Raw genomic sequence first — 144,179 nt, 5'->3', positions numbered from 1 at the left:
CCGTGGCCATAAAGGTTTGTTCAGCTCAGCCAGTCTGACCAATCGGCTTCATCAGACCAATCAGCAACCAGTGGGATCGACTAAATGCAATGAAGTTGAAGTAGTTCCAACAATGTCGGGAGTGGTAGAGTTTTGGCGCACAACTTTGGTTGGCCAGTTGATTAAAGGCTGCTCCAATAATTTCACAAATTGACCCAAGGGCTACGACATTTTGGTTGCAACGACTGGAAACAATCTCAAATAGAGTGTGGCTAGAACTTATATACCCACACAGTGAATTTAGGTCTGGTAATACCAAGCTGTAACACACCACAATCTCTGAACAACAGTAAGTTTTTAAGTAGCATTTTGCTAATGTAGTTGGCAGGGTTTTACATGGAGAAGGTGTTGAATAAAAGTAGACAATATCTCAGCTGGCTGAGGCTGCAGGCTCTGCTGCAATGAATTTCATTGCGAGTCCCACAGTGTTATAGGAGTGCAATGATAAATCAGCGTTGTATCTTTTTTAAGATAGTCAACATAAATAAAGAATGTATATGCTAATTGTGTCAATGGATAATGAAAGATCAGCAATAAACATGTTTCCCACAGGACAAATTCTATTTTGTGTTCCTGTGTTTTCCCTAAAACTACTTTTTTCCATCTTTTCTATACTGTCTCACCAGATTTCCTTGTTCAGCCTCCCTCCGCTGGATGTGGTGCTCAGTGTTGGACTTCAGTGATGGGGGAACCTTTGCTGCCGGACGCTGAAGCTGCATATATAATTACATAGGCAGAGTCATTACCAAACACCACCCAATGTTCAGAGCCAAGAATAGACCAAAGGTAATTGCGTCACCTTGCCAACCAAGCTGTTTATGTGTGAGTGTGTGTTTAAGTGTGTGTCCTCACCTTGAGTTTCAGTGCATTGAAGGTTGTTTTGGAGGAGCAACTGAGCAGGCCCTCAGTGGCCACCTCCACAGGGTAAAGAAGCTCTTGGCCGTGTGCTTTCAGAGGACATTTTACCTGTAATGTGGACTGGCTCACCACACTGGGACCATTATTCACCAACTGAGAGAGAGACATAGTTTGAACTTGTTGAGGCAAACACCTGCTTAAGTAACAAATGGCAATTTGGAGGGAAATACATTTTCATGAAGGACAGTCGTGCTGAGCGTGCAATGCAAGTTACATGAAGGGGGAATATATTTTTCTCCAAATAGAACGGATTTGTGTTTGCTAAAGGGACTGTATGAAAGTCAGTGAAATGGAGAGAGAGGATGACTCTCCTATTTGATTGTATAAAAAAAAATACCTTCTTAGTTGATATTTTTTTTCACTCCTCCCCCTTGATTTACAAGTAGAGTAAACAAACCAACTGTATAGTCACCCACTGATGTTATGGAGTCTCGAGTTTTGGCATTTCAGACATCACTATTTTGCTATTTTGAAGCCAGAGCTGAACTTATTTGGATCAGCTGGGGATGAGCGAACAGTAACTCTGACTGGATCTGACTGGGAAGCCGAGGACACTATGCCTGCCCACCAATAGAGAAAACCTTACTGCAAAACAGGCCTCTCAATCAAACAGATCCCTCCTACTTGTCAGACCCGGAGCTACATCCATTTTTATATAGAGTATATGCTTAGAACAGGGATTCCCAAGCTGTGGTACATGAACCTCTGGTAGTAGGTACACAAGGTTCCCCCCCAATTGTACACAAGAGCCTTTCTGAAATGCCAAACAAATGCACTGGAGCTGGTCATTTAACTATTTTAGATATAAAATTTGCCTGTGCCTCGTCCGAGTGAGTTTAGAAATTGCTACAAAATAAACAGTTGAAAGGAAAGTGTCACTTCTGGTGAACCTTTCAGAGCTGAAGATAGAAACGGTAGTCTTAAGCCCTTGTCATTTAGCTTTTCTTAAACTATTGCATGATAATTGTTGTATAGGGCTTCTTTGCATATAATAAATTCTTTAACAAGGTGGCACATTCTACCACCTTAGCGGCCTTACTAGCTGTAAAGGAGATGTGAGGTTTTTTTTCATACTCAGCTTTAAAATAAACAGACTGTTAACAGCAGTGTTAGCTGTTTCATTCAGAGTTACCTCAGCAATGTTTGGATCCTAAAGGTGTTTTTTATGGTTGCTAAAGTCAATAGGCGCCAGCAAAGACTGCTAACTGGCTCTTTTTTTTTCTACTGATGCCAAGTAATAAATTACACTCACAAGGAAATTAAATTTATCATATTGCAAGGTTATATACGTCCTGCTTTGTGTTTAGAGAGAGTGAGTACAAGGCTAGTGGAAAATATGTCGTGCTGTTTGCTAACAGTAAGGTTCAATCACTAATAAGCTCCACATGTATTGACTTTCTCAAAACAGACCAAAACAGACCAAACTACCCTCTCTTTAGCAAAACTAAAAATGACACCACCTTTGCTTGTTTGTGACTCTTACCCTCCATCCTTGGTCACTTCCATACAGTCCCTTCATAATCAGTAAATACCAACTTTAGTCTAACCATGTTTCCTTTTAAAACACCACAAACAGATACAGGAGAGCCATAATAAGGAATCACAGGATACCTCATAGACTTGCTGAAGCTCAGGGCCGATGTCCTGCTCCTCTGCCAGACTCTGACGAACAGTCCAGTTGGGAGGAGGAAAGATGACTTTGTCTGGTCGAGAAACACTGCAAGAGGCAAAATCACAAACGTCTCGGCAGAAATCGCAACAAGAAATATTAAATAGTGGTAATGTGATGTTGTTTGTGGTGGAGTTGACAATGATGCCTCACCCCTGCAGAATGACATCAGCCATGGCAGCTACTTCCAGCTCATATAGCTCCACCTCACTCTCAGAGTTGTTTGCATTTTTACTACAACAGAGAGACCAAAAAGTTGATGTTTCTGAAACAACATACATTTATCACAGGATAAAATAACGTAAAATAACTTTCCAAAATTGAATGATTGAATTGAGTAATTCTCAAACTTTTGAACAGAAAATGATTGCTACTAATATCTACAAATATGCAAATGTGAATCTACTACTTTTTAACCGTCCCATCTCCAAATGGATTTAAAGACAATTCTAACCAAAATGAACAAGTTAACAAGGTAAAGCATTTTGAATTCCCTCCCATTTCAATTCACAGCTCTTGCTTTCCACTTCTCCATAATAAGAGTACCTGAGGGTCATGGGTATTGCAGTTTTTAGATTAGTCCGCAATGCCAGAATGACAAAGAAAACATCATTTGGCTAAAACATTAACCAATAGAGTTGCTACGTTATCCAGGAAAGTCTCTGTGTTCAGTGACACTGAAGATAGATAAAACTGAAATGGGAAAGCCTTTTCGAAAAAGCGACCTACCTTCGTATTTGGAGCTTAAACTGGACAGTATTGTGAGTATCCTTCAGTCTGGGCACAGTGAATCGAAGGCCAGCCAATAACTAGGATATGACCCACAGAAAATGCACATAATTATTCCAGTGAACATGAAAAATGAATAAGATGTCTCACATTTAATTTTGTCCTGTAGCTAAGAAAGAAACGTGTTTTTTTTCACTCCTTTCTTGTAAATAGTTATAAACAGATCCTAGGCTGTTTTTCTGTCTTCAAATAAGGGATATTTTCTCTATAAAAGTTTGATTTATAGTTTTCATGTTTTAACAGGTTCATTTAAAAACATGTAAAGTTTGCTTGTGTATGAATTAGAAAATTTGACTTGAATTAATTGTGCTGTGATGCAAAAAGTGAAAGAAAGGCCAAAAACAACATGTGGGTTTTGCTGGCTCTTACACCGGCACCAGACTTCATTGGGTTTCCCAGATCACACACAAGATAGCGGGTTTGGTTTTCTGCCTCGTAGCTGCACGTCAGCTGGCTCAGGCTCTGGAGAAGACACGAACACATAGAATTCAGACCTTTAAGACTGTGTGGTCTGCCACTAGATGGTCCTTGTTTTGTTTGTTGTTGTTTTAGTAGCCCGCCCATCCATCCATCGTGTATTTTTGCTCTCCTCTGCTCAGATGCTGGTGGGCATTTAAACTAAATCAACAGAAGACGCATTTGAAAAGCCCTGGCTAAAATTGTAGTTACAGGGACCTCACCACATTGTTGCGTGCTATCCCGCTATAGTCGGCCTCTGATGGAAGCGCCACATAGAGCTGAGCCTCGTACGCCCCTCCCTCTCCCTCGTTCCTGGCATTGAAGATCAGGCTCAAGGAGTTTTCATCGCCCAGGTAAACCTCCATTTTGTCACTGGGCAAAGACAACCACAACATCCAAGAATAAAATAGAAATCTTCGCAATATTTTTAATTCAATTATCAATGTATTTTCTAGACTAACAAACTTAATCTGAGGATAGAATGTGTTATTTGCAAAACTTAAGGTAGCTACTAGAACTAAGGGTAGAACAGAAATATCAAATAAAGAGAAAGTATTCTTACTATTCATGACTAATATTACTACATGTCATCACATGTAGTACCATAGAACACTGGGGGTTGTTGCGGATGTGTTAGCAAACAGTTCCCTATTTACACATCCAGCAGACATTAATTTTGACCCTATTTTATGCCCTCCTAAATCTCAGACCAGTAATCACTCTCTTGTAGCTGTATTTTGTTCTTCAGCAACTCCTGAGGAAAATATGCAGCTCTTACATTACTGAACACAAAAAGTACACCAGCAGGTCATTTTTGATACACAGCAGTTCGATTTTTAGAGGTTTTGTTATGCTGATTAGAGCTGTGAGATTAAACCACAACACTAAAATTGCAGGGCTTAAAACCAAAACAATGAGCTAAAGGATGCAAAAAAAATGTATAAAGCTGACGAAATATGCAATGATAGATCACTATGGGTTCATCACTATAGGATGTTGAACTTGAACAGAGATATAGTCAAAGGAATACAAAATCTATTTGTTGTACCTATTCCTGTACTGCAACAAACATGAGCCGTTTTCGGGCCAAAAAGTTCTTGGGACGTGTGTGAGAGGAACTACCCCCCGGAGAGTTCCCCCCAGAACTAAATAGCTTCTGGGGCCTTTTTCTTAGTTTGCATACGCAACGCCAACTGTAAAAATAATGCTGAAGGTGACATAAACCGATCGACTTTTGGTACAGGAACATCACTTCTGCGTGACACACCACATGAACAAAACTCCTGCCAAAATCGTCAGTACTTTATATCATCAAGGCCAATGGATAACAACGGGCAGCTTCTACGGTTTATAGGTAGGCTGATATGCATTGGAAAGGCCATCCTCCGGATGACACAATATCGTTGGTAAATACTGCGTTTAAAAATTATCTTTATTTGAGTGACTGGCAGAAAATGTATCTGAAGACATAAGATTAGATTCCATACTATGTGACTTCACCTGCTGACTGTCAACAACAATGGAACCAGACTTGAACAGACTCTGTCCAATCAGGTTTCACATCTAGTCATAGTCAGCTCAATTAAGGTAAAAATACCTGCTAAATACTGTTTGTTAGCTCAAACTAACAGGCCTTAGTACAGCCAATAGCATGGCTGTACACCCTCAAGGTTTTTACACAGCGGGGGGCATTTTTTCCAATTCATTTACACGTCAAAATATTTTTCAAACTGTTGTTTTTGTCATGATTTTTTTTTTCTAGCACACTGCAAATATTACACAGCAAAAAAAGCAACTTTGTTTATTTTGTGATAGGAGGTTGAGTTTATGAAGCATTTACACCGTGAATAAAGGCATTAACCAATCATGTGTGGAAACATGATGGCTTTAAGGATTAAGGGGAAAATCTGCACGGCAGAGCAGCACTTAAGGGAGACCACATGGCCAGATTGCCATGGGACTAGTGAGGTAAAATACTGGCACAGCGTACCACACACTGTCAGTGTCTCAGATGATGCTCTGAACTCTCCTTCTCTTTCTTAACCCTCGTACAATGGGATGCACCCAAAATCTCCCCTCCTTTCAGTGATGAAGAACAGGCCAAGCTCTTCATCACTGGATGATGTTGAATCCATCATTTTTGTGAAGAATCAACAAACACAAATATATTCAAATATTTTTTTGCTGCAATGAATCGTTCTGATGCAAAAATATTCACAGGCAAGTATTTTGCATCTTTGTGTAATTTATTCATCATGCCCTTGGCGTTTCTAAACCTTGTACGTCTCGGTTTTTTTTAAAGTTGTATTTCCAAAGACAACTACAGCCATTGATTTTTCAGTCTTAAAGAGTCCATTTATCTACTGCAGTCAAAATGACTGAAAACAGCAGCTTCCATTTACAGACTCTACATGCTGGCACAGTTCAGTTTACCTCTGTTGCCACATCTATTTGAAGTCACTTGGCGCAGGGCATTACCAAAATGCCCAAAAGAACGTGAAGTTTAATGAGAAGCAGGGATTCAGATTTTTTTTTCCCCAGACAATGCATCTCTGTTTTAGACAATCCCCAAAGGCAATTTGTTTCCTGCATATCTGTCCGTGACTGACCTGGGAAACGACCTAAATCTGATCACTGTGATTTGTCTCAGGAAACCAACCCCCACCTTATTCTACATGTTCGCAAGGACGTCCCAGTATGCCAACACATTTTCAGTGTAGTGATAAATCCTCTCGACACCCTCTGACTCCGACCCTCCCCCAGTCAGTTACACTCTGTGGTAGTAAATTCATGTTTCTATTAAGCAGAAGGCGGAGAAAGAAGTCTGGTTGAGGGGCGAAATGGGGGTTCTTCTTTCACTCCGTTTCCTCCCGTCTTCAGAGGGTCTGGACGCAATGACCCCTCGCTAGGTAAGACAGATGATTTTAATTAGGCCCGGGTAAGTTTAACAAATGCAGAGGAAGCAATGCTGAAACAATAACACCAGTCCTCCACAGATGCTGAGAATGGACAGAAATCTGCAGCGTTCAGCTGACATATTAAACTACACTGAATTTCATGTGTTGGTAAAATACAAAAGCGGCTCATGAAGCTTATAAAAGCATAATTGAAGCCAGAGCATACAACTAAAACACCAGTGACGGTGAATATTAAAACTCCCACTGTTTGCAAATTCTGGGCGTGCAAAAGAAAAATGCTGTTTCTTACATCGTGTCAATGAAGGGAAACTCTGTTGAGTGAATGTGCTGAATCATTCGCATTTGGTCCCGTGGTAACTACAAATGCAGATCTTTGAGTTTTCATGGGAAAGTTTTAGCAGTGATTGTATGTCTGCAGCTAAGAGAAATCACATGGCCATGTAATGCAAAACACTTCTCATAAGAGAGCTGGCTGGCTGGGAAGAGAAAGTCTGAGGGTGTGTGTTCGCTTTGTGAATGGACTGAGACATTGACAAATATCTGTCTGATGTTTATTCACAAAGATAGATGATTAATCGACAATAATATTTGCGTGTGCCAGGAACTAAATCATTTCATTTGGTCTGTATCCTGCAGGCCTGTTATGAGCTGTAAACACCGTCCTTTTATTGTGTCACAGATTCATATGTAATCCTTTCTATATAATGTATAGGTTTCTTCACTTCTCTTTTAATTTCACCAAATTTACTGTCTGCCATGATAAACTATCTATAATTTATATAGGTTTTATTTTTGACTTTATTACAAAAATCTGAAACTTGTGTTTTAGATTAAAGGCAGATTACACCATGTCATTTCTGATTGGCAACTGTCCTTTAAAATCTGATACTGGCACTCGGTGCGTGAGGTAACCATAGCAACAATATCTGCTTTTCCTTCTTCTGACTGACCCTTCTACTCACGAGAAAAACTAACCCCTCAGTTTAAAGGTAGCATGTAAAGAAAGTTTCAATTTTTCTCACCAAAATGCATTGATTAGTGGAATAACATGGAAGCATCCAATGAAAATTGTCACCCACTTGCAGTTACATCCTCGTGCAAATAAAAGCATTGGTTTATAGCACTAGTAGGAACTCCACGGGGTACATATTACTAACAGCAAATAATTTTCCAATCGTACAAATTGTGGTCTCTGAGGGGGAAGCATGACAACAAGAAACAGAATTATGTTTTTGTTATTGTTGTTTTGGGCACACTTCGCAGTACTTACTTTAAATCTTTAAAAAAAAAAGAAAAGAGTGGGAAACTGTATTAACCTGGTAGCTTAATGGTTAAGACACATGTTAGAAGACCCAAAGTTTTTGATTCATGTCAAAGTACATTTGTTGCATGACTTACGCCTCTCTCTCCCCACGTTTCCTGTCTGAAAACACTACGACTGTCAAGACAATACAAAACAATACTGGATTTACAGTTGCACATTTCTTGACCAACCAGACACATGCGTTTCAATGAATGCTAATGTTAAAACTGTAGGCAACTGTTTGCTGACCTACTAGCGATATAAACATTATAAGATCATAACCTGTTAGCTTGTAGTTAACAGCAGCTTTACCTGATGTCTTCAAGAGGCCAATAATAACAATAAAAGCATCAATGCTTCTTTAAACAATGAATCCTGTGCTTTGGAGAGTGCTGTTTACTTTGTTCAGTCACAAATTGCAACTGCTTCTCTTGCCATGTTCCCTCTGTACAAACCAGAAACATACTGTGCACCTCTTTTAGTGCAGCGGAGGAAAGACCCACCACACCAGACACAATGTGTATTTCACTTTAAAGAGTTTCCTTGGTAGAGGCTCAGTTTTTGTTGTTATATCACTCGCTGAGGGAGAAAACTGTGGCAGATAAGCATTGCATGGCTGGAGAGTTCGAGTTGTGTTTGTTGAATGCAGTAATGTGACAGAAAGGTGATTTCCTCTCACCCATAAACAGACAGCTTGAGGTCAGGGACGCAGATGTTGTCCTCTCCGCAATCGAGCTGAATCTGGGCCTGAAAAAGAAAAAAAGAGCAGAGATGAGTGGAGGAAGAAGGAGGCGTGAGAGATGGATATGGTGGGTGAAAGTCCAAAGGTATGGGGGAGGGGGAGGGGGCTTAAAATCTTTAGAGGAAAGGGATGTTTACAGAAGTCAGAGCACTAGATTCATGACTTACTGAAAGGATACGAGAGTATATAGATTGTACATATTCTCCATATATGCACAAAAACTGTAACAATATTTGCAAAAACCAGATGCCAAGAAGTTGTGAGAAAGCAGTATCCTTTCATGTTTGCAGGATAAAAGTAATATGTGCCTTCCATGTGGGAAATAAAAGAAGAACAGACAAAACATGGAGAAAATTTAGGCGATTGAAAGGATGACAAATTCCATTTAGCAAGTATTACATTTTTGTGGAAAAGCTTCCATCAAAAAGAGTGAAAACCTCACGATTAAAAGAGAAACAGGATTAATCTGCTCTTTTGTGTTACAGATGACTTGTTAAAAACCACAGTAAAAGATACATGTGACTGGATTTGGTGGTATTGTCTTTTCTAGTGTGCCCCTTGAGCTTTTTGCTTTATTCTCTCTTTTCTCCTCTTTCTGCTCTCCACCAAACTGTCATTGTTGCCATGGCCTCATCTTTTCAACATATGGGAAACATTATACTCCAAAAGAATGCTACAGAGAGCAAAGAATCAGCCTGGCAATGGTTAACAGTGTGTCTCAGTGGAGATTCCTCGCTGGTCGCTGGTTTTACATTTATTCAAGACTCAGGAGGTCATTTAACACCAAACAAACAGAAGCATATGCGCTCTGTAATAGACTTACGAAGATCAAGTGATGAGTCCAGACTTATCTTCTCTTCCTTCAAATCACTTTTCATCTCTTTTTCACTTGCATCTCTTTGTCTTCCCATATGTTTGATCCATGTGACCCCTCCATCTCTTAAAGGAACAGAAGCACTCTAGTGGCCAACTTTGATATGAAAACTCAAACATCCAAATGAGGCCCTATCAGTTATAGTTATAGTAATGTGAGGGACTAGAAAATACAACATATTATAGTAATTGTTTCAAAAATGTATCATTAATAAAAATGTACTGTTGCCATAATCACCTAACCAGCAAAATGAAATAAAAGGTTTAAAGTTCTCTCTAAGAACTTCATTGTAGAAAAATGGGAAAAGATCTTAAAGATTATGGAAATTATGCATCTCCTAAATGTCTAAGAAAGAATAAACATGATACCGTTTTGGAACTCCAAGAGGTTGAATAGCTGTAGGCTAGCCACACGTCAATAGTTCACTAATGGATTTTAAATAGACATTAAACTGGCCCCAAGTGTGGTTCCTCTGGAGGATTGTGATAAACTATCTCATTGATTTAGATCGCTCTCAATGGAAAACTGTCTTGCTTGCTATGACAGCCGCTAATTATTCTACAATGGAAGTCAAATTTTCCCACCAACACAACATCAACGATAGTTGAATAAGCTCTTATCATACTGAACCTCCGTGCAAATAATGTACAGTTTAAAAGTGGAACCATTATTGCATTTGATGCAAGTAGTGAAAGTGAAGGCAAGAGAGATAAATAGGTTGGGAGACAAAGAAAAGCCATATACAGTAAATGAGAGTTGAGTTTATAGTTGGTATATTGAAATTTGGATTAGATTACTACATTTTCATCATTGTATTACTTGTTAAACTGAAGAGAATAATAAGGAAAAAAGACATTATTATCATACTGATATGAATCTCTGTGACAGGACAGCTGCAAACCTTATATATATATATATATATATATATACTGTATATATATATATACTGTATATATATATATATATATGTGTGTGTGTGTGTGTGTGCATGCGTGCGTGCGTGTGTATAACAAGCATACCAAGCTGCTGTATGGAGCCAAAGAAAGCCCAAAAGCCAAAAGATAGATTACATGACCAGGTATTCTGCTAATTGGCAGCAGAATTATTGGTGCCAGTTGGCATCCACATGGACCCTGAGGTCAGGTAACCTGAGGGCCCTAACAATTTCCATGAACAACTTGCTAGATATTTTACAGTACAAAGTAAAGTTCCAAATTAAAGCAGAACAACACAGCAAGGGTCAACTGACTCAATATCTGCCAAACATCTCCACTAACTAACACTATCCTCATACCACTTAGATAACAAAGTAGAAACCACCTATAACAAAGCCTAGGCAACGCAGTGAGAGTGTGCAATATCTCACTGGGGTTATCAAATGGGCACCTCCCTTCACCGGTGTTTTGTGAAATTAGGCCCACGACACCTCGGGAAGGCTCAACAGCAGTCCTGGCGTCCCAGAACTACTCCCTTCAATATTCAATACTGACTTGTGCCTACATACTTTGGCAACGTTATCTTTGCTCAAGGCCACAAATGCTATACACGACCACCTCAACCCGTCTTCCTCCACTAAATCCAGAGACAACCCTGCTATTTGGTGCAACAAAAAGCCACGACTCTGCATAATTATGAGTTATGCTATGCAATATCTTTCATCTACTGAGCAGTGATGACTAACTTCACTTCTGTGATAACAATTCATTCCTGTTTGGCACTAATAAATATTCATAAGTCCAGTCCAGTGATACAAGTCAGGGCCAAATACACTCTTTTTTTCCTGAAATGACTGAATGATTCCTCATCATGATGGCTCTCCAATTTGTGATTTGCATAGAAATGCGCCTTGTATTAATTTCAGTAGCTGTTACATAATAATCCTTCTGACACAACTGCCACAGGTTGTATCTCATACTACTCATGGACAAATCTGTGCAGCTAGGCAGACTGCTCCAGTCACACAATTACCATATGGAGAGGCAATTATAGAACATAAATACATTAAATGGTGATGAATGAAAATTAAATCATAATATGAAAATTGGGTGTTGGCATAATAAAACATTTTCATTGTGAAGATTTCATTCAGTTGCTGATGTGGTCAGATTTGTGGCGTGTTGCACTGTGACCACACCCAGCAATGATATAACATGGCATGCATTTCTTCATCATTGCCACATTAAGTTAAACAGCTTTTCAGATGTTACTAATTTCCTTCAATCCTTTAATTTACTGAATTGTAAGTAACTCTTGCTGAACACACAATTTTAGCCTTTTTATAGTATAGAAACCCTGTTTGCATTAAGTGTAATGCTCATTTACCAACATGGCGATGCACTCTGCTCACAACATTTAGTATCAATCCCATCAGCTCCCTCTTCACTGAGTCAAATATGACGACAGATGTAATATATATATTTATAAGATTCAGTTTGATTGACATGTCAGAGGCGATAATCATCTCTGATGTACATTGCACACAAATAAATCCACAAATCTGCTTAGAAATCAGAGAGAAGAGACACTTCTTATTCCAGAAGCAGGCTGACAATCAACGTGTTATGTTTTCTTCAGTATCAAATTAATCCAGTGATTGTTGTCTACTGTGTTCCCTGTGTTTATTTGGCCTTCAAGTAGTTCTTCAAAGTTTTGAGTTGTGTTTGGGCTCACTGTCCATTATCCTAAACATAGTGAAAATCCAAAATATTGCTGCTTCAATTTGCATGCCATAACTTCTGCTTTTAAATCTTTCTATGTCTTGATTTTTTTTTTAAATTTTAAGGTTTACATGAAAATATTACAGACATTATGTTGGGTTTCAGACCACATCAAACCGTGTTGCGTGAGGAGGTTATCAACGGATGAAAAGCCTGTTGATTCAACAACAACAGTTGAAATTTGCACTGTTGCATTTGAAGATTCTGGGCTAAAAAATTTGGTGCAATCTGTTAAAAAAAAAAAAAAAAAAGGCCAATTACAAGCACATGATATACACGCTCACACACCCACATCACACACACTCACTTCACCTTATATCATTCATATAAACATGTGCATGTTCTCAGACTCTGGCTCTTGCCTGGTGGAGGAGACCACTGGCAACATACATAAACAAATCACAACCAGATGTCCGAGAGCCAAGCACCACTCCACCCAAATGAAGCTGTCAGTCCTTCCTCTGTGTTTTTGCAGAGCCATGACTTGCCAGTTCTCCATAAACCTTTCAGAGTCTTTGTATATGAAACACACACACACACACACACACAAAATACTAAAAGAGACCAGAGTGCAAAAAGCAGCTCTATCAGGGCCGACCGTTAGCCTTTAACAGTCTGGGGTTTAGGACTGTAGAAGGGCCTTACACTTGATGCGTTTCTAAATTGTGACCCCTGTCTTTGCCATACGAATAGATTTATTGTATGAAAAGTAACAGAGGGAGAGGTGCTATGGTATGGACAGTGAATTACTGTGTATGTAAAAGGCATTTCTACATGATTTTAGGTCGTTCAGTGAAATATTCTGAATCCATCTGCTTTGTTCTCATCTCATCTGGTAAGTGTTGTGGTAACCATCTGTTTGGTTTCTTAGATGCAAGGCATGTGGCCATAGAAGTGGTGTGGTCTGGATGCTTAGTGTGGTAATGTAATATAAAATATATACTTTACAACTCTACACAGAGATACACTTCATATTCTCAAAGATTTCAACTTTCATAGAGAACAAAAACAAAGCAGAGCTAAAATTAGGTACAATTTCTTGAAACACTGAAACTTCCTAAAAACGAGAAAATATTGCAAAAAGGTTTTATGATTGCCTTGGCTGGAAACAAATGGTACAAGCAAACTTCAAAGGAAACAGACGTAATGAATAAATTATGACATACATGAAGCATATGAGGTAAAGCTTCTACTGGAGAGATGAAAACTTGCAGGAGATGAAAGGATTTGTGCAGAGCAACGAGAAAACATTCTTCAAAATAATACACTAAACAAACAGTTTGGTCGTCTTCTGTATTGGTATAGTGGGCCCTGACTAAAGAATTAGCACCACCACCTGTTTACCTCAGCGACCAACTTTAATATTCACATAACAATATAGCAAATAAAAAACAACTTAAACCAGCATCTTTTTTTTGCATATTTTCTCAAAACTAATTTAAATTTACATTAGATTAAATGGAAAACCCATGAAGTAAGCAAAACGAAAGGTTTTGTGACAAACTGGAATATTATCAAACTCACTGTGCTAAAGACCTTGTTAACAAATCAGTTTTACCAGGTATGATTAAGGACATAATATTACAGACTAGCTGGTTGTCATGGGAACACAACAAGCTGTGTGGCTTGCAAATGTTTGAGGTATACAAAAGTTAAATATAGAACTTGTTAGAGAGAATAATGACAGTCTTTGTCACAGAGAGATAGGAGTACCACAATTTATCATACTGTGTATTATTGCAGTGTGTATCACCAATATTAAAAGCGGAATACACTTAATATGTAAAGAATTAAATGACAGGATACTTCTGACAGTTACACTACAGGCTGAGCTCTTCATGTAAATTAAATATAAAAATAATGAAAATACTGAAACTGTAAATAACCATCTTTGTGAGTAACTTCCAGTGGGAGGGGGTTTCCACAAAACATATTCTTAAAAAAAAAAAAAGGCAACCCTGGTTTAAAAAGGTGAAAGAACAACTCATCTATGCTATACGGTTTTATTTATGGTGATCTCCTATCATTAGGTATGTACATACCTTCTGCTCTATCAGCTGTTGTGTCTGATAATTCAGGATTGGACTGAGGCCATGTTGGTCCAGCGGGGCCTGAGGATCCAGACTGAAGTTAAGGCTGATGTAAATGGGAGAGAGTTTATCCCGGAACTCTTCCTCAGGCTGCAACAAAGGAAGAAGCAACTGCATGAGCAAGTTACTCACTGAAGAAACTGAAACCCAGTACCAAGAAAACAAATTTATGAAATCAATTGCAGATGTAAAAGCAACAATACAAGTACTACAAGTAGTGCATTTTAGGTTCCTCTCTGATGTCACATGCATTCTACTTGAGCAATGTTGTGGACCCATTAAAGAAAGAGGACAAGAAAGGAACAGTACAGACTAAAGTGCTGACTGACACAGGAGTTTCTGCTCTACCCTCTTATCCTGTCAAAGACCAAAGTGCTCTGATCATTATACCTTACAGGGAACACCTACACATGACATAAGTGCCGTTGTCAGGGATAATCTTTGATCAGGTCACCACCAAGGAATGAGAAGATTTGTACTGGAATAGTTTTACCTCAAATAGCACTTCAAACAGCAACTTCAAAACCTGTCTGTTAGGAAATGACATTAACCTTTGTCCTACCAATGAGTTAACTGCATTCACCTGGTACTGCAGGTGCAAATCAGCTTCTGATTGGATGGAAACAATAAAAAACAGCAGGGCTTTGGTTCCACAGCGCCGGGATTAAGAACCGGAAATATTGTTAACGATATGAAAGGAATCGTTTTGAGATGATTGGCCTGAAGAACAGTTTATGCACAGTACTCTAATGTTTGTGAATGATGTGTCTTTGTTTTCATCTTCAGATGACAGCATAAAGTACGAGTATCGTGCTTGTTTCTTCGTCGGTAGAAATATGCCTTAAAAGCATTTTGTTATTCATAACAGTTTGTGTTTTTTGATGCGCAAATACAGCCAGTGTAACTGACCCGAAGGTAGATCTTGCTGTCGTGGCACAAGCGTTCTCCGTTAGCGAGGTTAAAGGTCTTCACCAGGTTGGACTGCTGGCTTTCCAGGAACAGAGTCCTCCTGATCGACTCCTTCTGGTTTAGTTTCACACTGTCCAACTGCACCTCCACCACGAAGCCTTGGAAACACACACGTATAAAGAAACACGCACACACGCGCGCACACACAAACACAAAGCAGTAAAAAAAAAAAAAAAAGTGAATATGCACATCATCTGTATATCTGTATTTCTGTATTACACACAAAAATGTTTGTAAGTGCATGCATTGCCACATGAACGCATATTTGCAAAAACATATGATATGCTTGTCTCACCACATGCAAATACACACGTATACAGTGGTACATTGTATTATGGTAAATAGCCTTTATGTGCTATTTTGCTTTCTGTACAGACACATAAGTGGGCATTGCTGCGGGCCGCTTGACAACAACTATGCAGAGAGCACAGACAATACACATTCACTGACTTAAAATAAACATACACACACTTTTCCAAACTGCCGAACCCACCAAGTTACCCTGTATTTACACGAGTGTTCTTTTATCTTGATCTTAACTGCCAAATTGACCACGGTGAGGTCCAACATATTTGTGGCTCCACAAAGAAAGCAAGGTAATGGGGACCATCTGTGTGTGTGTGTCTGTGTGTGACTCACCTAGATGAGAGGGGAGGTGCTTCCCATTAGCCAGCAGGCAGAAACTGATGCTGACACTGGAGGTTTAACACAGAAACAAAAAAATATTTAAAAAAAACTTGACATACATTCATTCTGAGCTGACAGAGGTGTGTTTACACTGATTTGAGGCCCTTCTGTGTCTCCTTTTGTACATGTAATAATAATCCTTAATATTTTTTAACATATCCAACCCTATTTTTAGTACTATTTATTGTTATTGTTAGTGTCAGAGCACTGCCAGTCCTGCATTGCATCCAGATAAAGATCAGCTAGAGAAGACAAAGGTCTCTTTTGTTTGTTCAATCAAGTGTTTATGATGGGGTCAGCAAATCAAATGTATGCATTTTAAAGACACTTTTAGGACCACATTTTTCAAGATCACACTGAACAATGTAGAGAGTGCGATGAAAAACCAGCTGGCATGATATTAACTAGAATTATTATCATCTCACTTTTCTTCAGTACTTCTGAGCAGGATATAACAGTAATTATTAGTGGTAGGCTACATCTAATTAACACTACCTGAACTCACATAAGCAGCAGAAAAGGGAAGGTTTTATCAACTTGAGTGACCCTGGCGACCACAGGGATCCAGCAATAATTTATTTCCACTGTGTCAGTAACTGGTAATGCAATCAGAACATTCTAATGCCACCGTTAGCATTGTTGCCTCCCAGAAAGAAGGTTCTGGGTTCAAACCTCAGTGTGGAGTTTGCGTGCTCTGCCTGTGTGGGTCTCTCTGGGTACTCTGGCTTCCTCCCACCATCCAAAGACATGTCAGGTTAATTGGGGATGCTACAAATTGCCCTTAGGTGTGAATGCGTGTGTGAACAGTCTTTGTTTCTATCTGTCTATAAGTGTTGGTCCTGTGATAGACTGGCGACCTGTCCAGGGTGTACCCTGCCTTTGCCCCAAAGTGAGCTGTGATAGGCTCCAGCTCCCCCATGAGCCTGTTCAGGATACAGCAGGTATAGATGATGGATTGTGGGCCCTATTTTCATCCAGGTAATTTATTTGGTATTTTGGTGAACACAAATGCAGATAAAACGTTGGTGCAGTGTGGCCAAGTGTTGAAGTAGGATAAATAAATAACTAGAAGGTGTATCACAGCCAAGTTCAATAATGGCCAATCAAATCAGCTTCTCTTATTGCCATTAAACCGCTGTGGGCCACTGTATTGTTAGTTTTTAATGGCTGAAGAAGCGGCTGCTGGGTTCACCTTGATCCATGAAAATTGCAAGTTGGTGCAGGCATGGAAAAAAAGCTCCTTGCGGTGCACGAAAATGCCAATGCGCCTGGATCTGCTCTGAGCCAGCACTGCGCTGAGTACGAAAATAGAGCCCGATGAGTGTGTTCGGCTGCACTGTAAAAAGATATCCGCTGCACAATAAATGTTGACTATAGTATTAAACCATATATGCTGTCACCACAGTAACCATAGGCATCACCACATCGACTGGGGCTGAAAGCTTCAGGATTACAGAGCTTCAGTAAACGCACACGTTTAAGTTTTCCTGAAATCTTATTAATTTCAAGAAAGTTACAACCCTTTTCCAACCTTTTCATCCTTCCATGTAGCAGCTCCACCTTTCTCACCCCTCCTCTTCTTCTGCTCCCTCCCTCTGTTTCCTTTTTGTCTCCAAGGCAGCAAAAACACCAATAAGCACGAAAACAAGACTTACTTATGTCAGCCTACCAGGCAGACACTAAGACACCACCCAGTTTACCAAATACCTCACAGAAGTCTAAAAATGTTCCACATTTAATGTGAATGTTAAACTGAACTTGTGGAAAAAGCTTCATTGAGATTTGAAACTGGGCAAATTTTCCTTTTTTTCCACTGGATCTAAGAATATCGCGTTCGGAACAGCTCAGACAGGAAACTGGCAAACATGAAGTCTTTTGACATTTTCATAAGGTAAAGTACTAAGATCTGTTACATAACATGCGCAAGACTTTCCATGTTCTGTTATTGTCTGAGCGCTCTACTCTTAGATTCTTTTCCTTCAATTACGAAAGTAATTTTCTCTACAGTGGCCACTGCTGCACTTTGGATTAAACAGTGTCTAAGATTCCTGTTAATACACATGTGGAGCTGAACTTTTTAAAGGAAAATAGTTTGAGTCCATACCAAGACACAGAAATGGTTTCATTCCCTGTGATCAGCAAACAAGTCTTCTCTTCCTGGTTGAACATGGTCGGCTGCACTGTGAGAGATGCGCTGACACTCACTATTGGTCGAGCTCTAATTGAAGACACAGAAAATGAATAAGAAGAATGGTCTATACTGTATGTTTGCCATTAAGCTGCTATATGTTTGAACATACCTGTATAGCACAGCTTTATCTACACCAAAAGCACCAACAATCAGATCTGCAAGAATGGAAAGTGAGTTAAAAGAAGATATCAAAGTGGAAGCTAAAGTGTTAGCAGACTCCTGGTGGTGGGCTATTTTCTGCCATACCTGGATATCCGTTTTGATCGAGATCTCGGCCGCCTCGCACAGCAAAGCCAAAACTGGCTGGGAAAAAACTGGAAGCCCATTGGCCAGACAGAGCCTGAGAGGGTGTGTCCTTCAGTCCTCCAACATGACCATTATAGATGAAAACCAAACCCTGCTGGTCGTCTCCTCCGTAAGGGCAGCCGATAGCCATGTCTGATTGTAAACAGCAACAATTTACTACATGAAAAATCTCCCATGTATGTATACAATAATGTCTGTAGAGCAGCTTACAGTGGGTGTAACACGATATGGTTAAATACCTTGATCAGCAAAATTACAAACAATAATTGTGATGGACTAGGGTAGGACTCTGGTTTGTCGTGAGCCAGAAGGTACTGATTTGTTAGATTTACTGTGTTTTATGGTGATTTACTCCGTTAGCCTTTGGCTGAATCATGATTGAATGTAATTCAGACCCTGGCAGTTGGTCAGCTGACAGTGCCGAGTTATCTTTCCCATTTGGAATAGCAACAGAGGTAGTTTGACTGTGATTTGTGTTTCCCTGCATATATAATTAGCCATGTTTTACCCTTTTCCTTTTTATAGTATAAAAAAAACTCATTAAAAACCATATATGGGAAACATTTATTTGAGGTGTACTCAAATATGAAGTGATAATAAAGTTCCAAGACTTCCTGTTGCGCGCTAAGGAGCACAGCACAGTAATGACATTTTGCTCTTCTACCATAGCCAACACAATTGCCATCGCACCATAGTTCAGGTTTGCACCAAATGTTTTCCCTCAGATACCTCAGAACATCACAGTGGACCATGGTGTTGTAGTCTGACCCTGGGGTACAAACTCACCTTTCCCAACCCCGCAAACGTAAAAAACAAAACAAAAACAAACAAAAAACTGTTTTTGCTCCTGAACCAACATTCTGCGGGCTCATTGCTTCATTGCCGTAGGCTTTCTGAAGCATTTCAAGCCAATTTGTTTAGTTTGGCACAAAGGTTTGATCTGCACTCTCTGCTGAAATGTCAAGTCCATGGTGAAATCGCAAACGTGCACATACAAGTGGTCACAAAAAAACAGAGCCCGATGTTAACTAAGCAACATAACTTGGAATGCTTAGTCACAAAAGGTATGCCTTCTCCTCCTCCATGCACATTACGATGCTGTGTTCCATTAATGTGCAACAGGCTGGAAAATTTTCGGTTGTGCCTGGCACACCTGACGGTGGGGTTTGTGACATATACTGCAACTAGCCACCAAGGGCAATCAAAATATGTTGTCTTCACTTTGCGTCTCGTCATCCATCTTTATATCTGGTTTGTATTCAACACACACTGAACAGAGCACCATTTACCATTGAATCCGTCCTGGTTGAGATCACCCAACGGAGCCAGAGAGGTGCCAAACCGGCTGAAGGCCTTTGGACCGAGTAGGTTCGATTGGCTTGGTTCCAGCAGCAGAGGGCCCCTTTGTAGGTACACATAGACCTTACCCAGCTCCTCCAGACGCCCGTTAGATCCTCGACGCATGAACATTGGCGCTCCCACCACCAGGTCATCCAGGCTGTGGACAGCAGGAAAAGCAGAGGACAAACAAACAAGGAGAGAGAAGACAAGGTGTGAAGAGGAATGACAGGGATAGCAACACAGATAATAAGGACAAAAGAGTCCTATTTAGCATTTGTTCGAAATTAAAACACCTTAACATTTGGTTTTTAGCATTTCCCTTTGAAAACACAGTGAAACAAAAACTACATTTTGCAAATTATATTCTGTTGTCCTGAAAGTAAGCAAATCAATCTTTTATTTTATTCTTTGTAAAAAAAAAAAGAAATATATATATATATATATATATATATATATATATATATATATATATATATATATATACACTTTTAATGACTCAAGTTCAACTTAACAGTTACATAAACTCATCCAGTAAAATAGGATTTGGACTACAGTGAACATCACATAAAAGGACACTTCAATATTAGTGTGTATAATTAGCAGGGGTGTGTTTGGATTTCAACAAACCAAAACCATAAGATTTAAAAAGAAAACTGAGGCTTAATTTATTAATTTGGCATTTGATCGCTCCATATCACGATGTTGCACTTTGCTGGTTAAGTCACAGCTACTTTTTTCACAATCCCATCAAATCTCAAGGGTTTGATTTAAATCACTAACAAGTGTATTCTCACTAACAAGTGTATTCTGTTTCATTGTTGCACGTGATTTCATCACATTACTAAGATTAAGACTAAAGACGCTCTAACTGCTGTTTCACTATGACGTTAAGCAGCATTCAGTTTGGATAAATCCCCTTATTACACATTGCATCTACGTATGTTATCTCATCAACTTTTACCCAGATGACACTGAATCTCACACAGTGACATTTTAAAAGCAAAAAGCTGCAGGTTGTGACTGCCAGGGTTGAGGAAGTGAAAATGTCCAAAAGAGAATTATAAACAGGAAGGAGCTACACACAGAATAAGAGTGCAGAAGGAGGGAAATTTTCATGACGCATGGGATATGAGGGTGACTGAACTATAACAGTTAAACTATTAACCTTTGTTTCAATGAACACTTTTAGTTTCTTGTTTTGGCTTGCATTTTTCTCCTTCTGCTCTCATTTCACCCATTTCTGTCTTCACTTACCCGTCGTTGTTGATGTCGGTGGCTGCCACAGTGTAGCCAAAGTAGGACCCCATCTGGAACACATTACAAACAAGACCCAGTTAGCCTGTAATCACACCACGGTGCCTAGATCCCTTCCTTTTCTTTAATTTTCATCCTCTATGTTCTTTTTATCTTTTGTCCCCTCAACCACCACCCCCACGAGCTTTCCTCTTCAATCTCTCAATCCCACAATCCCCTGGGGTCTCCCTCTTCTCCCTTTTCATGGAGCTCGGTGCAAGAGCTTCTGTAAACTCGAGGTAAGGTAGGCAGTCTGGGGATCGGAGGACTCAAACTCTTTAAAAACTCATTCCAATAATTGCTCATGGGACTTGAGTTTTTCAGGTTTGAATTCATACCACATATGATAAATTAGGGTCACGTTAAATCATTGGGTCTTTCTCATTTCCAAATGATTTGTAGTGTAGCTATACAAAAATGTCTGAAGACCTTTGCAAAAAACAAGACTGAGTATTGCGATTGACTTCTGGTATCGGACATGCAAAAAAGCTCATATCAATTAAACTGAAGCTCAGAACAGAGGTCAAATCTAACATAACACCCTGGCAGCATGATCACAATCTCTTGCAGAGCTGAACTACCAAGAATGTCCATTTGAGGTGACGTGAGATTAGCAACTCTAGGAAAGATTATCCGTTGATGAATTTTCACAGTCATCATCCACCACTAATCGATACCTTTGATTCTTGTATATTGGATGTGATTTTCTAGTAGCAGCTAATGTTGCTTTCAAATGGAGCTGGTGAGCTCATGGTTACAACATGGAAAGTCTTGTGCACGGTATGGCTGGTTCAAGTGGATAAGTCGTGGGAACACTGCAGCTAGGCATGGCAACATGAACACCAAAAGACTCCTTGTTGCAATTGAACCCAAATGTCACCCGTTGGTTTGTGAACTGCTGTTCTGAAGCCTCAAGTTGGGTATTTTGGCCATTGCTAAAATAGGACACGACGCCCAGCTACCTACAACAGAAACCTGACTGCACTGCAGGCCTGTCAATCAAACAGACACACCCCCAAACTGGCCAATACTGATGGAATCCTTTTATACTACCTGCCCAGAACCAAACAGCAGACAGACAAAGCAACTCAGGCTGATGAACTTAGTGCAACATCTAAATCACTCAACGTTAATGACTAAAAGCTAGCAGGTAAAGTAAATCAAACTGCTAATGTTTATATTGGCAGCTAAATATATTTACATATGTTGGTGGACACCAAAAGTAAATTAAAATATGGTTAATATTTTATCTTAATTCATCAATATGGTCGACTAGAAGCACAACTTCAAATAATGTTGCGTCTGCTGAATGTAGAACTAAGTAATTGTGTGCTAACATGTTTTTTTGCAAATCCTCTTAAAAAAGTGAAATTATGACAGTGTTGGGAAAAGAAACAATTAATGTATCTTAACATTTACCTAATTACACTCTAACTAAGCCAACAGAAATCTTTGTAACATTATGAAAGGAAGCTGTAAAGCAGTCAAATAGTTAAACTTGTAAACCCTATACTCGAATAAAACACTATTAGGAAAAAATATTTGCGTAATCGTTTATAATACAAGAAGAACCAGTGTCCAACAATATTTACATACAAAAAAAATCTCAAATCTCCTAGAACAGCAGCAGTCCAGCTCATTAATGCGCTACTTTGCCCACGAATGTCTGAAACAGAAACAGTAATGGAGAGGGAATATTATGTATGTCACCAAACACCAGAATTAAGTATGGACACTATATGCGTTGTTAATGTACTGAAACATGGTCGCACAGAGCAAATATTGTGGGTATCAGTGCCTTGATCTTTCCAAGACTACACTTTTTAAAATGGCATAACAAATGACAAACTTTGCAGTTTCAGTCACCAAACCAACGGGGCCTCTCGCAAGAAGGCCCTTGTGTATTTTTGCAGCTGACTTTGACAGCACAAGTCCAAGCACCCACCGAGAGACCAGCATTCAGCCACATAGAGCAGAGTGCCAGTTGGTCAGGAGTTTACCTCACATCACTCTCACTATAACTCCACAGTTTACTCAGCACCCTCCACCCTGACTCTGAGACTTCTGAACAGTTCCTGATGACCTCCCACGCTGAAAACACACACACACTTACATGCACACATAACCACACACACACACACAACCACACACACTCAGATGGATGCTTTCCAATTTGTGAATGGTCACATGTAAAGTAAGGATGATGTAGCTGGTATTACAAACAAAAATATACTTTTTAAATAAACATCACTCAGGTTTGTCTCAAAACTGAGAGTTTTTTTGGCCTTAGTAGTTTTTCTCTTTCTCTGTATTGGCTGTGTTATCCCTTCCTAACATGGCATCAGTGTAAGTGACGGAGGAAAAAATCCACAGCCCTCATGTTGTGTAAAGATATATTTCAAAGTTCAATGTGGAGTTTCAGTCTGAATGTTTTTCCATCCATCTCTTTTTATGAATATTTTTTATAAAAGCTAAAGTTAAGTTGAAAAAAAATTTGAACATCACAAGACAGATTATATGCTTGGCTGAGCTGGAGAAGTTGATGTTGTAATCACAACAAAATGCGACAAAGTGCAGAAGTTAATCAATCATCAGAAATTTGTTTCATCTAAATAGATAGATCAGTGTGGACCAGTGAGGATGCTGTAACCCTCTTCAAAAATTATTCAAACAAGAGCAGGGTTTTGAAACCTCAAGTTCAATAAAGAAGATCTGTTCCCTCACGTTCAATCTTTATTTCTCCATGGGTGAATTTGTGCTATTCCTTCTGCTCTATTTTCTTCCACTTTCATACACTGCCAAAATCCATCTTAGTTTAGTTATCAATATTTTGTCCAATGATCTTTCTGTTTCCATTTTTGAGCTGACAAAACGAGATGGTCAGATCTTTACCATCTTCATTCAGTATAATCACCCAACTGAATTACTCAAACTGCCATTACTTCAGTAAATAGTGTTATTTACTTCCAAATGATCTCACCTTATGGGATTTGTTTTAGCATATCTTTAGAATACATTTTCGCACAAAAGGAGAGCTGTGGTTTACTTATATGAAATCCCTTTAGAGAGAGATCACTTTGTGGCCAACATGAACAGGAGAAACAAGTACAGCCTGTCGATGTGCAATGCAAACATTGGTGCTACTGCTGCCTTTAAATGGAACTTATGAGCTCGTGGTTACAACATGGGGAGTCGTGTGCAGGGTATGCTTGGCATTCATGTTCAACTCGTGAGAACACTGCTGCTAAACAACGGCGATATGGACACCAAAAGACTCCTTGTGGTTGAACTCTAGAGGCAACAGAGGTTAAAAAAATATAGCAAGCTAACAAGCAGGTAATGTAATCCAGGAAACGGAAAGGCACAATGACAAAATAAAAAGATGGGGCTGTAGGGAACATCATCGTTTTCCTCATATGTATTATTAAATTCCGAAGAAAACTTAAAACCACTGAAATTACAATATTATCATATTATCATCCAACGAAAAATGAACTTTCATGACCTCTGCCATTTCTTAAAACATCAGCAAACGTGTCACAACTCGTGACCTCGGAGCTTTCAAAACAATTCTCATGAATCATGAATACCACAAGAGGGGGGAGTTCTTAATGGACTCCTTTTTATGTCCGTGAACCAGTTAAACACAACCATATTAAAGGCAGCAACTAATATCCTTTAATAACTGCTATAGCAAGTAGTTAATCTGTTGTTCAGTGCTTTATTTATAATTTATCAGTAGGAGACATTTCACACCTTAAAGTGCACACTAGTGATCAGATATTGTATTTGTTCATGAGACAATTTCCAATGAAAAAGGCAGGCTGCTAAACTGAGTTAGTGACTTTTAGGTTGAAAAAAATGTGAATTTGTAGGTTATTTTTTAAGAAACATGACTAAAAACCAAAATGGTGTCTGACTGAAAACGCCTCTCTTTAGTATTTCCCATTTCTCAAAAAACACATGCTGAATCAATACAGTGATAACGTCTTGGTATCTGCTGGTTCTGGGGTTGATTTACAGCTCTTACAAACCATGAGCTGTACGTACGGTAAGCTGGACCTCTGACCCTCCTATAGGCCTCTTCTCCACAGGGCAAATTCCTTCATCTTCAACCCTCTTTTGCACATGCCACTTTAAATGTGTACCCACATATGAAAATAGGGACCAGGCAGAAAATCTCCAGCCACATATGTGCACATACCTGCTCCCCTGTCAAGTTCAGCAAAGACTTCAGATCCCTTCCATTTAATATGGACACCTACATTGAAACAGACAAAAAAAATTATCCCAAAATGCATCATGATATTGGATTATTCAACTAAAGTTTATTAATTAACATTGCTGGTCTGACTACTGTGTTTACAGAAATATTTGTATTTTATTTGTATGCTTTGTGGACTTTTTGCACCGTAAAAATAAAAATAAATGTGGAAACTCCTTACTAAACCATACAGCATGATGCCTTTTGGAACTCCTGTGATGAAATCTGTAAAAAGAAAAGCAGGAGGCATAAACATAATTGTCAGATTTTCTTTGGGTTTCTATATGGTCTGGCTTCCTGAAAGACTTAATAATCTCTTTCCGCTACAACATAAACATGAATGTCGAGACTAAGCAGCAAACCCTGTACTCAGCCATGCATTCTGGCTCCCTGTACTGTAAATATGACCCTCACCTTCCTCATCATCCCCACTGAACTCGCCACCAGCCACAGAGTAACCTGCAGGAGAGATGGAAGGTAAAGACAAGTTATCTGAATCTGTTTGAGCTTGGGTTGTGTTATGACAATGATTAAAAGTAATAACATGTAGCACTAGGATATTTTTGTTGTTGTGTAGGTGCTTAATAGTAAAAACAAAAAAAGCTTACAAGCCTTAAAAGAGTACTGCACCTATGTGCACTTGTGTCTTATCAGTGAAATTACAAAAATTATAAAATATAATAAAATATAAAAAATAATTTTAATTTTAATAAAATATAAAAAGATCAAAATAAATTGTATGGCATGCGTTCTTATTCATTGTCAAAATCTATTGCCTACAGTACCCACAATTCAACTTGCGTGCTCACAGTTTGATCGAAAATGTTGGTGTGTTACGCTGAAAGTAGCCAATGTTGGCTCAAGTCTCAGCCTCACAAAGAGATGAGGAGCGGCAGAAATCTGGTTAACGCTTCTTTTTTACTCCTCACTCACATATACTCAGCACATTTAAACAGACTTTGACAAGTAGGATGAAAGGATTTCCTCTTTAAGACACCTTGGATGCACCTTTTAGACAAATATAGTAGACAGGGCACTGTGGCTGGATGTGTCAATATGGGGAGAGAATATGAAAGTACGATATCGGGACAGGTGACATGTCCAAACACCGGAAAGTTGGACAGTAACAATACTCAGTAATAATACCACATTTTGTTGGTGCAGCTGTTGGCTGTAAACTGCATTTGAAGTTTAGGTTTTTGTTAATGGTGGAGAGATTGTCAGAATCAAGTCCAAACTCTCCACAACACGCCAATACATACAAAAAAGCAAAAGGCTAAAAAGTTGATCAGTTTCTACAATATGAAAGATTGTTTTGTAACTTAAAATAGGGCTACGAATGTCAAAAAGTTTGGGTAACACAAAAAGAAAGGAACATAGAAACATAGAAACAATGGGCCTCATTCATTAATATGTGCGTTCAAATATTTAATTTTGCACAACGTGAATGCGCACGAATCAGAATCATTCTAATCTGCATGAGTTTGCAGACTAAGAACAAATTTAGGAAAGAAAATATTGATGAATCCCAGATTTCTGCATCAAATTTTTATACGTACAGTTTGAGCATAGATTTATGTGTGACTGATTTGTTAGTGAATGAGGCCCAATAATCTTAAATATTTCTCTTTGGGAGCATAATTGTGCTCCATATATTCAGTGGCAATCTTCCCATTAGATAATGACATGTTGAGTCATGTCATGAGTCATGTGCATGCTGATATTTTGGCCTGATAATAGAACCAGAGGAAAGGTTCAGAGACTAAATATAAACATCATATTTACTGCAATGATATTTTTTTAGTTTTGTGTACAAAGTTGACAATTGTATAGAGCTACTCAGACCTGAAATAGAGCTAGTTATCCAATATCGACATGAGCTTAGAGAACTGAAGATAAATCTGTAGGTTGGATTTTGATTAAAAAAAAAAAAAAAAATTCAGATGGTGCCCCTTAAAGGTATTTAGTCCTTGGAAAACTCCCCAGTATTAGTACCAGTGTTAGAGTTAGTAGCAGTGTATTTCCATAATAATAATATTAATAATGCATCTAATTTTTGGACTCAAATAAATATCCTCACCCAGGTAACTGTCATCATAGCTCCCCTGCACCTGTCGGGTCTGAATCTGCTTGGCGACTGACAGCAGAAAGTAGGAAGGATAGTAGGCCTTGACAATCTCATCTGTAGTGGCTGAGAACAGCTGACCTACAGGATGGATGGGTAACAAAAGGTTAAAATACATGTGACTTGAAAACTCTGGCTCCTAATGATGGATTTTTTTTTTTAGTCTGTCGAAGAAAATACACTGGAAGGTATCACCCAAAAATCCATGATGCTTCACATTCCTGTGAGCTCACCTTGCCAGTAAAAGCTGCCTGGTCCTCCAAGCACAACCCTTCCATCCTGTAACACACACACACACACACACACAACAGTAGCCAGAGCTGAGGAATCTGTGTGTCACCATTTTCATCATGAGTTTCAAACAAACTCTGCAAGTCTGATGTACACAGTGTAATCTCCACTGCTAACATCAGTTAAAACAGAGAAATGGTGATTATTTGATTATGTTAAAACCAACAAATATTTCTCTTACCTTGGTGAAGTCAGCACTAAATCCTCCCTGACAATAGCCCTGTCCAGCAGGTCCATGTCTTTCTGTCGTGAGCAGCACCAAAACATAGGAAACACCAATAAATATTTTGCTTCATAAAAAAACAACGACATGTTAGCCATACTAACTATGTGGTGGCTGTGTTTTGTACAGTCAATCCCCCGGTAGTTGGCTCACCTGTTCGGCATGGGGCGTATTCCACAAACGTTTTGAGGCTGTCTACAGAGAGGTAGCAGGTTCCTGTAACATCGGCAAAGGGTGTGTCGTGTTCAGTCCTCCAGTAATACCTAGGAGCGCAAGCCTGAAAGTAAAGAAAGAAGGCTTGGTGACAAAAATAAACGGATGTGTTCTGAGTGAGAAGCGTTTAATTGACCCTAAACTCCTTCCTTGAACATTATTGTGACTAGAAGAAACTCTGTCAAGGTTTCCAAATCTTCCCAACAAGTCATTTTTGGCCAAAACCCAAAATACAAGTAAGCAGCTAACACTGGCATGCCTGGACTTATTATAGTAGAAGTAATAGTATTATGTACTTCCATGGTAAAGTTGTAGCATAACATTAGCCAAGAACTGGGAGCCTGACTAACTATACCTAATACACATTAAAACTGTGTTGGTACCACCAACACGTTATACCCTAGTCTGGTATTACCAGACCAAAATTCACTTTATGAATTAATAGGGTGGCCCATTAAGGATTGTTTCCAGTTGTTGTATCTAATGGGCGTAGACTTCAGGTTAATTTTGAAATTATTGGAACAGCCTTCAATCAATCAGCATTGTCCATGTCAATAAATAGTTGTTCCAAACTTTGAAGTGTCAAGCTTTAATTTTTTTTGACATTTGCTCATGTTACCACTGATGTTTGTGCCCCTTCATCCAGTTCTACCACAACCGCAATTATTGGAACTACATTTCAAAACAAACGCCTGTTTCCAATATCATCGCACTTACCCACCCTCACTGGTTGCTGATTGGTCTACCCTTCAGAGGGGCTGAGTAAGCCTTAATGCAAGGGGGGTTTCCAAATTATAATCACAGTGTAGACTGAAGCTGTGAGCAAAAAGGTGGGCCGAGTCAGGCTAGTCTTACCCGACAATACAAAAACACCATTTCCGTGGAACACTTGAAATGTTCTTCTTTGTTTCCTTTTGGCCTTTTTCCAACATGTTTCAATAAACTGAGAGTTGAGAATACTGTCGTGTTGACTAGCTTTCATACTTCGCTCGCTGCCAATGATGCCTGACTAAAAGTTATATACAAATAAACAAACACTACATCGTCATCCACACTGCAGATATTCCTGTAGTAACAAGGCCAACAATACTAGCATGGAATACTACATGACTTACAAACCGGAGAACACTGTTTATCGACTGTACCATTTCATTTTTTTGCATCCAAGTGATGAAAATGATCCCATGGATGTAGCTATTGTGTTGAAAAGGGAAGATCTTGTTGCAAGGTACTTGTTAGCATTCAGCGCGAGACAAAATGCTAAAGAAACACAGTTTAACACAAACTTCAACCTTTCCTGCACAGTCACATTTATATCACATGGCATTTACAGCAGAGGAGGGAGAGAGCGAGTATTAGAAATGTAGGGGACATGGGTTAACTAACATTTGAGTTCCCCATACTGAATAAATCCTAAAAAGTGGGATATGTTGTTTGATTCTGTATAACATGCACGAAACATATTTGCTAAGAGCAGTTGCATTAAACAAATAGCTGTCATGGTATGTAGTCAAATGACCCAAACTGGCCGACCATCATAACCATTCTTACCAGAATGCTGTTACCATGGGAACGCACAATAGCTCCAAACCACTGATGGGACTTGAACTCAACCTGAGTGTTCACTTCATTAATATAAAAATAGCGGTCACCTGCAAAAACAGAGAAGAGATAAATATATTTTTTTTAAAAAGCATATTTATTGTTACCACACATTTTAGTTCTCAGAAACGTGGAACTTGGAAGAAACGTCAGTGATGTCAGGAGTTTCTATTTTAACTCTGATCCCGATGTCATCAGTGTGTGATTTTTGTGTTGTCAGGGCTTCGTTTGAGAGTTCCCCGCATGTACTTGGCTTTTTACATGGATATTTTATGGCCTTGTTCCTGGGGTCTGCAGTCTTAATTCATCCTCCCAACTCTTGAGCCAGGTAAAGCCAGGGTGCCTTTATACCTTGAGGAACACTGTGGAAACAGGTTTCTGACTTGGAAAACCTCTTTCCATCCAAGTACTGAAGACAATTTTGTGATGCTGAGATTTGCTGTCTGAACCCAATTTCTCCGACATGCATGTTTGATTGTCACAAAAAAAATATTCATCAGCATCTTTGTAAAGTCATTTAAAAAAAACCTTTGTCTGCAGTCACAGAGAATTAAAAATCCTACTTAAAACGTGGCTGTAACTCTAAGCTGCACCATGGTATATTTATTGATATATGTGCCTGCTGGCTGTAGCAGAGTGGTGACATTAAACGCTCCTGGCCGCAGCTCAGTGTGCTTGTTTGGTTAATGGAGTCTGGCCTGTGTCCTCAAACACATCATGAATCCTGAGGCATGCAGTGGGAACAATAAGACAACTGAATGTAAATGTATGAGCCTGTGTGTAGATGTATTTCTGTGGGTGCAAATGTAACTGTGGTTTTATATGCTTTTTCTTGCAATGTATCCCATTTCAGAGACAGTTTGTGTTTGTAAACATTTGTAGTTATGTATTTATGTGCGCAGAGTTTGCACAGTTGCAACTCTCAGTTTGCGTAAAACGCAATTTGATATTGAGCATTTGCGATAAGTTACACCGTCTGATCCTCAAACGGTGGTCCTTATCACTTCCTGCATTTCTGATGGAGGTGATTATTTTCCTGGCAGGGCCAGGGGCAACCCGGATCCTCTGGGGTCCTTGTTCCTGTAATGACTCTGCTCTAATTAAAGAGCGCTCACAACACTGGGCCAGAGTCCAGCAGAAAATCAAAGCTCTGTGAAAACACTGCAAACACAGTCCATGCCCCAAAATGGAGACCTTAGTGAGGGGTGGGGTAGAGGAAAGTCTGTTAAAACTCAAGAGAGACATCAAAGGCTGGTTTCAATCAAAACAGAGGACCCCTGAATTAGGAGAGGTAAGATGGCTGGGAGCCACACTTCTGACCTCAGGGTCAAGCATAGTGGTGCTTAACTCGGGATGCTACCTTTAGCTTCTCTCGCCACTTGTATGGCTGGTTAGAGACAGCTAAGAGTTAACTACATAGCCCTGTCTCGACTGTTTAACAGTACCATTTGGGAAAGTGACATTTTTATATCCAGAAACAATGTGACTTACCAACTACTGTTATAATTATGATGTAGGGAAAATGGTGTCCCTTGGATTGGATTAAGCTCAATTTTTTTTTCAGATCAGATTTTATATTTGTGTGGGTACAAAGAAGCCAACCGTCAAATTTAAGCTTAACAAGAAACCCTACCTTGCTTGTCAAAGTTGATAATGCTGCAGTTAGTTTGGCTCCAGGGGCACAAGTACACAGCTCCTCCTTCAGTGATGTCAGGCTGGCTGGTGTTGGCTTTCGGAGCACCGATCAAAATACTGATGCTAGACAGCAGAAAAGAAAACAAGATTGTAAAGCACTGGGGTCAGCAAAAGTCCAAAATTACACCAAGACCTATTTGTTTTGACCTGTAGTCATATGCATTTATACTATTTTCAAAAGAGTTTTGACAAAGGGTAGGAATGTTAAATTGGGGAGGAGAGGTAAATGGGAACCAGTAATTGGTTTGATTCTTGATCCCTATAAGTTTTTTCCATGCCTCGCATTTGTCAAAATAAACACAAAAAACATTATGGTCACAGACTCCTTTCGGAGAATCAAAAACACTGCGGTTTCTACAGGTCAATATTAATGCTGTTATGGCTCCTAAGAATGGCAGGTGTTGCCATTTGGCACAACGAGCAGCCTGTGCTGTGCCATCTTCGCTTTGCAACAACAAGCTCGTTGTCACCAACATAGCTATCCTGATGCTCTGCAATCAGTGCAGCAGTGTTTTTACGTGGACAACTGCCTTGAGAGCTTCCCCAACATAGCTGCAGCCACGCACAGAGTTAATCAATTGCGTACCTTACCAGCAGAAGGCGGGTTCGACCTCAGGCAGTGGGCCAGTAATCAACCTACTGTGGTAGCTCACCTCCCCACTGATGCTAGGTCCTCTCCTACGGAGCAATGGTTGAGCCAGAACCGGACCGATCTGCTAGAGCCGGCCTTGGGTCTTAAGTGGAACTGTGCTGCTGACACTCTTGGCTATCAGTACCGTCTCATTGAGCATGCAGCGCTGACCATAAGGACAGCATACCAGGTACTGGCTAGCCAATATGACCCTTTTGGGTTCATCGTGCCTTTCAACCACACGTGCCAAAGTACTCATCCGGCATCTCTGGTCCAAACAGAGAGGCTGGGACGATCCTGACCTCCCTACAGCCATCAGACAGGTCTGGGAAACATGGGAGAATGAGCTGCAACACCTCAGCCAAGTATCCATTCCCCGCTGTTACTCACCAGTCTCCGTGGAAGATGCAGACCCAGAGTATAAACTCCACGTCTTCTGCGATGCGTCCAAGTGAGCATATGGGGCAGTGGTCTACCTCATAGTACATGTAGCAGGCAACATTCACACTTCCTTTGTGCCCCCGAGATGCCACAGACTGTGCCCCGTTTGGAGCTCTGCGCTGCATTAGCTGGAGCTCAACTGGCCAAGCTCATAGAGACTGAGATGATGGTCACTATCCAACAGACAATCCTTTGGTCTGACTCCACCACAGTACTAGAGTGGCTACAATCGGACTCCTGTAGATATAAGGTGTTCATCGCAACCCGTGTATCTGAGATACAGGAGCTCACTGATTGACAGGCCTGGAGGTATGTGGACACCTAGAGCAACCCAGCCGACGACATAAGAGCACTGGCGAAGGAAGCCTGAGCATGCTACAGCAGTGGGCTCAGCTGAACTAAAGGGTATCACATTTTGCTGCCTCACAACAGTGGAATCTAAGGACAATCTCCCTGATGCTTCTCAGTTCAGCATATGGAAAGAGTTGGTAGAGGCCACTCATCAAGCAAGCCAGTGTGCTCAAAGGGTGGCAGATGGCCCACCGCCAATCCATTAGCCCCCAGGATGCGGAGATCCTTCTCTGGAGGAAGTGTCAAGCCCATAGCTTCCCACAGGAGGTCACTGCTCTCAAAGTCAAGAAACCTGTCCCAAACCACAGCTGCTTGGTCAGCCCCGCCCCAGAATGGGACTCCTCAACCCGCTTAGTCTGAGTAGGAGGGAGGCTGCGAAGGCTGCAGAACACAAGCCTAGGAGAGATCCATCCGATTATGCTCGATCCAAAACACCCAGCAACAAAGCTCCTCATCAAAGATGGATGACCCAGGTAGGGAGCAAGTGTATGCAGAACTGTGAAGGCAGTATTGGATCTTGCGAGGACAACAAGCTGTCAGACACCACCAACTCAAGTGCCCATCCTGCCAACGCTGGAGAGCTCAGCCCAAGGTCCTGCAGATGGCAGACTTGCCACCACAGCGCCTCCGGCTTCTCTGTCCACCTTTCTATTCAACAGGTGTCGACTGTTTTGGCCCTTACCTGGTCAAGATGGGCAGGAGGACGGAAAAGCGCTGGGGTGCCACTTTAAGTGTATCACGACCCGCGCCATTCACATTGAACTCCTCAACTCTCTGGACGTAGACGCCTTCCTCCTTGCTCTTCGTTGGTTCATCCCAAGTCGGGGCAGACCGAAGGAGATACTATCAGACTGCGGTACCAACTTCTGTGGCGCTGAGCGGGAATTCCGTGAGACTTTCACAACCATGGAACCACATTTGAAGGAACAGCTGATGGAATACCAGATCAACTTTAAGTTCAACCCACCGAGCGCTCCTCACTTTGGCAGAGTATGGGAGAGAGAGGTTCGTTCCATAAAGGCCGGCCTTCAAGTTGTAGTTGGGAGCCAGTCTGTCTCTGAAGACGTCCTCTACACAACCTTAGTGGAGGTCGAGGGGATCCTAAACACGAAACCACGAGGGTATATGTCAGCTGATGTCGCTGACCCTAACCCCATCACTCATAACATCCTCCTCACCGGGCAGCGGGATGCATCGCTGCCTCAAGTGGCCTATGCCCCAGTTTTGGATTCAGTTCACACGAAACTATCTGCCCACTCTTCAGACACGGCAGAAGTGGCAGAAGACCACTGATAACATTGCTGTGGACTCAGTCGTTCTGATCGTCGACCAATCACTTCCCAGGGCTCAGTGGCCCATTGGGAAAGTTTGTAAGACAGTCCCTAGTCAGGACGGATGTATCAGGACCGCAGAGGTCCTTGTGAGCGGTAAGGTCTAAACAAGACCAATTGCTCGTCAGGTCCGGCTCCCTGAGCTCAAGGATAATGCTAATGATGCATGTAGATGTTATTGTTATTACACATTTGCTGCTCAAATGTGGGGGCGGCTGTTGTGAATTCTTCACGGACAGAGACAATAAGGTTAAGACGCTTTTATTTTGAAACGTTATTTTGACGTCACAGACTGTTTCCGTTTCTGGTTTTACCGATCGTATCTGCTATGCAGCTCCACCGGTATGGTCAGATCGAGTCACTGATGATGTAAGTCATAGAACTGTTACTTTGGATTTATGTGGCGAAATTGTTCAGTTCTGCAGCTGTACTTTTGATCTTGAGTGCATTTATTGTCAGTAAGTGTTTGTTAAGTAATTAGGTGACCAAATAATAGCCCAACTGAGCTAAGTGGCTAACCTGGCTAGCGAGCCTGTATTACTGTGAATTTATGTTTATTAATGCTTTAGTTAAGGTTTACTATTGCTAATACTTCGCTTCTGTAATTCGTTTTCTGTATCTATTTGAGAAACTCTTCCACTAAGTTACGATTCTGTACTGCCAGACTTCATACAGTAAAGTGTGGATCAAACAGACATCTGCGTGTTCTCTGACCGGGACCCTGTAGTGGTCAATTTCACTTTACACCAGTCTTTCAGGTGTCGAATGCTCAATATTAACATTTTATTGTCTCGTCTTGTGTGATGAGTCAATCAGATGCAAGATAATAGGTGTCCAAATTTTGCTGCCACATAGTTTCCATTGCTATTTCTACCACCTGAATAATAATTTTAGCAGCTAAAATAGTCACATTAGGCGATTAGAAAGTCATAAATTCTTCCTGTGACTTGGCCAAGCTACATGACACACTAGACACTGGTCCCCAACCAACCATATATTGCTGACCTGCATGAAGTCATTGGGAAGGAGGTGGTAGGGACCAACTGCCAGAAATATTTATGGAAACAAAACACATTTTTGTGTCTATTATATATATTTCACTTTGCCATGTTGGGTGTGAAAGAGTACTTCATGCCCGTACTGCTTTCTTGCTTCTAGCCATACTAGTCTTTTTGTTGGGACCTTGTGAGGAGTCAGAATGCCAGATGTGGCATCAGTTGTTGTCGACTATGATACACTATAATTCAAGTAAAATTTTGTTTCAGTTATATAGCGTCAAATCGCTCAGCAAGTCATCTCAGGGCACGAAACAGTGTAAGATCCTTGCGACAGAACTTTACAACATTATACAGAAGAACTCAACAATTCACACGGGAAACAGTTGGAAGGAAAAACTCTCTTTTATCAGGAGGAAACCTCCAACAGAACCTGACACATATGTGGCTGGCCATATGCTACAACCGGTTGGGGTCGGGGGGGGGGGGGGGAGCAGAGTGAGAAAAGAACGGCAGAAAGAGACAACAAATAATAACACTGGGCGGGTTTGTGGGGCCAGTAACTGCAGATCAGAAACATGCAGCTCCAGTGTCGGAGACTCTGCATCAAAAAACACAAAACTACAGTAAAGCTAATGGCATAAATTTAATGAGGCATGATGGTGGCATATAAATGCATTGGAAGTGAACGAGAGGACAAGTGCTCAGTGCATCATGGGATGTCCCCCAGAAGCCTTGACCTATGTCAGCATAACTAAGGGATGGCTGAAGAATACACTAGATACAAAAGTCATTAAATGTCCCAGATGCTCATTTTTGGTCCTGACCCCCATCATCTTTCAGGTCAGCCTATTTTTCTAGCAAAATGTTGTAGTCTGAGTAAAGTATTGTATTTTTCAACATACAGAACATACATTCATTGGGTTGTCTCCACAAATGCTGTGCTTTTAAACCTGTATTTATTGATGGTTTGGCAGTGCAACAAGAGATAAAATCAAAACTGACATATTATCACCTTATAAAGCTGATATCGAATTTGTTAGCACACAGCAGCCTATCCACACAACAAAATGACGCGGAACAACATCAGGATTCACAAAATGAATGTAATTCCAATGTCACTATAGCTCTTTCTTTGGTCCCTTGGACAAATTCCTTCAGCTAAGAAGTTGGTCCACTGTGTTCACCACCTAGTTGCTAATTTAGATGACGTTGTCTTGGCCTCCAGCACCACTGTTAGGAACCTTAGAGTCATCTTTGATGAGGATTTGTCCTTTAGCCACCAGATAAAGCAAGTCTCCAGAACTGCCTTCTTTCATCTATGTAATATTAATGAAATCAGAAAAATCCTTCCTCAGTGTGATGCAGAAAAACTAATTCATGCATTTGTTACTTCTAGGCTAGATTATTGTAATTCCTTGTTGTTAGGATGTCCAAATTACTCATTAAAAACCCTGCAGCTGATCCAAAATGCTGCAGCACTGACAAGTACTGACAGGATTTAGCAAGAGAGATCATATTTCTCCTGTTTTAGCTTCTCTTCATTGGCTTCCTGTTAAATCAAGAATAGAATTTAAAATTATCCTGCTGACTTACAAAGCTCTTCATGACCAGGTTCCATCTCATCTCATAGATCTTATAGAACCATATCATTCTGACAGAGCACTTAGTTCTCAGTACGCTGGTCTACTTGTGGTTCCCAGAGTTTCCAAAAGTAGAATGGGAGGGAGAGCCTTCAGTTTTCAGGCTCCTCTCCTGTGGAACCAGCTCCCAGTTTGTGTTCGAGGGGCAGAAACCCTCTCTAGCTTTAAGATTAGACTCAAAACGTTCCTTTTTGATAAAGCCTATAGTTAGGGCTGGCTCAGGTGGTCCTGAACCAACCCTTAGTTATGCTGTTATAGGCCAAAGCTGCTGGGGGACCTAAAGAGGAGTTTTTCCCTCCTAGCTTACGTGGGAATTGTTGAATTGTTGGGTTTCTCTGTATAATATTGTAAAGTTCTGCTGTAAGGACTTTAATGTGTTAACTGCCATGAAATAACCTGTGTTGTGATTTGGCGCTACATAAATAAAATTGAATTAATTTGTCTGCCAGCTGTTTGGTGCTGAGTAGGCAACATATAGTGGGTTTGTCAGAGTTGGTTTGGTAATAACAGCATCCCACTGCTGCGGGAAGCAATACTGAGAGGAGGGGTAAAGGTCAGCCAAAACAATACAGCTGCGTACCACAAAAGCAAAACAAGCTTAAAGATGCCAAAACCCTTAGTAGGGCTGAGAGGAACTGAGGGGAACTCTGAAGAAGGGTAATAATTCCCTGTAAAATTAGTCACTTTCAACCCTTTTTACATTATACATAAATGTCTCATGTTTTCTTAAGGCAAAAATATTTACTCTGCAGGTTTAAAGTGAGCTGGCTGGAAAGTTATTGAAACTGCTAAAACACTTAGCTGAATTATTACATGTCACACTGGGCCGCTCTAAAACCTAAGTGGTAGTGACTTGATCTTGCCAAAGTACAATTATTGTAGCTCTTTTTAGCTTCATGAATAGCAATCATCTTCCTGAAATTCTTGTTTGGTCATGGTTTTAGTCTTTGTTTAGTTTACAAAGACAAAGATGTGATCATTTGAGTGTTTTTCTTACCATGAAGAGAGGATATTTAATGGTAAATATAACTGCAGCTTCTATAAGTACATAATCCTGTGTCAAATCCTTTACTTAATTTTTTTTTTTTAAAGTAAATGTAACTGCTCAACAAAGTTTTAAAAGATTGTAAAGACATAGAGACTGTGCGACAAAGCAACAAGTATCTTGAGATGTTTCTGCATATTCTTACTAGATGACAGTCTGGAAAAAAATGAAGGGCAAGAACATATGAGAGGGATTTAAAGGAAAACACATGCTGCAGCTAAACATTAGTCCTGTTTGATAAATATCATGTAAATATATATATATATATATATGTATATATATATATATATATATATGTATATATATATGTATGTATGTGCGTGAGCATGGATTACAAACCAGTTCAAGTTAACCAGAAAGCCATTTTAAAAAAGCTGGGCCCAGAGAAACTGCCACAACTTAAGGCACTGGTGACTGATGACATTAGCAGAGATCAGACAGACTCTGTGTTCCCTCCATCCCCCAAAATGTCTGGAGAGAGGAATATGTACATGGCTGGATAAGCTTTCCTTATAAACCACTCACTCCACAGCCACTAAGACAACCAGGGTGCAGGCTTTCAGTGGCCCTCTGTTTTAAATAGGTACATGACTTTTAACCGCCCACCACGCCCTGTGATCTCTGCATGCATGGAATATACCTCCTAGTCAATTAAAAGCACAAGTAATGAAAACTTAACAGCCAACAATAGCTTCTTTAAGATGATGTGTACGAGTGGGATGATGGATGTGACTGTTGAGACCTGAAATAAGGATTCCTTTCCTTTAACTAATGTTAGACTGGAACATCTGCAAACAGGGAAGTAGCTCAGAGGCATGGTGAGGTCAAAGATAAAACATGTCATTTTGGTGAAAAGATTTACAAGCTCCACTGAATGCATTTACATGGCCACATTGTTGTGAAACAATTCATATCCTAAAGGTGGCTCTGGAACTCAGTTTAACTGTTTGTCTGCATCACCTAATCAACACGTCATCTATACGAAAATGTTTGTCTGTCCTCATTTTCTCTAAAATACTGAGTAGTTTTACCACATCAGGCCTCTTAAAGTATTCAGATAGAATCCTTTATGAGAGGACAATGAACTGCTAATGACGTAGTCATGTTTTCATAAGATCTTATCTGGGTTGTTATAATAAACAGGAAGTTGTGCTTATATAAACCAGACCCCCAACCCGAATATCTGTTTTATTTGGTTGACATGTAAATATACGCATTACACTCATACATACAGTATGTGGGTGGCCAAGAATTATCTGACATAATATAAAATGTCTTTCTTTACTTTCTTGCATCTCAACTATGAGACCATGAGAGTAACTGGCTGGAATAACATTAAAGCTGAGAAAAATGCTGTCGCTCTACATTCAATTTGTGCTAAAATACAGATTGCAGTAGAAAAGAGTGTCCCAGCCCTGCTGTTCTGTCCATTTGCTCTATACTGATATCAGCAATGAACATCAGTCTGCACACAGATTAGGACAGCATGAAAGCTGACTGTGCTGTTAAGTTGTGCCTTTAGTGTCCTTTAATGGAGAGCTGACAGAGAGGTTGGTAAACATAGGAAGATCACCGACATCAGGTCACGGGGTTTGAATAGCTAATAACCATTTCCACACTACCTGCTAATTCTAAGCAGATTATGGACATGGAGAGTGCTTAGAATGGGATAACGGCAAAATCAGATGGACCCAAAAAGACGAGTCGCTATTACATGCTTCAGACTGATGCATACACAGCTAAGGCTTGAGATCTACTTGCTTTTATTTACACGTTCACATATGCACGATGCCTGCCTCATGTATGCTGTGTCGGTTTAGTGCGTGGGTTGTGAACGCCATCAGAAATAAACGCGATACGCCCGCAAGATGCAAAACACATATTAGCAGCGAAAACAATGGCGGAAAGTTTGGGAGGCAAGTTAACAGACCAAGTCGACAATTGCATCCATTCATACAATATAGCATTGCCGCTGCACAGTGACAATTATGCTTGTCAGAATAGCGGGTCCGGGATCACTAGAGTTTTAAAAGCCGATGTGGAAGCCTGCAAAAATAAATGGAAAGAAGTCTGAGTCACGTCTGTGCTCGGTGCAAAATCTTGGAAAACCATAGTGGAGATGGTGCTGATGGCAGTCATCAGACACCAGAGCTGGCGAAGTAATTCTATCAATCATTGGTCCATGGCATGTGTGGACGCATCACAGAGAGACACTTCACGTCTGTGTTCTATGTCCAGTGTTGATACTGGAAAAAAAAAAAGGCTTTTTTTTTTTTTTTTTTTGTACCTCCCAGCTACCATAGCAGTTCATCTTCCACTCTTCTCTTTCTTCGTTCTTTCTCACCTCTTTTTATTGCAAAATCACAGTGAATGGGAGGAAATTACTTATCGTGGTTGAGAAATATCCCAGGCTGTACAAACTCATTACTGTTTGGATTATCTCACAATTTTTCAATTTAAATAAACTGAATGAGTTATGGGAAAAACTCATCAGCATACAGATTTTTGCAGTCCAGCCTCAAGTCTGTCATCCCAAAATGTTTCTCATTAGCAGCAGAATACTTGCACTGTACCAACATGAAAAATAAATAGATTATTCACCAGAGCACCTGATATGAGGAGACCCCAGTTCTAACACACTTTGATGCTTGGCTCTTAAACCTACAGACTTTGTGAGCCGCAGGATCTTTACATGGCTCCCAACAGGCCAGCAGTCCAGTAATTGTCAGAATGCATGACAACTAGCAAAAACAAAATTCTGCAAAGCATCTCGTGTCTGCTGCGCAGTTTACCCACCAAGAGCCACTATAGTCACACAAAGATGGTCAGCAGCAATTGTGAGTTGTCATTCCACGTGAATTTGGTCAAGGACAAAGTCCGGTATTGTTCAATGTACGCAAAACTGTTGCAAGCAAAACGGAGCTTAGTCTGTAGAGATGGGAGTAAATCAACATCTCAGTAATTGCTTCACAACATGACCTCCAACCAGCAGAAGCTTAGCTAAGAAAACTCAGACAAACTTAACCAATTTCCTCGCAGGAAAATATCTATATTCATTAAACCAACATCACTTTTAGTCTGTGAACCCCACAAGATGTCGGTGTGGGGAAACTGAGGGAGTTGATAAGGTGTATGTGCAGGATTTACATACATTGATCAGAGCAGTTTACTTCCAAATGTTGCCTGCAACAAGCTGCCCTCCAGCAGGTTATCATGAGGCAGATAAAACAACAGAGCAGCTGATATGCACTTACATTCCTGTCATCTCTAAAGAGCTTTCAGGTGATGTAATACATCCTCTGGGGCTCCTCAGCAGCTGTTAACAGCTGGCTGACAGGGTGTTTTTGCTGGACAAGCCAAAATGTATTTTTATTAGAAATAAATACCCGGAAAGTGATCAATCAGATTCTTTCTGTCAACGTGTCAGCCAGTTAGCTGACTGTGATATCTGATCAGCCAGCTTTGAAGTGGTAAGAAAAATAAAGACTGTTCAAGACTATTACGATTATATTACTGTATACTGATGGCTAGTTTTGGCTGCAACATTGCATCACGTGCTTTTTTTTTTTTTTTTAATATAAATAAATGGAATTATAAACATGTTTAACATTTTGGATGAAAAATCAGATTTATAAGCCAAAGAAAAAAATTTCAAAATACAATTTAAAGTTCAAGTGAAACAATTCTATATCACAGCATTTTATGTGTCTACATCTGATTTAACACTCTGCTAACAGATGTCTGGGGTTGGAGGTAGCTTTAACGCTGCTTTGCTACATAATACATTATTTACTGTAACGTTAGAAGCAGCATAGTAACAGCCACTCTGGCAACAGGTGACAATTATGGGATGGTGGTAACTAGTAAAACATAGTTTAACAACAATATAAGTAGAGAATAGTCATAATCTGTTACTTCCCAATTAGCCACCCTAAAACTAAGTAAGACTGTGGCAGTAAAACCGAGCTTGAATTAAGCGAGGGGGAAATGTATTGCTTATGATTAAAATGTTTAATCTGTTTTTTTAACAATCTTCATGTTAAATTATTAGTCTCAATTTCAAAGTAAGATATTTAGGTTACAACATTAACAAATGAACTACAACTATCAACAGAATGTGAAGAAACAGTGTTGCCGTTCTGTCAGAGACCTATTTTGAAGATCGCATGCTTGCCAGCTAGCCCTGACCCATCATGTCTCGTAACACCACTTTGTACCACAAGACAGGATAGTGATTCACTGTATCATCCAGTCTGTTTCCGATCCAACACGAGAGGAAGAAGAAGCGTTTTCTGACCTCTTAATATGATGAATGGAACAGTAATCTCAACAATTGCAACAAACTTTTGGCAAAACATGAGCAGAACAAGAGTAAGCATTGTTTTTTTGTTTTTTTTCTTCCTGTCACTGGAGATAGCTCCTGGCGAGTAAAGGAATAAAGTTTGATTCTCAACTCACAATGTTTCTTGCAGACTGGTATGTATACAGCTGTTAACGCTAACAGTGGCTGTGTCGTGATTGCTTTTAGATACATATTATAACATAGGGATGTACCATCTGACATACCTCATCAGTGGGTGCAGACAGCCAGAACATCTACAAAGTTTTCCCTGATGCTGTCTGTCTCTTTACCTCGGTCCTCTCTATTTCCCTGTCATTAAGAATGCTCATGAGAGCAAGTTGCGGACTGTCTGGTCCCAGCTGATAACTCTAGCGCTAAATTTCTTTACACAGCACACTGTATATACAATTTGTATGACAATATAAAATTCTAGAATGTAACATCCACATATAAAACTAGTTAGGTCTACATTTTGTTCCGGTTTACATTGTCATTTAAAGCTACTGTCTTTATTTGGATTAGGAAGTTCTAGGAACAAGGAAAATCTTTTTTTTTTATATTTCTGGCAACAGACTGAATATTTACCTTCAGGTGTTTTGACATATCTTAAAATACCTTAAAGGACCTTCTCAGTTTTCAAAGACCCATTCTTATTCTTCATCAAATCTGGTACATAGCTCTGTGATTCCAATGTAATTACCCAAACTAGGGCTTTTCTGAATGTATCTAATTGTACCATCATGCCATCAGCCTTTGTAGATGCGTTTCACACCTCATTCTTAGCCAAGATTTGGATTCTGACTGTGTGTGTTCCACACTATGGTGCCCAGAAGAGAGCCAAAACAGCTGCTGGAAGAAGAACATGTTTGATCTTTGACTTTATCTCACTCAGCAGGTCCTCATCTGTCAATAAAAAAAAACCTACAGAAAACCCCAGCTGTCCCTGTAGACTATACTCAGAATGAGATTAGCATTTTCTTCCTTTGCTGTATGTTAAAACCCACTCCTATTTCCATCACACACATACAGAGGCCTATGTCTGCTTCTAATCATGCTTGGGCTGGAATCCAGTGTGTGTGTGTGTGTGTGTGTGTGTGTGTGTGTGTGTGTGTGTGTGTGTGTGTGTGTGTGTGTGTGTGTGTGTGTGTGTGTGTGTGTGTGTGTGTGTGTGTGTGTGTGAATGATGTGAGCATTATTTGAAACAGTTGCATCACTATGAAATAGGCTATATTAAAAAGATTCCAGCTAAACCTTTAAATGTTGTATAAAATGCTTTCATTACTTTAGAACCACAGTCTAACAATTAATAAAGGTAAAAACGTAAACATTTATGTTTCTTGCTAAAAATTCAGCAAATGTAAACATTTCTTGATGTTTTGTGGGCTACACGTTTATGTTACGAAATATTACCCACACTTAATATACAAATATGTTACATCAGGAGGAGTGACTCTTTAGAAGTGAGTATCAGTGTATGTTGTGATATATATATATATAAGCTTTTTTATAAGGATGCCAACAGAAAAAAAAAATACAGGTCACTGTGTGAGGTAGGAATAAAGGACAAGATTTTAACCACCCATGAGTGCAGTCAAAATCCTGTAGTAATTTAAAAATGTTATTGATTTTGAACCGTAAAGTATGCCGAAAACTCCCCCCATTGACATGGAAAGACGCAGTCAAGCCTCAATGATGATGCTTGCAGACTTTACCTGGATGCGTTACTGAAGAATTCCACTGAATAGCCGAAATAACTCCCGCGCGGTCCTGTAAAAACGACGCGTTTCTCTGTGTCCAAGTTAAAAGCGGCGCAAAGTTGAATCAAAACCACAACTACACGTACAACCAACACGGTGCATTGACAACATTTTCCCCATAACCGGGTAGGTGAAAGTCCACGAACGGTGCCCATCTCTTCTGTTGCGCGTCTCTTCTGTCATTGAATAGCTGCAGCTCAAAACGCATCATCCGTGCTGTTCCTGAAGCGGGTAACTTTGGAGTCGTAATCATAAACTGGTGTCCTGAACAGTCCCCTTCAGCTCCAACAGGTCCAGCGGTGTAATGTTCCAGAGTGAACGGTGGAGTAAAGGAGAGAGGGAGGGGTGAGGGAGGGAGGGAGAGATTGCAACCTCATTTAGGGTGGAGCTTAAATATTACCAGACCGTCCAGTCCCTAAAGACAAAAACAAATATTCAATATAACACTACAAGGCGCAGAATCTTAAATATCACAGCAGCAGAATTTCAAGTCTGGGCCGAAAATGTTTTCTGTCAAGGAATACAGAGCTGTGGTCAATACCAACCCATCACAAACTGTCAATTACCACATTATACTAAGATGTACTGTGATCACCTATGCTTCTTGTGATTTTATTATTTACACCCTAATAAAAGAGCAGCGATAATAATGTTAAACCACAACCTTTATAGGGTTTCCCATGTAGTAGAAAACAATCATAGGTGTAATTACCATCATGGCTGTGTCCATTTAGCTTAGCCAGTTATTATGTTCTGGTAGCCTATTGTGCACGATGGCTTCTGGGAAGGCTGACCAGAACTGAGTAATCAATCATTTACTACTTTTTGACCAGATTACATCAAACATGCAGTATTATCATCTTTTAAAGTCCACCACTCCAAACAGAGTTTGACAAGTGTGTAAGTGATGTGTACCTGCAAGCAGGATTTGTGACATCACAACTACAGTTAGTTTCAGTAGCTAGTTGACCAATCCTGGTCTGTTAGAAACTGTTGGACCATTTACACCAACATAGTGCCGGTTCTGCCCTGGTTCTTTGAAAGTTTGAACCGTTCCAGGGGGTTTCCACCACAACAAAAAAAAAAAGGTTCAGAATGTCTCTTTGTGAACTTGAAAATAGCAAATGTCAATTAATGTCAATTAATTTGTATTCATATAGCACATTTAAATACAACAGAGGTTGCACAAACTGCAGCACAACATCACAGAGCCTTGAACCAGGACCAGAAGTCAGAACCATTACATCATCAGCAGTGGGTGTATCTTTTTAAAAAGGAAAAACAACTGAAAAGGTCTGTGAAAGCACCTAGGCTCCCCTGCTTCTCATTTTTCAGAAGAGAACCAGTTTAAAAATAAAACTATTCCGGTAGAAAAGCAGTAAGAGTGCAAACTCGAAGCTTACATTACACAAACACTTTTTTCAATGAGGCAGAAGTCATTTTGAGAATTTCTAATCAGATGATTAAACTTTTTTATCAAAAAATCAAATCCACAATTTTTTTTATTGAAAGCAGAGGATTTTTATATGTCCTCAAACATGCCTGCAGGGGATCTTTGACTCATTTAAAGGAATAGTTTGCTCGTGTAAAGATGGTATTTGTACAAAATCTGAGTGTCTGTGCACTTGATAGGTGCAAACATTTTTTAAATTGGTGCTACATGACCAGAGAAAACGGAGAAAATAGGCTTCAGTGTTCATTTTCGCTCAAAATGCGAAAGTCCACAATGCACTGCGCTCGTTGCATTCTCGCTGCTTGAACGGAGGTCCCGGTTACCTGCATCTTGGCCGGGGCAAGTGAGCAGCCGCCCGTTTGTTTACAAAACTTTTTTGTCGCAACGGTTTCGACTTCCATTGTTCCCGAGTCCCGAGCGCTGTAAACAAATACAAATGACCTCGCATGCGGAGAGAACACCGCAGTTGAAAGTATTACTTAGCTAACGTACACTATACTAACTGATAAACCCCGGCTCCTTACTGTAAATTACACTAACTGCTTGCAGCTGAAACTGCTGCAGTTACATGGTCAGACTCTGCACAGCATCTTCCTCATTATCTTACTGTTTCAATACTGTATCAGGGAGACAGGACACGGAGAACATGTCATACTGTTACACTGCATGTCAGTACAATATTATTTATTAGGTCAACAAGTTGGAATATTTCTTTTGACAATTCATTTGGTCAAATACAAAAATCTTTATTGTGAATGATATGATACAGCACACTCCTGTCGTAATGGTGAAAATGTTTCTCATTTGAGACTTTGATTTTTGATTTTATTTGATTTTGATTTTATACACTTTATTAATCCCCAAATGTGAGTCTTTTGAAGTATTCCCTAATTTTTATTGTTACTGATTTTTATTTTTACCCTTTTTTTCTTACCAGGTCTGCTGGAAGCTTTTCTCGGTGTCCTCCTCTAAACGGCAGACTTTCTCCTGCATTGGAATGAGGAATGAGTCTATTTTGCCATCCTAAGCAGGCCACACCCAAGATAGGTGTGTGTGAAATCTCAGCAAAAGTTAAAATTACATTTTTCCAGGCTGAATCACTTCAGTTCTGTGCATTGATGTATGTAATTCAAAGTTTGTTGGCTCTTGGTTCCTTCTTTTTTTGTATAAATATAATTTACCATTATTATAATGTAGCCCAAAATTATGAACATTTCATAAATGCTTATACAGATTTTAACATTCTTACTCAGAATTTTTTTTTCCCTTCCTCTTGCAGGAGAACAACGTTTGACACGAGTTTATCGTGATTTTCAATCTGCACACTACAGAGTTCATCTGAAGCATCGAGAGGCGACCGAACCCAAACGTTCCCTACAAGACACAAATGTCATCACCTGCCTGCCTCAGCCTGCGCTACGAGCTAACTGAAGTACCATCGGGATGATAACTCCTGGAAACAACTGCAACTATAACTTTTATAAAGAACTATATTGTAGAACCACATAGGCTATTGTAACAGATTATGTTAAAGTAGTCATGTAGGTGCACAATGAATCAAAGGCAGAAATATCTGTCTGCAAAAACAATCTATTTTAAGAGGGTCAAACCCAATATTATTTGCTGCTTCCAGTAGCATGTCCTGAATAATGAGTGGGGGAAAACTAAAACCAGCAAATTCAAAGCTTTTTTGAAAAAATTTCTGAAAAGATATTTCAGAGTAAGCTTCTATTTCACATTTAAATGATTGTGTGAGATGAATAGTATGATCTCTCACCTTGTGAAAATCGAAACAATGTCTAAGAATACTTTAAAGTTATCGTTCATCTAGTGCATCTGCTGTCCCTGGTGCTGTCCGTCCGTGATGGAAACTTCTCTCTGATGGTCTGCGCTACCCCGGCTGGCAAAACAAGACGATCATCCTTCCCCAGTCTCTCCCTAAAGAAATCCAAGAAACAGCAATAGGCTGTCAGGCGATATTGTCTGCAAAAAAAGACACTTAGTGAGTCAAGCTTATTTACAGCTCACAGAAAACGTGATAAAAAAAAGTACTTCAGAGAGTACATTATGTAAAGAACAAACATTTTATGATTACAGGGTATCAAGCAGCGATATCAAAGCCTGTCTGTTTGAATAGACATGCAATCAGAGGAGACTGTCAACAATCCCTGCTAAACTATAAAAAATTATAGTGAATATCATGCCACATTTTGTAGGCCATAATATCACTATCTTTCGCTATGAATTGAAATGATTTATAAGAGAAATGCACTTCTAAAGATTGCACAACGCTGCAGAAAACCAGGAAGTAAACAGTCCAACTCCAAACGTCCCCCAAGTCGAGCTGCACATTCATTTGTTCTTCTGTGTAGTTTAATCACAAAGAGCTTTCATTTTTGTTGCTGGTTACCAAAGTTGTGCCGCAGGGATCCCTTTTATAGAACTGTGCAGTTCACTGTCTACGTACATGAGATTCTGTCCTCTTTTTCAAATCGTAAGATTCATTTTTATGCAGACGATACTGTTTTATACTTTGCTGCTGATCGTGTTGAATCTGCCATCGTGAAATTATTGTTTTCCGGTAATGCACTAGAAAATACACTTGCAAATCAAACAAATATCAAACAAAAGTCATTCTTTTTCACACTACTATAATAACTAAATAATGAGCTTCAAACTCAGTATAAAACTATCCAGCTTAGGGGAGCTGCAAATTGAGTTGATAATTCTCTGTTGGTTACATTGTTTTGTCATTTACTACATTGTTTGTCAAAAAATACTAAATCTTTAAGCAGACACAGAGATAGCCATCTCCCTATGGAAAGATTACAAAAAGGAATGTGTTCTTTCATCTTTGTTGTTGCTGCCGCTCAACCAATATTGTAACAGAAGTTCACTGAACTGTGGGTAAACTTCCTGGATCCAAATTAGGTTGAAGCTTGTATATTCAACAGGTCAAACCTACAGTCAGAAAGTCTTGGTTTTCTTCTAGCATTGTCTACATGTCAAGACAATTCAGGAAAGCCCAGAGACATCCATCTGCAGCTGTCTCTCATCACTCTGTTGGAACCGAACTAAACATGCTATCATGACTGACAGGCAGGCGAGCATACAGTATGTGCTTATTTGTAGGTCGCCACATGGTTATGTGTGTGTGTGTGTGTGTGTGTGTGTGTGTGTGTGTGTGTGTGTGTGTGTGTGTGTGTGTGTGTGTGTGTGTGTGTGTGTGTGTGTGTGTGTGTGTGTGTGTGTGTGTGTGTGTGTGTGTGTGTAGTCTATAGGAAAAGAGGGCCCCAGATTTGAATAACAGTGAGTCACAATGTTTTACCTGCCAAAGGCAACAAGACTTGGACAAAGAAAGTTTTCACTCCGTAAAAACACATTTGCACATGGCACAGAGGCAGTAAATGGTGCGTTTAGCGATTGATGGTTGTTAGTTTTCCTCATAAATTAATAATGCCAGCTGAGGTCGTAATGTGCTTTGTGCTAGATGTTACTTTGTCCAGTAGTCTATGAATCAAAACCTACTTTTTATCCATGCATAGAGTGTGTAGATGGTTAGAATAAAATACCGGTCATGGTTGTGAGAAGACCAAGCTCATTTCAGGGAAATGAGTTACCATATGTAGAATAAATGACCGGCACTCTTATTCTGGTTAAAAGGTGCTCAATCAATGTGACCTTTATTGACCTCTATTGGTATGAAGTATGAACTGCAAAATGATGCAAACTTGCCATTGTGTACAAATTTGCACATGCGTGTTTATTTTTTTTTAAGAAGGATGTTTCTGAGCTGCATCACTCACACAAACAGTAAGGTCACATTTTTATAATATACAGCTGTAAGCCAGCTCAGGAGGGAAAACACAAACATACATAATATAAAAACACACATGGTATAATGGTAAACAGTACTACACAAATATTGCTTTTTCTGTGCTAAGGGACAGTAAGCAAGCTCCCTAAAAAAAGTGAGAGGTTAAAAAGTGAAAATCACATTGTGATACTGCAAACATTAATTGACTCATGAAGGTGTTTTTAGTTTTCTGCAGGATGCTGTATTTTGTACATGCAAGGCTGCTCCAGAGGTATAAAAACACGCTGATGTTTTTTTTTGTTGTCATATTTGTGTAATTTGGTGCATGGTAAAACATGAAATGAGCCCTGTCTAATTCATATTTTGTGTCAGTGCATTACATGGCTTCAGGGAAACTCATTTGTTACTTGGTTCCTGAATGGAACTTACTTTTGACCAAACAGTATAAACACGTTTCATGAAAGAAAACAAAAACTGTCAAAAACGTTGTTTATCTTGATACAATATGGAAAACGTGTTGTTAAATGTAATAAATTTAAATCTGCACTAATAAAAAAAAAAATGCATTACCAGCAGTTTGCAGTTTAAACCAGGTAGTGTGATGTCATGCATTATTACCAGACCCACAAGGATGTATTACCAAAATCTGTCGCTCCCCTTTGCTCTAACACTACGGGTTTGGTGTTTTTGTTTTTTTTCTGGCAAAAATATTCAGTGTTGTGGTTTAATCTCACTGCTCTCATTAGCCTTGTTTCCAGAAGCAGACAGCTGTTCAGAGACAAGTCCTATACCTAGCGGGCCAGAATTAAACAACAGACAGACAGTTAGCAACTACCTACTTTATGGGGCATTCAGCAGGTAAATACCTCCAATATCCGTGGAACTGGTGGAGACCAAAACAGAGCTTAAAAAAAGAGTGAATATCAGACCCAGGACACATTGTTGTTTCAAAATTGGGGTTTCAAAATGACTTATCAGACACAAATACAATCTCTGTTCCAAATCAAACCTCTTTTTTGTGTTATTTATTTAGCTTGTTGGTAGGTGTTTGAAATTGGAAATGGAGCCTCATCTCAGAGGAAGCTTTAGCTTTTACCTTGTATGAGTGAAGCAGTGAAGCTATATGTAAGAATGTCTGTCGTGTTGGCTTTCCAAATTTATTTCACAGTGAACATTGGCCCACAAACCAAAGGTCACATCAAAGAAAGAACCATTAGAGTTACAAAATTTGGAGACAGGAAGTGATATTATCCTCTGGTGCATTCACTCTGTACTGCGGTATGGACTGTAGTAATACAAAAAGGGAGCAATTGGAACATGGTGATATTTACTGATTTGGCTCAAGACTGTGGAAAAAAAGAGTTTGTTCTGAGCTACAAGGAGCACGGTGAAACTGTAAAATCTCAAAGACCTGCTGTGCTAGTTGTATCCACAAGCTAATTGGAAAGGCCTGAGAATAGAAGCACACTGGAATACCTTTATCAGCATTTCTGCAATTATCTTGCTATGTGGGTACTTGTAAAGTTTAAAGGGTTTCATTTTCCACTGGTCAACTTGCCAGCCATGTGGGGGATATTATTTATGTCTTTTCACAGCCCAAATTACCAGCACCCCTTCAGTGTCTGTCCCCCCCCTCCCACACACATACACACACACACACACACACACACACACACACACACACACACACACACACACACACACACACACACACACACACACACACACACACACACACACACACACACACACACACACACACACAGGACTGTCTGCATTGTGTCAGAGTAAAGGTGATAAGAGACATAACACAGTGTCTGCATGTTGTCTTGAGACCACTCTTACCTCTACAAACACATATATGCACCACCTACACATAGTAAACCACAGAAATACCACCATTAAAACAACAACATGGCTGCTAATGTGGGAGTTTTTTGTGTGTTTTTTTTTTTGGCTGAGTACTTGCTAGAGTCACCATTTAGGTATTTTACAAAGTCTGACATTACTTGGCTCAAGAGGACCAGATTTCAAAAAGACTTGATGCAACTCTGTTTCTTTTGCAATAGTCAAGACTGAATGTGTTAGTATCCTTTGAGGGATGAGGCCAAAGTACTGTTTCTGCAGATATATTTTGGAAATTAATCATCAGAAAAAAAGAAAAATGGAGATAGTGGTTTTAATATGTTCGAATTTCAGGCAACTCTCTCTTTCTGTTATATGAGCCAACGGCATCTCAAATTTATTTAAAATATGATTTAACATGTTTTCATAGGTCTACACTGAACTGTGCTCCGTGGGTAGCTTCTGTTAAGTTTGTGTTTCCAGTTTGTAGGTAGGTAGGAGTTTGCATTAGCAGTGACAGTAACATGGATGAACAAGACTTTAAAGCTCCAATAACTAATATGAGTGTATTGACAGTAGATCAAATTATTATACGGCATGTAAAGTGAAAGTAGTCACTTGTATTGAAAAGTTATCACCTGACTTTGCAGTTTCTGTCAGTCTGTAGCACCCAATGGCGGACATACAGATTTAGCAGGTAGCTGATGAACATTCTTAGCTAATGTGGCAGATTTTTCTTTTAAAATCATTTGTCAAAAGTCGCCATGTTATATCTCACACCCCATAAGAAAATAAAAACAATATTTGGGGTGAATTTTGCACCCACTGTCTTAAATTATCATGGTGCATGATTTTGCTGGCAAGTAAAATAACAGTCTATAATAATAGTGCATAAAGTTTCTGTTTTTAATGTGAAATTAGCCCAGATTAAAATGCATACAGTAAACACCAACAACAGGAGTAAATAAAAGCCTACCAATGCTGTTTCTAAGAGTACAATCACCTGTTTGTACATAGAAAGCCATCTGTATGAGTGAGCAGGAGTCACTTTCTATTATTTACACTTTTATTTAGCTCTTAATATCCTTCTTGTATGTACAATGCATAAGTGAATAGATACATTTAAATCTCCTCCTCACTGTGTGTGCAGAATTGCCTGGTCTCTGCCTGATATCGTAACAGACTTATGTCTAAACATAGTGTAAACAATAGCGCTGTTTGCGCGATTGTGTGTTAGAGATGGAATCGAAATTTAATGAAATCAATGAAAATAAAATGATGGCTTGATTTAGAATGAGGATACTTGCCTAAGTTTGTAAATACAATATTTTTTTCACATACTTATTAGTAACCGTAACAACCCATTTAATATGCTCAAGTGATTGGTTGATTCTTCAGGAACCTCGAGCCATGACTAAGCTCGGAAAGACTGCTTCAGCTGTTCGTGCATCAATCTCACTGAATGCCTTGTAACGTCACCTAAAAATGTAAACGCTTGTACCCATGTGTAATTCTAAGCACATTTGAAACAATCAGTGCTGGTAAGTACTTTCAGTGAGCTTGTACATTAAATACTGTTTGTCAGTTTTTTGTCTTAACTGTTAACTATAACATGGGGGCAACACTGACTGGACCCAAATGCATGACTTAGGACAAAAAAGAAAAATCAGGCAAAAGCACAGAACACTGCTGGACAAGACAGTTAGAGTCGAAAACACAGATCAGGATCAGAAACCGGGAAAACTCGCAGACTATAAAAGAGGGCAGGAATTTGACACCTGAAATGAGAAAGTAGTGTATACCAAAATAAACAGGAAATAAAGTAGAAAATTTGACCTGGAGTCGGTTGCAGGTTGTGACATTAACGTGGCGTTGCTGTAAAAGAGCACACTGCACCAATGAATCCAACTAATCTTTTTATGATTAAGATTAAATAGAATAAATCAAACATTTTCACAATGTCATTTGAGGCCTTATTATTGTAAAATTGTAGTTATGCACAGCGGATAGAAAGCTGGCGTTATAGTTTGGTGGACTGTTCTTCAGTTAAAGCACGTCCTTTATCGGCCTATTCACTCTGCATCATGGAAGAGCAAACTCAATAACAACTTCCAAGGATGTTTTTTTTTTTTTTACTCGGCTGAGGCTGACCTCTGACCTTTCCTTGAACTCTAATCTTCCTGAGTAGGGGATAGAGGAAAACGAATACTCCTACAGGAAGAAATCCAGATTAAAGATTTCCTTACTTCATCTCCACAGAGTGGTCTGTTACATGAATGGTTCATACTAGTATCTCTGCAGTCTGATTGCTGTCTGTGTGTCAGTGTACAATCGATGTAGAATGTCAAAATTGTGTTCTTCTTCCATTTTGTTTAGAGTATTTTTAACAGTACATTATGGATGAACTATCTGATGGCAGAAGAAAAACCAGCCCTAAACTTCCAATAATTTTGAATGATATTCAAAGGTGCTGGTTCTCAGCATCATCTTGTATCTCATTTCCATTATTCTAATCCAAAATGAATTGAAGGAAGAGGAATGTGACCAAGCAGTGGTTGAAACTTCAGAGGTCTCCGGGGAGTATTATCCAAGTTTATCTGTCATCAGCCCTGTCAACACAACACCAGCTCTTAATGGACCCGAGCTAATGCAGCAGTTACCGCCGTGTAACCTACACGCCTATTCCCGAAAGGAGCCACAAGGCAAACTCACACCGCAAACAAGCAGAACAGCACGAGGTCAGAAGAGAAGAAACGGGCCCCAGAAATATTCTCACCCAGATGAAGGTCCCTCATTGAGAAAACGACAAGTAACAATGCATTATATTCATATTGGAGCAAAGCCTGGAGTCTTCCACTGTGACTATCATCTTTCAACATTAACCTCTCAGTAATGGAGCAGCTCTATTAATAACAGAATCTCAGTTACTGTTGGATTTCTATCTAAGAGGGAGGGTTTGGAGCGTGGTTGCTCGTGTCCTCATCTGTCAGTGTGTATTCGCACAGGTTACTTTGAAAATATTCCAATCTATAGTAACCCACAGTGATGTCAGGTTTCTCTTTTCTTGTCAGTCTTTCAATCACTGGCGAAGTTTTACAGCAACAGAATGAAAGGAAGAAGCTAAGAGTTGAATGGTTTTTAAAGGAAACCCGAGGAGGGAGTATGCTTAGAAAGGAAATACAACATAATGCTTAATTATTCTGTGTTTGATATGAAGTACTAAGGAAATAAAAGCCTGTTCGAAAACTGTGTCCACACCCACCTGCTTCTAGCTGAGAGAGTTATTGGTTGTGGTAAATATCTCAGTTGCGGGTTCAGCAATATATTTCAGAAAAGCACAACGTTTTCTCAGTTTCCTAGACAGTAACAACAGCTGTAAATCAGACACTGTATGTTGTCGACCCCTTAATATCCAGATGTTATTTTATAAGACAATCATATTAAAAAATGATAACTCTACTAGTTAAATTGAACTCATCTTCTTTGAGGAATCAGGGGACAAAACTTGGACAAATCCAAGTCAGGCCAGTGTATGATTGTGGTGACTTCATTTCACAGGTATGGTGTCGAATGAGGTTTGCTACAACAATGGAGATTTTCGCACAGCCATGCGGCAGTATATTCTCATCTGGAACACAAAAGACCTGTGTTCGAATATTTATTCCTACTTTCAAGCCTACTAATTACCTCGAAAATCATATTATACGGTCTTTATCAACAGGTGGAGTTCACCAGTCTTCATAGAACTGTAATTGTTTTAGATGAACTTTGATGCTCATCATGGGTGAGAATTGGAACATGTGTAGTTGCATGATAAAATGATTGTTTATCACCAAACACCTAAATGGTTTTCATCGCATTTACTGCAGCACCCACAGGCATCGAGAACTCCTAGTCACACACACAATGCGAACAGCTCCTCCCAGTGTACAAATATAATCCCAGTGACAGATTTTTACGTGAGCCAGATGTCATTCAGTCTATCAACTACTTTGGCCTAGACTGAAATATGTAGATACTCGTGGTGCCCAGAGGATTAACCTTAAGGGTTTTAGTGATCCCCTGGCTTTTGCTGTATTGCCACCATGAGGTTTTTGTTTGTGATTTTGAGTGACACGTCTCAGCTATTGGATACACACATGAATGTGTGTAACAAAATTCATGGCAGTCGATAATGGGATGAACTGTAATCTCTTGGTTTGTCCCTTCGTCGTGTGCCATCATCATAGAAAAACTTAAATTTAAACAATACTTTGGGTACATTGAGTATGTGAGCGCTAATTAGTAAACGCTGGCATGCTAAAATAGCACAGTATTTGGTGTAGATGCAAAGGTATGTCAGCATAACATTAGCACACATGTTAGCATTTCCATAGCGTTTGAAATCATTCCCTCATTCACTCACTGCTCCCATCAACAGACATAATCAAAATCATGATTCAGTGTGCATGTCAATGTTTGCATTTAAAAGTGAGGCACGTTGCATCATGTACAGCAGGTTGTGTTTGTGTAGCTTCTTGTTTCGATGCTTTGTGGAATTTTTGCAAGTGCTCGTGGATACATTCTTCCAGAATTCAAATCATGAAATAAAACGGCTAAGGATAAAGACTGTGTATTATAATAAATGCTGAGTGATTTTATACACAGACAATATGAGCCTTCTAACATTATCCTATTAACACAAAACACTGCTATATCACAATAAACGCAGGCTCACAGAGCTGTTAGTATGATTTATATACTATTAGATAAGGTACAAGCGTAGCAATAACCAACAAATTTGAGTTTGGCCGAATTACAAACACCTTTACTCAAAAACACAGTGCCATGATTTGCAAATCATGTAAACCCATATTTAACTACAAATAGACCAAAGACAATATATGTAAATAAATGTTGAAACTGAGACATCCTGTTGTTTTATGAAAAATATAAACTTATTTTGAGCATGTTGGGGCATGTTTACCACTGTTTTTCATCACTTTTTTTTTACTAAATGTTTGGGAACTGAGGAGACCACTTGCTAGACTTTAGGAATCGAAAAGTTGCCCTATTATTGACCAAGATATCATTTTAGCTGCTCAACAGTTTGGGGTCTCACTTGTCATATTTTTCATTTAAATAATGCCCCAATTTTATGTTATTGGAGACAGGTCTGGACTGCAGGCAGGCCAATTTAGCAGCTGGATTCTTCTACTACAGAGCCATGCATTTGTAATATGCGCAGCATGCAGTTTGGCATTGTTTTGCTGAAATAAAAAAAGGCCTTCCCTGAAAGAGACGTTGTCTGGATGGCAGCATCTGCTGCTCCAAAACCTGCGTATATTGTGAAGCATTCATGGATCCTTCCCAGACGTGCAAGCTATCCATGCCATGTTCACCGACGCATCCTTATACTGTCACAGACGCTGGCTTTATAACTGAGCGCTGATAACAAGCTGGATGGTCCCTCTTCTCTTTAACCTGGAGGATGCAGCATCCATGACTTCCGAAAAGCAATCTCAAATTTTGATTTGTCAGACCAGAGGACAGTTTTCCACTTTGCCTCAGTCCATCTTAAATGAGCTAGGGCCCAGAGAAAGGAGCAGCGCTTCGGGATCATGATTATATATAGTTTCTTCTTTGCATAGTAGAGTTTTAACCAGCATTTGTGGATGCAGTGATGAGCTGTGTTCACAGACAATGGTTTGTAGAAGTGTTTCTTAGCTCAGACAATAATTTCTATCGCAGATTTGTGTCTGTTTTTATTGCAGTGTTGCCTGAAGGCAAGAAGACATGGGCCATCAAATAGTGATTTTCAGCCTTGTCACTTGCAGAGATTTCTCCAGATTCTTCGAACTTTTTTATATTATGTACCGCAGATGATGAATTCCCCATATTCTTTGCAGTTTTACATTGAAGAACATTATTCTTCAAGTTTTGCACTATTTTCCCATGCAGTCTTTCACTGTGATGAACCTCTCACCAGCTTCACTGCTGAGAGATTCTGCCTCTCTGAAATGCTCTTTTTATACCCAATAATGTTGCTGATCTGTTGCAAATTAACCTAATTAGTTGTGAGATGTTCAACCATGTGGTTTTTTTTTTGTTTTTTTTTCTCTTTACCCAACTTTTCCAGTCTTTTGTTGACCCTGTCACAACTTTTTTGAGACATGTTGCTGGCATCAAATTCCAAAAGAGCACATATTTTCCATAAAACAATAGAATTTCTCCATTTCAACATTTGATATGTTGTCTTTGGTCTATTTGCAATTTAATATCGGTTTATGTGATTTGCAAACCATTGCATTCTGTTTTTATTTACATTTTACACAGCGTACCAACTTTTTCGGAAACAAGTTTTAGCATAATTAGCAATATCTAGGAACTGAAGCCGGACAAAAAGAACAAGAACAATGCCTAAAATTAAGAAAAAAATACCGATTGGTTAAATGCTGCTCCCAGAATTTCTAAATTAACACGGTTTATGGACAGACAATAATTCTCAATGAAGCATGGCCTGACCCAGATATTCACACAGTGGATTTGGGTCTCAATAAATCAGAAGCCCAGTGGCGTAAAGAACCAAAGGAACTCTGTAATCTATTTTTAGTCCTGTTTTTCAGAATAAATGTGTGATACTCCCTCAGGTTAGTCTTTTAGGGAAACGTGAAATTACAACAACACATTTTTGCTGGGCCAGGGCACATTGACAACAGCAGCTAATTATAGTACCATTTCATTTTTTTAAGTGTATTGTTTAGATAATAACAACTGTGTTACAGAGCTGCCTTGTAGCTGCAGTTATTGCCTGTCCTTTACTTAATTACCCAACTGGCGATGTCTGAAAAGTCTGGTGATGCCCAGAAAGTCACTTTGTTTCTAATTTCCACACGGTTTTGAAGCTAAACTAGGGGAGGTTAGCACCAGCTTTGTAGGTTTTTATACAGGATAGATCCCTCTTCCATTAATTTCTCACAGTCGATCGGTCATGTGTCTTAGCTTCCAGGTCTGGACAAAATTTCCACATTCCTTTCGAGTAAATCATTGTTGCTCTTTCTCAGGTTCAGACTATTTATCTGTGGGCTTGCAGAAACTAATTCCTTTATTTGCAAAATGCTCATCGAAAAATTAAAATTAAAATAAAAGGCCATGACACTGAACCTTTCAAAATTAAAAGTTTGCACCAGAACAACTTCTTCTCATTTACTTAGAACTTTATTAAGAAATTTTACACAAGATCAAAACATCAGCTTAATTTTTTTTTGTTTCACAGTGTGTTAAAGAAAGGCCAAAAAAAAAAAAAAAAAAAAAAAAAAAAAGAGCAAAATACTGTAACATTTCCAAACATGTCTTAAAAAAATGTCTGCAGTTTAGTTGCTTTTGTTCCACAAACTGCAACATCATTGCATGTGGGAAATCATACGGGACTTGTCCTCATCTGTTTGTACAACCTCTGCTCCAAAAACATACGGGTTCACTCCCTCTGTGTGTGGGTGTACGTGTGTGTATGTGTGTACGTGTACGCGTACGCGTGCGTGTGTGTGTGTGTGTGTGTGTGTGTGCGTGTGCGTGTCACCCTAACTACTCGATGGAAGAAGAAATGGATTACAGACTGAGAAGTGACTATTGCATCACTCTGGCTGAATGGGCTGGATGAGTTTTTCCGAGAAGATCCCAGAGTGATTTCCTAAATCCCGGTGCTGGTTCCAGCTCTCCTCCCTGATCCCCCTCAACAGACCTTCCTGAAAAGACACACAAACAGTAAACACGTCAGATCTTGAGAAAAATAAATCCACCCTGTGATTACATACTTCTGATTAGAATGCATTACTTTTGATATGATTCCCTGATCTTATGGGGACTGACCGGGAAAAATCTAGGTCCATATTCACAAAGTGTCCTGTCTTTGGTAATCCTGGGTACTAATTTGTTCCGTCCTCTGCATGACTTAACACCCCCCGGGAAACATTTTGGAAGCGAAGCATTTTGTCCGCCTGGTTTTGTTGACTTCCGGATTTGGTCATTTTTCCTAGATTTTTGTGCTTTTTAGCGAGTAAACGTTGTTGGATGGATTCTTCTTTTTTTGTGTGTCTGTGTCGTGTTGATTATTAGTATTTCCTACTTTGTGCTGCAGCCAAAAATTCTCCTCATCATTTTGTGACAATTTCAACTAAAGCGCCTGTTTGCAGGAGGAGCACACGTTTCTTGTCTTACTTGAAAGACCAGCGGATGGACGTTAATGTGGTGATTTGATATACGAACAGCAATCTGCAAAAGCACGCTTGGCGAAATCACAAGCACTTTCTGGAGCGGCAGCAATCAGCTCCGGTGGCTGTTTCGCAGCCAAAACGCAACACAATGGGTTCCAGTGAAATCCAGCCTTTAGGAATCCTCCAAAATGGCACCTAAAGTTCCTCACAAAGAATCTGATTCTTCTGAGAGCAACTTTTACAGATAACAGGATAACTCCTAAACTAAGACAAAGAACTGAGTTGACCCTGTTGCTATTTATGGCATATTTCTGATTTCAAAGGAACCAGATTAGACGAGACAAAAAGTTGCAAATCTTCATTAAAATCGAAAATGTAAATCCTATTGATTCCTTGGAAACCATTAATTTAACCCCAGGTGTCGTACGCTGTATATAAGCATGAGTTAATTCAGGGTATTCTGAAGGACAGATGTGCTTGTCCAACATATAGGGAATAAAACACATTTTAGCGTAGTAGGCCATTTCTCAGCTGCCCATCAGGGTGTTTGAGGTGCACTATCAATAGTAAATGTAGCAGTGTTGTTTATATGATCTGGGGTTTCATTTACAGCATATTACCAGTCAAAACACATGGGCTGTGGTGCACTTGGCTTGTGATAAAAATCCATCCATTACCTATATCTGCCACCCAGAAGAGGTCACCAGCTACTCACAAGGGCTGACGCATGAGCAAAAATCCATTCACACTCACTCACATTCACACCTATGGGCAATGAGTCAGCAGTGGAACAAACCTGCCTGTCTTTTGACTGTGGGGAGTCTATAAATTACATTTATGGATCGATGGATATCATTTAAAATAAGGTGACAGTTTATTAGGCAGACCAAGCTCTGATTGGTGTTTCTATTATCTTGTTCATCCCATTTATGTCAGTGAGGGTATGCGAAACATCAGTCGCACCATTCTGTATTAATATATGCAGTTCATCGGCCCCACAAACTGCATCCTCCGAAATGATCTTGAATTTAAATCAGACGGTCAGAACAAAAGCTGAACATTAGAACCTTCGTGAAGGGAGGATTGGCTGTAGGAATTTTGCATTAGACTGTATTGATTTTGACAAGATAGACCAAAAAAAACAAAACACAAACTGAGTGTACATATGTTGGGGTCTAAGGAGTGCATTTTGGTTAAATAATTCCGACAGCAGCTGAGATATTCCAAGTTCCCCAGTGCTGCAGACTGATTGCAGCAGTGCAGCGCTTTGCAAACGATTATGTCCAGTGTTAGAGGATTAGTTTGACTTGTTGGTAAGCTGACTGAATCTTTTCTTTATAAATCTGCTAACATTCAAATATATTGCCTTTAAAAGTAAATTATTGTATTGTATTATTTGCATGGAAAGGTACGTTAGATGCAGGACCGGACTTGAGCAGGTTTTAGAGACTCGGTGGTTCTCTTGAACACCTCTAACTTCTCTGATTTGGGAACTACTTTGAAATCTAAAATACTTTGTGGATTACTCTCCGACCAAAAACATAGAAGTACGAGTCCGTCTCCAACCCTTAATTTTTAGGTGTTTCTTCTGATTTAGTCAGGAAGGAGCTACTTTTAGCCTTAGGATGTTAAGTGAATCTGGCTTCCGGGGCCATATTAACAAACATTGTGAGAATCCTCTCAGAGACCTCCTAACTTATTTCTAGCTAGGGGTCTGATCTTAGGAGTGATTTAGGAAAGATGATCAGGAAAGGGACAAAAACTGTTATCTTTGTGACAAGGTGTGGTTGACCCTGTTACTAGGTATGATGCTTCTTTTCAAAAGGCGCCATTGTTTTTTGTTTTGTTTTGTTTTATTAAATGCACGTTTTATGATATTGGACACAGAATGGACAGTGACATCTAGTGGAAAGGAAATAAACTGCCTCCCAATAAGAGACCTTGAAAACGCTGTTTTGTTTCTGTGCTTACTACTCATGGAAGGTTGCAACTGACCCGAATCATCACTGCTGCACTGACATGTTTTTTTTTACAGTTGCCAAATATCTTGGTGCTGTGATAACTTTCATTCATCAGACGTGATGAAAAGTACATCAACGGCAGGCTGCACATAAAGGACAGACGCATAAACAATGAATACCCACAGTGCGTTTGCCTAAACGACATATCCAGGTCCAAAGCATAAAGGAAGTGTGTCATCTCCGGAGTGAAATATGCTTCACAGGAACACACCCACCCACCCACCCACCCACCCACGCACACACACACACACACACACACACACACACACACACACACACACACACACACACACACACACACACACACACACACACACGCACACACACACGCACGTACCTCTGGAGTGTCAGCAATCACCAGAATGATGTCTCCCTCTTCAAACTCAAGCAGGCCTTCTTCAGACGCTGCATTGCTCTCCAGTGCCGCCCCCTAGTGTATACAACCGGAAATGTTAATACCGGCTTTACACTAAGCATCTGAGTAGTCAGAGATGTCTGTTAACCTTAAAGGGACAGTTCACCCAAACTATTTAACCATTTTCTCAGTTGTGAAAATTCTTCCAATGCAGTACAACAGAAGTAAATGTGTTTTCTTTGTGGTGCTCATAGATTTGAAAACTGACATTTAAACAATTCAACATCAATTGTTTTGAACAAATAGTACCTCTGATAAGCAGGATATGCTGCACTTATTTTTGAACTTCTGACAGTTTAGCCGTTTGTCTCTGCTTCCAAACTTTCAGCTAAACTTTGTTATTCAGACTCATTTTATACCATTATTAATCCTAATATTCCCCCCTCCCATGATTTTTTTTTTTTTTTAGTAAAAAGAAAGCAGTGAACACAACACTGACTTTTCACTTTTGACATGGCACACTTGCTATGTATACATGGAGCAACTTGGTCTCATGTATATAGGTCTCATTAACTTCTTTTAGGTCAGTTCTTTTTTTTCTTTTTTTTTTTTTTTATCTCTACCAGCTCCCACAGGCAATATCTGCAGCTGTTTAGCTACTCAAAACACCACTCTGTTTAGTATATGGCCTCCGTGTCTGTATAGTGCTGAGCAGCTAGTGTACAGTGGGTTTTTAAGAGGGGTTTTTTTTGCTGAAAGCAGCTGCCTGTTGCAGAACAGAACGGTAAGAGCAGTAACAAAGTTGGAGCCAGCGGACCGAACATTGATCCAATGCTTTCAATAAAATGTCATAAAGCTGAAGAGGTTCAGCGAATAATTCTCTTCAGGTTCATCACTATGAGTAGTTCGCTTTATACTCTGAATACTATTTACTATTACTGTCATTTTATGCACTGTTATTGTAGAAATATCAACTGAAGCAACTATTGTGTACCTTGTATAGAAAGCCCGGTGGATTTTGGGAACTGGAGTCATCTCCTGACTCCGCTGTCTGCTGGTTGACTGATGCTTCCTCCGTGTCCTGTCGTTCCTCAGCAGGTAAGAACGGGGGTCTATCTGTGGAGCAGAAGGAGAGGCGAGGGGCTGGAACCGGCGCAGGGTTGGTTCCGGCCTCCTCTGATGGCGGATTGCTCGGAGTGTCCTGATCGGGACTCTGTTGGGTATCGCTATCTGCAGAATCAGAGGGATGGCTCACGTCCTGACTTGCAGCCTCTGACTTTGGTACTTCCAGCCCCGAGTCATCTGACTGGTTTGTGGCAAGCTCGGCTTCTGCCTCCGCCTCCTCTGCACTCGGAATTTCTGAGCTCCCGTCACTGTTCTCGTTGTCGCACACGGACTCCCTTTTGGGTGTGTTGGTGCCGCTGGAGCTAAGATTGGAGTCTGATGAGCTGACATCTTTGCATGGGATACTGCTCTCCTCTGGTGGGCTGGTTCTTTCAGAGGTGCTTTGAGTCTGTTGGACTGGGGAAGAGGGCACAGCGTCTTTGTCGTTTTGGGTGGTGGAATGGATGGAGATGTGGTCAGCTGGGAAAGCTGTATTGCAGGGGATGGGATTGGAGATAACCACGGACTTTCTATTCTTTGACTTGCTTGACGTGCTATTTGAAGAGGAAAAGTATATTATTTTTTTAAAATCAACACTGGATATGGGATAGAAGTTGCAGCATTAGGCGCAGAACATTTTTTTTCTATGAAATAAGTAACAAAAGTAATGCATCCACCATTCTCTATTCCATATTTAATAGACAAACATGTCCCTTTTGTTTTTTGATGTAACATGTCTTTAATAACCAAATGAAAACCACGTGAACAAAAGTAAAGGGACCCTCAATTGTTTTTGCAGCACACCCTTTGAGGAAATCACTGCAATCAAGCATCAATTTGCAGCTCTTAATTAAACGTCTACACCTCTGAGCTGGTAGTTTGAGTCCTCTTAAGTCTTCTTGCTCCACATTCATGGGTGCCTCCTCCCATTTGTTACTTTCAACTCTTTAAATAGAGGTTTAGTTAGCTCAGAACAGTTCAATGTTTTCTTTTCATCCATTCTTGGTGCTTTTAAAATGTATGTTTTGGGTCATATATCGATATCAGAATTATTTTCTTTCTTTTGGTATTGGCCCAAAACAATCCGGTTTTAGTCATGCTCTCCGACTCTGGACTTGGGGTTTTAAATATTTATTTTTTTAAAGGGGGTCTTCCATGAAGCCCCATTTTGTTCGAAAAGCTACAGATGGTGTGAACAGACAATGCTCGATGTTTTTTTTGTTTTTTTAAAGTTTAACACCATTCAAACTACCCTTCTGTTCAATCAGTGGCGAGTTGTACCCATGTCTAAAGAGGTTGGCTACAGTTGCATGGACCTGATACTTCCTAATGACATGAATGGCTGTGGTCACAGGAACATCAGACTGCTTGGAAATGGTCTTCCAGTCTTTAACTTGACCATGTTTAACAATCCTTGACACTCTTCTTTTTTTTCTTATATCCATGTTCAATGGACTAACAATGCTACCAAACAGCACAGTAAGTACTGCTCTCCATTTCAACAGGAAAGTGAAAGGAGTGAATAATATGGAAAACACCCGAGATACCTGAACTGTGATAACTGAAGACAACTGTCTGCTGGAAATACCACTACAATTCAGTTATTTATGACCTTACTAAGGTGTGTCAAATATTTCCCCCAGACCATTTCAGGACAGCTTTGTGGAATAAGCAAAAATTCAGCTCTTTGCAAAAGCTTCTTGGTTTTCTTGCAGAGGAAACCAAAGTTTGCAACACAAAAGAGCTTTTCATTTTTACACTATTCAGGAAGAATGGAGCATTGTTTGACTGGTGTAAGAGCATCAACAGTTTTGGCCTCATTTGTATGTGTGAAATTTCTTCCAAGACAAAACATGTCTTGTTGGGAAATGCTGCAACTACAAACGCCTTACCTGTTCAGACCCTTGATGATGAAAGCTTTGCCCGAGTGCTGAGTCTCTACTTTTTTCATCACATTATACAGTTCATGATTCAGCTGCAATAAAAAAAAAAAAGAAGTGCAACACAACCACACATACTAACTTTAAAAGTGATATTTCTTACAGAATTGAATAGATGACGTTACCAGTATGAGAGTGAGGAAATAAAAGAGTCTGTGTTGCATCTTACCACGCTCATTTCTTTATAGAAGACATCTCTCAGGTTTGATATGTTTTGGAAGACCGTCACATAGCAACCTATCCGACTGCAGAGACAGAGAAAGTGATTTTTAAATTTCAGCTCATCCACATGATTATCCTTAATTGAGGTTAAAAAAAAAAAGCCAATTGACTCATGTTGTCCAATGCACTTTTAACTTCTTAGTCAGAAGATTTCCTGTTGTCTCCTCACTATCTAATACAGGCATTGAAAGCCCCAAAAATAATACAAGTAAAAGGACAAGTGCTGTAAAAACTGACTTTACTTCATAAAATTAAATCTCAAAGATAATAGCAAATAATTTGAAATGTCAGATTAAGTCTTTTTTTTTTGTCTGAATGAGAAATTAAGGTAATTTCAACGCAATTTCTTAACATTTCATACACTTAACAATTATGTATTAGTTGCAGGCTTACACATTTTCACATATTGCAAGATCCAAACCAGTGGTTCTCAACTGGTCGATCCTCATTTTGCCTTGGTCATTATACAGTGACTCAAATGTTCAAAATTTTTGAGTCTCTCAAATTTATTTCAAAAAAATCCTGCAGAAACACACGACTTCACACATGGATTAAATAAACAACAACAAAAAAGCTACAACAAAAGTGCAACAAGGGCTAGAAACCCAAAGAAATAAAAAGGCAGATCAATTTTGAATTACAGGCTTTTCAAGAAATTTGAACTGTTGATGCTCATCAAATTCCTCGAATATAAATTGAACTGTACGAAATATAAAATAAAATGGCTGATTTATCGAACCCTAACATTGTTAACAAATGCTCAGATTAGAGTTATCAACTGATGTGACAATGTTGGTTTTGGACGTTACTGTCATGACAATGGTGTTAGTAAACCCTTACTGCACACACGCTGCGTCATGGGAAACAAATGTCCTTCAAAATAAAAGCGCAGCATTATAAATTCTGTAGACTTGAAAATAAAAGTTTCACCTTTTACACTCCATTTTTTTTAAATTGATTTCTATGCACACATTCGCTACCTGCTCATAATGACACCATTACCCATTTTTGGGTCGCAACACACCAGTCTAAGTTCATCTTAAAGTCAGATAGTCTGCCTTTACTTATCTTTTCATGAACTAAAATTCCTCGGGGATTCTGCTAATCTATGTCTGTGTTCATGTGCTGCTGTTGGACTGTCAACCATACCTCTGATAGAGAACAGGCAGCTCCTCCCGCAGCTCGTTATTTATCTCCTCAAAGACATTCTGGGCTTTGTTGAACTCCTCATCTGCCTGTTAAAGAGGATTGGAAATAACTTTTTTTTTGTAATTTACAGTTGAAACCACATTTATCAGCCATCGCTCAGCAGTTCTGCGTTATGTGTACTTTAATGGTGACGCTACCTTTGTTATTTTGCCTTCATCTTTTTTCTTGGCACTCTGTAGCGCCTCCAGATGATGACGTGCTGAATCATAGTCCACCAGTTTGCGACCGCGCTTCCCAACTCGTTCCTGTAAAAAGGTTTTTCAAATAAATATGTTGCCCACCGGGAAGAGGGTGGAAAATAATCTTAAAATAATAAGACTGATCTCCTCTGAGAGACCGAAACAGCCATTCTAGCATCTGTGCGCAGTTTTTCAGGAACCGATTTGGGTTAAGAAGTGTCAGGTTACCTTGACTTCAGGGAACTGGCTTGTGTAGTTCTCCATGGTGCGAACAATTTGGTCACTGAGTTTCTCTTCATAGTCGTTCCACAGTAAGTCTTCACTCTAAGAGACGGAGTTGGTTTCACAGTAAGACTTTTTCAACTTGCACTAATAACTCTTAGACAATGTTAACCAGTTCACAGACATCATTTTAGCGGGGGACTGTTCCACAAGGACCTGTAGGAATTCTGTTGCGCAATAAGGTTCACTTTCTCCTGACTCACTTAACCAATATACAAAAACTAGCCGGCAAATGATATGACTTGTGATCCTCCCTTAAAAGTCAACTTAATTCAATATCTTGACCACTACATGTAGTGTACGTTTAGGTGCAGACATAAATATTTCATGAAAGCTAATCATATTGTACACGTCTAATATATTTAAGACATATTTCTTGCTGCTTGTTTTTCCATTGCTGTTTGCTGGGCTGTGCAACAACATCACCTCAGCAGGCTGTTTCCATCTTGTTGTCATTTTAAATACAGAAATAAAGTACAATTTGTGCAATTTTTCCCAAAAGAGCAACATAAAAAAAACAACAACTGAGTATTGCATCTTTAATCTCAGAACTATATGTATTCAGTGTGCCTGTGGGGAACTGTGGGGGGAAATGGGGACGAGTTAAAGTTAATGTTTCTTCTTGTTCATTGAGATTGTAGTCTGCAAGTGTACTGTATGATTTTATGTTAACTTAAGATTTACCTTCCTTAAACATGCACAGTAGAACCGAATTTCCTGAAAAGAAGCCCGACCAGCTAAAATCAACCTGGTTTTATCAAAAATATGTGGCTCTGATCAACACTGAAGCACATCATAACCCTACTTCTGTAATGACTGCAAGGTCCTCCGCTCCGTTCCAGTCTGCCTCATAGATGTCTCGCAGCGTCTGGGAAAGCCGCTTGGACGTCTCATGCACGGCTGTGGAAAGGAAGAGGAAATTGGAGGAGGACAAAAAGAAAATCTTAAAATGAAATCATGACTCCATGAAGATCATTATCTTCTGGCTTCAGCAGCGCACAGAGCACTGGGTGGTATTGTTTTTTGGGGTTTGTGGCTATGCTGCTACACCCACACCGAAAAGGCCAGAACAACACTGGCTTCCTGACTGAAGCTCACAATTGCAGGAGCAACGGCTGACAATACCAGAAAAACAGCGCTTTCTCGTGCACGAATCACATAAGCAATGCTGCGTCTGCTGTTTTCCACTGCAGGATTATATTTATTCTTGTAAAACATGGCAACGCAGACAGAATTGCAAAAGTCGACAAAGGATCCAAGAATAGAAGAAATTCACTTCCCTAATTTTCACCAGCCTTCCTGAGCAAAGAGTGCCGTTGTGTTAACACTGTGCTTTGCGCCCGGATGTGCTGTATAACTAAGCTATCAGAGCCTTACCTTTCACTGCTGCATAGTAGGCCTTGACATCTTTAGACAACCTGTTTCCGTCGATCTGTGTGCAGGAGCAGAACAGAAGAGACAAACAAGTTACATTCAGTGATACTTAGGAACAGTATCTTTATGGACGATCTGAGCCGCTTGTACTTCATCATTTCCTTAACAACCAACAGTGATAAAAAAAATCTGTGTCCTTCTGTCGGACTGCAGGCTGCTTTTGTTTGCAGTGTAACTTTGTTGGCATCAATCTGCCGATGGACACAACACTTGACTATCTGACCACACATTGAGTTTGAATTTTAAAACCCAACATTTGATGTGGTCGTATCTTCAATACTTCATGAAAGCAGCAACTCTTGGCAGCGTGTAGAATTCCTTCCTGTTGTTTGGCGGTTTCCCTCAAATATGTATTGTACTTGCTGCGTTAGGCACCTAGTGAGTTTTGAGCAGCTTAAAAGTGAATTTACAATGTTTGTAGCAAATTAAGCAGTTGTGATAACAACTGACAGTTAGGAGGGGGGGGGGTGATGATGAATGGAAAAAAAATTGTATAAGTAGAAAAGAGCCATAAAGTCAGTTCCTATTATGCTACAATGTCTATCTAAAGTGTCTAAAGAGTCTGCCTTTAAATCCTTTGGGAGACCAAAACTGTGTCCGGTTATGAGTTTATAAGCGTGCGAAAACACCTTCAAGCGAATCATTTCTTCAATATGAGCACGCCCCGTCTCGCTTCTCTTCCAATCTATGGTAATGTTGTTGGAGATGATTCAACCCTTTCTCATTCTCTAATATATTCTCCATAAATACTTCTTGTTATGTCTCCCCTAGAGATCTTATTTCAAGTATTTCCTGTTGTCAAGGCCAAGCTGATTATCTGATCTTGTGGGTTGGCACTATAGTGCAACAGAAACAAAACATTGTGGGATTTTAAGACTTACAGTGCTCCGATTAGGTGGGGATTTATAGTAGAGTGGGAAATAAATGATTTGCTTAACTATAAAAGGGAAATGCAGTAAAGTCTTAAATTGACCTTCTCATGTTAAAATGGTTATGTGTACCATTACCTGTTGTTTGTTGAGGTTCTGGAAGCAGGCCTCAAACTGTTCATCCTTGGTCTCCATGGTTTTGCCCAGTTTCTGAAGGACCTGTGAGGGAATAATACAGTCAGATTATTTCATATCTGCCCATAATCAGATGATACATTTTCAAACTCACTCTCCACTCAAATGTGTTTTTCTTCTTTTAAGAAAAACTCCCAAATCGGTCCAGCCGTAATGATTATGGCCAGAATGTTCCTGCCCTTTATATTGCATGTAAATATTGGAAACTTTAAAGAATCTGTATCTGTTGATAAAAGCGATGGTAATAATGATAAAAAAAAATTTGACAAAACAAAATCTTTGATGAAGAGTTTGTTTTTCAATGGTTTGTCACTGCGTACTGATCAGCACAATTTACAGCTGAAAAATAAACCTGTCAGCACTCTTTATCTCTAAGGCAACATGGCAACTTAGTAGTCAACATAGGATATGCCAATACAGATCTATGTGCAATAGGGTAATGCAGGGATATATTGGCCCAGCTTATTTATCAGTACATACTCCTGTGTCTCACCTAAACTGCACATTACTGGCTAACAGTGCGACAGCCTGAATGGCCTTTAACTTGGAATCAACAAGCAGAAGCTCTAATGATCACATCTATACTTTAATTTTCCACAACTGATACAAAATTAATAATAATACCTCAATCCCCCTAAATAGCCCTTTTGGTCAGAAGTAAATGATATTTTGAGGTGGAATAGTGCAAGTCAACCACAGAGTGAGTGAGAAAGGCTCAGCAAGAGAGGAAGTGCAACAGTCAGGAAGTGGCAGCTTTCGTGTGTCTGTACACAACTAAACCGCTCTGAGCAACACTTTGCAAAGCTGCTACTTTATTAATGCAATCACAATAACAGCCAAAAAAAAAGAGCCACTCATTCAAATGTAAAGAAGTTCAAACTCTGCCATGGCTTTTTTTTTTTTGTACCAATGTACAGGAGTGTGCAGGGAGAGAGAGAGAGTGTGTGTGTGTGTGTGTGTGTGTGTGTGTGTGTGTGTGTGTGTGTGTGTGTGTGTGTGTGTGTGTGTGTGTGTGTGCGCGCGCTTATGTTCAATATTACAGTTCCTTTAAGTTTACTCCAAGGTCCTGTTAGTTCGTATGGTTTCATGCCGTAACATGCGGACCAAGAAAACAATCGGCTGCAGCACATGCTGTGAAGGCAGCAGTGGCAATGAATGACGTGATTCATAAAAAAATAAAAAAATAAATAAAAAAAACAGACATCCTCACATATTCTGTTATTTACAAAAAGTAACATTAAAAGTAATTATCTTGAACCCCCACGTGATTGAAAGCCACAAGCTGCCCCCTCTTCAGATTCATCATACTGTGTTTCCAAATAATGTATTCTAAGTATAAAAAAAATTTAAAAAAACGGGACTCCTAATGACTTTAAACCCCCCCCCTCCCCCCACACACACACACACACACACACACACAAGATAAGCTGCTTGACAAAACGAGCTCAACTAAATGTGTCTCACGGCTTTACCAAACTCATGACAACCACTGTAGCGCGCAGTCAAGAAGTTAAATAAACTCGGTTGGAACTTAAAAAAAAAAAAAAAAAAAAAAGAAGAAGAAGAAGTTGACACCAGCCGTCTCACCTTCTCCTGAGCTCGATTCAAAGACTTCTGGACCCGTTTCGCGAGGAATCCGGCTCCAGCCTGGAGGTTCGGGCCCATCTTATTCTCTGCCATGGTTGAACAGCTGTCTCTGTGCCTCTCCTCGCCGAGTTCAGTCTGCTTCCTCCGCGCGGCTCCGCCGCGATTTCAATTCGAGGCGGCGGAGGTGGAGCAACGACGCAAAATACCAAGGAGCAGGATGAACCCCCCGCACGAGAACAGCCCGTCACGGCCCCGTCATCTTCCGCCCGCAGCGAGGGGAGTCTGCTCCGCCTTGTTCAGACTTGTTTAAGGAATTATTTGCAACATTGCCTGTGTGTCCTCGTCTGCCGAGTAAACGTTGTTGAGTAACTTTATTCCGCTCGATCTGCCGCGTTCGGACACCGCTCACCTGAAAAGTATGCGCGTAAATTACGTTGGTTTTTTTTTTTCTGATGATGCGGATCTGATTCAGCAACGTGACGTAAGCAAGGGGAAGCAAACGTTGGCGGTAGTCGATGATGCTTTCAAATGTGCCCCCAAAAAACTTTTTTTGTTGTTTTTGTTTGTTTTTAAGTGCATAAGCCAGGAATAAATAATTACCATATGTTATCAACTCTTGTCAGTTTATTGTAAAACATCTACCTTACATGATTAAATGATGTACGCTTCACGCTGCCTCGGTAGCCTGTTTCTTTGTTTCTGATTATTCTGTTTAGTAACTGATATCAAATTGCCTAATCGGTGTGCTGCCGCATTGGTGACACATCTGCTTCTGTGTTATACTATGACTAACATGTCTCACCTCAGTGTGACCAGCTACTTCCCGTTATAGGCCAAAGAGGTTACATAATTTGATTGTTAATTTGAGTAACGTGCTGTAGAAATAGCAGCCATACTGGCTGAACCTGTTTCCTTAACCCATACCCATTATTCCCTGAAGCTTCTCTGAGGGTTACAGTGTTTGCATCCATTAGAGAACCTTCAGCTAATGTTTCCTGAGGGTCATTTTGTGAAACCTTTAGAGGACCTCTAGAGAACCTCCTGGGAACATTCCCTAACCCAACCCAACATCCTGATATAATCAGTTTAATATAATTAGCCTACTTTAAATGCACGTGAATATAAATTTAAAAGCCACTGCTATAATGCAAATATGTAAACTACTGCATTATATCAGGAGGAGGAGGAGGGCTGCAGTTCATTGAAAAAAAAGAATACAGCATTTGAGCCTGTAGGCTTGTCTCTGCTACTGTCAGTGGCCATATCTGTCATCATATCCTCTGTATTGTTCATGGGAATATGGAGATTTTTAATAACTGAGAGGGAGATAACATTTTTGCAAAGGCTGATTTTTTTTTTCAGTATGTTCTCTTTTTATGCACACAAAAAAAGGAAATAAAAAGGAATTAGTACTTTTCTGAAACAACATTTTGAGCTGCTGGTAGGGAGACTTTGACAGAAAATACAACTGAACAGATATGAGATGAACTAATATTATTCATTGTAAGAACCTATTTGCAACATGTTCACCATGTCTACAAAAGTGTTGAAATGTCAGTGTTGTATTAGCAACTTGTTTCCTGTTCATGCAAGCAACCAGAAAACACAAAGTTTGTGTTGGTTTTGAATGTTAAAAAAAAAATTATTGATAATATTTCAAAATGTTTTCAGGAGGGTGTGGTGGTACTGGGGATAATGTGAAGTCATTATACCTCCGTCTGGCTACAGCCTGGCATTAACCACAAATCAGTGCAACAACTTGCAAGTATGTTGTTTATAATGGCCTTTAAAATGATGAAACCACGAGTGTGTGTGGTATATGTTTTACTTTTTTCATGTGGACGCATTTTTCTTCAAAACCATCATAGCGAGGGCATTTCTGCTGGCTGGTCCTCACGACTTCAAACACCTGTCTGAGGGTTAAGACTTCAAAAAGGTTAAACCACACCCATGTTTGTGTTTCATTGCATAAATGTTCATTAATTAAAGAAGAAATAAGAGGAAAATATTAGTTCATATGTCATTGAGATTATTATATTCTTTTTTATTATTATTATTATTCTAAAGGGGCACGACAGGGCCAAATTTACACGTTAAAATCCCTTTACCTGTTCTGTGAAAAGTAGGCCCTGGTTGCAGCTTATACTATCTTGTGTGGTTTTGAAGGCAGCTATAGTTTTTATTTTTTTGAATATTATTTACTTAGATTACGTTATTTGGGTTATCTGAGTTTGGGTATGAGACTCCAGATTGTTAAATGAAAGCCTGTGTTGCAGACCGGGCATGTGGAGTTTGACAGCAGTAAGCATTTAAAAGGGGTAGTCTAATGTGATGCTGATTGACTTGGGACTAAAAGTCAGGATATATTGGCCTCTGGTTCTGCTCTTAGGTGGAGTCGCCATATTTTAAGTTCCATTATTAACAGTGAACTAAAATATAACATTACTGCAGGAAAAACTGAGAACATTATTTGCACAGTCTCTTGGCTGAGTCCGCAAATTTGGTTTATGTTTCAAAATAATTCTAACATTTTTTTTAAATATTGTCTATAAAACAGAATATTTTGTTGGGGAGAGGAAGAGCGCTTGAGAAGCAGTTCAAAGTTGGTTGGACATACAAGCGCACCTGTTACTTGTCATAGATTCTTTCCACCGGCAGATGGCGGTAGACATCAAACTACTGTATAAATGTGTCCCCCTTTCGAGGATCAACACTCAGACACATTGAAATGTTATTTTAATACCAAAGCTGAAGTACTCAGAGTAAACAGATGATTAGTTATTGACTTGACATTCAGTTGCTAACAATAATTAAAAAAAAACCAGTGCACTCGCACTCAGATCCTCATCGTTTCACTTATGCCTTAAATTAGGATTAGCTGTCTTTCAGAGGCGCCTGTAGGCCCCCTATCTCCTCTCATCGTAGCCCCAACAAGCAGAGGCCTTTATTTATTTATTTATTTATTTATTTATTTATTTATGTAAACGCTCGTTTAGTTCTAAATATTTTTGATGTTCCAGAGAATATTCCGGGACAATATTAGTTGTTGTTTTTTTTTTGTTGGTGCATTTACGGTATGTAAATAGCCGAGTTCGTGACGTATTCGCGTGTGCGCGCGTTTCGCTGAGCGAAGTTGGCTGTGCGGGCGGAGTTTCTGCCTGTTCACGATGACGAGCAATAAAATGTCGGGCGGACACGGTGACTCAGATCGAGCGTACCCCAAAAAAGTGAGCGCGACAAGAAGAGGTGAAAAGACGTTTGGCGCGGTTGACAGACGAGCTGCAGACGGCAGGAGGGAGACGAGGAGACGAGGTCACAGCCGCGGTCCGGGTGTTTACTCTCATTTCCTCAAGGAGAAAGAACCGAGAGACGTACCGACATTTGCGCGTTTATTTAGAAAGAAAAAGAGAGAGAGAGAGGGTGCGGCTCGATTTGGTTGTTGTTGGTTTTTTTTTTTTTTTACCCGTATCTCCACAGCCTTTCTGCCGACAGACAAGACGCTCGCCCCGCGCAGGCGGACGGAAACACCTCGGCGATGCCTCCCATGGAAAATGACACCGGGAAGAATGAACTCAAATCTCGGATACAGAAGCTTATTGACTGCAATCAAGTGATTGTTTTCAGTAAAAGCTACTGTCCGTATTGTGTTAAGGTAAGGGATTTGTTTTTGTGGAAATGGGGTGACCTTGCTTTTTTTTTTACTATTATTATTTTTATATATATATATATATGCGGTCGGAAACTTCCATCTTATCCCGCGAAGTGGACGGGCTGTGTCTAATTGCTGGCTTGGCCTTCGCTGCCTCAACGCAAGCCAGCACATCCGGGTTGTAGGATGCTGCATGTAAACTTTATTTCTATTTAGTGCTAGTTTTTTTAATTTTTTTTTTTAGTTTTTTTTTTACTAGTTTTAAAGGACGAACGGCAAAACAGTACTTCCGTCATTGTGAAGTGTGCCGCAGAAATATACCCAAGTGTTGTCAAGCTGAGTCCGACCGCGGCTCGTCTTCATGTGACAACTCTTTAAAGTTAGATTGCGTAACATTTGACTCCGAGCTAACTAAACACGTATTTATCAAGACCTCCGTCAAACCGGCATACGTCCTGTAAATAAATAAAGCACTCGGTTAATTTGTCGTTCTCACTTTATTATCATCATTATTATTATTTTAAATGCTGTCCTCTGCCAACTTCAAAACACAAGACATGCACCTAACCGGCTCACACAGATCGAATTAGACCACAACAATTTTCGATTGTTATTATAAATGATGAATGGAGAGTGTTTTCATTTTGAATGCGTATTATCTAATATAAAATGGTCACGTTGGGGGGGGGGGGGGGGGGGGGTCTTGTGTATTTTGAGAAATGCTTCCTGTGACTCGGGAAACTGACACATATGTTTCACACAATTGTATCTCTGCAGGTGAAAGACTTGTTCAAAGAGCTCAAAGTCGACTGCAGTGTGGTGGAGTTGGATCTCCTGGGTAAGATTGAGATGTTTTGGTCAGGTTGTGGTTGAGAGAAAATTCTGTTTGTTATGTCCCACCCGATTTGTTGCAATGTTTTGAGAGCGGTACGGTGATAGTGTCCTCCCCTCCCTCCGAGGCAGGCTTAGATTTGCACAAAATGATCATCGAAGTTAACATTCAGTCCAGCGTTTTATGTTTCATCAGAGCTGAATGTGGTAATTGCTGGTGTTGAGTCCATGCAGGAACATGTTGTAAGAAAAAAAAATTGCCCTTGTTTGTTTGTGAGGCTCAAACCAGCAACATCTTCAGATCTAGACTGTTTGTACGCACACACAAAAAAAAACCCAACTAGTGACAGTTTGGAAATTACATCAATAACACCCAACCTCCATGTAACGTTTTTAAGCGGTGTACGTCCACGTAAACAATGTATAAAATGTGGTGCTTGTAATTTCTAAATGAAAATGAGGAGTGCATCTGACTGGTGAATCGGGTGAAGCGTGCCACCGCGTTCTGTAGCTGCAATGCTCTCCGTCTGAACAAATTTATGTTACACTTGTTGCCGCAAAGGGGTTAGAAAAACAAGCTCATTAAACACAGAAATCAGATACCGGATAATAAATCGGATTTTTTTTTTTTGCTTCTTTCTGGTTTCATAATTATGTCAACATTTAGTGTGTGTGTGTGTGTGGGGCTTATATTGATCCAGTGTTGATAGTAATGGATAATCAATCACCATCAATGTTATTTAACATAGTTTTCTGGTAAAACTTCTTTTTTTTTTTTTTAAAGTTGCCGTTCACGATATAGTAGTACGGTATGCTGTGTTTGGCCAGACTGTGACTGTGGTCTTCCTTTGCAGCAGCACAAAATGTGCTGAGTCACTCACCGAAGATGGCCTTGTGCCATATCTCTTTAATCTCTAACCTCTCTGCTTTGTCTTGTTGAGTTATTTCCCTCACAGTCCCAGATGTAATGTAGAAGGGAACTTGTAGGGAAATAGAAGATAGGTCACTTACAGACTGGCAGACTCATCAAGTATCAAGTTTATGATTGTTCATAGTACACAGTATGAAACCAGGACATTGGTTTTAGAGTAATCTGTAGCACTACTAACGTCAGCCGGATTGATAGGACTTTTGGGGAAAACTTTTGGAAAAGTTTACCTGCCAAATGAAACTTGAGTTTATTAAGGTCTTGTAAGGTGACTGTAAGACATCTTGCTGCGAAGCAGAAAAGTGTTTATATAGTGTGCAATTCAAGTGCTGCTATGTGTTCTGTTACTAGTAAACAGTCACTGGTGAAAGAGACTAAACAGCAGGTTTGACCTGGAATACCACTTCCTAAACCAGTCGTTCTATTCAATATGTATTCTGTATAATCCATTTTAACACAAAATAATTTGCATCACGTTATGGTGCATTTATTTAGTTTCCATGCAGCTAAGAGGGGGTAAGATACACCCCAGGTTGTTTTTCCGTAGCTACAATTTACAAATCAAGTGCCAAAACACCTCACATTCTGTTTGTGTTTCATTAGTCAAAACCAACGCAATATGCAGAGGTGGGTGAAGCATTGCCGCGTGAAGAGTAGACGCAGTGGAGGGATGGTTCAAACTGATAGTACGCCATGTAGTGTCGCAATATTGTATTGAACTTGCACAACGTCAACCTATCTTTCCAGAGGATGGAACAAACTACCAGGAGATGCTGCTGGAGATGACGGGGCAAAAGACGGTTCCCAATGTCTTCATCAACAAGACGCACATTGGCGGCTGCGACAAAACGATGCAGGTAAGCGACTAAAGTCCTCGGTCCGTGTGCTATCTCTGTGGATCTACTTGACGGTCGCGTACTTTGGCGCTCCCGATTCTTGCACCATATATGATGCATATCTTCTCGGTACCGGATAAGCTCCGAAACCACTCGGTTGTTTGAAGTATGACTCATAAGTGCGTAGTGTCTTCTTGCCTTCTAATCTTAAAGCAAGAGAATATTCAATAGATCTTTGTGACGGCAGGAAAGGAAAAAGGTGTTCTAAAAAAAACATGCAGGTGTGCCAGGAGACCGTGCCAGTGAGCCGCGGGTGATCTCTGATCAAATATTTGCAATGAGATGATGACTAAGAGTGATTGTTCCCTCAGAGGCGCATGGAAATAGTGGGCTTGGTGTCAGGAACTCCCTTTTTTTTTTTTTTTTTTGTAAGCACAGCTGCCCTTAATTTACGTGTGCCCCTTGGTACATATTGACATTAAATCATCAGCTGATAATCAAACATCAACGGGCAGTGTGGACGTTGCGGTGAACTGTAATCTCTCTGCATTTGCATGTGTATAATGTTTGGATACTATTAATAGATCATTATTGGCTTGTACGCAACATGAAGCGGTTGAGTCGACCCTGAGTTTGGCATTAGTGGCATGTGCCTTCCCCCCTCCCCCCCGAAATGTGCTATTTTTGTGTGTCCAACTGAAACGTAGTGGGAAAAGTACCGCCTGATTGATGTATCTGCAGATATCTTTTGTGTATGCAGTATATATAGACACATTTTTTTTTGTAATGAGTCCTCAAGTGTGGTTATGAGACACTTTTGTGTCAAAGATATGTACTAAATGCAGGATATTTTAGTTTTATTGTCCACACTTACGTCAAACATCGGTGTTACAAAATGTTAAACTTCACTGGGAATTTAATATTTGTAAATAACCATATAAAAAATACAAATACAACAATTTACCCAAAGCATATTTTTCTGCATTATATTGCGTAATAAAAAGTCAGATCTGCCAACACATACATGGATACCAATATATCTGTGATCGACTGATATCGGTTGACAAAATCGGTCGGACCATGTGCTTGGTGGGGCCGCGACTATCATTATCACTTAGTACCGAGAGTCAGAAGCCCAAAGCCAATCAAATGACAGCAGAGCGAAGAAAAGCAGCAAATTGTCACATTTGAAAAGTTATTTTTGCAGAATGACTGAAACTAATCTGTTATGGAGTAGTTATCATAGTAGAATCAGACCAGACTACATTCTTGCTGTTAACTGGCTCGCAGAGGCTTTGTGTTGACTGTGTGTCTCTAAATCACTTGGTCGATATAAATATCAGATAACAGTGAAACATTTCCCCAAAGGGATATGCTCAGATGTTTTCTGTGGACAAGTCCATGTATTATTGAAAATATGAGTTTAAACATTCCGGGAAGCTGGAAGTGTTTTCTTTAAAACCCACCGAGAACGAGGCATTTATTATCAAAGTAGTCGCCAGTTCATTCGGACTAAGTGCTGCAGCTATTGCTGACTAGATGTGATGCCACAGTGACTGTATGCGTCAGGCGGTAGTGACTAGTGGACTATATGAAAGCCTGCATTGGCAGAACTGGCCAATAAGTAACTATATCAGCGTGGATATTTGGGACGTCTGACAGCTGGTTGGAGAGAGTTTCAGTGCAAGATTTCATTGTTTTTCTTTGGAACTATATTTGAAATGGCTGGTGCAGATTATTGCCACGTGATCGCCATACTGAGTATTTTAATGTTTGTTGCAGGCCCATAAAGACGGCAGCCTGAAGCAGCTCCTGAGCGGAGACAATGAAGCCTATGACTACGACCTGATCGTTATTGGAGGAGGCTCTGGAGGCCTGGCCTGCTCTAAGGTGACGAGATGAACTGCAACTCTTTCATGTCATCCGTGTAGTGGTGGTGGCGATGGTGGCGGTATCTCTGTTGTGCAATTTGTCACGGAAGCAGTGCGAAACTAAGGCGGATGTTGTAATTCTGCAATAAGTAACTCTACTTCTGTTTAAGCCACAAAGTCTTTTCTCCTTGCATACAGACTGCGATTATACAAGGCGAAAAAGTCCCAGGTCATTTAAACTATCGTACGAGTTGATCTATTCTAACAAGCCTCTGCTCTGTTGACAACAGGAAGCTTCTCTATTAGGGAAGAAGGTCATGGTCCTGGACTACGTTGTTCCCACACCGAAAGGAACCACATGGGGTGAGATATTTCCCTTGATGAAACCTACTAAACGCACGTTGTTGCATTGTTTGGCTGCGCTAACCGACCGCGTCGGTGTGCTCCGCTGCGGCGATCAGGTCTCGGTGGAACCTGCGTCAACGTGGGCTGCATTCCCAAGAAGCTGATGCACCAGACGGCCATGCTGGGCACCGCCATGCGGGACGCGCGCAAGTTCGGCTGGGAGTTTGAAGAGACAGGTGAGAGGTCAGAGCAGCGACCCCGGAGGTCACGGAGGGGCGACGTCTCACCGGCGTGGCGTGGTAAATCAGAGACGAGCCCGTTCAGGAGTCCCCCGTTGTCTATTTCCACCGATTCCACTGACGAGCGTCTCGTCTCCCCTCAGTGAAACACAACTGGGAAACCATGAAGACGGCAGTGAACAACCACATCGGCTCACTGAACTGGGGCTACAGGGTAGCACTGAAAGACAAGAATGTCAACTACGTCAACGCCTACGCAGAATTCATTGAACCACACAAAATCAAGGTAAATGGCTCATTTAAAGGAAGCATCCGACATTTCACTGTTGATTGCTGGTTTTGTACCAGTTTTTAGAAGGTTTACCAGGCAATATTTCCCATAACTATAATATGCAACTTTTTAGTCGTAACAGAACAAAGTCTTCCTTCTGCACTTTCTGCCTATGTCTATACTGTTGTAGTAATCAGTGTTTTGTTTTGTTTGTCTTGAACCTTTGGCTGCCTACATATAATCACATCTGCACAGTAAGAAAATAGTAGCTATTTAAAAAAAAAAAAAGTTCTGCATATCAAGAAGCTTGATCACTTAATGAGGCAAAAAGAGGTGCACATTGTAACATTGTGTTTCTGGTACGGTTTGCCTCAACAACATCTCGGCTCCTGTTCGCGTTCACTTACAGGCGACAAACAAACGAGGGAAGGAGACATTTTACACAGCGGCCAAGTTCATCTTGGCTACAGGCGAGAGGCCACGCTACCTGGGCATCCCTGGAGACAAGGAGTACTGCATCACCAGGTGAGCGCACAATGCCGAGTACCCAGCCCTATGGAGTAAAAATGCTGTGTTACCGGAAGCCCCATCCAGAGCTCATTTTTAGACCAGTGGGCGGCTTCAGAATATGTCTAATAAAGTGTGTGTGTGTGTGTGTGTGTGTGTCGTAGATTTCTTTTTGTTTCTAATATCGTTTACAAAATAGCCTCTTCTGGGTTTGTAGCAACCAAAACAAAGACGAGCAGAAACTGCATGTTACACAGCTTTTTCTTCTTTTTTTTTTCTCAACGGACAGCAGAGAACAAAATACAAATCTGACATGTGAAGGACCTGAATTCTGAAGGTGGAGCAGAGATTTTCTTTCCTGGCATATTCGGTTTACCCTCTTAATCCTAGAGTGACGCAGATGTTACTGATTGGTCAACACACACAGAGCTAACTGAGTGTTTGTAAAGAAATTGCTGAATATCAGTTGCAAGTAAAACACTTATTTTCTGAGCTGTTGGTCTGTACCAGGAAGATCAGATCACTACCTGCAACACCTCAGGCCTTTAAGAATCTGCAGGTCCAGATAATCTCCATTCTGCACAATGGGATTATATGCACAATTTGTATCAGACTATAAGTAATATGCTGAATTTCATGCATATCAGACCAAGTATTGATTACATGAACTTCACTGTTTTCTTCAACATGTGTTTGGCCGAGTGAAAGCAAACGCGCTTTAATCACTGAGCAGATGGCCTTTCCTCGGGGCATCAATTTCCACATAAACTAGGAGGGAAAAACTCTGCTTTAATTGAAAAAGAAAAAAAAAACCTCCAACAGAGGGAAGGAAAAACTGCCTTTTAACAGGAAGAAACCTCCAACAGAACCAGTCTCAGAGGTGGGCGGCCATCTGCCTCGACCGGTCGGGGTGAGAGGAGAGCAGAGAGAGAAAAGGACAGCATGGAGGTAGAAGAGAAGAACTGTTGGTGGAGACGACAAGCGCAGGGCAGAGACATGCAGCTCCATGACGGGACATCTGCAAAAGAAAGAACAGAAACTACGCGAGCGAGGGAACTGAATGGAGAGACAACAGACGATAAGACAAAAACATGGGAGAGAAAAGGCATGAAGTTAATGAGATGTAATGGTGAGATATGAGTTATAGAGAAGTGACGGAGTGAGAGGAAAGAAGCTCACATGAGGTCCCCCAGCAGCCTGGGCCCAAAATAGCATAACTAAGGGTTGGTTCAGGGCCACCTCAGCCAGCCCTAACTATAGGCTTTATCAAAAAGGAAAGTTTTGAGTCTAATCTTAAAGCTAGAGAGGGTTTCTGCCTCTCGAACACAAACTGGGAGCTGGTTGGTTCCACAGGAGAGGAGCCTGAAAACTGAAGGCTCTCCCTCCCATTCTACTTCTGTAAACTCTGGGAACCACAAGCAGACCAGCGTACTGAGAACTAAGTGCTCTGTCGGGATGATATGGTTCTATAAGACCTATGAGACGAGATGGAACCTGGTCATGAAGAGCTTTGTAAGTCAGCAGATGAATTTTAAATTATATACTTGATTTAAGAGGAAGCCAGTGAAGAGAAGCTAAAACGGGAGAAATATCATCTCTCTCGCTAAATCCCGTCAGTACTCTTGCTGCAGCATTTTGGATCAACTGCAAGGTTTTTAATGAGTAATTTAGACATCCTAACAACAAGGAATTACAATAATCTAGCCTAGAAGTAGCAAATGCTTGAATGAGCTTTTCTGTGTCACGCTGAGGAAGGATTTTTTTTTTTTTTTTTTTTTTTTAATTGAGAAGCAGGAAATTGTTGGTCATCCAGTCCTTTGCAGGTCAAGAAGGTCTTACTCCCAAAAATGGGCTGCAGAGGAGTTTTTGGAGTTGTTAACTACAACTCAAGGATTCAGTGTTGAGCCTTCACCCGCTAGACAAGAAACCAGGAAAACTTTTTTTTCTTAGTCATAGCTACTAAATTACTTAACAGTAATTATTCTAGTTGAATTATTTTTCACAACCTATTCCACCAACATGAAAATGGGAAGATAAGCAGAAATATGAAATACTGTTTACCGATTGGTATTGATTGCGCGTCGCACTGACATTAGTCGGAACATGCTGACTTTTCCGTTTGAAGTTTTCCCACATTACGAGAATCCAGTTATTTTGCCAACTGGCGACTGGGTCCAAAATATAACCACCTGGACACTTATTACTTACAGTATTATCAGCGTCTGATATTCGCCCTCTCACGTTTTGCCCTGCTCTGTACAACCGACCCTTCCTCTGTGTTTGTCCACCAGCGACGACCTCTTCTCGTTGCCTTACTGCCCGGGAAAGACCCTGGTGATCGGGGCGTCCTACGTGGCCCTGGAGTGCGGCGGCTTCCTGGCCGGCCTGGGGCTCGATGTCACCGTCATGGTGCGGTCCATCCTGCTGAGGGGCTTTGACCAGGACATGGCCAACCGTGCTGGAGAACACATGGAAAGCCACGGTGTCAAGTTCCTCCGCAAACATGTCCCTGTAAAGGTGAGTGTTAAAAGAGAACGGTTTTGTGTGCAGGTGACTAATCGGTTCAAATTTTGGGTTAGATGCTCTGGAAACGAAGCGTCAGAATGCTGGCATATGTCTCGAGTCATTTTTTTTTTTTTTTTTCATTTGACAGTTTTTGGGCACGCTTTACACTTCAAAACAATTTTTTTTTTTTTTTTAAATCTTAATTAAAGGGAGTCCCCAAATGGTTGCAAAGTCAATAGGGGGTTTGGTAGACTTTGGACTGTGTGTAATTTGCACTTGATTTATTGTTGTGCCATCTGGCATCATATGTTGTTGTTGTTGTTGTTGTTTTTTTGTCCCACTTATTTTACCCTCTTATACGTGTCAGGTAGAGGAGCTGGAATCTGGAACTCCTGGCAGGCTGAAGGTGACGTCCAAGTCGACGGAAACCGACGAGGTCATCGAGGGGGAGTACAACACCGTACGTGGTCATTTTATCAGTTCATCCGCACCTTCTCTCTCGTATCCGTGACAGCTGTTACTGTCGTAGAATGCTGTATGAAGTTATTCCTGGTGTTCTTTTTCCCCATTTGTATGGAAACCTAAAAGTGTGCCAGTTATTGAAGAAATAAAATACACTTTGAAAAAAGCAATCGTGTAAAAAAAAAAAAAAAGTTTAAAATATGGTTTATTTATAGTGTAAATAATAAGCAAATTTTTGATGTTGAGATGGTTTGATTTTTTTTTTTTTCTTCCCACATATTATTTAAAGTAAAACCCAAAGGTGGCCACCAATTTTTGGTGTCGGTCACAAAAAAAGGGAAGAAATCTTCCATGTTTTAAATAATGTTCAGAAGTCAAACTGGTTTCATGTTGAACTGTGTAGAAGGATTGAAGATCAAGGAAATAATTACTTTCAGCCAAGTAGGAGATAAGGATAATGCAATAACATTTTCTTTTCACAGTTTTTACGTCGAGCCGTTGTTGTGCAAATAAAGCTCTCGCAACGTTCGGAGCTTCCTTAAAACCGAACAGGTCGTTTGTTTGTTCTTCAGGTGTTGATAGCAGTGGGTCGGGACGCATGCACGGACAAAATAGGCCTGGACAAGACAGGGGTCAAAGTCAACCCCAAGTAAGTTTATTATCCCGTTTCATGTTTTTTTTTATTATTTTTTTTTTTACACCATGTACATTCATCCCATTATGTGCGGTGAGCTGTGCCTTTAAGACTCCGTGTATAGTCATGGTGATTCAGCAGTTCTTGCTGTCCCATGGTTCTCTGCCGGAGGGGGGGGGGGGGGGGGGTTCGTGTGAGTGTGCTGGGGGATTTGGTAGAGAGAGAGAAGGAGTGACTTGTTGGTAAGATGAGAAAGCTGCTTATCAGGTATCAGCAGGCATAGAATGGATACACGTACAATTAAGGGCTTTTTGCTCCAGTGCCATTACGTTGCATTCATTTGCTTAGACTCTTGGTAATGTAATGACTTCGGTCGTTTCCTGTTGTTTCTCTTTTCTGTCCGTTTATAATGGCAGAGGCCGAGTTAGAAAATCGTATTCCGCGTTAAAGGGCTCTTGCCGAGTTGGCCACCTTGCAATTATTCTTCGTTTTAGCGCAGAAAATGCCGCCTTTTTTTTTTGTTGTTGTTTGTTGTTGGAGGATTTCATCTCGTCAGTGTTTTGTGAATGACTAAACGGTTCAGCCTGAGGCCAGTAGGGATTAAGACAGCGTGAGTGCAGCTTAAAAGAACGCTCCGAGTCATATGCCCCAGTCTCATGACCATAGTAATATTCAGATGAAGCCAACACGGAGCCAGAGGGCCACTGAGTTCAGGGGCCATCGGCCAGTTTCTGGATCAGCGCAGAATATTAAGGTTGGCTTATATAAATGCTATTATAGCTCTGTTTCTCCAGTCTCCTCAGCAGGACCTTAGTCCCACTTTATTTTATTTCTGCTTTGTGATGGGAGTATAGAAATGTTCTGTTTCCTATTTAAATAAGTTACAATTTTGCACCTTTTTTTTTTCTTCTTCTTTTTCTTCTTACCCACAATCAGCAGCAGAGACGATAAGGCGAGAAATTGTAAATAAAAAGACAAATCTGGCAATTATTCAGATACCCCAAGTTGGAAACAATACAGCACAATAATGCAGAATAAACACTTCTACAGTCATGTCATTTTTCCTTCTTACAGTACAAATCCTGTTTGACAAGAGTAAAACGGGACAGGGAACTTTTTGCTTGATGTTTGCTTTTAATGTCAATGTGGCTTTATGATAAATGATTTGCATATTTCTTCAGTGAAGTATGAAAGTTGCATTTCATTCGATTCTTACGTATTTCCCCACACCACCACACACTAAGTCGGGGCTATAAGGAAACAGTTTAGGATACCGTGTACAATAAAGGCACTTTTTTTTTTTTTTTTTTTTTTAGTTTTAGTTTTGTTTTTAGGTTGGCCTGTAATTGATTATCTATTATCACACCCAGAAATGAATTTCAATAAATGTCATTTACAGCTTCAAATGAGGCAAAATTGAAAATAAATGTGATATTCTTTTTCTTTTCTTTTTAAATTTATTTAATTGTTTTTAAAATGTCCTTTTCTTATGCCTGATGCTTTTAATGGTTTTACGTGAAGCACTTCAAATTGCCGTGTTGTTGAAATATACAAATCAACTGGTCCTCGCCCGCGTTTCCTCACTGACCCTCTCGCCACCGCCCTCCAGGAATGGAAAGATTCCAGTGAACGATGAGGAGCAGACCAACGTGCCCCACATCTACGCCATCGGAGACATTCTGGAGGGCAAGTGGGAGCTGACGCCCGTAGCCATCCAGGCTGGCAAGTTGCTGGCCCGACGCCTCTACGGGGGCGCAACGCTCAAGGTTGGTCGGCACCTCCAGATTGGTATAATTGATATAATTGATTATATATTTATTATTATATATTTTTTTTTTCTTCTTCTTCTTCTTCTTCTTACCGCAAACAGTGCGGACATTCAAGTTCTGTTGCATCGAGATTCTTTCGGTCGTTGCGTCGTTGCTCCGTTTGGTTTGTCCACAGTAGCAGCGCGTAGCGTCCACAATCTGATTAATCCAACGTGACAAAACGAGGAGGGTGAATACTGCCACCGTGAGCTGCGTGTGGTCGCGCACATCATCACGAGTATCGTCGCGAACGCGAAGTATTTGAATATTTACTCGCTTCGCCGTGCAGCGTTTTGATGTCGGGTACTGCAGCGTGACTCCCGAAACTCATACCCGCCTTAACTAATGTGACGTCTGTCCCCCGTCCACCGTCACTGGGATAACCGACGAACGACCGCCAGCCAACATGAGGATTTTTTTGTTTGTTTGTTTGTTTGTTTTTTTCACCCGGCAAACATTACACACACAAAAAACCCAAATTGTCTTGTGTTTGTACAGTGTGACTACATCAACGTCCCCACCACCGTTTTCACCCCGCTGGAGTACGGCTCCTGCGGCCTGTCGGAGGATCGAGCCACCGAGCTGTACGGGCAGGACAACATCGAGGTAACGCCTGAATAATTTCAAAGGTATCCGCGTCGCCTGTCCCGTCTGCGGTTTTTCCCTTCAAGGCGCCGTCGTGGGATTTCGGCGGCGTGCCAGCGAGGAAAAGACACGGTGTTGCATTGCACCGTTTTACAGCAACCCGAGCTGTGCGGGTGTACTTTTAGCGATGAAACTCTGCTTTCTGTTCAAGCGTTTCGGACAGTCATCGCTCTCGTGTTGTGCGTCTGCTTTGCTGTCACTGACCGTCCCGCCGTGTCTGGATTCTATTCAGGTGTTCCACAGTCTCTTCTGGCCTCTGGAGTTCACCTTGCCCGGCAGGGACAACAACAAATGCTACGGCAAACTCATCTGCAATAAACTGGACAACGTAAGACCGTCTTTTTTTTTTCTTTCTTTCTTTTTTTCCACACGTCGTACGAATTCGGACCGACTCGAGCTCCTCGTTGTGTTTCTTCGATTTCAATTCAATTTGATTTCCGCGGCGACAAATCGCAACGCGGCTTATTTCATGGCACTCACGTTAACAAGTCCTTACAGCGTTGTACAGAGAAACCCAACAATTCAACAATTTCCCACATAATACGTGCGGCCATGTCTAACGTAAGCGTGTCCCGCTGCAGAATCGAGTCATAGGCTTCCACTACCTGGGCCCGAATGCAGGAGAGGTAACCCAGGGCTTCGGCGTAGCCATGAAATGTGGTGCCACCAAGGATCAGCTGGACAGCACCATCGGCATCCACCCGACCTGTGCAGAGGTAAGGAGACAACTGTCCTTTTATATGGCCGTCTTTCATCTTTTACTTTTCTTTTTTTTTTTTATACATTTCATCCTCTTCGGTTCGAGCTGCGCGGGTATGGCCGAAAGGACAATCGCGCTCATCAGTACGGAGATTAGTAATCAATATTGACGGTTGATTAGAGGGACAAAATAATTGAATTATACTTTGTCTCGAGGAAACCGTCAAACTGCTCGGCTCCGTCCCGCGGGTTTACCCGCAGGAAGAATTCCAACGGTAACATTTCACTGTGAAAATTCAGCCAATGTTTTAAGAACGGGGGTGGGAGGGGAGGGGGGGGGGAACAGCCAGGAACTTTTCATCAGACTGATCAGTAACAAAACTGTTTTATCCAGTCGGATCGGTAAATGACAGAATGCTGCATAACCAAAGACGAAGTGCACAACAAGCATGCTGCAATCAAACGGATGTCAGATGTGTTCATGCAGGACATAAGCCGGCGGAAGCGAACGGTCCAAGTCACCCCACCACCTCATTAGCTTTGCTAATGTCATGAGCCACCGCGCTTCCTGTTTTTCAGCCAGATTCTGGGATCGATTTCGCTGTGCCAACATGAGCATGTCTGAATTTCCTTCATCACCTTGCGGATGAGGATTTCACAAGCTGTTTAAATGTCTAACCTTTCTTTCTTTTTTTTTTTTTTTTCAGTAGCTGCTGATACACGCTTTGTGTTAATCAGCTTTGTCAGAGCGTTGCGTTACTCATCTACGATCTTAATGTGTTACGCCGCTAATTGCCCATTTTCGCTCCTGCCGCGGTCTTTCCTCACCGTTAAGTTCATTCCCCCCACTCCCCCCACCACCAGCAGTTTCTGCATTTCTATTGCGACAGCACAATCACGGCGACGGCTGGGGGAGAACTCCAAAATGTTTCACGTGCATTATGAAGGATGTGCACCGCATGACTTCTTCTGCGTGTCCCCCTCTCCCTTCCAGATCTTCACCACTCTGGATGTGAGCAAGAGCTCCGGCGGAGACATCGCCCAGGCCGGCTGCTGAGGTTAAACCCTGCTCGTTTAGCGGGCTGCTCTCGCGTAACACTCCCGCACCCGACCGCGGTCTCGCCTTAGTTCCGCTTCCGGCCTCCAGCTCGGCGTCACCTGCGGCCACCCGGTTTGCGGCGGTGTTGCTGTCGCCCGGGACAAACCTGCCGCGGTGGCCAGCGTCTGAGCCGGACGAGAGCTTTCGTTTCGACTCTCTTGAGGAGCTGAGAGGTGACTGAAAGAGGGCCGAGGAGGCTCCGACTCGGGGCGGAGTTCTACACGAGGGCGGCCTGCTGAGCGGCGGGGTTACTCTGCTGATATTTCCACCGGGCTCCGCCGGCGTGTCCTTTTGTCAGAGGAGCACCAAGCACGCGCCGCTTCTTTAGTAGGTGCACGTGTGTGTGTTTGGGCTGTTTGTGACGTCCTGGCCCGTAACCTAAAACACTTAGGTGGGCGAGGATCGATGTCCCTCTGCAGAAGCACCTGACGGGCGCCCGAACCCTTCGTCCAACACCCCTTCCCACCCCCAACCCCTGCCCAACCCCTACCCCCTACCCCCACTTCAATTGCTTGTCATTCAGCCAGTATAACAGAGGGTGTAAACTCTGAAATGGACTGATTTTTTTTTAAATTGGCACACGACCAGGGTTTGAATGGATGCATGGCTCTAGTGCGTGCCGGTGATCGCCACGCCTTCATCATTCCACACGGTCTTCTTCCAAGGGGGGGGGGGGGGGTTATAAGAGGAATTTGAGACGTATACATGTTGTCAATACTTCACTTTGCCACGTGGAGACACACAAGAGTTTTTCTCCCTCGAAGACGACTCGTTCTCTTCCGAGGTGCCGAGAGCCCGCAAACCTCCCCACCTTTCAAATCCTTCGAAGTGCTGCGTCACAACACCGAATGGAAAATTCGACCCGAATTGTACTGACCGTTGTGTTTCTTCTCAATTAATTTAATGCCTGTTGTGTTGCCTCTTGCTGTTTGCTGCTGCGTTACGTGTTTGTAAAAGAGATATTCAATCTTCTAGAGGACAGCCCTCCAACTGCTGTCAGTGGATGACCCTGTCATCATTCCGTATACACGACTTGTTCGTTGGTGTCCAACCGCTGTAGACTACTCCTCTCAACATTTAATAAAAGGATGGATTCACCTTCAATTGTTGTCCGACTTTCACTTGTTCAGAGTAGTTTTAGGTTGACCTGAAGCCATAAATGCAGCAGACTTGGCTTTCAAAATACATAAAATGAGATTGGTTTTTTTTTTTGTTTTGTTTGTTTTTTATGCCATATCAGGTTTCTGCAGAGTAATCACTTTCCTGAGTAAAAATGACTGATTATCTTACAAATATTTTTATTGTTGGTTTGGTGTCGTATGCAGGACGGTTCCCAAATGAAGCAGTACATCAGGACAATCCTCTTAGTTTGGAACTAACTGTAAATGGCACGTTATAATTTAGTCTTACTCATGCATATTCAACTTAATCACGGTGTTTAACTCATCTAATAAAACCCCAATTGTTTAGTTGGAATTATTGTACTTAACTGCATGGATGCAACTTTTTAGGATCTCCAACGACTAATAAAGACTCCCAACAACAGCTGCTGCCCAAAACCTAATACCCGTGTGTGATAGTGTTGTGAGTTTTGATTATTTATAAGCATCAAAGTGAAGGAGAGCCGTTCTCAACGTCAGTTGCAGTGTGTTCTTTCTGTGTTAATACGACCCAGCACATCAGATTTCTGCACAAGTCCTTAAAGCAGATAAAAGAGAATTCAACTAAAAAGATTAAAGCATGTGAACCTTAGCCTTTAGTATCCGGTGTGGCCCTCTTGTGCGGCAATAACTGCGGCTACACTTTTCCAGTAACTGTTTATCAGTCCTCGGCTTGGAGGAATTCCAGCTGTAAAGAACAGCGTCTGCTCTGGGAGGGCAGTATGTTTCCTCACATGAACTGCTCGCTTCAGACCCGTCCACAACGTTCTCGTCGGACCGAAGTCACGGCTTTGACTTAGCCATTCCAAAACATCAACTTTATTCTTTGGTCGAACGATTTGTATGCTTCGTATTGCTGCGTGACCAACATTTTCTCTTGAGATTACTTTTGATGGACGGATGTGCTGACGTCATCCTGTAGAATTTGCTTGTGTAGTTCAGGTTTCATTGGTCCAGCAACGAGGGCAAGCTGTCCTGGTCCAGATGCTGCGAATCAGGCCCGAACCATGATACTACCACTACCGTGTTTCACAGACGGGATAAGGTTCTTCTGCTCTCCTATAAGATATACTTTTACAAATTTGTTATGAAGACGTAGAATTTGATACATGCCTCTTCTAAAAAAAAAATTAAAAAAAAAAATTGTAAAAAAAAAAGGTGCTCACTCACATCTGATTATCAAATCATTGACCGAAAACAATTAAATTAATCCTGGAGGTTCACATACGAAACATTCACATGCGTAATATAGGACCAATTATTTTTTTAACTCTACTTTTTGGACTTTTAAGTGATATGAATGATATTAGATGATTTCAAGAAATGGTCACGGTATAAAAAAATAAAACGTAATTATTTTACAATTTATTCATTAAATAACTGACATGAACAATTTTGTAATACCATTATTATTTTTTTTTTTTTTTCCATTTTGCACACTTTGGGGCTTCATAGCTCCAGTGGCCTTCATGCCACGTGTGTCACACTGCAGCAGCAGTTTAAATGACGAAGTGGGCAGGATATTTTGAGGGCCGCACAGACACGGGTACAGACCGGTGGATCAAAGTAATGCCATTGAAGTGGGCAGGCTGTTCTCGTCAGCTGCATCAGAGAGCCGTGGGGAAATAATAGCATCATTTCCTCTGTGTGTCTGTGAGACTATTCAGCCTCCACAAGTGGCGGTCCTGATCAATAGCATCGAGGCTGGTGTGAAGCCTTTGTTTGGGTTCACGGGCTCACATCTAGAAACGCTGTCACCTGCATGGGCTGCCATGACAACTGGGGCTTTGATGAGTATTATTGGGTTAAAACCCGTTTCATTGAGGACAATCTATCAGCGATACGAGCTAATTGATTCACTGGTGTTTGTTATGCTGGTAGCACACAAAACAGAGGCCCGTTGAAGTGGTTTTTGAAGCTGTCCTGAAGGGCTCCGAGCTGAAGGACGCTGTACACGAGCTCCTGCTGCCTGTGTGAAGCTTGAAAAGCCTGTTTTATGAAGTTCATTTACATCCCCAAGGAATGAAGGACTAACAGTATCACTGTATCAGCTAAACAAAAAAAAAACCTTCCTTAAGAAATTGATTGAACACTGAATCAAGTTTTAATTCTCCAAAACCTCTCAATTAAATGACTACTTGCGACTTAAATTTTTAGGCCAAACATGCAGTTGGTTCCTTTTAATAAAAGAAACGCAGAGAAATTATTTTTGTAAAACAAAATAAAAAAATAACAGGTACCTGACCTCACTGTTCCTTGGTGGCCTCATTGGTGCATCAGACCATTTTCCGACCTCAACAATGAGCACACCACTGGAATGAAAATCTTAAAATGAAAACGGTTTCTTTTGTGTGTTCATTCCAAGGTGATTAGAGCGTAGTCAAAGTAGTTGTTTATTGGTCACTGTGTTTCTTTGTAGTCATTGTGTGCCTCTCTGCGGTTATGTTTTGCCTCTTTATTTGTCTTTCCCTTAAAAGCCATTAAGCAACCGTCTTTGCTGTCATTTAATGTCCTGTTGGGGTTGTTTTCATTGAGTTTGCTTTGCATCGCTCTGTGATAATATTTTATGTTTTGATTCAATTCAATTCAATTCAATTGTACAAAGAAACCCAACAATTCAACAATTCCCACCAGTAAGCTCTTAATGTGTCTTGTTGTCATTTAACATTATTAAACAACCCTCTTTGTCATTGTTTTGCCTCTCTTTATGCTTGTTTTGTGTTTCTTTGACGTTTTATATTTATTTAGCTTGTCCGCGGTTGTTGTTTTGAGGATACTGAATGGTGGTTCTGCGTTTGATTAGAGAATACATCAAAAATAGTTGATCAAAATGAATCTAAGATCAGATTCTTACATTTCCCAGTATCTCTGCCTCGTGACCCAGATCAGTAACTTTTATTTCCTGCCTAAAATTCTTCTGCGAAGACTGATTGTTGCCAGGCTGTCTTCAAACTGCTGCAACAACCGCCTTTCGATAAGAAAGTCAAATTTAAAAAAGCTAATCACAGCAGGCAAAAAAAAAAAAAAAAAAAAAAATCACAGTGGAGCTAAATTAAATTTCGCAATTAAATATCTTCTTAAAATGACATCAGTGAAAGCAGACCAAGAGTTTGCTTTGTTTCCTGCTGCAGACAGAAGCTTTGCAGGTGATGTCAGAAAGTGTGCTGGAAGTTGAAAGAAGGTGGAATGTGATCCCAGACAAAGTCGAAAATCACTCCGGTCTCAGTATGACTTGCTGATTTCAACACTCTCCCTATCAGCGGCCAAGATGAGCTACGGGTGAAACGTGTGCTTACGTAATCAAATCCCACATATGTTGCAGCTGTCACACAATGACTGGAAAATCCCTTTGTACTGGGCTTTCTGCAAATTATTAACCTGAATGACATAATGAGTTCAAGCCAGAGTGTGGATTTCGAATATATGACTGTAGGCTGTTTAACATGGTTATTGATTAATTTGATTGTACATGCATTTACTTGAAATGGGCCGGGTGTGGCTTTCAAAGGAAATATTTCTCTCACTTCCAGAAAGTTCCGATGAAGCTGCGTATTTTTTTTTATTGCAGGACAAGACAATAACAAGAATAAAGAATTCCACTCAACTATACACTATTGATAAATAAATAATAATACATAATTTAAATATACTAAAATAGGTTTTCATATGAGCTAGTTAGATCTATAATCTTTTTTTTAAATATATATATAATTATTTCTTAAAACTCGTGTTTTTGTATCAAACATACACAGCAGAGTACCTCCAGCCACTCAGACACACGTACTTTGTTCTGGCCCTCAAGTATTTGTACAGCTTGCTGCTGATGACTGTCTTCGGCCTTTAGAGGGCAGCCCAGTCCCACGAGTGTCTGCATCTTGATCTGGCCTCAAAGGATCGAGAAGACATTTCCTATTTGCAGCATGCAGTGGTTGAATGTAACTGCGTGCATTTACTCAACTTTACTGAAGTACAAATTTGAGGAATTTGTACTCAACTTGAGTATTTCCATGTTGTGCAACTTTATACTTTCTGTCTGTCCAGCAAAACCATTTATGTCTGAATTTGGTGATTTTGTATTGGAATTTTTCCCCCACTATTTTTAAACCCTATTTGGATTTGTTGTAAAATGCATTGTTGTCAAAGCAGAAACTATACAAACGTGATCATTTTATGAAATATTATGCATTACTGTAGATTGGATTAAACCATCAGTACATAAAGTAGTTTTAAAAAGCACCACTTTGAATAACTATAGCAATAAAATGCACAAACACCATAAGCAAAACACAGCCAGGAGCATTTACTGCACAGTGGGTAGCCTACTTACTTTTCATACGTTAAGTACAATTTTCTGATAATACTCACATCCATCCATTTATCTATACCCGCTTTATCCTGAACAGGGTCACGGGGCGGGGCGGGGGGGGCTATCCCAGCTCACTTTGGGCAAAGGCAGGGCACACCCTGGACAGGTCGCCAGTCCATCACAGGGCCAACGCTTATAGACAGACGGAAACAAAAACCATTCACGCTCTCATTCACACCTAAGGGTAGTTTGTAGAACCACCAATTAACCTGAGGTGCATGTTTTTGGAGGGTGGGAGGAAGCCGGAGCACCCGTTGAGAACCCACGCAGGCACAGGGAGGACATTCAAACTCCGCACAGAAAGGCCCAGGCTTTTCACTGTGAGGCGACATTGCTAACCACTGCACCACCGTGCCGTCATAATAGTGCATTGTTAGTATATTTTATTTAAGTAAGGGACCTGCATACTTCTTCCACCGCTGACAGAATGATACATTTTCCACCATAATTTGGGCAAATTACATCCTCAGAAGTCAGGATCATCTTGTGTGACACACACACACATTGTGTTGCATCAAAAATGATTCAAGTACACTTTATTCATTTACTCAAAGTACATGCCAACAAAGCACCACAATGTATTTTTGCATCTCTCTTTCCTTTACATTGACAAACATTGCTGCATTCTTTTTTTGGGGGCGCTTTCTCCTCCTACTCTTCTCCTGCAGAAAATGTGTTTGTAATGAATCTCAGGGCAGGTTTTCAAGTGTGGAAAATAGGAGCGCAGTGTATCGAGTGTCTCTGCAGCTGAGAGTTGACCGTTGGAATTGACAAAAGAAATGGAATACACCTCCTCTCTATCTGCATTATGTCACAATTTCCTCATTTAACATCCAGGGGCACCAAAACTGCTGGAAAAAGGAGACGCAGACCAACAGAGGTTTGAGAAACTGTTCCAGTGTTCATCAGTGTTGTCCTTTTTTTATATACTTTTTACTCTTATCACTATATCTATTCATGATGAACTACACATAACAAGAAGACGCCACAGATTTAAAACTTTAACCAGTTTCGATGAACTTCTGCTTGAAGTTATATAAATTGCCTGTGATGTCACTTAAGACGGCGTCTGTTGGATCTGAAGAAAATTAAAAAGTCTGTGGTCTGTGGAGTTAAAAAAGTGAGCTTCTCAGACCTCCAGGATGTGCTGGAAATTGACTGAGCACATTTACTCAAGTACTTTACTAAAATATAATTATAAGGTACTTGTACTTTGCCAGAGTATTTCCATTTGATGCTACTGTATACTTCAACACCACTACAGAAGGAAATGTTGTATTTTTTACTAAAATTTTTAGATGAAGATTTGAGATAATGAAATGTAGAACAAGCCTTTAAAACACATTGTTAAAGATTAAACCAGTTTGTAAAGGTTCCCAGCTTTTCAGGTCCTGGTCAGTCTGATCAGTTCTGAAGAATTGAAGAAGCTTTTTGGATAAGAGGTGAAAGAAACCTCTTTAAGAAATTCCAGTAAGTCCAGCTGCCTTTAGAAAACATGGTAGTTTCTGATCCGTTTGTCTTCTGACATCTTACAAAAAACAATGTTAACAACTCCACCAAATAGGGATTCCCCCCCCCCCTCTAAACTTCTCACATGTTTTCATTTTGATACATTTTTCAAAAGATTGGCGAAAAAGTCCAAAAATGTAAAGCAGGTTTGTGTCAGAACTTTGTTTTTTTTCTTTTTTCCTCTCACAGTAATCATCTGACCTCCCCTCAGATGTATCTACTATTCCTTTACATAAAACTGGATGAAGTAATTTTACTTTTCTGTATTGGGACTTTTACATAAGTAAAAGAGCTGACTACTTCCTCCACCTCTGCTTCCAGGCTATATATATATATATCTTTCGGAGGTTGAATTGCGTTGTGGGTAATGTCAAGTGGCAGGTTTTGACAAGATTGCATGTTTTGCATTTTTTTTTGCATTCTGTTGCAATTCTGACTGTTTTACAGAAGTGCAATCACTGATGTGCTCTGTTGAGATAAACACTCCAAGATATAGTGATATTAAAGCAAGCAAAACAATATCAGGACATGAATATACCGAAATAGACATGTGCAAGCACATATGGTAACACAGATATGATGTAGCATTAAATACATACAATATAACTTTAAAAAAGAAAAAAGGAAACTCCATTACAGCAGTACGGGCATATGCTTCACACATTCATACAGAGTCAGAAAACAAGACAAAGATTCTAAACTTGTGCTGGGGGTTCTTGAAGGCTTGTTGCTCTGTGGTTCTCTTTGTGGTCATTTAACTTTTTTTTTTTTTGTGATTGTTTAGTGGCTGCTCTGTGCGGTTTTGTAATTGTTTTATCTCTTTGTGGCCATTTTTGGTTTCTTTGTGATCATTTTGTGTACACTAGTTGTCTTGCATCTCCTTCGTCTCTGTCTCAGCGACATTTCGTTTGTGAAGCCCAGGGGTCGTGCGCCTCGGCCTGTGGCCGTGACGGCTTGTTCAGTAATCCATCCGTGTTTATCACTCCCCCCCCCTCCTCACGGACCAGATTCCAACTGACAGCTTTCCGTGCCAAGCCTGCTACTGTAACCTTTGACCATGTGTTGAGTCTGCTTGACACCTTCTGTCTGATTGGTCAGTCACTGGGGGAATGTGCCCCGACTCCTGGCCAGCACTGACCCTCCGACCGTTAGCCATCATTCCATTCTCAGACAGTAAACACTGACAGGCTTCACACCATCTTGTTATCAGGACTGTGGTTTGATCAGGCGCGTGTCTCCTAACCCATCCTGACTTCTCCCAGTGATCTGACCCATGATGCCTGGGACCGTGGACATGAGGAATGTGGGGAGAGGTCAAAGGTCAAAAGCACCTCTACGGGAAGTCCTCCCCATTATAATTAGCTAAACCTGGGTTCCTGTTCTGGGAGGGATAGAGACCCAAGCTCCGGGCCTGAAGGTTCAGAAAGGGAGCAGAAATATCACACGTCATCACATCACAGTCCGCTGCAGTCATGTGTTCTCTCCTGTGGATGTTAACTCCCCCACTACACTTTAATGACTTGGGATATATAGTATCCCACCTGCATTTCTACACTTTATAAGTACAAAATATGTTTTTTAAAATCATGGAGTCATATATATGTATATATATATATATATATATATATTGATGCAAATTGCACAAGAGACAAAGTTCCTAAACAGATTGAAATTTGTTCCATGAGGTTCCCTTGAGGTGATTGCTTTCCTTTCAGGGGCAAGACTAAAAGACTGTAGTTTACGTATGTCTGCCAGTGCCAGTTAAAACAGTGTCATGCAGATAACTGCATACAAAGCCCTTGAAAATCAGGCTCCATTTTAAGGATGCCAACAGAACACTACGCTCCCAGAGTGCAGGCTTGCTTGCGGTTTCCAGTTTCCATACCGGGAGGCAGAGCTTTTTGTTTTCAGGCTCCTTGTCTGTGGAACCATTTCCAAATTTAGGTTTGGGAGGCAGACGAGATCTCTACTTTCAAGACTAAGCTTAAGGCTGTACTTTTTTTTGATAAAACTTACAATCTAGTCAGTTTGCTGACACTACAAAGTCACGATCACTTTATCAAGATACCCCAAATAATGTCTTGCACAATACTTTTGTCGCTGCAGCTGATGTCTCACTTGCTCTGTACTGAATTTTTCTGTGTTTCATGTGGGATTTAACGAACACTTAGCTATTTTATTAATTCTATTGTATTTCTGTCAGGGTGCAGCTCTGTTATGGCGCTAAATTAAGTGTTAAAAGTGACCACGACGTTTGTATGAAGCCCCGGAGTGGCCTTAGAGAGAAAAATGTAATTAAAACGTGCGCACAAATTACTAAATGGATGTCACAAGATACTAAATCATGGCCACGAGATAGCATTTTGTGAACACGAGATAAGCGCTTCCTGCTCACGTTTTAATTAATTTGTGCGCAAGAGGTACGTTTATATAGAGAGACAGCACAGCACAACAGGCCGTCTCCTCTCAGCATGAAGTGCACTTGCACCTGCTTCAAGTGTCAGTTGACCAACGATACAATCCACAAACTTTCAATATCATCGTTATTAATTAATGAAGGGATTATTTTCAGATTGACGGCCAGAACACTAATCTGGAAGAGTGAATTTAGCGAATGACATACAGAAAAACGTCTGGATACATTTTATTGACTGAGCATTTTATGAGCCGGGGGCTTTTTGGAGCTAACCTCTAGCGGTATCCGGTGGTATTACAGTTTAAGGCATTTCTGCATCGGCCTCATTTTTTTTGGAGCTGGAAGCTCCGTCCACTTTTATATAGTCTATGGTGAGTATACTAAAAGAAAAAAGAAAAAAGTTGGCTATATGATGGAAAAATCGATAGTTAACATGTTGTTGCATGGCATAAAATCTTTATTTACCATACTTAAATATTATCCCCCCAAGTCAAGTCAAATCAAATCAACTTTATTTGTATAGCACCCAGCCCTGGCAAACCAATCCATCAATCTCTAACAATTTGGACTGACACGTGTGGATGTTTGCAGCACTAAAGCCGTGTAAAGAATGAAATAGAATGAAGGCGGATATGTATTCATTTTAACTTCAAAATAAAAGCTTCAAATTACGTATATTATTGCTAATACGTGATTATGCGCCACTTTTTTTGTTGTTTGTATATTAGTCCAAATTTATCCCTATTTCTTTGCTCCTGAACTCTTCTCTTACTATTAAATCACACAGTTCATTTGAAACTTTTAAAGTTCCTCTCAAAACCCACCTAATTTCCCCAGCTTTTAAAACTTCTGTTTCTATGTAGATTTTGCATGATTAATTTCTTTTTTGTTGTTGTTGTTGTTGTTGTTGTTGCATGCTTGATGTTTTTAGTGTTTGGAACGTGATTACTTACATTTGGACTAAATTTATCCATTCCGTATTGACCATTTATTTGCACTAAATGATTGATTATAGCCTAGATTTGTCAAAAGACGATGCCAGTTATTTTTGTGCGTCAGTCAACCTATTATTTCAGCTCAATTTATTTGCATTGTTGGGTAGTTTAATCAGTAATATAAGCATATTTAAAACCTTGTGCAAAAACGTAAATTTGTAAAACAACTAAAGATATAAGCATTTGAAAAGGGCAATAATTGCCTCGGAAAGGTTAGGAAGCTCAAGAAGAATGTGACCTGAAAAGAGATCACTAGGTGCAAAGTAACTCAAATTACTAAAGTAAATGTACAGAGTTTCATTACGCCACACGTTCGTGTTTATCTGGGAGGTTTCTGTCACATGAAGCCAACCTCGTGTGGGACTTTTTTTTTTTTTTTTTTTTTTTACTCTGAAAAGGTCTAGCCGGAAGTCTCTTCTGTAATGCCCTCTTCGCTTCAGCTTGACCACCTTTCGTTAAACGTCTGCAAACCCTGCGCGCTTTGGGGAGAAAGGGGTTAACAAAACCATCTGGAAAGACGCCGTGGGGACATATAAATCGTCCCCTTACGCAAACAGAGCGGCGGCCTGCGCTCGGACGACACCGGCAGTAATGCAGCCTGCTCAGCTCGGGCCACAGCAGCACGCACGGACCGAACGATAACCGACAGACACGGCAGGGCAGCGCAGTCTGCAGCCCCGGGGCTCGGTTTGTTTCTGCCCCTTCTTCTTCTTCTTCTTCTTCTTCTTCCCGTCCGCCGCGGTGTCCTTCACACTGGACATGCGAGGATGTACAGGAAGATAAGGAGCAGCAAAGGTCAGCGAGCCGGATCGATGCTCCTATCGGTGATAAAGTAGATACACACAAAAAGAAAACAGGTTTTTTTTTTTTTTCTTTTTCTTTTTCTTTTTTTTGTATGAACCCTGGCAGGATTCGGTTCGGCTTCTCGGTCCTTTCCAGAGCCTCAGGATGAGGAAACCCAAAGTGATCCGGATGATTTTTGCCTTGTGTCTAGGCTGTTTCATTATGGTCATCTTCTACTTTAACAGCAGCCTGAAGCCAGGTGAGCAGAAATTATTTCTCGGTTACAGAACGCAATCCACGTTTTCTGATCCGTTAAACCTGCTAACACGTCCTCTCCTCCGAGCACAAATGTCTTTTTAATCTGCTATTTGTTGCTTTTAAAAAAAAAAAAAAAACCTCGTTGCCTCTCTGTACTCGAAGCAAAAAAAAAAAAAAAAAAAAGCTAACAAATTAGATATCAGATGCCTCGTTAATAGTGAATTGAAAAGAGGAAGTCTCCAACCTTAATCCATTTAAGGATGGTAATTATTTCACCTAATTCCATCACCTGGCTGTCAGTCATTTTAAAGTATTTAATTATAAGGTAACTGTTATTTTTTTTTGTTAATGAATAAAACACATCTCGGTGGGATAAATTGTGAAGCAAGGCCTGCTGGTCTCATTCTTTTCAGATATGATTGACTGGTAATAAAACCCACCCCTATCTTGCATTGTTAAATAGTATGTGGCACGCTGATCATGCACATCATGATCATGCTGATCATACATCAGTAAGTGCAAGAGGTGGCAATTGAGACATTTTTTTTTTTCTTAAACCCAATTCAAGGATTTCTCTGTTTATGTGCGTTATTAATTCTTGTCATTCTGACACTACAGTATGCCCCCCCACCCCCCCCACTCCCAACCATCATGTGTCCATCCTTTTACACTTCCTCCTCATGTCTTCATTTCCACACGAACCGCAGATTTGGATGGAGGAAGTTTCATTTGCCGAACTGATTTGTTTGAGTGTTTCCTCTGCTGCGTGGAGGAAGGCTTGGGGAGCAGTTGCAGCTGGCCGGTTGTGGTGTTGGCCCTCCCTGAAATCTGCTTCCACCTCTTCCAGGTCCCTCTCTCTTGCCACATACAATGGTCTCATTCAGATAGCCTTGACTGTATCAGGGGCCTAAAAGCATATATAGCCCATACTGAGAGGAGGTTTTTTTGTTTTGTTTTGTTTTGTTTTTTTCTTTTAAAGCGAGAGCTCGGTTGGTTCTGTGTGCCTCGTGTGCAGACCAAAGGGACTCCATATTGTCAATGTGCGGTTACACAGCTGAAGCACAATTTTGGGGCTTTTTCAGGCGTTCCAGGTTAAAGAAAACACCTTAAATCCACACGATGGGCATCCACGCGTCATCAGTCTATCGGGTTCAATGCATTCCAGGAGTTTTTTTTTTTTTTTTTTTTTTTTACTCCCAAGCTTTTAAATAGTCCTTTTAATGTGTCGCTTTGATTTTGATGGAGTAACTCCAAAAGTCAGGACACTGAACAGACTTTTACTGCTGATGTTCTTGACCACAATTTAATGTTCTCATGTTAAACTGTCTGTATTAGAAATACAGCCATTGGGCCATTTATAGCTAAAAGGCCAACATTTAGACTTGTCCAAGCAGGAGACGCGCAGGCGTGTTTCCTGACTTTAACGATTAGGATTAATGGGACACTTCAACAGGACACTTTTTTAAGTGTCATTTGTCACACCTGGGCTTCTCCTTCAGGGACACGTCAAAGTGGTTGTTTTTGGAAAACGTCTGTGAAAGTGGCACGACAAAATTTATTCGCGTGTCCTCGAGAAATGCGCAGTTTTGAAATCATCGTAAGTCACTACTTTGGTTGTGGCTTACAAACTAGTACCAGCTCCAAGGTAGCAAGCCCTATCAGTTACCGCACCCGAAATCGACTTCATTCAGCGGATATAACCGAACACATGACTTGGAACTAGGTATTTTGTTCTCAAATTTTCGGTATGGATACGTTGACATAAACACCAGTTCCAGAACAATACTTTTGCTGATACCAATTCTATAAAATCCTTTTTAAGGAAATTAATTTACATCGCACATTGTGGTACAAATCTTTAGTTTTCATGCACGCAGTTTAGAGGGGGGAAAACGTCCTCTAAAACGCCTCGCGTGCGCGTTATCGGCAGACACCGCGATATACAGATGTTCCCCAAACGCCTCGCACTTTGAAAAGAGCTGCTGCTGTAAGATTCAACTAAATTGTAAGACAGGGATTTTCTGTAACGTGTAGTCTGCATTCAAATTGAAGCGCGTTAGTGTAGGCGTAGACAAGATATCGAAACTTGGTACCTCATGTTCAGGCGTTTTTTTTTTTATACCAGATCGTACCAAAACATTTAGTTGCCTTAAAAGTATCAAAGTTCGGTAACCGCCCGTAGACATGACTAGATTTAGGAAAAAGAGTTTATCACGCACTGTGATGAAGAGTAACTTTTGTCATTTTTCAGCCCATTGTTTTGTTGCTCCCGACTTTACTCTTTTGGTTCATTCTCACCGCTCTCATAATTTCTTGCTGGTAAACATCGTGGAGTATGTTAGCAGCTGGAAACACAAATACTCCCTCGTTAGGTTGGTGGAGACCAAACATGGAGCCAAAAAGAGAGGGAATAGTAGAGAAATCGAACACGTCTCGGAATTAATGCTAAATATTGTAGCCACACCCGCTGCGTGTATAAATAAACATGATAATAAGGTTGGCATATCACCTTTATTCAACGGCCAACACTGATGATGAAAAGGACGATTTGCAGTTATTTAGATGAACTTGTGAATTTATACTTGAAGTAAAGGAATTGAGCATTAAGTTGTATATGCTGTGGAGTTTGGGCTTCAATCAAGACGGTGATTGTTTTCTTATTTCTTTATTTTTTTCTACCAAGGCATATATGGAGTATATCAATGTGTGTTAATTTCTCTTTCAAACTCTGAGATGCTTTTTAGTTGAGCCTTTGGCTCCCTGTTCTCCACATCCTGATATACTGTCTCTCTGCTGTTCTTGTGATTCATGGTTCACGGTCAACTTTTTAGGATGTGCGCAACCAATACTCCAAAGAGGCACAATAGATGTAAGGTATACTTTCTGGGCACACTAATACGCGGAGGTTGCCTCTGGTATTACAGTTTCATGTAGCTTGAACGTACCTGGAGTGCAACTCGTGTTTCAGGCATTAAACCTGCATGTCAGCTTTAAAAGGATCTGAATCGCTTTCAGATATACAGCCGGTCAGTCTTTTTTTTTTTTTTTTTTTTTTTTTTTTTGCATTTCGATCTCCTTCCCCACCATCTGGGGTAAAGGTCATAGTGTTTGTTCAAAGACTATATAAAGCAGCAAGAGAGCAGCAACATAACAAAGGAATGCACTGCCAAGTCGGGGTTAAACGGTATCAAATTACTGTATTTTTGGATTGTATGCTTTTGCGCACAAGATTCACAGTGCTATTCTAAATTTAGGATAATTACATAGATGGAGGGTGGCTTTGCTGTACATGTCCTTTATGGAAATAGTAATTTTTTTCAGAGCATAAGATGATCACTGACCATTTTTAATCGGTCATGACATCTGTTAGGGTCTTTTTTTTTTTTTTTTTTTTTTTAACCCTCCTTGTTGTTCTCAATACAGCTCAATCTATCTCATACTGTACAATGCAATGACTCAAGATAAGATAAACTGGCTTTTAGACAGTCTGCAGTCTGAGTTTTTTTTTTTTTTTGGAAACCTTTTTGCAAATTAGAGTATTTTTCTTTGACTCTGTTCTCGAAGAAATGACTTGGTAAGTTTGGCATTTGTTGCAGTGCGCTGTCTTTACTACAAGGGCACTGGGGGTTTCTCCATAAACCGACACAAGTCCTGAAGAGGAATCACCCACACAGATGAAGACGAGGAAAGCTGTGAGGTGAAGCATGATCTGGAATGTGGCGTTGTATTTTATGGCCATGTCAGGATCTTCTCCCCACCCTATCTATTCTCCCTTGGGTAAAAACCCAAGAACACTGATTTATGTCACCAGTAACACTGCAGATACAGATTTGAGTTGACGGCTATCATGTAACGAGTTGTACATATTTAATTCCAAGCAGAACCCGAGACTGTTGTTTGGGCCTTCGGGCAGCTGTTCATTATCCCTGTAGTGTAGAGGAGTACACCCCACCTCATACTTTCCTTGTCAAGGATTGACTTAAGGCCATGAAAGTCCTCACAATTGGCTTTTCATCACGCCAGCTTCGTTGAAACACTTGCAGTGCACTAAACAAATTTGTTCCAGTACTCCTCAGAACAATCTTCAGAGTTGCGGACGTGAAACTACGCAATCAAAACCAGAACAAAACCTCCACAAAGGAACAATGTGTGACTTGATCTTCAAATAATATTCTGCACAGTTGCCAGTTTGAATCAGTTCTGCCTCCTAGCTGCTGCCAGATCCTGGACCATCTAGGGTTATCTGATGACAGCTCAGGGTGGACCCGCTGTTCCAGCCTGTTCTCCTCCAGCCAGATGCATATTCATGACTCAGCGTTATGGGAGCTGATTATACAGCAAGTATTCTGAGTGAGTTTTTCGAAATTTCATTAAGACCATATGCTTTCAGAGCTGATATGCTCAAGTAATTGGATATTGCAGGTTTGTCCTTGCACTACTGAACTTGCTCAGTAACTCTTTTGCTCTACAAAACCCTATTTTATCAGTAAAATCAATAAGGCTCTGTCGTGGCAAAATATTTCACTCTTCTCAACTTTTGTTCAAACTGAAATATCGTTTTGCAAATGATGGATGGATTTCCATAAAATTTTGCACAAAGCTAAATGGTCCGCAAAGGGTTAATTCTAATGACTTTAATTATCCCGTCAATATTGAGCATCTACTCACAGAGCTGGCCGTAAGCAATCTGGGGGCCCGTTTCAAGAGCTAATATTGGGGCCCTGGCCCCCATAAAAACATCAAAGATTTAAGTTTGTTGGCATCAATAATGGTATAATTTCGAACTTTTACATAAATGCATTATGTTCACTTTCAACATCATGGAAAGCCCAACAGAATAATCCAAACGATTCCCTCAATTAAAAACTGAAACTATTCCATTTTTGCTTTGGAATAAGGGTGAAGCCTCACCTCTGTTAGCTACAATTATTCTAGCAATTATTCAATAAATAGCACTCCGTGTTATGTATTAGCTGACACTTTAAACAATTTTCTCAAAAATAAATCAACATCAAACAATGACATACACTGACACAAACAGTTTGGCATTATGGATTTTCTTTTACTATACATTCTTGAAAATCAAATTGCGATAACAGCAGATCCTGTCCCTTTTTTTTGGCTGCATATATATATATATGTATATAATATAATCAGAGTTTTTTTATTTGCTACTTTGGAAACTTTTGTGCAAAACAACATGAATCAGTTTGTCTTGCTTTCTCACATCTTGCTTAGTGGACAAATCTGCTGCAGAATAACATAACTGTGATTGGCCCCGTGCTTATATATTTTTTCTTGGGCTCCTCTCTTCCCATTTCCCAGCATGCTCCCATCCTTTGTAACTTTTAAAAAACAAAACAACCAAGTGAAAGAGATGTTGGTGATTGGTAGAAATTATATTTATTTTTGATAAAACCTGCAGTTTGGGAATATTTTAATGAAAGACATTCAAATAACCTACATATAATTGGCCGAGTATAAGGTGCGGCTGTGAAATATATAGTCCTACCTGTCCCTTTGATTAACAGCAGTTATTCTAAACGTAAAAAATAATAAGGTGACCTGAGTTTTAATCTGCACATGTCCATGCTGTAAGTACTTGGGAGAAGATAAGCTGTGATCGCCGGCAGACCTTCTACAGCTGGACCAATGAATAGGGGTCCGTTTTGGGACACTAATTGGACGATTTGTTGTGTTACCTGGTATTTTAGGTTATTCAGCTCCACTAGGAAAGGTGCGTTTGATTTTCCTCGCCCTCTGGTGGTTGCAGCGGTGTAGAGTGTGATATATTTGAATAAAGTATGCACCGCAGCTCACGGTCCAAAGTGGGTGGAATTTTCACTTCTTGCAGTCAGTCGGAGGCGCGGGGCCTGTTTCATTTGAAACGGGTGAAACACATTTAAGCCCGCCCATGTCTACTCGTACAATTTCGGGTCGACGTCCATGGTTGCCAGACAGTGCGCCCTAAAGAGTTTGGTGACGGTGACTATGTCGCCGAGCTTTGTTTATGTTGGATTCACGAGCTTTCGGCAGGGCGGGAAGGACAGGTAAACGGTAGGAATGGGTCATGATTTTAACATTTTAAAATAGTCATTAAAAAGTAAAAGGTCAAGTAGGTTATCTGATCATCATCTCATCATATTCCACTTGTTTTTAAGGGTGCCTGATAGGAATGTGTCACTACCACCAGAAGCTGGTGGTAATGCACCTAAAAGCTGTTTATTGACCACCATTAAATTACCGAATGAGGAGGAGGAGGAGAACACGTTGCCATCAGGCTCCCGCGCTTTTGTCAGGGATAATCTGCATGGCTCTGTAAAAATCAGGTGCCAAGGCGCAAACAGCAGAAACAAGCAAAAACTGCCATAACTGTTAAAAAAGGTCTGCGTAGAACTGCTTGAACAACTAAACAAATATGAGGTGCAGTGCAAACTGTTTCAGGTAATGCTAGCATGTAAACCTACCGAGACTATACACAGCGATTTTTAGAGCAAAGCACCAAGCAGATGGTCCAACCACAGATCAACGGTCAACAGCAAGCTTTGTCACCAGATGCATGTTTTGATGATAGACATGCAGAAGCTAAATACATGCTTCTCATCAAGTCTTTGAATAATAGTTTAATTGTTTTCAGTGAGTATCGAGTGTTTTTTTCTGTATTTAGATACAGAGTTCAAAGTCACAACAACTATCAAATGACATTCATTATCCTCACAGGATGAACTGTTTGAATAGCTTTGGTGATCTTTAAAACAGTCCTCCTAGCACCAATATCAGGTCAGTATTTCATTTGGTGACCTGTTAATGATAACCTAAATTTGCTGCTCACACATTTTGAAGCCCATGCAGCAGAGAGAACATTTAAACATTGGAGTGGATCCAAAAGAGCAGACGAGACCTCTTGGGATATCTGTTTATCCAACAGCAGCATAGTGTTTGTCAGTGCCTAACATTTGATTTTACTTCTGCTATTTTGTCTTAATCATCACTCGGTTAGTTTGCGGAGCGATATCTGCGCCTTCAGCCGTCCAAATGCACGCGTGTTGGAAACATGCAACTCTCCAATTAACTTTTCTTTCGGCCAGTAAATGCAAATCGGTATCTCGCGGCCTAAACGGGATCCGAAAAATGTTCACATCTGCATACATTCTTCTAAGGCTCAATAAACAGAAACTACGCCACCCACATGCTGCTGCCTTTGCACTAACACCCTTTGCTCACACATTAGTGGCCTAAAAGGATCAGGCTTCGCCTTGTACAGTGTGTCTCTCAGTAAAGCCACTCTTTGGCAGGAGAGGTCGAGGAGGAGGGGGCCCCGGTTTCCCCAGTGGGACCTAAACACAGACCTCCGTTTATGGCCTGGACAGCAGGAACACACATCAGCCCTTCTACATTTTGCATTTCCTAAGCTCTCGGTTTTGTGTGTACCTTGAGGAATGCAGCGGGGTTTTGGGTCTAGACAGGGTTAAACCAACAGGACTACTCCTTCCTTTGAATAGTCTGTAGGTGGGGTCGGTGAATCTAATAACTCTTATATTAATGGGGAACTTGAAGACAGCTGATGCACTGTGTTTGGTCAGAATTGGTTTTGAAGATCTAGATGTCTTTGTAGCATTTATTTATTTTTTTATTTTTTTCTGCCAGCTTTTCTGCTTCCATTCTTCTGTTCAGATTTAATAATTTATTTAGTCTGCTCTCTGATATTTTCATCTGGCTTTCTTTCAATTACCTCGTGACAAGTTGTAAATTTCCTCGCGTGCTGACTGATGCCTCATTTAGAAGGGGAGTGATGGTGCACAATGGACTCTTTCAGTGTGCCATCTCAGCTTGTTGCTGAAACATTCTTAGTCTGGCAGGTATTTGTCAGTTCCTAAATTATTTCAGACGTTGCCTCTGTTGACTGGTGTTTCATTTAGAGAGGGTAAAAAAAAAAAAAATTGCTTTGGGAGTGGTCGTGCTGGAAATGTTCCTGAGTCACTGGTAGTTTCCATAAGGAAGTGGAAATGTGTTTAGAAAACGGGTCAGATAACTCGGCGTACCGGAGCTAAATGGCTCCCCTTTGGGGGTTGTTCAAGGCAGAGGACAAAACCTCTCTTTGGCATGATCATCTCTAACTCCCCTCATTTCAGTAATAGGGCATCATTTGGCATTTTGACAGAGGTGATTGCACTAATCGAGAGGACTACTTGTGTTCCCCAAGAATCGGCTCTAATCACTGTGAAATTGTCTCCTTGTGCATACAGCAACTTGGCCATTGCAATAATAAATATGACATTGATCTCTCTGCCAGGTAGGTAATGGATTTTGTTGATTCATTGTAATTTAAAATCCACCCCGCCGATAAAAACCCTCTAGTGGGCAGTGATTTCATGTGGACAATGTCTGCAAGGTGTGTTTAAAAAAAGGAAGCTAAATCCAGTGAGTAGGGGCAGTGGGGAGCGATAGTTGTGTTTTTGCCAGTGAGAAACTTGCACGTTTTCAACAAGCTGTGAGCAGGTGTGTTGTCATGTTAGACAAGCCAGCTGCCGGTTTCTTTGTCAGTCGCAATAGAACTGTGTGACTGTCAAAGAAACTCCACCCGGTTGCGCTTTTGACCTGACAGGCCTTCTTGGCTTTTGGACAGTGACTGTCTTCCCCCCTTATGAAATATGAAAGCCACTCAAAACACCCGGCCCATATCATTACTGTAGCCTTTCTGGGGCGTCGCATGACTCTCCATTGCCAATTTCTTTGAGTATGACACAAAATGTGCACATATAGGTGGCCACGAAAACGCACGTAACACAGATACTTGTGTTTATCAAGTGACAAAAAAAAAAAAAAAATGCTTCCGCCTGCACCGTATGCAGCCTCATTTGAAGGGGCCATCATAGAGCAGACAGAGATGCAATATTGTTAAAAAAAAAAAAAAAAAATAAGGATAACGCAGCACATTTTTAGATCATCTGTCCAAGGAGACGTGTATAGCATTGCACCTGGATGTAAGCATAACAATTGCCACAAATAGATGAGTAAGGACAGCTCGAGTGCTATCCAGCGGCTGACGTGCAGTTTGTACCATAAATTCCGCTTAATACTCCCTACAGCCTTCACCTGAAGGTCCCGTAATAGATCTTGAGATCAACTGAGGCGCCAAGACTGAAAAACAGACAAAAAAAAAATACTGCAGCAAAATCCAGCCATTTCAGTGGAACTACAAAATCCAAACGGAAACATGAGACATGATTTTGCTCCGTTGAACAATAGTAAGCTGCCTTGACGGTGCTGACTTTTGGGGGGAGTGCCAGAGAGTCCAAAATTATTTATGATCATATATTCAATTATACAGTTATAGCTTTTTAGGTGGGCTGCCCTCATTTTTATTCAATCTTATCAATTGGTCTAAAAATAAATAAATATGCACCACAAAATTAGAGTAGTTTGCAGACGGTTACACTACAAGACAGAAGACAGTACGCGTATGTCTTTTAACGTTGGGGAATATATTATACCTTAACAACTGGCTTGTATGCTAGCGCTTAGCTTACCAGCTTTGGTATCACACACGAGCATTTTGTTATATGATCACTTTGTCACGAAACTTCTAGAGTCAAATTATTTTTGCAAAAAATGTGGTTATTACCATATTTATTTCTCTGTACCACTTTCTGGTGGGACCAGGCTTTGTAACGCGAATGTCTTGCTTCTGAGACGTGTCAGTGTTTGGTACACTGTGACTCTATTTACGCTTCTGATCTGTGAGGCTCAGTGATCAGTGGGAGTAAGAGCCCACAGATGATAAAAAAGTATATTGCTCGGAAGTATTTAAAAGGTGCACATCATTTGAAATGAATTGTAAATGCTTATGAAACCTGTGCGAGATAACTTTCACAGATGGTGGTTCAGCACTTTAACGCATTCAAAGTTTTACTAAAAAAAAATAATAATAATAATAATTTATAAAATCCAGTGGTTTATCCATCATCTACTCGTTTATTCCTAAAAGTTTGGTCACCGCTGTTGTGCTGTGTACGTGTGCCATTGGCTGGCTCCAGTCAGCGTGTCGGTGGGTTTGCAGCTTTATAAGCGGCCCGCCAGCCACGGCTGGCCTGATAACGCCCCGCTGAGGAGACGGGTGCAAAGCACAGAGATGTAGGTTTGCTAACTCGCGCTCTTTTTGTGTGACACACCTTTGTATCTCCGTCTCATACTCTCACGCCGCCCCCCCCCCCCCCCCAAAAAAAAAAAAAAATCTTCCAAGTCTTGAAGCCCTTCCATTATAAATAAGCATTTGTATGTTAGTGTAAACATCGGGCTTTTTCATATTTTACACGCTGCTACAATTTCACATCTATTGCAAACCTTTCTCTGAGTTTATTAAATACCTGCAGCATCAAAAAGCTGCAGTTGCACACACACACACGCACGCCCGCACACACACACACACACACACACACACACACACACACACACGTGGCAGCCGTAACTTCATTAATTACTTTTAATTGTAGATTATCCTCGACGTGGAGACAGATACTGTCTAGTGAGCTGCACTGCAATTATTTGTTACATGAGGTCCGTCCTCAGATTGGAGCTCAGTTACAGCTGTTGAGATTCTACTGTTATTAAAAGTCTTTTTTTTTTTTTTAAAGTCTACTAAAGTGCATATAGATGCATTCCCATAAAATCATTCTAATCGTTAAAGTGACTACCAGAATATGGCAATAAGTCGCCTTGTAAAAATGAAGACATGTATAATTGTACCATAAGTGGCTGTAGTTAAAAAAAAAAAAAAAAGAAGTTATTATTACATATGCAAAGATTCTTCAATGTTTTTTGTCATCAGCCCACTCAGCAGATTCAGTCTGAATATTATTAGTTATTTAGTTGGGATATTGTCTTATAGGACTTTATGGGTGACCTTTTTTTCCACTCACCAGCAACAGCATCTTTTCTCCTGGAATATCGAAAGAGTTAGTCAACCAAATTATAGTTAAATAAATTATTTGTAAAAATGTAAATGAGTATTAATAACCTTTGTACTCTATTAATAGTGAGCCCCCAGGCACTTCCCTTGAGTCTCACTGCAACAGGTAGCGAAAAGGTGGCAACCCTGACAAATGTGACAACTCGTGTTTGTCACTCGTCAAAGATATCGATTTACTTAACAAGGCTTCGTCACATACTGAAGTAAATGATACTTCAACGATGACACAGCACAAGCCAGCATAGAGCAAGATTGTGGGTTCATGATTTGCAGCTGTTTGCAGGTTATTACTCCAGTTCTCTGTGGGGAAACAGGTGTTATGTCATTGTTTCTGCACTGGTAACCATGTCTCACACAGGGACATCAACTTCCTATGAACGTGGCCTGGAGCTGATGACTTTGAAACGGGACCAAATACTGAAGTGGATATTGTGCCTAACAGTTCTAATCTTTGAACCCAGCTAAAGAGTGTCGCAAGATCATGTGAAGTGGGATTGGCTTGGGTTGCACTTTTCCTAAGACTCAAATCTGAGCTGTCCCTGTTCTGTTCTGAGTTAAACTTAATTTAAACAACAAAGTTGGGCAATTTCCTGAATCAGTGTCTTGTTTTCACTGGGCTATTGCTTATAACTTTATCAGTGGAAAAGTAAAGATTTGATGACGTAAACAGCCAAATGAACCTCCCGATGGACCCTGGGGCAAAATATTTTTGGATGTGCCCCTGTTGCATTGCCAGTTTAATCATTTTCTATTAACGTAAACGATTAGAATATGTCAGAATGTTGTTTTTATGTTTCTTCTCATTTTTGGGGGCATTTTATACAGATAATGAAAATAATTGTTACTGTTCTACTATAATGGAGTTAAACAAACTTTTCTCAAGTTTTTGGTTTGTTTATTACCTGACACAGTAAAAATAGCAGTAATTTAATAAAACACAACTCATTTATTGTACAGTTGTTGTAGAAAACCCTATAAGAATAATGACAGCATTACCTCCAAGCTAACGCTACACCAGAAAAATGTATCTATAATTTTTTTTAAATCTTTTTTTTTTTTTTTAAATCACCATGTGACAAAACAAGGTCACCTAAAGTCTACTCATCTCAGAAAAAAAAGAAAGAAAAACATACATAGAATTTAACAGTGAAGCAAATAGACAACACAAGGATAGACACGTTACATTGGTTAAACAGTGATGTCCTGTAAGGACAGGGGTTTGATCTACATTTTAAAAACCTGCCATTTCAAATGTAGCCATTTTAAAATCATGCGGCTGAGTCAAATGGACGCTTGTCTCCGAGTAACACAGCTCTCCGTGTGTTGGTTTGACATCTTACAGCTGCGGGTGGCAAAGTCAGATGAGTCAAAGGACGAGGAATCGTTCCAAAAATCAAACAAACTTAACCTCCTGTCGAGTTGCTCACAGGATCTTGGACATTTTTTTTTTCAAAGACTGCTGTTGTTCCTAATTGATTTGATTTGATGGTGAGTTGTGACCATACAGCAGTCTGGTAATGTGCTCATCCCTGGTTAGACTGACAGCTATGTGGCTATTGTAGTATGTGAGTGGGTGAATTAGTTTCATTCAGTGCCTCGCGAGTGTTCGGGAACCTTATTAAGCCGACCTGTGAATGAAAATAAAATACATAAATAAACGGGACACGTTCAGGACGACAGCACACCTGACGAAATTTTTGTTTGAATTGCTGGTATTATGTGGCTCCTCCTTGTTGTTGGCTGTCAGTCATCATTCAGTTCATCCAATAACTCCGAAATGTCATCGCTGGAAAGACGAGTCGTCTGAATATTCTTCTTCCGACCACAACAAGAGCAGCCGTCTCTCCGCATTTGCGCACCCGATTAGTGACGTGCCTTTCAGTCGTACTAAAACACACATCTCCTGTAATTACTTGCAGGTTTAGTAAATACCGTTGCGGGTGCCTTATTTAGCTATTTGTATTTCCCCTCCCAGTATTTTGCACATTTAAAGTTGAAACTCCCAGTATTGCGTACGCTTTCAGGCAAACGCGCAAAAATGGACGGCGTGTGTTAAATTGCACATTTGAAACGTCGTTAGAAGATCAGCTTGGACATTTTTTATTTTTTTTATTTTTTTGCGGGTGATGTGAAGTTTGCAGGTGATTTTACACACGCAAACCTTCAGTGAATCAGGCCCTTAGTCTGTAAATTTGCAATTAAGTCACAGAAGACAATGTGTCAGGTGGAGGTTGGTGGATTTTTGTCATTGCTCCAAGCTCGTTTCCCCGCTTTCTACTTTTTTTTAATCCCAAACAACCGTCTGCAGGCTGAAGCTTCACAGTATTAATGGACATTTATATAAGTGGTATCAATCTTCTTTTTTTTTTAAATCTAACTCTTGGTAAGAAAGCCAGTGTATTTGCCAATATGTAAATTCCTTTATTGTAGAATACCATAAGAAACTCATTTCTTTTCTGTTTTATTGTGTGAATACCAGGCAGACATTTGACCAGTAATAAATGTTCTCCAGTCAGTTACGAACCTGCATTCAAATTCTTCAGACTGGTGATTGTCGTACTTTGTCTCAAACTGCATTTACGCTCAATCCCAAAAAAAATTTTAGGTTTAAATTGGAGTGAAGTTGCTACAGCCTTTTCCTGCAGAGCGACAGTGTTACATCCACTCTCAGAGGCCACAGATTCACTATGTTTGCTCAAAATGAAATTCGAGGTTCAGGTTGTGAAACTGTGTACCCGACTGATGCCTGTGAAGCTGTGTAATCTGATGCTGCGCTGAAAGCTCATATGTGCAAACAATAGCTCGAGGATATTATCTACTGTAGGTTCTTTCATGTTTTTTTTTTTTTTTTTTTCTGCTTCCTTTCAGCCCACAGAGTCTAACAAAAGCTACTTTTTTAAACAAAAATGATATGTTCTTCACTGCCAAAACCTTTTTATATCTACCATTACAAAGGCACTGGAGCTGATAAAACTATAGCAGTAACAATAAAGTTCACTTTATTGTTCTTGCGCAACATTTATTTATTCTGAGTTTGCTTTACTGTTTTACATTACATGTACTCTTTTCTAGTGTATCTAACAGTGCACCCTCCAGTTGGTATCTTTGACGCATTTAGACGTGGTCGGTGGTTGGCGGTCGGTCAGATTTCCGCCATGACTCTGAAAGAAAAATCATCATAAAAAAAAAAGAATAAAAGAAAATCAAACAAAGAAATGAAGTGGGAAAAACAATACAGTATTTGATTTATTTTAATCTATACATTTAATATGCCATAATTGAATGAGAAATATTTGTTCATGTTGTTGCGATTTTAGTTTATTTAAAACAAAAAAATGAGGTAATTGTACTTTTCAACAGTCTTTGTCATAATTATGAGTAGTAAATGCATTTTACGTCTTCCATCCCTAACCTGCATTTACAATGTAACTACCTCTCCACTGTCCATGTGCTTGTCGTTTACTTTTTTTTTTTTTTAACTAAACATGGTAAAAGCAATTAATAATAGAGTGTATTTACCATATTTAGTGTCGTGGTTAATTAAGAGGGTTTGTCGTACAAAAGTAATAGTATTTGTCAACCTTTTAATGTTTGTCTTCTCTCTCTTATTATCTCCCCCTCTTATATTTTTCCTTTTTGTGGAGCACTTTGTTAAGTTGAATATATAAGAAGTGCTATATAGGCAGTGCTATTTGTTTCATAGCACTTTAACTACGTTATCACTAAGTTAACTTAATACATCTTTGCTTTGTCAACTCTGAGTGAGCTTTTGTGTTCTGTTTCCTCAGCATCAGAGCCGGTGGGCGAAAGAAGCAGTGAACAGAAGTCGAGGAGAAGTCCTCTGCAGACGCTGTACGATGGTGACCAGGTCAGTCCTTTCTAAATTTATTATCTTAACCTTACTGCCAAGCATGGACTCTTTTTTTGTTTGTTTTTTTTTTTTTTTGCACACATTCAATATTTATTTATTATGTATTTTTTCAGGATGACTGCATTTTCTTTTGCAAACTCCATTCAAGCTCTCACTGACAAACTCAGAAAAGCGCTTTTTGGCAAAGGTGATAATAAATTGACTTTTTAAGATTCCTTGTGTGTTCCTGGCACAGAAGGTTTACACGTTTGGCCAATGCACTGACACGGCCCAAAATTCAACTGGCAGACAGAAATAACCACAAACAAGCTTGGCCAGATGTTTAATAATATGCAGGTGTCTCATTTGTAAGACCAAAATCCAGAAGTGCACCCCTGTTGAGGACATAACGTCAGCATTACGCACTAAGCATTACTTTATTTCTGTCTACAACAACCTGGATATGTTTACAGCTGATTGAGACTAAAGTGCCCTTTTGCGCCACATAAATACATAATTAGTATGATCATGAGAGGTGCTATTGCTGCTGCTCTGTTCTGGAAGTCCACCATCCTTCTGTTACACAAGTGATGGCTTCAGTGTCTGCGAGGGGTTTTCATTGCAGTTATTACTTAAGTGGAGATTAGTTTAGACCAGAGGTCTTCAACAGGGGGTCCGTGGACTGCAGGGGGTCGTGCAATTTTTGGTTGATTAGACCAAAAATTTTTTTCTCTCCCCTTCAATTTAAATGTCTTTAAATACACATTAACATGAATCCAATACATTGTAGCGAATGGATAAATGGAGGCAAGATAACTTGTATGTTTATACATGGCAGTGGCACTAATAGGCCATCACTCATTTTCGTTTCCACATTTATGTTTAGAATTAAAAACGTCAATTTGAATAGCTTGTATGCATGATTATCATGAAATTGACAGACAATGTTGATAACACACACACACACACACACACACACACACACACACACACACACACACACACACACACACACACACACACACACACACACACACACACACACACACACACACATTGGCATTGGTATCAGTTGACAAGGTATGTTTATAAATGGCAGGGGCACGGCCGCCCTACTCTCTGTACCTTGCACACGTTTAAAATAAAAACATGACTATATGAACCTGTGCTATATTTGAATAGCTTAGTATTGAATGCACAATAACAAGGTGTGTTTATACATGGCAGTAGGCCCAGTTTAGTATAAAACACAATTTTATACAATATATATATATATATATATATAGTAGGGGGTCCCTGCTCCATCTCTCTATCAGTTTGGGGGTCCTTGGCCTGAAAAACGAAAGACCCCTGCTTTAGACCAATAAAAAGTGTCTGTGGTGGATCATCACACATGTTGCTGTTTGTCTTTTTCAAATCAAATGTTTCAATATTCCATTAACCAATACGTCCAATTACATTACCAACAAGATTATTGTAGTGCAGAGATTTAGAGACGGATAACTGAAAGTCTCCATTTAAAAGCTGAAAAACGTAAGCAGTTTACGCAGCCTCTGTGACGTCACCCACGGCTGTGGTTTTGAAGCTCAGTTCCAGGTAAATCTGCCCGTCTCCATCTTGGCAATGCATGACTCAGCTTTACTCTAATCCAAAAATGGGCTAAGAGGTGGTGCGGGGCTGGAATTTGTTTGCTGAAATCTGCAGGCAGCTCGTCAATCTGTGACAGCATCCATCTGTCACTCAAAGCAGCCCAGCCCTTAATTCTTAATGACTTTAAGCCTTGAAACAATTTAATTGGGTGAGTTATATAAACATTGGATCCCCGTACAGTTGCCATGATCAGAAAATTATTGCTTGATTTGTATCAGGCTGTAAACATGTTTATTTCTGGTTGGGCATTTTAAACAAGTCATGCTGCTACATTTAAAAGCATTTCTATTAAAAAAGGGCAATATAACTTTAACTGACCTCCATGTAGTTCAACACACAGTGCTCTCCTTTCCGGTGTTTACGGAAGGTGCGACAGGGTTGTGTGAGTATAGCCATGCTGTGGATCCAAGTCAAACCCGCCAATAGAATCCGGTGTCTCATCCATCAGCATAGGTCCCATTCATTACAATCAAGTCAACTTGCAACCAAAAGTTTTTGACTGGCAACCAAAAATGGTCTTTTTGAGACACAATAACGAGGCAGTGTGACTAAAACCATCATAACTAATGGTTATTATTAACCATTAGTGCGGCACTAATCTCTGCCTGTCTGACTGACATCAGTGGTGTGAGGACTCACACCAGCTGAAAATCAACCTCGACAAGACCGAACTGCTCTTCCTTCTAGGGAAAGACTCTCCCACCCTCGACCCGACTATTACCTTTGACAACTCTGTGTTATCCCCGACCCTGACTGCTAGGAACCTCGGTGTGACACTCGACAGTCAACTCTCTCTTTCTGCCAACATCACTGCAACAACACGTTCCTGTAGATACATGCTGCACAACATTAGTAAAAATAGGTCCTCTTCTCACTCAGAAGGCGGCGCAGGTTCTGGTCCAGGTTCTGGTCCAGGTTCTGGTCCAGGCTCTGGTCATCTCACGTCTGGACTACTGTAACTCCGTCCTGGCAGGTGTGCCTGTTAGTGCCATTCGACCTCTGCAGCTCATCCAGAATGCAGCAGCTCGACTGGTCTTTAACCTCCTAAATTCACTCCCACTACTCCGCTCCCTTCACTGGTTACCAGTAGCCGCCTGCATGGTACTGTAATGTTTGCAATCCAAATCATTTTATTCTCCGTTCACATATTCTTACTTACAAATTTGATTTTTAATTTTGATTTGATTTGAACTGTTTTTATGCTTGCATAAAAAGATACTAAAATACCTTCATAATCCAGCTGCTATGCACCAGTCTTCATAAACTCCTGCTATAAGTCGGGCTAATAAACAAATCAGCTCAAAATTGTTTTAAGTCTTGGATAGTTTTTCACATCAAGCACAGCTGCCATGTTGTTTAATCCTGCAGTAAAAACAAAAGGTCAGCCATATTTGTTGAATTACACAAGAGACATTTATGGAGGAAGATTCATGGGTTTGTACAGCTTCTGTCAGGCTGCAGACAATGCAGAGCTCAGGAACTTCCGAGCTGCATTTAATAAAGGCGAGACAAATATTCTGGAGACATTTGACTCGTTGGTTCATGAAAAGATTTAACACACTGTCATTAAAATCAGTAACATGAGCAGTTGTTTTTTTTCAGGAAATGTAATAAATGAGTGGATTATTTATTCTTTGGACCAGTTCACCGAGTTTCTGCCAGCAGATCTGCTCAAACAGTACTGAACACAGTAAACAGTGAATGTGTTTTTGGAGCTCAGAGTTCCACAGAGATCAGACCACATGCAGACTTTATTTCCAGTGGACTCATGAATTACTCTTCCCCCAAATGCATCCTCCTATTTTTTTCCTCTGGGCTTCTCACTTTAATAACAGTAATAGTATGACTGCATCACGGAGTTATTTCGATTTACACAATTACGTTCCCGCCCCCGCTCTGATTTGGAACAAACTCACTTTTGATACTGAGCACACAGATAACTCAATGTGCCTTTTTTTTTTTTAAATAATAGCTTGTGTGCACTAAATGGTTGTTATTATTTACTTTTGTGCTTGACCTTTGCCTATCAGAGGGGATTTTCCTCTAATAAACAGCCCTGGGTGGAGCGCCGAATGGTCCCTTTCTGTCTCTTCATCTTTTCTAATATTCATCCTTGACTTGTGTTCGAAAATCCAGCGCTGCAGACGCCCCTCTGTTTCCCATTAAAGCTCCCTGTGAGGAGAAGGAAGGTGTGCACGCCAGTAAAACAAACCAGCTCCAGCCGACATCATTGACTTAATTGCCTGTGATATTTTTTTTCTTCTTCCATCCCACTTAAATGCCTCCCCGACAGAAGGAACCTGCTGAGCTGTCGGGCTGGAAGCAGTGAGGGGGAATTAATGGGAGGCAGATTTATTTCTTTGTTTACATCTGTAAACACAGCTTGTGAATGGCTTGGTGTTCCTTTGCTCTTGGATGTTGCACTCTGCTGATGTGCAGCAGGTAATTAGGTGAAAGGCTAAGTGACAGAAGTGGAGGACAATGGCCTGCTCATTTGATTACAAAATAAAATCACCGCAGTGGACCAAAGAACACTTTATATCACTGATTTAATTTTTTGACCGGTGAGCAGTGGTGGTCTTTGGACTGATGAACAGCTTTTTGACGAGGAAACGACCTTTTAGATATTTCTGTTTTTTGATGTTTGCCTTTTTTGTTATATATATATATATATATATTTTTGGCTAAAACATATTTGCATTTATGCCATCATGTTTTTAGGTTGTACATCTGTTCGACCCATTCTTGTGAACGTGCTATCTCAGCAAATTTGGCACAACATTCACTTGGACTCGAGGATGACCTGATTACATTTTGGTGGTCAAAGGTCAAAGGTCACTGTGAACTTACAAAACACATTTGTGACCCTAACTCAAGAATTAATTCACTAATTCTGACAAAGCTTCACCTGTCTAGAAGGATCAAATTATTGTCCAGTTATCACACAGCTTGAACATTGAATAGTGAGTATTAAAGTGAATTACAACAAAATTATTTTATTATGAAAATTAGTACAGTTTTAAACATTGTTGCCAAATGGGAGATAGCATATGATTTTAAAAAGTGACAAATTCACAAAAGATTTTTTTTTTTTTTTTTTGGTTCTAAAACACCTTTGTAATTTGAGTGTAATAATTGAATGTAATTTCATGATTTATTAATTTTTGTCCTGCCTTAAATGGATCTAGTATTGCATTCAGTTACTTATTAAATCTCGCCCTTAAGTATATACTGTAAGTGCTGCTTTTTGCAACATTCAACAAGCTTAGGATTTTTGGTAATCTCTCTGAATGACCTGTTTGTCTTGTGGTGCATCCCAGTGGGCTGTTAATGCCCTCGGAAAACTGCACAAAATCATGCACACGAGGTGTAAGGACGCATGAAGTGGCCAAACTGAGATGAAGAGTCAGTGCTGGCCTCCTTGATGTTCCAGTGTCCGCCAGTAAACACAGAGAGCCACACATCAGGTCAGGCACCGAGTTAAACTTAGAGTCTTAGGGCTCCGACCGCTGCAGTGGTGAGCCGGGTAAGTAAATGAAAGAAGTAAATAAGACATTTGTGCCATGAAGAGGCTCAGCTGAGTTGGGTGAACTGTCTTTTTTTTTTTTTATTAAGGCAGTAAGGGGATGGCAGCGATGGCCCATAATTAAGACCACCGGAGGAGAAGAACCTGTGAATATATGTTCTTGTATTTAAGAGCATCTGGGGCTCGGCTATATGCAGAATGTGCACGGTATCTGCTAAACATGGCTAACTTTAGTCTGGCTAGTTTTTTTTTGTTTTGTTTTTTTCCCAGTCCGGTAATTGTAGATAGGCTTTTGCGGTGTCAGATTGCGCTATGCAAAATTTGCATAATGTTCTTGAGTGATGTCATCCGAGTCAGCGTTGGCTGTGGCTGACGAGAGGCTTCAGAATACCAGCTTAACATACCTGAACCACAATGCCATATAATCTTTTCCACCAAGCGCCCCCGCTAGTCATTACGAGGTAAAAGATCGTTATTGTTTCCCTCGGTGTGCTCAACTTGAGATCCGTTTCCTCTCCAGAGAAGCGTTTCTTCCCTTCTAGTTATAATGGCAATCCACCAAAGTGTGAGCGTACCTGGCTCCTAAAGGAAATGGAAGACGACACGGCGATTGTTTTATTTCACGTCACACCCGTACGTTTAATTACCAGACTTAAGTACAACTCCTCTGAACTGTACGCTTCACTTAGTGCTCACATTATCCACCGTTAATTGGGCACTTGTGATGTGCGCGCTAGAATCTGAGCCCCGAGGTGCGTCATTTTCTGCCAGACCAGAAGTCCAAAATCCCAAAATGTCAAAATGTAACCAAGAAAAGCGTCAAAATCTCAACATTTGACACAAATTAGCAAATGTTTGGTATTTCTGCTTGAAAAATATCTCCATGATAAATTAGTTATCAGAGAGGTTACAGGTTAATTTCCTCCAGCTCGGCTCATTAATTCCTTCACTATCTTCATCATTTCAGCTCTAAATTCAACACTTTTTTTTTTTTTTTTTGGTGAATATAATGTTGTTATAGCTAGTAGTGGCCCAAACTACCCCAAAGTTATTCTTTTAAGGCGGACAATCATAGCTTCAAGTTTTCTCCCCGTTTAATGCGTCTTCTGGGGTTGTTTTTTTTTCCCTGTAGGCCGAGTCAGCAGTCCAGGCCGTCCATCAGGGTCGACGGGAGCTGTTAGAAGAAGCCTGCCGCTCTTACACCCGCAAGCGCAGAGTCCTTATCCCCGAGGATCTGAAGCACGTCATCGTGGACGACCAGCACGGCTTACTGTACTGCTACGTGCCCAAAGTGGCCTGCACCAACTGGAAGCGGGTGCTCATGGTTCTGACTGGCGTCGCTGGATCCCACACCGACCCGCTGGCGATCCCCGCCAACGAGGCCCACGTGCCAGGAAACCTCCGCACCCTGTCGGAGTACTCCACCTCCCAGATCAACCAGCGCCTGCGCTCATACCTGAAGTTTGTCTTCGTACGCGAGCCCTTTGAGCGGCTGGTGTCTGCGTACCGCAACAAGTTCACACGGAGCTACAACACGGCATTTCATAAACGATACGGCACGAAGATAGTGCGCCGGCACAGGCCCGACCCGCAGCCGGAAGCTCTGGAAAGAGGAAACGACGTCTCCTTCGAGGAGTTTGTGTATTACCTCGTGGACCCGGGCACCCAGCGAGAAGAGCCATTCAACGAGCACTGGGAGCGGGTGCACTCCCTGTGCCACCCCTGCCTCATCCACTACGACGTGGTGGGGAAATACGAGACGCTGGAGCAGGACTCCCGTTACGTGCTGCAGCTGGCCGGGGTGGAGGACCAGGTCAGCTTCCCCGCTTCGTCCAAGAGCACCAGGACTACAGGAGACATGGCGGCCCAGTTCTTCCATAACATCAGCCCGTTTTACCAGAAGAAGCTGTACAATCTCTATCGCATGGACTTCCTGCTCTTTAACTACTCTATACCAGCCTACCTCAATTTCAGATGAGGCTGGGCGTCACTCACCTCGAACTTTCTGAGCCTGGACGCTTTGTTTTTGAGATGACTCTCTGTAGGCTTTAGTATGAACACTGCAAACTGTTTCAATAGAAAAAAAAAAAAAGCACCACAAAAGCATTAAAAAAAAAAAAAAAAAAAAAATGTCCTGATCAGAGCTCCAAAGAAAACGCATTACTTTTAGAGACTGAACATCAGGATGAGGAACATGTGCGGAGCAGATACAAGTTTGAGAGAATCTTCTTTCCCCAAGATCAGTATTTGACTGTAAACAGGGATCGAATTCATGTCGGTCACTGCCTATGAACTCTTAGTTTAATTTCATTTCAGTTGTTGTCTGCTGTTTCAAAAGTGTGTTTGCACGACAAATGTTATCTCTGCAAGGTGCACTAAGCATAATGAGTAAAGTATTAAAATCCTATCAAGACCGTGAATGTCTCCAAACGTACGTGCCTTTGATCGTGGACCTTATTTTGTCCCCAGACGACAATGACATCTTCTGTAACTGTGACTCTCGTTTACTTTTTTGTACTGTAGGAACAGGTTTTTTTTTGTGTAACTATGATATTGTTTTTATTTATTATGTTATTTCTGACCCTACAAAGTCAGACAAACCAAAATAGACATAGTTTCTCTCACAGTTTTCAAATAAATGCATTTCAGCAAGAATTTGTTTATTGCTTTAAATATTAGTTATTAATATTTCAAAGTTTACAGGGCAGCAGTCAGAGCGCACAGCCGTGTTCACAATACAGCAGTCTTTTATTGAAATGACAAATCATGGCTGCAAAGATGTCATCTAGAAGTTTTTACAAACGCGACAGCTCTACAAAGTCCAGTCAAGCTTGATGCCTGTGAAAATAGGACTATTACCTTAGAAGCTATTTCCAGAAGACGAGCTCCTTTTCCTAAAACTGCATCTCAAACAATTGAAAAGGCTCCATACAGAGAGACGCATACTAAACCATTGGTTCACAAAATTAGCACAAAGAAATACCTGTGTTGTCAAAACTACTAAGATAAGAGACGTAAATAAATCAGGCTATGCTCAGTGGCACAAAACAATTTAAAATACCCAGTAGAAATATGGCAAAACACCAACTGAAGGCTCATCACGGTGTAAAAGGCACAAATCTACATAAAATAAACACTAAATTCTAACATTCATTCAGACTGTGCAGTGTCTGTTTTATGTTAATATACATTAACACTCAATAATGGTTGTTATTATTGCCTCGATACAATTATTTGCCATCTAATATGCAAGAGCTGACAATAGGTGTACAGATAGGTCAACAGTTAATACAGTGGTTCTGCTGTCCTCCCACTGCATCCACTTTAACTGGATGTTGTTTCTAGAGAGCCAAGCTGGGTGCTGTTGATATCGAAGCCAGTCAAACTCCAGGGAACAGTGTACAAATATTGACTACAGTCAGATGGCAGATTTGGAGAGCAAAGTGCAAAAACAAATCCACACCTTCCTCACTTTTTGTGTATGTTTTCAGACAGGTTTTTTTTTTCCCGCTTGTCCTTGGCGAGCTCCTTAGCTACAGTGCCATATTTGAGCCTCAATCTTGAGCATGAAAGGCTGTTTTGAGCACGAAAAGAATATTTGCAAGCACATTGGTTATAGATCGCAGATAAATTATCACCACACAAAGAATCATTTAATTTGTGCAAGCGAGTCTTTTCTGTGCTTCGTTAATATATTTGCTACTGTCCATACACTGTGCGTGCACAACAATAATTTATCTCTGAGTTTAACCTACTTCCATTGGCTAATGTCTACTCAATGTCTCTCTTGTTCTTCATGTTGACATGAGGTTACAGCGTGCCACCCTTTCAGCAAATTGAAAAAAAAAAATGTATTGGTTACTCTGAGCTTCAGGAAGCTCCACTAAATTAGATTATACAGTTTTGGTTACATAGGCGGGTTTTATGACCCCTTCATAACAATCTGCTTGTCACGTTGATTTCTTGATCGCCAACAGTTGCCAGATGAGTAGTAGCGAAATAAGCGAGCACGCTAACTTGAGAATTGCCACTGACTCAGTCGAGACAATATTGTGCGTTCAGGCAGTTGGGCGTTCCCATTTGGGAATATCCAGGCAACAGACAACATGGTCGCCTCTTGAAAATCTGCTCTATTTCTGCTTTCAGAATCCTGAAAAGTTACAAACCACTTACAGAAACCAACACGGGGATATATGGAGCTCAAGAGGTAAATATTATTTCTTCACTGCATTTTTTTACGTTTTGATTTAATTGCCGTTTCAGCAGAGGGATGCAAAAGCCTGGCTATTTCACCTTATATTCACCGTATTTGTGCACGGAGAAAAAACATTCCTTACCCTTCACTACAAATGCTTCTATGTCAGGTGACATACAACCTATTTCTCCGAGCTCTCAAAAACCTCTCAATTACCTCGTGGTATGTTCCCAATTTAGCAGCCGTTCAGGTGCATTTTCCTACTCGGCAGTTGGAACTTACCGACTTCCCAGTTGTCCATGAACACACCATTTTAATCATTGTTCCCCTAAAAAAAGTGCCCCTATTTTTTTACTTAAAACATTTAGAGACACTTTGTTTGTCAAGGAAACTATCGTTATAATGCCTTGGCTGAGTAGCTGGATAACTTGTTTAGTTTGCTGCTGCTTTGTTAGCTAGTTACCTACATAGCCAACGAGGTCGGGACTTGCGTACAAATCAAATTCAGTAGCAGTCCAAAGATTGGTGATGTGACCAAATCTGTATAAATGACATTTGCGTTGCTGCTGTGTCCCTGCTCCACTTTTTTCCCCAATACTTCCCTACTTCTTAGCCCCCGTTAAAACTGCAAACCGCAAATTGCCTACACCGATTTTGAAAAGACTAAAAAGCTGCTCTGACAGAAAGTGCATCATTATTAACTGGACTGTTGTGCTTACTGTCCCCAACATGCCAATGGTTCATTCAGCCGCATGTTTCCACTGACTTTGTTTGCAATTGTGCTACCTTTAAAATTCACTTCACATTCTGTCTGAACACACAGAAATGCAGTGTCAGGCTGAGCAATAAAAACACAGCGAGCACACAGCAGAGGATCCGAGACCAAATGAGTACAACTGAGAGCTTATCACGGTGCATTAGAGGCAGACAATAGCCAACATGCAAATACATTTATTGTGCACAGAATAAAACTAAATTAATTTATTTTGTATTCTTTGTGGTGATAATTCGTCCACAAAATCTAAATATGTGATTGCAAAAATAACTTCTTTTTTTTTTTTTTTTTTGTTCTCAAATTGAACCATCACCAGCTCAGTGTTAAGGCACAAATGAAACACCAGTTTTACCTGATGTCTTCCTTTACCCTGACCTTCCTTCTTATTCCCACAGGCTTTGCAGTGTGTTTCAGCCACTTGCATATAAGAAACGGTACATTCAGGGCATGCAAGACCTCACATCTGTGTCAATCCCCAGTCCCTGAAGAACTGACCATCAGGATCATACTGAAGCTCAGAGCCAGGAAGCCCGTACCCAGCAGGTCACCCAGAGCTGTGAGGTAGGGGATGGAGTAGTTGTCTGGATCCAGCCCCCTTCGCCACAGCCAGTGCACCATCAGGCTGGCCACATAGAGCAAAATCCCCACCTGGACAATGACAAGGGTTGGATACGTTTCAAGTAAGCCTCTCACGACACTCAGTGTTAAATAAAGAGGATTTTTTTTTTTTTATGTTTTTTTTTTTGTTTGTTTAGGGAATATCAAAACGCTTCATCTTTCGCTCCCTCAGGTTCATCTGACCTGAAACAGAGCTGCAAAAAGGTAGCAGACGATGAAGGTCGGCGTCATGGCAGTGTGGCCTCCCTGCAGCAGGTGGATGGTATACAGGAAGAGAATGTGACCCGGTACCACAAGGGTGACCAGCACTCTGGCTGATTTGGAGTTCACATCTGGATAAAAATGGAAAGAGAAGCAACGTTCATAGTTTGTCACCTTTCAGCGGTCAATTGTGATGACTCAAAAATGTGCTTCCCAAGTGATGCCTGGAATCTGCATTATTTTTGATTTTGTGGATGTGGATGATGCACTAGACTAAATTAGCTGTTCATCCAGTATGAAACACTGAAATTAGCAACTCTTAGAATCTCAGAGGTGAGAAACTGTCAGAACAATCTATAGATATTTCACAGACTGTTTCAGTGAACAACTCATGACATTTTCCACATAAATATGTAATTTGAAAGAATACAGAAAAACGGATTATTCTGTATTGTTTTTGGTCATGTATTATGAGAAATGTTTTTTTTTTTGTGTTGTTTTTTAAATCGAATCCCTTGTGGGAAGGACCAGATATGTGGCATGACACAAATTAAACTAAACAGTTTTGTTTTTAATAAACTACATTTCCGATGAGTTTTATCTTTCAGATTGGAGTATTTGATGAAGAAGCATGCTTCCCCCATTTTCTATCCCCGAGCTGTGACATCTTCATCTCAATTTCGTCTAGAAGAAGGACATCCTCCCATTTGATGCTATCGAAGAGATTCCATGCAGCTCGAACCGGGTTAAACGCAAAGAAGATGTCAAAGATGGCTGGTAGTCTTCTTGGGAATATCTCCACACATTACAAGCAACATCAATCAGTTTTGGCCAATATGACATGACCGTGCTACTATTGGCTTTTAAAGATGTTGTGACTAAACAGCTAACAACAAACATCTCTTAGACATTGACATTCATTTAGAGTTGTGTTTCTGGGTACAAGATGAATGCAAGTCCATAATTCACTGTCCTTTTGGCTCCATTTTGGTATCCATCAATTCCTTTGGTAAAATATGCTTCTGGCTCGTTACGTACCAAATACTTCACAACATTTTTCACCAGTTAGCAGGAATTTGGGAAGTAGCCAAAAAGCTGCTCAAAAAGTCACTAGATCCCTTCATAATAATTTATATCCAGGAAATTATAAAACGATAACAACAGTATTTTAAAGCTGCAATCATTTAATCAACATGCAAATAAATATACCTGTATTTCTAAAACCTTTTGTAAAGTTTGTTCTGCTCACTAGAGTGCCATGAATAGAGAGGATACTTCAATATAGTAAACTAACTCTTTTAATCCTTTTTCATTTTGAGACAAATATGTAAACTTATTTAGTCTTAGTTGAATCTTTAGAACAAAAAAAGGAGAAGGAATTCGTCATATAAACAATGTGGTGAATGATCATTAGGAGCAAAACGTGTCGCTTGGTGTAAGAAAAGTTGCTTAAGGTTTCTTAAGTCACCAGATGCTCCTTTGAAATTAAATGTGGTCATATGATTCAACGATAAAAAAAAATATGAGTGCATAGTAACATTTCTCTTCTTGATTTATAATTTCTGATACAGACATAGAGTGCACCTTTTTCTGTACCTAACCTGAAGAGCAGAAGGTAGCACAGGGTCCTGGACAGTTTGTACTCATTTTAAATGGGAGAGCTCCAGGGACACTCCAGTAGTGCAGGTATGTAGACATCCTGCTCGCCTGGATGGCCACAAGATTTCCCCCTACACCTGTGTGGACATGAAAAATCCCTGAGTGTAGCTCTGTTCAATTCCATTATAAGGATTTTGGTTTAAAAAAAAAAAAAATTGAATTGAAATACAAATGCTTTTTTTCCCCCACAATTATTATAGAACAAGCCGAGCAGTCACCGAGTGAACAAACTTTTGCTTGAAATCTATTCAGCAGTTATTCCTAATACACTGTTTCCCTGGGGATTTTTTTTTTTTTTCTCATGGTCAGGAAAAGGCAAACTCACTGTCGTGCCTTTTTCATCGTAACAGCGCTCACCCCTTCAGGCTGATTTCATTAGAAGCAGAACAAAACCTCCTAGGTTGCAGAGCTTTGAAGCACATGGATCATTTAAAGAAAAGAGGAGGAGTGTTTCTGGTCAACGAGGCAGGAGAGGAGGGTGCTGCATTGGAATGCAAATCCACTTCCTGTACGAGGACATCAATACATGCAGGAGTCTTTGGTAGCACTGAGGCTGGCAGAGATGCTGCGAAAACGGGAGCCAGTGAGCGCATAGTTGGCATTCTGATCAGGCTTGTGGTTCATATAAAGACCATTGTAATTCCTCTCTACTTAGTATGCCGCTTTGTGGTCAACAGACTTTAGTCGGTTAAGATCTGGCCTTCTCTGCCTTTCTGAGGTTCCTTTGATAGGGAGGAGACTCCTTAACTTCAGCAACACTTTAATGCCTCATGATTGATTGACAGATTTGAAGCCCTTTAAAAGTGGATCTCAGACTCAAGCTTAGGTTACAATTCACTGTCAGGGTGTGGAAACAGCAGGATTTATGAATAATTGAATTAACTGCTGGGCTCCTGCAAGCGCCAACAATTTCCACATGACATCAGTTGGCATGAAGCTTTTTATTGATAGCAATTAGGCTAATTATGAAGCTTAAATGTCATTCTTCAAAGATTATTGAGACACCATAACCCTAATGCCCCGCACTGCTTACTCCTTCAGGAAAACATGTCAGTGTTCATTTTTTAGAGCTTAAACCATGTGGAAGAAATGTCACTAATTGTTTCAGCATAGTTAAGGGGATAATATCCACAACAATATCTATTTCAGGCAAGAGCAGTTCAATTTATCATCTATACTTCATCTCAAACATTAACTTTCAAGCTTAAGTTTTAGTCTTTGAACAACACTGGGTCAAAACCTACTATAGACAGAAGTATCTCAACAACTACTGGGTGAATTAGCATGAAATCTGAAGACATTAATGGTCAGCAGAGGATGTATGCTGATTCCTTTGATTCTTCTAGCAACACCAGCAGCTGGGAATAGTTTTCAGTGAATTGTCTCAACAAGTGCCATTCAATTTTATAGAATTAGCTGTTCTCATAATTATGAGTGATGGAAGCTCCGTAAGAGAAATTAAAGAGCTTCTCTTTTTTTTTTTTGACAAATATATCAATACAATTTTTTTTTTTAGAAATTTGAATAGATTGTAATCTATTATAGTGTGTGATAAACCATTCATTGCATGTTTGTATATTGCTGATGACTGCCAAATGGGGTGAAAGTTTCTACTCACCATTTATAACTGGAGTGAACACTGCCATACCTTCAAAGTTTGGCTTGCTCACAGTTTTATCCAGAATCAGACCACCAATACTGGGAAGACAACATACAGAGCATGCGAGTCAGGGAGGGAGACCTGCATAAAAGCACTTTTGATTTCTAAACTTTGCACATTTATTTAGACAAAGACTGTTTCAAATCGATTCTGATCAAGTTGGTAAAGGGTATTATTACCTGTCACAGGTCAACTCACCTGCTGATGGACATGGCCAAAATGACTGGCTGCCATCCAGATTTTAGGACCTCTCTGATCGGAGGAGAGCGGCTAGCTACAATGACCCATGCAGGGATAAGGAACAGGAAAAAGCCGCACACCACGAAAGGAAGATACCACATGTCTGGAGAAGGACAGCAGAGAGGAAATCTCTTAAAGCCTTGATTACACAAGAAAGAAAATCATGTTTGAATAGAAATTTGTTTGATAGGGGGACAAACAGTGGACAAGAAATACAACAGTCTGACCATGATAGGAATGATGAAAGACAACAGATGTATCTGATGTGTACTGCTGCTGCTCTGTCTCAATAGACTTTTACCAAAAAAAATTAAAGGAGGGCTTTGCTGCCCTCTGCTGGTTGAAATACTTATTGCTGTAGGAATATTTATTATTTTATGTTCTTCACTTTGAAGATTGTGCAGAAACTGATCTGAATGGATCAAATCTACTGTCTTTACATGTACACAATATTTATACAGATTGTGTAGTGAAATGCTGCTTTTCTGCTGTTATGTGTGAATCTGACCTCTGTAATAGAAGAAGAGGCTGCTGACCCCAGCGAGCAAAGACAGAGTTATGAGATCCCCGAGGCTGGCGGCGATGGGCGTAGCCACGTTATCTGGGTTGATGCCCGCCTTCCTGGAGCCAATGATCACCGCCACCATCACTAGTCCTGACACGGGCACACGAAGGAGATTTGATGTAGAAGGGAAACAACACTTCGATCGTTTACAGCAGGGGTGTCAAACTCATTTTAGTTAAGGGGCCACATACTGCCCACTTTGATCTCAAGTGGGCCAGACCAGTACAATCATAGCATAATAACGCATACATAACGACAATATATCTCTTTGTTTAAATCATTGGTGAAGGTTTTTGGATGATAAACCCTATTTTAAGGTCTTTCTACAATAAACTAGAAACATAAAGACCAAAAACTCAGACATCAGCCCACTGTTTATCTGCCTGGGCTCTCCTCTGCAGATTCCCTCGCACGCGTCACAAAGCGAGCAGCGAGCGCGGCTGCCTGTGGCACCGAGCGCTTCTTCCTCCGGAGCAGACATCGCATTTACGCTGTTTTTGAAGCAATTACTGGATCAATTAAAAAAAAACTAAAAAAAAAAACCCGTTTGTACTCATAAACCTCCATATTCTCATAGAAATGCAATTTATGTCTTTCTGTAATTTTCACACTTAGCAAAGTCATCCGGCGGGCTGAGCTGGACCCCCTGGCGGGCCGGATCCGGCCCGCGGGCCGTATGTTTGACACCCCTGGTTTACAGTGTACTCTGATCCTTTCTGTCATATCCTTCTACATTCTCAGCCACTCATTCCTCTGTAGCAGTTTGTGCCTTTGTCTGACCTAGAGATAGTGCAGCGATGAAAGCAGTAGTCACACTGCTGGCACACAGGACACCAGCATGGATAACATCCACTCTCCCCCTGGTCAGACCCCCGAGACCCACCGCTGCAACTGCCGCCAGGAATCCCACCACTGTGGCCTGGACCTAGGGACCAAGGGCAAAGCAGACGAGAGCTTTATAGATTTATCCACAATACATGTGTTGTTTTTGTTAATTTGTGTCTTGGTGAAAAGATAGAGTAAGTGGCAACACATTAAGAGGTAGATGATCAAAGAGCATTGTGGGAAATGTGTGGGAAATTAAAAAAAAAAAAAAAAACAGAAGAAATGCAGTCCAAGACAAATCCATACTGAATGCCAGAGAGTTTTCAACACATTTAATGATTATTTCATGTCATTATATACATTATTTCAAAAATCTTTCAAAAGCCTGTTTTTATTTTATAATGGTATTGGCGGAACAGGCAGCAACCCACCCATTGTTTTGTGAACTGACGTTTTGAGTCTGCCCTTTTGGCTGTCCCCGTTTTTTTTTTTTTGAGCCAGAAGTGACCATATTTGGACAAGCTGGGGAGGAGCGAGGGGTGGATCTGACTGTTGTCTAACTATGCCCACCTATACCAGAAACCTGACTGCAGGCATGTCAATTAAACCAGACATGGCCCCAAGCATGCCTCTCTTTTAGCCCCAATATCTAATGAATTACAAAATAATTTTCAGAAGGACCACTCGGACACATATCAGAATTAGTGACTTTAGTTTCTAACACCATAATGACTTGTGGAAAACAAAAGTAGCAACTTTGTATTTCACAAGAGAACTTGACACTTTTTAAATGGGAGTCAATTGGAGTCAAAGTTTTTCGTTTAATCCAGCCTCTACTGGTTCTCAGTGGTATTGCACTTTACAGCTCTTTCACATTGCTTCACTTTTCAGACATTGAGACAACATCTATTTTTTTATACAATCTATGAGACAGATACACAACCCTCCGAGAGGTCTAATGTTAGGTCTCATATTTAATGCAGCCTATTTACTTACAGCAGTAAGATGTGCATTAGTGGGAAACTAAAGAATGAGCACAATTTTGGGGATTTAATTCTCTAGTTTCTTCTCGGAATTAAAATTTGGAAACAATCTCCAGCTGTTATTATCCGTGTTTAAATGGCCGAGATGCTTTGGTGAAGTGTTTTGAACAATAGGCCGATCTTATCAAGCCAGCAGAGCTTCTGGAGTTAAATTAGATTGTCATGATGCCAGTAGAGACAAACCCGAGTGATGGAGTGTGTTATTAATAGGATGGAGTATGTGCGGTGGTGCACTTTCACCTGAATGAGAGCCAGATTACAGAACACCATCTTCCACTGCTGATGGGCCTCATCCAACTGCCCTGTGTTGGCCTGTGAACGGAAAAGGTTTTATGCGATCACATTTCTCCACCAAGTCTTAAGAGTCATTATGAAAACGTAATTCCTATTTGTTAACAATATTTTACATGTTTCAGTAGTCCAGTCTAAATTCACAGTAATATGCTTTTCTTTTTAAGCGGATAACTTATGCATTGTTTATGCCTAGCGTCCACCCTACTCTGCTGTTTTCAAACCGTTAAAATGGAGACTTTTGAAACCAGTGTTGGACCTGTTTTCGTTAGATTTTTTTTGAAAATGATGACGCAGACACCCACATCGGTCTCCTGATTGGGTCTCATCAATCACGACATGACCTTCCCTATTTGTCATGCCCCTATTGCGTGATCCATTTCAGAAAACAAACAGTGTGAGCCCTGACAGCCTTTATAAAGCCCGAGGTTGATCCAAAATGCTGCAGTGAGAGTAATGACAGGATTTTACACAACAGATCATATTCCTTAAATTGTAGCTTCTCTTCTTCGGCTTACTATCAAATCAAGAATATCTTTCAAAATTCGTCTGTTGCCTTACAAAGCTTCCAATGACCCTGCTCAAATCTCAAAAACGAATAGTTCCATATTATCTTAATAGATTGCTTTGTTCTCAGAGTGCTGACTTACATTTGGTTCCTACAGTTTTCAAAAGTTAAACTGGGAGGCAGAGCCTTCAGCTATGTATCAGGCCCTTCTTTTGTGGAACCAGCTCCAAGTTTGGGTTCAAGATGAACCTTTTTGATGAAGCTTATAGTTTCTTTTTAAAATACAGTTTTAAAATGAAATTTTTGTATTTGTGTTGATGGAGCCTAAATCCTGTTGAGTAATATCAGATTTACCCTGATAAATATTCACAGTGTCTGAAGCTAATGAGTGATTATCATTCAGGTTTGTTCCAAAATATATACACTAACAAACAATACTCTTACATGTTGGGACTCTTACTTGTGTAGTACTTTCATTTTGACTGGATAGTGCTGTCTCAAACCGCACACAGCCGTTCTGCACTGACTGGAAATAACCGTAACATTTAAAAGCTTTACCCACCAACATAACTGCTGGCTTGAATTATTTTACCGAGTAATTGACGTGTTTTTGTGCCCTCTGTTTAACACACACACAATGAAAAATATGGATGTGTCCTGTCCAAGGCAGCATGTTTGTATTCAGTGGAACATATACACTTTTTGTTTGTGTTATGAAACAGCTGCAGCTTCCTCAGAGCCTAAATCTGAAAAACCTCCCTTTCTGCTAGCCAAGACGGCAACCATAGAGACAGCAAGTGTCCAGTGTTTCACCCTCAATTTTTGGACCATTTTGAGTGCACCATTAGGTACTTGTAGTGCACTGTGTGTTTCTATACTTGACAGTGTGAAGGCACGTAAGCACTCAAAGTGAGTGTTAGTAACACAGCATCAGATCTTGCTTAATGAAAGCTCTACACTTAAGGCCTGATTTACTAAGATCTCAAATAAAGGGTACTAAATTGGGTGTTTTTCCAAAAGTATGCACATCTTTTTGCACTCGTTTTGCGGGTGATTGGCTAAGAGTATTTGCGTCACCGACGTCAGGTGCAAATCGCTGTATTTAAATGAGGGGTTCGCGTGTGTTAAAGTGATTCCACCAATGGAAAACAGAGCCAGCGCCAAAGGAAAAGGAAATCTGATCCCATTGAAATTAAGAATTATAAAAAATAACAAGAACAAAATGCTATATGGGAGATTATCAGCAAGGAAGCATGGAAAAAAAAAAAAAAAAAAAAAACGGCTTAATAATAAAACGTCAGCAATGAAACATGAGGGACGGTGAGATGCTTGTAACAAACACTGAGCAGCAGGTCCAGCTTTCTATTTGATGGGTAGGTGACTTAGTCTCTTTCAGTGAATGAGTCTATGGACCTGTGAATTCTGCGGGACACATTCAGGACCTGGGACAGCACACCTGAATAACGGGACTGGGTGGGACATCCAAGCAGCGATACGCTGGAACGACCCGGAGGCAGGGAAACGCTGAGTCGCAGCACGTTTTTATTTTTTTTTTTTTTATTGCTGGTATTACGTGGCTCCTCCTTGTTGTTGGCTGTAAATCACCGTTCAGTTCATTCAATAACTTAGAAATGTCATCGCTGGACAAACAATATGTCTAAAGAAATTTATTTATTTGTTTTTTTTACTTCTGACATCTCAGAAATGCTTAAACGGGTGTAAAACCACGTTCTCATCATATTCTTTGCTTTCCCCGCGTCTCCTTCTCACCACGATAATAAGAGCAGCCGTCTCTCCAGATTCGTGCACCTGATGAATAACGTGCCTTTCAGTCGTACTAATATACACACGCAATCACTTCTCCTATTTCTACTTTCAGGTTTAGTAAATATCGTTGCTGGTGCAAAATTGTTCTACATGTTCCCTGCCAGTGTTTTGCACTCTCAGGTAGAAAACGCCCAATATTACATTTGCATGCAGACAAACACGCAAAATGGACAACGTGTGTTAAATTGCACATTTGAAAGACACAATCCTCACTGCACGTCCTTAGTAGATCTGCTTGGACTTTTTTTTTTTGCGGGTGGTGTGGGGTTTGCACGTGATTTTACACACGCCCTTCATCAATCAGGCCCTTAATCAATTATTATTAATGGACGCTAAAAGTTACAGCACTTGATTCCAAAGCATAACAGCGTTTTGTATGAATTGATTTCAGAATGGCAGCACAGCATTTACTTGGAAATGTTTATGAAGTGTGAATGTTTGCGAGCCATAAATAAGGATGGCCAACCCATCTAAGAAGTCGGGGCCAAGCCTGTGGACAGTGCCAGACTTCTGACTAAATCGATTTTTGCTGTTGTTGTTGTTGTTGTTGTAAATCCTCTCGATCACATTCATTCAAAATAACTGTTTCCAGCTCTTCTCGTGCGTGAGTGTTCAGTAGGTGTGCGAATGTGTTTCCACTCACTGCTGTTGACAGTCTGGATGCCAATGTCATCTCCAGATTCCCCTTCAGTCCCACCAGGGCCGGCACCAAGATAAACACCTCCGAGATCTCTTTAAATACCTCCCAGTGCTGAAAAACACAACAGAGGTCTCTCAAGGCCCACACTTTGACGAATTTCTAAAAAAAAAAATAGGCTAATAGACATCGTCATTTATAATTGTCACTAAACTGCAAAAGACAATTAAATAGTTGAAATACACAAAAATGGGCCTTAAAAATGGGCCAAAAGTCAATGACCTCCTGGGGCTTTCTTAAAAGGCCCTGAAATCCTTTTTTTTTTTTTTTTTTTTTTTATCTCAATCAGCTTCAAACTCTGAGCATTGTGGTCATAGATGGACAAAACATATTCTGTCAAAAGGTGTTTTTTTTACATTTTCTTGTCCTGTGCTGTTTGGTCTATGCGCTTCTCACTAGGTTTGAAGCAGACAAGACTCGCATACATCATTAAACCAATATGGCTTTTTAGCATGTAATTCAAAAGGATTTGGCAGCTGTGTTTTTTGTTTTTTTTTGCTTATGTTGTCACCACTCAAACATAAATACTTCCCAGGAATCCTGTTTGCAAAATTGTATTGTTATTTATTTAAACAATTTAACTTTATTTTATATAAAAAAAATTAAAAAAAGCCTTTAAGACACCTGGTATAGCAGATGGCTAACATTCAAACAAGCTTGTAATTATGTTTTTCACTTCTTCTTACATCCAAGACATCCAAAGACATTCTGACTTATTTGGCTTCTGAATACGGATTGAAAAGTGCCTTCTTTCCTGCCTGCTACTCATGTCATGCTACCGGAAGGATATCTGACGCTGTTGTCTGCATCGGCAGTGTCCTGCATGTTTTGTCAATTTCCCACCAGCGAAAGATTGATTACATTACCATCGCATTCACCTTCACCACTACTCACCTCAAGGACACATAAAAACAGTGATCATAAAAAAGTTAAAACATGACCATCACCTGTTGTACACTATGTTGTATGTTTTTAGAATAAGATATACCTGTCAAGCACCTAGTGCAATAACAACATAAGATTCATGCACACTGACACACTCTGGAGCATTATTTTCCATACTTGCACTATATCCATGACTATCCCAGCAGCGACCATGCCCAGGCCAGACATCAGGTAAGGCAGTAGGACCTGGGCTGCGATGATCCAAAAGCTCTCCGGCAGGAAGCCGTGGGCCGAGCGGGTCAGTTTGCACCTGAAGCCCCTCAGTTTGTTTCCCTGGAAACACAGCTCCAGCGCCAGATGGGTCACCACCATGGCTGAGCACTGTTAACCCATCCCTGCCGGACAGCCTCAGCTTGAGGTGTCAGTATGAAGGAACAGCTCTTCTGAGTCACAAAGTCAACTTTTAAAGCTGAATGAGTTGCGCTGGTTTGAGAAGTAATAATCCACTTAGACAAAGGATACGGAGGACTATTTCCTTGTTAGGCCGTTTCAAATCAATATATGCTTTTTTTTTTTTTTTTTTTAAGTCACAAGTGATGGGTTTTGGCTGAAAACCCCTTTCCTTTAAGCAATTTTGCAAAAAAAAAAGTCTCATAGGATTCAGCGAGCTTGTTTTGCCCTTCACCTGTCGCTCCAGTAGTGGCAGGACAGCAACACAAAGTATTTTTGCAAATGGTGGGCAAGGCAGAGGGATGGAACCTTTCATCCACTTGAAATGAAGAGCAAGCGCCGCACACACACACACACACACACACACACACACACACACACACACACACACACACACACACACACACACACACACACACAGGTCCACTTGACAGCAGGTCTGTGAGGTCTCTCTTGACACTCTGTTACTGACAGAACTTCACACACATGTATTCACCCACTCCAGCCACACACACACACACACACACACACACACACACACACACACACACACACACACACACACACACACACACACACACACACACACACACACACACACACACAATCCCTCCTCATGCCTCACTCTTCAGCAGCCGAGCGGCCGAGGCAGAGCGCTGGAAGCATGGTCTGTCGCGCAGCCTGAAGAGGGTCCAGGTCCTGTAGGACAAGGACATCCAGAAGGCCAGCAGCTTCTTCTCGGCCCTCCTGTGCTGCCACTGCTTCTCCTCCTTCTCCCTCCACGCCTCCCTCTCTTGCTCCTCACTGTACCGATGCCCGGTGTGAGCTTGACCGCTCTGGAGCCCTCTTCTCATTTTGATCAGGGGAACGTCGGGATGTCCGTCCAGGCTGCCCGGTGTGTGAAGGGGTACTGACGGATGCTGTTACGTCGCAGTCTTGACTTCGGAGGCACAGGGACTGTTGTGCTTCTGCCAGGGCTTCCCTCTGATTCCAGACGGATAGATGAGTCGTGACAGCACTGTGTGGTGGAGGGAGGGACAAGACGGACTGTGTGTGTGTGTGTGTGTGTGTGTGTGTGTGTGTGTGTGTGTGTGTGTGTGTGTGTGTGTGTGTGTGTGTGTGTGTGTGTGTGTGTGTGTGTGTGTGTGTGTGTGTGTGTGTGTGTGTGTGTGTGTGTGAGAGAGAGAGAGAGAGAAGGGGGACGCTGCGGTAGACGTCTATGTATAAGCAAGGTGACCAGACTGTGTCAGGACTCTCGTCAGTTCTCCTCTTCCTCCTGCCTTCTTTCAAATGAGTTCAGAGGATACTGCAGATACATACTCCCTCGCTTTGATAGCTCCTCCTTTCCCTGCTCCTCGATGTCCTCACTGTAGGTGGGTGACGCACTCGAATCAGCAGCAGGTGCCGTACCTGTCACCAACACGTGGTGCTGCTGCTGCCTGGAGAGGACACACACAGCCTTGATTGGTGGAAACACACAGGCTATCACTAAATGATATCCCCTGGTCCTTTTCAGGCTTTTACAGTTCAATATGGAACTCATTTCTCTTTCTTATGTCATTTGCTAATCTATATCACACACAAAAAAAAAGTATTTGTCAAGGTCTGGGACAGGGATAGAAATCAACAGCTTCTACATATAACTGAGCAGCTGCTTTATAACAGAGAGACATACTTTTTGTTTTTGGCCTGTCTTTATTTCTTTGTTCCACCATACCATACAATATAACCCACGAGAGGAACAGAAGTCTGTACAGAATGCTTGGTAAGTCCGTGTCCTCACAGACACACTTACACAAGGACAGTGACTCAGCTGAAAAGTGTCCTTGAGACATGCCTTTGAATGGTTGATTCAGTCTCTGCAGCTCCCCCTTCTGACTTTTGACTGGAATTCAAATCGTGAAGCAACAGCTGCTTAAGACTGAGCAGTAACTCGAGGCATTTGGTGCTTCACATCAATTAAGAAATCAAATCGTTCAGTGGTAATAGAAGAGTTGTCTTTTCTCTTCCTGAAGATCAACTTTTAGCACATTTGTGAGAAACTGACAGTAAAAAAGATACATCAGCAAACAGACACGGTGTGAAGGGACTCAAACTGAGGCCACCATCATCCCACAATATCAATAATGATGCAGCACCAAAATAACTTCTTCTTAGTCCTGAAGCAGTTATTATTTTTTATATGCTTGCAATATAGGCCTTTTTTTTTTTTTTTTTTTCCAAATACATCCTCTTTTAACACGTCTCAGGGTCAGTGATGATTCACTGCAACTTGACTGCAATAAGTAATAAGATAAGAAAAACTAAGTGAGAAATGCCTTCAGTCCAAATTTATTCTTTTTTTTAATTCTTTTTATCAGATATAATGGAGCCTAACATTAAATGACTAATCGTACAAAAGTCTAAATATTAAATTGTATATGAACTTTTTAAAGAGTCTGCTTTAAATTAATTATGGCATTTTCCCCAATGACAAAGTTCACTTTTTTATTCTGTTACATCCCTTCTAACCTCTTAAGCAAATTAAGCCCAACAAATGCTACCAGATTTAACCAGTTAGCTCCTGTAAGCTAAAGCAGCAACAAAGTCAAAGTAATACTGAATAAACCATAAAGAGTTGCTGCTGTAAATGAAAACTCATTGCTGCACATGCTATCTGTCCAGCTGGCTCACTAACAAGGCGAGTTGTGAGCTTTTTTTTTTTTTTTTTTTTTTTTTTTTGCAGCATAAACGTGAAAAGACAGCATTAACAGCAGCAGCTAAAAAGATTAAACAGCAACATTTAAAGAAGTTCTTCAGAGAGAGACTCAAGTCTCCGTGAAGAGCACAAAGACCGTCTCTGTAGGAGCTCAACCCAGTAGCTAGATCGCAATCATCAGCTCCTCATTTTGAAGCCGAGTTCACAATAACCTGTCCAGCTAATTAAACCGCTGGATAGGTAGCAGAGGCCTAAGCCTTGTTAAGCGAAAGGAAAATATAGGAGGTTCAATCACCATTCTTGCTGAATGAGATACAGAAGATTTTGGAGCAACGTTTGCTGCCATATAGACAACGTCTGGGCTGGGAAAGCCTTGCTTATTTTAACAATACAATGCAAAACTGCATTCCGCACGTATTACGACAGCACTTCTCCGTAGTAGAAGAGTTCGGCTGCAGTTCAGACCTGTCTCCAATTTAAAACATTTGGCGCATCATGAGATGAAAAAGAAAACCACGAACTGTTGAGCAGCTATAATCCTACATCAGGCGAGAATGGGACAACATTTCACTTTCAAAACTCCAGCAACATGGTTTCCTCAGTTCTCAAGCATTTTCAGAGTGTTGTTATGAGAAGAGGTTGTGCAACACAACGGTAAACATGCCCCTGTCCCAACTTTTTCAAAATTTGTTGGTGGCATTAAATTCAAAATATTTTCCAAAAACACAATAAAGTCACTTAGTTTCCACATTTGATGTTGTCTTTGTTCTATTCCCAAATTCATGAGTTTACACAATTTGTTAATCATTACAAATTGTTTTTATTTACATTTTACACAGCATCCATTTTTTGGAAATGGTGTAGTAATGGAAATTGTTGAGGTTGATTAAAAAAAAATAATAATAAAAAAAAGGCTTTTGAAAGAAACTACCAGTTTATAGTTGCAGTTTACCTAAACTGCTGCATACCCTGTCAATGTTTGTGCCTATTTTTATATTTGCAATAAGGCCATGTTTAACACTACACTGTAGTTTGTCTAAGTACATTTACGAGTATATGTACTACTAAGACTTGTTTATTTATTCCAATGGAGCAAGGTCACCTCACAGGTCATTGCGACCTCCAGTCCAAACACCAGCTCACAACTCAGTCCATTCACCTCAGATAACTGCCTTAATATACACATATAATACTTTTAAACACCTCTTGGATTGACATTTAATACCATGGTCACAGTCATGTCAAAGAAGCAGATAGCCCATAAGGGCTGCCACTAGATCTCAATTACATACAAAAGAGGGTGAATACAACTTTTTCATACCATTTAAGGCCTTTTTTGTGAGGAAACTGAATTCAATGCTTTTCAAAACATGCACATCTGTAAATGTCAATTGCCCTGGCATCAGAGAGCTAACTGGTAGAGCACCAGCCAGTATGTCACTGACCTGCACCTGGTCCAGCAGCATGCCGGCCATCACCATGCCTAGTCCGGCCAGCAGGTATGGAAGCAGCACCTGGAGGCAGATCAGCCTGGACGACTCTCTGCAAGAAGCGTGCAACTTCACTTCTTCCATGTTGTCGGGACAGGTAACAGATGACGACTACCGTTGCTGAGATCCATGTGTGCTCTGCAAAGAAGCCAACTGTCTGTGCTCACACAACCAAAGAGGAGTCCAATTGTTTGTCTTTTAATCTGTCAACCTGCCCTCCAGTACTCTTGTGTTGAATGAAATACTACTATCTCTGTTACAATTCATAACTGATTCCTGATGACATGATAATTCATTTTGATGTATTTAGGGTCATTCTACAAGCCCAAATTACTCCTGTATTGCACCACCTATAGTGTGCAGTGGCTGTTTAATTTAATAAAATGTCACCAAGGATCTGGCATACTCTTTGCTATACAGAAATAAAAAAAATTAAAAAAGGCAAAATACACTTGTACCATGATGTCCACCTGGAACTTTAGCAGGCTCTTCTATCCATCTTGTTCACTCTTCTCCCTCTCTTTACCTGTGGTCTTCTCGTTCGTTTATATCACCCAATTATTTTCTGCCACTTAATTTCTGACTTCTGTCCCCCCTCAGAGTGTTTTTTTTCCTTCCATCTTTCCTTCTGGGCCTCTCTATCTCTCCTTACCTTCATTTGTTTCCCCCCTCTTTCTCCTTACAAGTCTCTGCAGAAGGACACATCTCGTCAATGAACAAGAACATGCAGGCTGTACGCTACTTCAGTTGCTGTAGAAACACGTGCTTAATAAACTACAATCAAACAAAAACATGATTGTGAGTGACAGGCATGGACGTGTACCAGTACTCCTGCACGTTCAGAGCATTTTCAGTCTGTGACTCCCGGATGCAGCACAGTTTGTATGCAGTCTCGCAAATGCCAGAGGGGGTTCAGATTCGCAAATAGAGGCTAGTTGAAGAAAAAAATGAAGCATATTAATTATCTTTTCCAAATAAGAATTTCAATATTTTTACAGTTTAACTTCTGCTTTCCGGTCAGCCTTTGCGTCATACTCTCCCTTTCTCCATGCCTGGTCTCCTGCCTGCCACACCCGCAGCCTCAGCTGCACTCACTTGCCAATTACCCAAACCGGTGTTCCTGTTGAACTGGGACAAATATATACTGACATTACATGAATTGAGCATTACTTTAGGGTTATGTTCCTACCAGAACTAATAGCCGCAATTGGTGCCCCTTATTTGCATACATTTGGGTCACAGAGCTCACCTTTTTTTGTTTTTGTTTTTTGTCCCTGAAAGTTAATTAACTGGGGTCATATGAATAACACAGTTTATTAAAACACTTTCTGTTAGTCTGAAGGTATTTCCTGGTTCCTCAAATCTTTAAACCATGAGATTGAACATGAATGATTAAAAAAAAAAAAAAAAAAAAAGAGCAACAAGTTTTCATAATGCACCTGTTTATGAATAGAAAAGAAAGAATACTGTATTTAACAGATGTAATTGTTTGTTGCTGACAGTATTTCTCACCCCTGTAAACAGTTGCTGTTTCATGTCAAGAAGTAAGAAAGGCAGAGATGCAGCCCGCTCTACCTGCTATAAATATTCACTCTACACCTCCCATGGGTCTCATGTTATATGTCAAGGGCTGAGCTCAAAGGCCAGTAGCTATAGATTACGGTTGGTCCTCTAGATCTATCTGTCAGTGCAGTAATGATGGCTTTGTAGGCAAGATGTGCTGTGTGTCAAGCCTTCTTTCTAGAAGTTGGCTGTTGGTGGCTTGCCGGAACTTCTTTTTTTTTTTTTTGCTCTAGATCATGTGAACTGGCATTTGCTGCCAGAGGTAGTCCCCCCTTGTGTCATGTGGTTGCAGTTGGATTCATAGCAACTTACAAACCGTAAACAAGGTCAAATGCAAGAGACCAGCTCAACAACAGGACACTGCTGTAAAGGTTTGGCCCTTTCTGATCATATATTTAGAGCATACAGCAACATTTGCATTGTTTTAGATTTTAAGCATTTAGTGGAGGCTCTTGTCAATTAATTGCTGTCTTTTTTTTGTTGTTTTTGTTTTTTTAAACCATGCACGGACTTAACAGGATATTTGAATTTACAGTAAAAAAAAAAAAAAAAAATACATTTGTGGGTAATGGATTTGTTGCTTTGTCTCCCAAGGTGGGTTTAATGTGACAAAATGGCTAGGGCTGCAGGTGACAAGAGTGAGACCCTTCGGTTCACGAGTGGCTCCAGCAGCGTATCCACTACCATCCGTCTTCGGGACCTTTATGATCCCAAGCCTCAACCTCCCAAAGCTCCGGTCCGGATCCGACCTCCAGGTCCAAGAACTCCCTCCATAAAGGAACCTGATTTAAAGCACAGCTCCCACAGCAATCCGCCAACTAAACCGATAATGAGGGGACGAGCTCAGTCTCTTCCTTCATCTCCACAGAGGAAGAAAGAATTTAGGAGCCTGCAGGTACGCTTCGTTGATGCACTGGGTCTCGCGTTGGAAGAAGTTAAGGTTTTTAAGGTTCAAGAACGCCCCCTGATACCTCAACATGTAATGTTCAGGCTGCTGATGAGCTCTGAACAGGCTTTGGGAAAGTCACTAGAGCTGTCCCTGCCTTACTTCAAGCCCTGTTTCCCTGAAAATATGGGAGCTCAGCCAGACTTCCTGAAACGCCTCCAAACTCAGGGCGTGTGCCTGGAGCAGGTCTTGTGCTCGGACCAGGGGATAACAGGCACGATGCAAGTACTTAATTTAGCTTATGAGAAAAAGGTCACAGTGCACTACACTTTCACCAACTGGAGAACACACTCGACTACTACAGCTTCCTGGATATCAAGTGGGCACCAAAGGGAGTGCGGCGCTCAAGAAACGGATGTCTTCAGATTTCGTCTGCCTGTCCCACCTTTCATTTTGCAGCCAGGAGCCATCTTGGAATTTGCCCTTTGCTACCACGTAAAAGGATCGGACTATTGGGACAACAACAATAGCCACAATTACAAACTGTCATGCCACAGCTTCAAGGTGACTGTGCCAAGGGAGTGTGAGGATAGCATTGTGCATTTCACCTGAGTGGGCACATGAGGGAGCTATAACACCTGCACAGATATGATGTAGATGACAAACATTTTAAATCCTTACCTTATTGCATGCAGTGCTGGAATGCAATTGAATACACATACTCAAGAACTCTACTCGGTGCAATTTAAGGTGCTTGCACTTTACTTGCTGCTTTATGTCAAACAGGCAAACATTTTACTCTGCAACATGTATCTAACCTGCTGTATGGTTACAGGTATTATTTTTATTGAAATTTTCCTAAACGTATTTGATTTGTTTATTAAAAATGAAGTGGTGTTACAAATGGACCTGTGGCTTTAAAAAAAAAAAAATAACATTGCCGTCCTGGAAATAGGTTTCTCCTTAAAATCAACTGGAAGAAAGGACCAAGACTCCATAAACTAAGCAAAACAAAAAATACACAAATACACTCTAAACAAAAAGCTTAAAAACCTCACACAAACTATAATATTCACATGAATATGCAGGGTGATTAGGTCAACTGGCAAGTTTCCCCAGCTGGAGATTCCTAATACCAAATGGCTGTTCCAGGCAATGATTTCTGTGTTTAGTTTAGGTCAGACTGGGAAACAAACATTTCAAATAATTCAATTGAAAGTGCAGCTATTAGAACGCTGCAGGGAGCTTGTCCTAGTTGCCCTCATATATAAAGTGTTTTTTTGATGCTTTGTATAACTTGTCATTTCCCCAAATCTCTTCACCAGATTTCTTAG

At 40.5% G+C, this 144,179-nt stretch overlaps 6 protein-coding genes across 11 annotated transcripts in view; 3 read left to right on the top strand and 3 right to left on the bottom strand.

The window, feature by feature from the left end:
- Window positions 1-44,537, bottom strand: part of LOC138630566 (integrin alpha-5-like) — a 49,531-nt gene extending 4,994 nt beyond the window's left edge. The window contains exons 1-26 of the mRNA XM_069715002.1: window positions 44,210-44,537; window positions 31,657-31,781; window positions 29,973-30,073; window positions 28,362-28,485; window positions 28,167-28,228; window positions 27,928-27,973; window positions 27,650-27,775; window positions 25,984-26,028; window positions 25,751-25,794; window positions 25,510-25,566; window positions 21,267-21,319; window positions 19,961-20,169; window positions 18,612-18,803; window positions 18,475-18,520; window positions 18,279-18,392; window positions 16,127-16,182; window positions 15,428-15,585; window positions 14,471-14,608; window positions 8,775-8,842; window positions 4,096-4,246; window positions 3,785-3,877; window positions 3,356-3,435; window positions 2,780-2,860; window positions 2,569-2,674; window positions 892-1,050; window positions 663-752 (exon numbers count right to left, since the gene is read on the bottom strand). Of these exons, the coding sequence (XP_069571103.1) occupies window positions 663-752; window positions 892-1,050; window positions 2,569-2,674; window positions 2,780-2,860; window positions 3,356-3,435; window positions 3,785-3,877; window positions 4,096-4,246; window positions 8,775-8,842; window positions 14,471-14,608; window positions 15,428-15,585; window positions 16,127-16,182; window positions 18,279-18,392; window positions 18,475-18,520; window positions 18,612-18,803; window positions 19,961-20,169; window positions 21,267-21,319; window positions 25,510-25,566; window positions 25,751-25,794; window positions 25,984-26,028; window positions 27,650-27,775; window positions 27,928-27,973; window positions 28,167-28,228; window positions 28,362-28,485; window positions 29,973-30,073; window positions 31,657-31,781; window positions 44,210-44,409 (2,724 nt within the window). The 5' untranslated portion in view covers window positions 44,410-44,537. The remainder of the gene's footprint in view (window positions 1-662; window positions 753-891; window positions 1,051-2,568; window positions 2,675-2,779; window positions 2,861-3,355; window positions 3,436-3,784; window positions 3,878-4,095; window positions 4,247-8,774; window positions 8,843-14,470; window positions 14,609-15,427; window positions 15,586-16,126; window positions 16,183-18,278; window positions 18,393-18,474; window positions 18,521-18,611; window positions 18,804-19,960; window positions 20,170-21,266; window positions 21,320-25,509; window positions 25,567-25,750; window positions 25,795-25,983; window positions 26,029-27,649; window positions 27,776-27,927; window positions 27,974-28,166; window positions 28,229-28,361; window positions 28,486-29,972; window positions 30,074-31,656; window positions 31,782-44,209) is intronic.
- Window positions 44,538-58,544: 14,007 nt separating this feature from the next.
- bin2b (bridging integrator 2b) lies at window positions 58,545-71,139 on the bottom strand. The gene is made up of 12 exons (XM_069714989.1): window positions 70,959-71,139; window positions 69,315-69,395; window positions 68,251-68,305; window positions 67,679-67,773; window positions 66,820-66,915; window positions 66,550-66,657; window positions 66,353-66,438; window positions 65,151-65,226; window positions 64,934-65,016; window positions 62,932-63,595; window positions 61,920-62,012; window positions 58,545-59,093 (listed from the first exon to the last, which is right to left on the bottom strand). The coding sequence occupies exons 1-12, from the start codon at window positions 71,049-71,051 to the stop codon at window positions 58,983-58,985; spliced, it is 1,641 nt and encodes a 546-aa protein (XP_069571090.1). The 5' UTR covers window positions 71,052-71,139; the 3' UTR covers window positions 58,545-58,982.
- A 3,037-nt stretch (window positions 71,140-74,176) lies between these two features.
- Window positions 74,177-88,856, top strand: txnrd3 (thioredoxin reductase 3). 2 transcript variants are annotated; one of them, XM_069714967.1, is made up of 16 exons: window positions 74,177-74,610; window positions 75,385-75,445; window positions 77,114-77,223; window positions 78,985-79,092; window positions 79,364-79,436; window positions 79,535-79,717; window positions 79,801-79,943; window positions 80,338-80,453; window positions 82,727-82,952; window positions 83,308-83,400; window positions 83,975-84,051; window positions 85,646-85,802; window positions 86,343-86,450; window positions 86,722-86,817; window positions 87,071-87,205; window positions 88,183-88,856. In XM_069714967.1, the coding sequence occupies exons 1-16, from the start codon at window positions 74,494-74,496 to the stop codon at window positions 88,243-88,245; spliced, it is 1,866 nt and encodes a 621-aa protein (XP_069571068.1). In that variant the 5' UTR covers window positions 74,177-74,493; the 3' UTR covers window positions 88,246-88,856. The 2 variants fall into 2 exon arrangements, with proteins under 2 accessions (XP_069571068.1, XP_069571078.1); XM_069714977.1 differs by having other exon boundaries at window positions 74,184-74,610; window positions 79,535-79,654.
- A 10,310-nt stretch (window positions 88,857-99,166) lies between these two features.
- On the top strand, window positions 99,167-122,418 carry LOC138630532 (carbohydrate sulfotransferase 11-like). 2 transcript variants are annotated; one of them, XM_069714948.1, is made up of 3 exons: window positions 99,167-99,775; window positions 114,532-114,611; window positions 120,902-122,418. In XM_069714948.1, exons 1-3 carry the CDS (start codon window positions 99,682-99,684, stop codon window positions 121,745-121,747), a joined length of 1,020 nt encoding a protein of 339 aa, XP_069571049.1. In that variant the 5' UTR covers window positions 99,167-99,681; the 3' UTR covers window positions 121,748-122,418. The 2 variants fall into 2 exon arrangements, with proteins under 2 accessions (XP_069571049.1, XP_069571057.1); XM_069714956.1 differs by lacking the exon at window positions 99,167-99,775 and adding an exon at window positions 103,557-104,124.
- An 80-nt stretch (window positions 122,419-122,498) lies between these two features.
- Window positions 122,499-136,542, bottom strand: LOC138630511 (solute carrier family 41 member 1-like). 4 transcript variants are annotated; one of them, XM_069714917.1, is made up of 11 exons: window positions 136,281-136,542; window positions 135,936-136,170; window positions 134,820-134,927; window positions 131,791-131,862; window positions 130,463-130,607; window positions 129,626-129,772; window positions 129,076-129,220; window positions 128,836-128,915; window positions 127,160-127,294; window positions 125,541-125,689; window positions 122,499-125,387 (listed from the first exon to the last, which is right to left on the bottom strand). In XM_069714917.1, exons 2-11 carry the CDS (start codon window positions 136,128-136,130, stop codon window positions 125,208-125,210), a joined length of 1,356 nt encoding a protein of 451 aa, XP_069571018.1. In that variant the 5' UTR covers window positions 136,131-136,170; window positions 136,281-136,542; the 3' UTR covers window positions 122,499-125,207. The 4 variants fall into 4 exon arrangements, with proteins under 4 accessions (XP_069571018.1, XP_069571009.1, XP_069571037.1 ...); XM_069714908.1 differs by having other exon boundaries at window positions 135,936-136,542; XM_069714936.1 differs by lacking the exon at window positions 127,160-127,294 and having other exon boundaries at window positions 135,936-136,542.
- A 5,560-nt stretch (window positions 136,543-142,102) lies between these two features.
- ppp1r3db (protein phosphatase 1, regulatory subunit 3Db) lies at window positions 142,103-143,742 on the top strand. The gene is made up of 2 exons (XM_069715684.1): window positions 142,103-142,330; window positions 142,554-143,742. Exon 2 carries the CDS (start codon window positions 142,573-142,575, stop codon window positions 143,455-143,457), a length of 885 nt encoding a protein of 294 aa, XP_069571785.1. The 5' UTR covers window positions 142,103-142,330; window positions 142,554-142,572; the 3' UTR covers window positions 143,458-143,742.
- Window positions 143,743-144,179: the final 437 nt, after the last annotated feature.

This window comes from Brachyistius frenatus, unplaced genomic scaffold, assembly GCF_029030835.1.
Source record: "Brachyistius frenatus isolate BFR_SWC_R1_liver_20210118 unplaced genomic scaffold, ASM2903083v1 Contig_4, whole genome shotgun sequence".
In the NCBI taxonomy this organism is placed as follows: domain Eukaryota; kingdom Metazoa; phylum Chordata; class Actinopteri; family Embiotocidae; genus Brachyistius; species Brachyistius frenatus.
This window is presented reverse-complemented; position numbering and strand designations above follow the sequence as displayed.

What these genes read in the sequence shown, in the direction of transcription:
- ppp1r3db (XM_069715684.1), top strand. Translation starts at nt 142,573, where the DNA reads ATGGCTAGGGCTGCAGGTGACAAGAGTGAGACCCTTCGGTTCACGAGT.
- bin2b (XM_069714989.1), bottom strand. Translation starts at nt 71,051, where the DNA reads ATGGCAGAGAATAAGATGGGCCCGAACCTCCAGGCTGGAGCCGGATTC. An exon ending in CTACTATGCAGCAGTGAAAG is followed by an intron (nt 67,774 to 68,250) that starts GTAAGGCTCTGA and finishes TCCTTTCCACAG; the next exon opens with CCGTGCATGAGACGTCCAAG. An exon ending in ATGAAGGCAAAATAACAAAG is followed by an intron (nt 66,439 to 66,549) that starts GTAGCGTCACCA and finishes CCTCTTTAACAG; the next exon opens with GCAGATGAGGAGTTCAACAA.
- LOC138630511 (XM_069714908.1), bottom strand. Translation starts at nt 136,130, where the DNA reads ATGGTGGTGACCCATCTGGCGCTGGAGCTGTGTTTCCAGGGAAACAAA. An exon ending in TGCTACCTTCTGCTCTTCAG is followed by an intron (nt 125,690 to 127,159) that starts GTTAGGTACAGA and finishes ATTTTTATCCAG; the next exon opens with ATGTGAACTCCAAATCAGCC. An exon ending in TTTTTGCAGCTCTGTTTCAG is followed by an intron (nt 125,388 to 125,540) that starts GTCAGATGAACC and finishes GTCATTGTCCAG; the next exon opens with GTGGGGATTTTGCTCTATGT.
- txnrd3 (XM_069714967.1), top strand. Translation starts at nt 74,494, where the DNA reads ATGCCTCCCATGGAAAATGACACCGGGAAGAATGAACTCAAATCTCGG. An exon ending in GCTGCGACAAAACGATGCAG is followed by an intron (nt 77,224 to 78,984) that starts GTAAGCGACTAA and finishes TGTTTGTTGCAG; the next exon opens with GCCCATAAAGACGGCAGCCT. An exon ending in ACCGAAAGGAACCACATGGG is followed by an intron (nt 79,437 to 79,534) that starts GTGAGATATTTC and finishes TGCGGCGATCAG; the next exon opens with GTCTCGGTGGAACCTGCGTC.
- LOC138630532 (XM_069714948.1), top strand. Translation starts at nt 99,682, where the DNA reads ATGAGGAAACCCAAAGTGATCCGGATGATTTTTGCCTTGTGTCTAGGC. An exon ending in TAACAGCAGCCTGAAGCCAG is followed by an intron (nt 99,776 to 114,531) that starts GTGAGCAGAAAT and finishes CTGTTTCCTCAG; the next exon opens with CATCAGAGCCGGTGGGCGAA. An exon ending in CGCTGTACGATGGTGACCAG is followed by an intron (nt 114,612 to 120,901) that starts GTCAGTCCTTTC and finishes TTTTCCCTGTAG; the next exon opens with GCCGAGTCAGCAGTCCAGGC.